Source organism: Heptranchias perlo, chromosome 13 (assembly GCF_035084215.1).
Source record: "Heptranchias perlo isolate sHepPer1 chromosome 13, sHepPer1.hap1, whole genome shotgun sequence".
Classification (NCBI taxonomy): Eukaryota; Metazoa; Chordata; class Chondrichthyes; order Hexanchiformes; family Hexanchidae; genus Heptranchias; species Heptranchias perlo.
This window is the reverse complement of record NC_090337.1, coordinates 12,181,022-12,290,195: the sequence shown is the minus strand read 5'-3', so window position 1 is coordinate 12,290,195 and position 109,174 is coordinate 12,181,022. Positions and strand designations below refer to the sequence as shown.

Here is a 109,174-nt window from a genome sequence, read left to right as displayed (position 1 = left end):
GCTTCTTAGGGATGCTATATAAGTGCATGTTCTTTCTTTCCGTAACTACTACTAAAAACAAAATCACCGGTCGTTCATCTCATTGCTGTTTGTGGGAATGGTTTAACCCTACAGTGGGAAGTGCCTTTATTCACTATTTCATCAGCGGAACCGAGTCGCTCCCTTTTATGCAATATACCTCCCTCGTGGCCTTTCCTTATCCATCCCTAGCCATGAATGGCTTCTGATTCCAGGCTTCTGCCGCTATAACATTCAAACCAGCTGCTTGTAAGTGCCGGAGCCCTGCCTGAACTGGGTGACTCTCCCAGTAACTTACTCACCGTCTCAGTAAGGAAGTGTCTGCCTTCTATTCTACACCTCACTATGGCATTGCAGCTTAGTTTGCTAACTTGGCATGTGGAGGATTGCAAGTAAAAATCCATGTTGCACCATTGCAGGGTTTCTATAGTTTTCTAAAGCAGAAAGTGCAGACTCACAGAACATTCATTGATTAGTACAGTATTTTGGAAAATAATTTAAAAATCTCCAAACTGATGGTATTGGTATCACTGCATTCTTTGAAGAGATTATTAATAAGAAATGAGTTAGGGAAAATTTGATCTCTAGCCAGGGACTTCTGCTGGAGGATGCATGTGTGTGGATATTGGGTGAAGATAGGATTGGACTTGACTGTAAAACCCCTGCTCTCTCCCAGGCCAGTTGCCTGCTGACACTCACTGTAGGCTGACACGTGAAGTGCAGCCACTTAGATGAGGTACTGGAGGTTGGCCTGTGGCTGTGGAAACATACATCAGTCAGCAACATTAGGAGAGAAGCAGGGGGGGGGGGGGGGGTGGGTGGGGGAATATAAAGAGACCCATGGTTATAGTTTCATCTACAGGCTAAAAACTGATGTAATAAAAGATTGAGGCATTCTGAGGTTGAGAATCACAGTTTCAGCAATCCAAATACTACGAGCAGAGTTTCATCACATCACTTCCAGACAAAGGTTCTGTTTAGATGTCTCCTGCCCTGACCCAATTAATGCTCTAGACATTAACAGATCAGCATGCTGCTACAGGCAGTGTAGTTTTACTCAAGATGAAAAGAAAATTAATGACTTTAAATAGGAAATGCTCTTGTACTCTGAACAAACTTAGTGTGCAGCTTTTCTACATATAAGGTGTTAGTAATGACATGACCTTAAGAAACAACATAAAGCTGGAAATTATGCTGAGCTATATTATTGTTTATGTTGAATTCTTCTGCCTGCTATTTTAATGGTGGTGACAATTTATTTATTTTAAACATTTTTATTTGTGATATTGATACTTTTCTAAAATAGGAATCCTATGCTGTGTTCATTCTATCTGTGAAATAAGATTCAAAACTGCTGGGCAGGATTGAAACATTAATGTTCTGTGTTGTTTTATTGCACCATTTTGCCATTTTTTAACTAAACAAAAATGGAAAGCAACGACCAATAAAGTCCGGATTTGGTACAACCAACAGGATGGCTAAATAAAGCTTTGAAAATTGTAAAATCGAACCACCAGAAACTCTAGATGCATATGCGCATATTCAAAACGTCCGAGGAAAAGTGTAGCAGTGTCATTTGTAATTGTGCTACAAGTGGGAAAGGGTTGTTCCCATCCCATACAGCTTGATTGAATCAGGAGAACGAGACTGGTTAGGCCAGTCTTTGATTGTTGTAGATAATTTTCTGGCAGGTTTGTATGTTTGCAGTGGAGTTTTACTCCCAGGATTTTGACTGACTTCCATAAACTGCTCTACTAAAGACAATTGATGAACTCAGTCCACAATGTAATGGACACAAGTGTTCACAGTATCATAGTATGGTACAGCACAAAGGAGGCCATTCGGCCCATTGTTCTTTCTTTATTGGCTCCACCTACCAACACATTAAATTTAAAATCTTTATCCTTATCTCCAAATTGTTTCATGGCCTCACTGCACTATTTCTGCAATCTCTTGTAGCCTAACATCCCCTCCAGTCCTCTGACTCTGGCCTTTTGTGCATCCCTCCTCCTTCCCCTCACCATTGATGGCTGTTCCATAGGTCACCTCAGCTCTACTGCGTGGAACAACCTTCATCTCTCCATTTCTCTCTCTGCCTTTAAAAACCAGAATCCACTGACTTTTCCTATCAGGGATGCTGAAACCTATTGTACACTCGTTACTGTCACCCCAGCTAGCCCAGCACAAACCAAGGATCAAACTTGAGACTTTTTTGGTCCAAATGGCTCAGCTACTCTCTGCCCTTTAAACAGCTGAGCCCTTGAGGGAGTCAAAGTTTTAGTTTTAAATACATACTCCATCATTTTTTTTCATTCCTTTATTTATACTTTAGGTCAAATACATTTTTCCTCTTGTTTGCCCACTGCAGTGTGATTTTTTTAAATAGAGGTAAATAAAATCATGTATAATGTATCACATATACATTATTTGCTACTTATGAAAAATAGTAGATACCAGGATATGACTGTAACCTAATCTGAGAGTTCAAATGATCTCAGAATTCAAATGATCATAATAAATATCTGAAGCTTTTGTGTAGTGCTTAATTATGTCACCTGATCTCTTTGGTCAGATTACTATCTGTAAACATTCTTTTATGATTCCCTCTGGAGTTACATGCATGTCAGACTTGCTAGTGCTAAAAAAACTGCAGAACTTTTAACATAAAATTTAAATGTGGAAAATAAAATCAGAAAGAAATTAAGCACATTCCCATATCTGCAAAAGTTTCTTTTGAGAAAAGAAAGACCTGTATACAGATACAGGCAACACAAAAATAGCTGGTAGTCAAAAGGAAATAGAAACATAGAAACATAGAAAATAGGAGCAGAAGTAGGCCATTCGGCCCTTTGAGCCATTCAATATGATCAGGGCTGATCCTCGATCTCAATACCAGGGATAAAATCGCCCACGTACAGGACAGGGGGGTGAATACCTGCCTGATCAGCCTGGACCAGGAGAAGGCCTTTGACAGAATATTCCACACGTACATGATGGACGTGCTTTCCAAAATGGGGTTTGGGGAGGGAATCCGCAATTGGATCCAACTGCTCTACACAAACATCAGTAGCGCCGTTTCAATCAACGGGTGGGAATCAGAAAGCTTCCCGATCAAATCTGGAGTCAGGCAGGGCTGCCCTCTCTCCTCCGTCTAGTTCATGTGCTGCATCGAACCCTTTGCCGAGTCCATCAGGAGGGATGCAGGCATAAGAGGGGTGACAATCCCAGGCAGCGGAGGCACTCAGGTCAAGGCCTCCCTTGACCTGGACGACATCACCGTCTTTTGCTCGGATCAGCTGTCAGTCCGCAGATTGATGAGCATCTGCAACCAGTTCGAACTGACCTCAGGGGCCAGGGTAATTTGTACCAAGAACGAGGCCATGTTCTTTGGGAACTGGACCGACCGATCCTTTGTCCCCTTCACCGTCAGGTCGGATTACCTGAAGGTGCTGGGGATCTGGTTCGGGGGGGTCGGGGCGTGCACCAAAAACTGGAAGGAGCGTATTTCCAAGGTGAAGCAGAAACTGGGACTGTGGGATCGACAATCCCTCTCGACCATGGGCAAAAACCTGGTCATCAGGTGCGAGGTACTCTCGGTGTTGCTGTTCTTGGCACAGGTCTGGCCCATACCTCGGTCCTACGCCGTGACAGTCACCCAAGCCATCTTCCGCTTTATCTGGAGATCAAAAATGGACCGTGTCCGCAGGGACACGATGTACAAATCTCTGGAGAAAGGGGGAAAAGGTGTGCCCAACGTGGCCCTCATCCGGATGGCCACTTTTGTGTGCGGCTGCATCAAGCTTTGCATGGACCCTTGGTATGAAAACACAAAATGTCACTACGTGCTGAGGTTCTAGCTATCCCCGGTGTTGAGAAGGATGGGCCTGGCCACGCTGCCACGGAACACACCGTCCAGTTGGACCGTTCCGTCCCACCTGTCCTTCGTCAAAAAGTTTATGCAAAAAAGCACTTTCGACCACAAAGCGATCAGCAAGTGGTCTGCACGTAACATCCTCGAGACCCTGCGGGAAAAGGAGTCGATGGATCCTGTCAGTTGGTTCCCCAAGCAGACTGTCAATATCATTTGGCAGAACGCCTTATCGCCAGAACTTTCAAACAAGCACCAAGACCTAGCTTGGCTGGTGGTGAGAAGGGCCCTTCCCGTCAGATCCTTCATGCACTCCCGGACTCTCAGCGCCACCGCACACTGTCCCCGAGGAGGCTGCGGTGCAGACGAAACCGTCACCCATCTCCTTCTGGAATGCGCCTTTGCAAGGAAGGTCTGGAGAGAGATACAGTGGTATCTGTCCAGGTTCGTCCCGAGCAGTTCCGTAACACACGACTCTGTGCTCTACGGGCTTTTCCCGGGGACACACACCGAGACAGACATCAATTGCTGCTAGAAGACCATTAACTCGGTGAAAGACGCCCTTTAGTCTACCTGAAACCTGCTGGTCTTCCAGTGCAAGGAGCTGTCCTCGACCGAGTGTTGCAGACTGGCACATTCCAGGGTCCAAGACTACGTGCTCAGGGACGCACTGAAGCTAGGTGCGGCCGCCGCAAAGGCTCTGTGGGGAAAGGCAACCATTTAGAGCCTTCCTGCCCTGAGGGGCTGCAATCAGGGAAAAAACCCCACGGGCAGAATGTAAAATTCAAATTGCTGTAATGTACCTGTAATGAATCTGTAATCAATAATCTGTATTGAGTATAATGCAATGAGATACCCCAGAGTGTCATGAACTGTAATTATGTACAATATGTTCATTGAACTGTACTTGATGTAACCTGCAAATTGTATAATCTGTATTGTGTACGTTTGGAATGTGATATGACAACTGTATTGTATGTTTTGCTGCAAATTTTATGAATAAAGTATATTTTTTGAAAAAAAAATATTCCCGCTCTCTCCCCATAATGAGAGTCTCTCCTGCTCTCTCACCAAGAGCCCATTAATGGGTTAAAGTGATCTTAAAACTGGGACATTAAAAGATGTATGAAATTTAATAAGCAAATTAAACTCATTAGCCTCAGGATGTAACAAGGGTACAGCAAAAGTACTGATTTTGAATAGATGGCTCCATTGGAAGAAATTACATCGGGGTGACAAGATTTCCTCCTTGTGCTATTTGTAGCAAAATCATAAACGCAAGTATATAAAAACATGCCAAAGGCATGAAATGTTACCAAACTTGCTGTGAAGTCATGGACTGCTTTAGGTTCCCAGAAATTTGAGTTGCCACCAATGCTTCATTTATTGTTTGATATAAAATATACCAGAGATAAGTCCCAATGCTGATGGAAGGCCTGTACGCTAAATCCTTTTGTTCGGATGCTTATTTGGAGTATTGTGTCCAGTTCTGGGCACTGCACTTTAGGAAAGATGTGAAGGCCTTAGAGAGGGTGCAGAAGAGATTTACTAGATTGATTCCAGGGATGAGGAACTTTAGTTACGTGGATAGGCTGGAGAAGCTGGGGTAGTTCTCCTTGGAACAGAGGTGGTTGCGAGGAGATATGATAGAGATATTCAAAATCATGAAGGGTCTAGACAGAGTAGAGAGAAACTGTTCCCATTGGCTGAAGGGACACGAACCAGAGGACATAGATTTAAGGCGATTGGCAAAAGAACCAAATGACATGAGGAAAATCTTGTTTTACGAGTGGTTAGGATCTGGAATGCACTGCCTGAGGGGGTGGTGGAGGCAGATTCAATCATGGCCTTCAAAAGGGAACTGGATAAGTACTTGAAAAGAAAAAAATTGCAGGGCTAAGGGGATAGGGCGGGGGAGTGGGACTAGCTGGATTGCTCTTGCATAGAGCCAGCGTGGACTTAATGGCCTCTTTCTGTGCTGTAACCTTTCAATGATTCTATCATTTGCAATACAGTTAAGTTTTTATTTCTGATTTTCAACATTTGCCATTTGTTTCTTGTTTTTGGGATGAGTATATATGTATACATATATATTGTGTGCATATATGTAGAATGATTTTTTTTCAAAAAATATACTTTATTCATAAAATTTGCAGCAAAACATACAATACAGTTGTCATTTCACATTTCAAATGTACACAATACAGATTATACAATTTGCAGGTTACATCAAGTACAGTTCAATGAACACATTGTACACAATTACAGTTCATGACACTCTGGGGTGTCTCATTGCATTATACTGAATACAGATTAATGATTACATATTCATTACAGGTACGTTACAGCAATTTGAATTTTACATTCTGCCCGTGGGGGCTTTTCCCTGATTGCAGCCCCTCAGTGTACAATGCCGGCTCTATTGAAAGAGCGATCCAATTAGTCCCATTCCGGTCACTTGGCTATTTTGTTTGTTGGAGGGTCCTGTTAAAGGGGGAAAAAAAAGGAAATAAAAAGGTCCCATTCCTCTGCCTTTTCCCCATAGCCCTGCAAATTTTGCACCCTTTAAGTATTAATCCAATTCCCTTTTGAAAAAGTTACACACACACAAATTGAGTGTTCAAAAATGAGGGTGTGCTCCAAGTTGCAGCCTTTGATTGGTATTCCTCTACTGCACTCACGTGGCGATGATCACGTGGCGCTGAGCCTGCACCCTGCGCCGCGCAGGCGCGGCAAGGCACTCGAGGCTCCGTCTCCGCGGTTACGGGGTGGAACTGCGGTAAGAATGGCGCCGGGCTGCGTTGCGATCTCCCTCTTGCTCCTCGCGTCCACCTGCCTGGGGAACATCGGCCAAGGGCTGGCCGACAAGCGGCTGAAGATGCAGTACGTCACCGGGCCGGTGCTGCGCTTCCAGATCTGGTGAGTCAGGGGCGGCGGCGGCGGCGGGGGGTTGGAGGAGGAGGAGGAGGAGGAAGGAGGGTGGGGGATGTGTTGAAGTCCCGTCTCTTCTCCCCCCCCCCCCACTTCACACAGCGGCGACTGGGACTGGGACTGGGCTGACAGACTCGAGAGACGAGGGTTTCAAGTTCAAGAGGCGCTAGGCCCAAGCCCCAGTAGGAAGTGCATGTCGCTGGGCCTTGGAGGTGGAAAAAGATTACATAAGCTGCTGTTTACAGCGTGTGGGGAAAGACATGCATTATGTTAAAATAATGGAATAGAATTGAATTTATATTTTGACGTTCTCCAGTATATCATTTATCAAATGCCTTAATTTAACAATTTTTTTTATACATGGTGTGTTTATAATTAAATTTGAAGGCTAAAATTAGTTATTTAGAAGTAAGGCTTGATTTTTGAATCAAATGTTGAATTGTTTTGTTATACACAGGCTACATGTGAGCATTTATGGTTTGGTGGCAAGCATATGCTATTTTTAAAAAATAAAATTTTGTGTGTGTGTGTGTAATGGAACAAGCTCACTGGGTTGAATTGCCTGCACATGTTCTGTGTGTCACACGTATAGGCTATTATTCCTTGTAAAAGTCAATTAAATAAATATGGATATTGCACGTGCTGTGACTTAATTGTGGAAACCTGTTATGAGACACCCAGGACACCTGCTACAAAATGAAGATAATAAACAAAATATTTTCTTTCCTCTTCTGCTCACTGTAAATGGCACTTATGTTTACATAGGCTTTTTAAAAAAAGTTTGGTAAGTAAGGCTCCTCTTAGTTCATTCATTCAGGAAGGCCTACATTTGCTGTCTCCTTTCCCCTCCCTCTCCATTGCAGCATCCAGTTGTTTTAAATAATTACAGGGTAAATGATCATTTTTTGTGCAAAGAACTACTTCCTGTCAGGCCTAATTTTGTCTTTTATTAGTTTTGAAGCCTGTGTCCTATTGTATTCTTGAAATTTACTTGGTATAGAAAAAGTAATCAATTTCCATTTTATATGCCTCTATAAGATTAGCTCTTAGTCACTTCCTTCAAAGGCTGTAAAGCCTAAGTTTCTCCTGGCTCTTCTCTGGACTGCCTTCAGAACTTGAATATCACTTTTGTGCCTCTGACCAGAACTGGTGACAGTATACAAGATGCGGTCAGACCAAAACAGCATATAGTTTGAACGTGACTTAGAATCATAGAATGTCCTCATTCAGCCTGTTGAGTCTGTGCCAGCACTCTGCAAGAGCAATCCAGCTAGTCCCTATCCCTATAGCCCTGCAAATTTTTTCCCTTCAAGTACTTATCCAATTCCCTTTTGAAAGCCATGATTGAATCTGCCTCCACCACCCCCTCAGGCAGTGTGCATTCCAGATCCTAACCACTTGCAGTGTGTTTTTAAAAAATATATTTTTCTCATGTTGTCTTTGGTTCTTTTGCCAATCACCTTAAAGCTATGTCCTCTGGTTCTTGACCCCTGTACCAATGGGAACAGTTTCTGTCTACTCTGTCCAGACCCTTCATGATTTTGAATACCTCCTCTCAAATTTCCCCTCAACGTTCTCTGCTCTAAGAACAACCCTAGCTTCTCCAGTCTATGCACGTAACTGAAGTCCCTCATCCCTGGAATCATTCTAGTAAATCTCTTCTGCACCCTTTCTAAGGCCTTCACGTCTTTCCTAAAGTGCGGTGCCCAGAACTGTACACAATACTCCAGTTGTGGCCACAGCAGTGTTTTATAAAGGTTCATTATAACCTCCTTGCTTTTGTGCTCTATGCCTCTATTTATAAAGCCCAGGATCCTGTATGCTTTCTTAACCGCTTTCTCAACCTGACCTGCCACCTTCAACAATTTGTGCACATATACTCCCAGATCTCTCTGCTCCTGACCCCCTTTTAGAATTGTACCCTCCTCGTTCTTCCTACCCAAATGTATCACATCACACTTTTCTGTGTTGAATTTCATCTGCCTTGTGTCTGCCCTTTACACCAGCCTGTCTGTGTCCTCTTGAAGTGTATCATTATCCTCCTTACTGTTCACTACCCTTCCAAGTTTCTGTGGTTTGTACATCATATAGTTCAGCATTTTTTTGCTTTATTGTCTGCTGGTCTACAGTGTTTAGATGTGTATACTAAATCCCCACATCTTTCAACTTCAATCTTAGCTATTTTGACAGCATTTGAGTACATATTTTGTCCATTTATTTCCTTTGCGTGCAGTATTATTAAATTTCACCTATTCTGTCCACTTACATATTTTCTCTTTTCCGAATTGTGTTGTATTTCAACTAGTTGGTATCATCTGCAAATTTAACCAACTTTTTATGGAGTTTATGAATCCGTCATTGATAAATCTATGGTTCACAATAAACAGAAGTGCGGTGATGTTACATAGTCAGGACATCAGAAGTGGCCTTTGCCTCTCTTTGGTTCCATGTAATTTTTAATGTTCACCAAATTTTGCAGGGTGTTGGTTGAACATCTCATCTCCAGGGTGCTACCTTCAATATTGCAGCTACTCTGTCACTATTGAACTGGAATGTTAGCCTAAATTATGGGCATGAACTCATAATATTTTCAAGCAGTAGCAAGAGAGCAAACAAGCTGAAACACTCATATTGACATGTGTGTAGCTTGCCCACATTCAGTCCCTGATCTGTGCTCAATTAGCTGAGCCCAATTGAGGCAGCAGTATGGCTGCTGAGTTGGCCAGGGGATTCCTTGGTTAGTGTGGGGAAAAATCATCCCGGGTTTCTATTCCTGATTAATGTTCAGTGAGCTCTATTGGAAACTATTGATTTGTGGACTTTGAGTGAAAACAGAGTTGAGCTCTGCTTTGGTACCCTACATTTTAATAGGCTGTCTAACTTCACTCTGCAGTCTTGTGAAGAATGGCTAGCTGGTATGGTACCAATGGCTTCTAGATCTGTATGCCAGTATGCGTCACCACCTTCAAGAGATGAGGGGTTCCTAACCTCTTGCTACTGCCTTGAAACACGCTTCAGAGTATTACCTTATTGGGTAGAGAATAAAGGGAGCTTTAGAGTCTGAATGAAGCTTGAGCAGTTTATCTGAGCCCTGAGATTCCATTATTGGAATACTAAGGTATCAGTAATATTGTGGCCAGTAGCTTTAAGTTTAGTGATTGGTGTACTTCTGAATTTTAAAATGCCTAGAATTCATAAAAGCTTACTGAGGGTCTTTCTACTGTAACAACCACTTGCATTTATATAGGACCTTTAACATAGGCAAACATTGCAAGGTGCTTCCCAGGAGTGTAAATAGGCACAAATTGACATATAGTCAAAGAAGGAGATATTAGGAGGGGTGACTAAAAGCTTGCTCAATGAGAGGTTTTCAGGAGGGTCTTGCAGGAGGAGAGAGAGGCTTAGAGAGGGAATTCCAGAGCTTAGGGCTTACAGATGAAAGCACCACCGCCAATGGTAAGGTGAAGGGAGTGGAGGATGTGTTAGAGGCTCGAGTTGGAGGAATGTAGAGTTCTTAGAGGGTTGTAGGGCTGGAGGACATTAGAGATTGGGCAGGGTTAGGTCATGGAGGGATTTGACTATGAAGATAACAGTTTTAAATTTGAGGTGTTGGACATGGAGCCAGTGTAGGTCAGCAAGCACAGTGGTGATGGGTGAGCAGGTCTTGGTACTGGTTAGGATATGGCAGCAGAGTTTTGGATGAGCTGAGGTTTACGGAAGGTGGAAGATGGGCAGCTGGCCAAAAGTGCATAGAAAAAGTTGAATCTGGAGGTAACAAAAGTAAGGATGAGAGTTTCAGCTGCAGAAAGGCTGAAGTAGGGGTGGAGAAGGGCTATGTTATGGAAGTGGAAGTAGGCAGTCTTTGTGATGGAGAGTGCATGGGGGCCAGAAGCTCAGTTTAGGGTCAAATAGGACAGGGAGATTGGAAAAAGTCTGTTTTAGCCTGAGACAATGGCCAGGAAGGGGGATGGTATTGGTTGCAAGGAAAAGGAGTTTGTGGCGGGGGCTGAAGACTATGGGTTTTGTCTTCCCAATGTTTAATTGGAGGAATGTAAGGAATCTTACAACACCAGGTTATAGTCCAACTGTTTTCAAATAAAACAGTTGGACTATAACCTGGTGTTGTAAGATTCCTAATATTTGTCAACCCCAGTCCATCACTGGCATCTCTACATAATTGGAGGAAGTTGAGGCTCATTCAGGACTGTGTTGTCAGCCTGCTTGTCTGACAGGCAGTGGAGGAGTCAAGAGAGGTGATGGTGAGATAGGACTAGGTGTTGTCAGCGTACAAATGGAACTTGATGTCATGTCTTTGGATGATGTCGCCGAGGGGCAGTAGATGAGAAATAGGGAGCCAAGGTTAGATCCTTGGGAGACTCCAGAGGTAATTGTGTGGGGCAGGAAGAGCAGCCATTGCAGGAGATTTCCTGGCTGTGAACGGATAGATAAACGTAGAGTCAGGCGAGGACTCAGCTGAACAATGGAGTAGAGGCATTGGAGGAGGCTGGTGTGGTCGATCGTGTCGAAGGCTGCGTAGAGGTTGAGGAGGGATCGTGCACCATGATTACAGTCCAGAGGATGTCATTTGTGACTTTGATTAGAACTGTTTCAGTGCTGTAGCAGGGGCGAAAAGCTGATGAGAGGTTGAAGCACGCAGTTGCAGGAAAGATAGGCACGGATTTGGGATGCAACAACATTTTGAAGGACTTTGTGTGAAAAGGGAGGTTGGAGATGGGGCGGTAGTTTGCAAGGACTGAAGGGGCAAGGGTGGATTTTTTTGAGGGGCTGATGATGCAGATTTAAAAAAGAATGGGACAGTTACAATGCCAGCTAACACTTCCTGAATAAATATAACGTGCTGGTGAAACCTCTTTCTTGCCATGCTTCCTTATTTCAGGAGATGTGCTTCTAAATAATAGTGGCTGGTTCTGTAGCTTTTATAGAAAGCCTCTTCCCCACCACCCCAAAAAAAAACCCTGATAGCTGTAACCAGCAAAACATGACTGTTGATGTGAAATTTAGTTCAAATAACAAAAGCTCAGGCCTTGCATGCAAACCCTGCTGTTCAACACTAGTAGCCAGATTGTTCCAATTAAATTTTATGCCATGTCTGCTTTGATCAGCCCATGAGGTGCCACCATCATGAAGGATTTTTACAATTTTTTTCCGTACTTTGTATAAGCATAACCAAATGTGCTGAATGGTTGGACTCTAGCAACGCTCTTTCCTCTTTGTGTGCTACATTACAGTAAACATGCCCTTTGCAGCTACACTACAATCTGAATAGGAGCCCCAACATTTCAGCCTAATACTTACAGCAGGAGTTGCAGTCAAAGCCATAACTTCAGGACCAATAATTTGTTTTGCTTATGTTTTCTGTCATAATGTCTGTGCCTGGCATATCACCTGAATCCGACTTATTTTTGCAACTTTTCTGAGCTATAAATTTGTTCTAATTAACAATCAATTTCTCAAACAATCAATCTGGCACATTATGCATCAGGGCCATGCTGCATGCAATATTTATCCAATAGGAAGACTGAATCAATTGTATTGGGTCCACCTGTATCATCCAACCATCTTGTATATTGGCTCCCCAAAATATTTTAAACAGAACATGTTTTGGGGGCTTGTGTATGATAGCCGTCCAACAAGTGGATCTGATTAGTTTGGTTGGGTCGTCCATTGGATAAATATTGCATGCAGTAGACTCATGCATCTGGTGTCATATTGATTCTGCTTGAGAGAAACTGATTACATTTCTCAACCCAAAGATATATTATTTGTAGGAGAGCTGTTTTGGCTTTCGATGAACACTTTTGAATTGAAATCTACCTGACCCCTAGCTTTAATCAAGTTTAAAGCCTTCATTTTAGGATCTCTTCCACTGTGATTTTGAGACTGTTTACAGCTCAGTTTATGGAGGCCTTTCAGCTCACACTTTTACTTGATGCAGACTGTACAAGTCCTCCAATAAATCTTAAATTGCATAGATCAAATAAATTCCAGTTACTTTGAAATTTAGGGTGAGGCAAGAAGTGATGGAAATAGTGGGAGGCTACATATACTCACTGTTGAGGTATATGATTCCAGAGAAGCCAATTGTATTTTGTTAATATAACATTTTCATTATACATCAGTTCAAATATTTCATGGAAACTGGTAGAATTTTTTTTAAAAAACCTTGTCACATTATTCAGATTTTTTGATGGCTGAGTTGGTCGTGCTTAGGAACGTAGGCTCTAGATCAGAAGATTGTCGATAGAGTTTCAAACCAGGGCTTGAGCATATTATCTAGTATGCTGAGGGAGTGCTGCATTATTGGACATCTCATCCTGCACATGAGATGTTGAACTCCAAATCAGTAGGGATTCCTTTTTATCCCAATTTTCCTGAAGTTGTTAAGTCTCGCCAGGTTACAGATACACAGGAATTTGTAGACCTCCAGTACCTTGTTCAAGTTGGCAATTCTTCATGTGTGAGCCTAGATAATGAATGTTGGCAAGTTATTTGATTGTGGGGCATCATAGCCGAGCCCAATTCTGTCCTCGCCTAGCAATTCATTCATCTATTTTCCAACAAAGGTTACTGGACAGCCCTCAGGAGTGGGAGAACTCTGGCTTTTTTTTTACCCCTAGTGTTGAGGCCCCCAGTGCTCCTCTGGCTAAATCAGCTAACTCAATGCAGCTTGGGTTTTGAACCTAGGACCTTCTGGCCTGTGTGGTTCAATAGGTTGTATTGCTAGAACCAGTGAGGATAAAATAAACTGCATTATACTTGGGCTGTACAAGGCTTTGCTGTGTCTATGCTTGGAGAATTGTGTCCAGTTTGGTCCTACATATGGAGATGGTGCTGATGTCATGTACCAGATTGCCCCCAAGCCTTGGGACTATTAGTTATCAGAATAGGCTCTGAGAGTTAGGTCTAATTACCTTAAAGAAATGCAATGAGGACACAGTTCAGATTTTTAAAATGATAGGATTACATTCAATCCATATGGATAGGAGTGATAGGACTAGAGGGCATGCATATAAATTCTTGGGCAAAGAGGTGGGTTAAATGCCAGGAAGTGTTTCTTTTTGCAAAAAGTTGTTGCTCTCTGGAACCGATGACCAAAACATTCAGTGGATATGTATTCCCTGTAGTCCTGTGTGAAGAGGACATTTCCAGTTATAAAAGACTAGTTGGAATGATAAGGAGTACTGGCTGTTGTGCTCAAATAGGGCATTTGGGGCCAGAGAGGAATTTTCCAGAGTGGAGGGTCCAGGTCTGATATTCTTTTCCCATCCTTTGAATATGTTTGTCTGATACAAGATGGTGCCTTTAGTTATTAAAGATTCAGGACTCCTATGTTTAAAAGGAACCTCATCCTGAGCGGAAGTCGGGAAGGAAAATGATAAATTGCTGATCTATGACAGTTTGCGTTGGTGTGCTCAGTCGAGTTTCAAAGAAAACTTTGTTGCTGATCCTCTATGCTGTAACATCAGCCTGGAATATGCTGGCAGGGTAAGTCACAGAGTGTATTTAGGTATGCAAGAGAACATAAAAAGCTCAGCAAAAGAAGTGATTGAAAGATTTATCTTTTTTAAATGGTACCAGGCAAAAAGCAGAGAAATGAGCCTTCCAGCTGAATGAAATCAGGAAAAAACATTTATAAATGTGATGTGACTTTCTGTAATGTTCCCATGGGCATACACTTGATCCAAAACATCAACATTTTAATTGATTCTGTGCTTAGTCCATTCTTGCATGGACATGGGAAAACTATAAAATTGCATAAATCAAGGAAAAATCTTGGGATACTTAGGAAAAATCTAGTCTGCAGGAAAATTATTAAAATCACCATGTTCTAATCCCTACTTTCTTGGTGCTGCTGTTTTCTTGGTGCCACTGTTCTCTTGGCTCTGCTACCTACTTACCACATTCTTCTGATTGACCTGTCATGTGTTGTAATTTTTTAAGACTCTTTTTCCACAAATGTTTTGAGGGGGAGGGGTGGGGAAAAAAACCCTTTTTAAATTATAGGTTTTTTTTCTAAGATTATAGGTGGCTAAAATGCTACTAAGCTAGCTTTCTCCATGAGACAGTAAATAAGTAATTTGTTAGCCTGTCTCAGCATTCGATAAATGCCTCGCACCCATTGTGTTAGAAAGCCTATAGTTCCTTTCTGTCTGTGAACAGAGGGGAAATATAAAAATGGAAACGGACATAAGCAGTCAGTCAGGTTTTTAAAGACAACCAGGCCCAGCAAAGGCTGCAAGAAGATTAGAATTCAGGGGAATTGCTAGGAATTATCTTGTTTAAATCAAGTAAGATGAACCACTGATGTGGGGAAGTGGATCATGTACATTATTTTGTATTACATAAAGAGAATATCAAAGGAAGACCCTAAACATGTAACAACCTGTTCTTGCTTTTTTTGGAGACAGTGAACCTGCTATAATTTACCAGCATTTTCATTTTCAAACCTGATTTAATTTCATACCTGAACCCCAGGTTTTCCATCTTGTTCATCTCTACCATTTTCTCATTCCTTGGATTTCCCATTTCCTTCAATATTCAAATGTCCACTGTTTCTTTAATGTCTTTTATTTCTTCATTGGTGCCATTTATTACTTGAGTCTTATCATTCTCACTTCCCTTATTAGGGAAACTACTTGCACATCCAGATGACACATGTATTGCAAGAGTTCACATCTTTAAGTGTCAATCACTTTTAACAGACATGTCAAGGAATTGTAATGACTCCCAGTAATTATGGAGTAACAAATAAAAATGCAGATTTGTTAGATGGTTAGTTTACACCCTTAACTTCAATCTTCACCAACAAAGGAAATAAACAACTCTAATTAAAAGTGGCATTTTTTTGTCCCCTGACATTTTTGTCTAGCAACTCCTGTGTAAATATCTGGTGATGACAGGATCAAGTTTAACTGTGATTACACCCCCTCCTTCCCTCTGGTCAAATAGTTTGCCAGTATCAATGGCCAAGGCTCACTTAGAAAAAGAACTTGCATTTATATAGCATCTTGTATGACCTCGAGACGTTCCAAAGCTAATTAAGTACTTTTGAAGTGTAGTCACTGTGTTGTAATGTGAAGTGTAGTCACTGTTGTAATGTAAGAAACATGGCAGCCAATTTACATACAGCAATGAAATAAATGACCAGATAATCAGTTTTTAACGTTGGTTAAAGGATGGGATCTTTTACATCCACCTGAGGGGGCAGGTTTAACATCTCTGACTATGCATCATTCCCTCAATACTGCACTGTAGTGTCAGCCTTGATTATGGGCTTATCTCTGGAGTGGAACTTGAACCCATGACCTGCTGAGTCAGACGTGAGCATGCTACCACTGAGTCATACTTTTCTTGGTTTTCCTGATTTCACTTCTGGTTAAAACCAAAAATCAAACCAGGAATACCCAGAAAAGGAAATAAGGACGAATCTTTTGTTCATGAGTTTAGTGGTATATCCGCTCCATCAGCAGGGCCGCCTACTTCCACCTCCCGTAACATCGCCTGTCTCTGTCCCTGCCTCAGCCTCAGCTCATCTGCTGAAACCCTTATCCATTCCTTTTGTTACTTCTAGACTTGACTATTCAGTGGTCTCCTGGCCAGCCTCCCATCTTCCATCCTCCATAAACTTGAGCTCATTCAAAACTCTGATGCCCGTATCCTAACTTGTACCAAGTCCTGTTCATACATCACTCCTGTGCTTGCTGACCTACATTGGTTCCTGGTCCGGGAATGCCTCGCTTTTAAAATTCTCATTCTTATCAAATCCCTCTATGGCCTTGCCCCATCCTATCTCTGTAACCTCCTCCAGCCCTACAACCCTTTGAGATCTCTGTGCTCCTCCAATTCTTGCCTCTTGCGCAGCCCCGATTTTAATCGCTCTACCATTGGCGGCTGTGCCTTCAGCTGCGTAAGCCCTAAGCTCTGGAATTCTCTACCTAAACCTCTCCGCCTCCCTACCTCCCTCTCCTCCTTTTAAGATGCTCCTTAAAACCTACCCTTTTGACCAAGCTTTTAGTCACCTGTCCTAATATCTCCTTATGTGGCTCAGTGTCAAATTTTATTTGGTAATTGCTCCTCTGAAGCGCCTTGAGAGGTTTTACTACATTAAAGGTGCTATATAAATGGAAGTTGTTGTAAGCAGAAGTTCTTTTAAATTTCAAATCAGAGTAGTGGACCAATGGAGAGCTCTTGCTATAAAGAAATTGAGATTTGCTTATATCAACACTTCTCTGGGATTTCCAGTGTTATGCAATAAATACCAGCCGAAAAATTTTCTTTCTGTTGGTTTATTAGGCTTTATTGGTTGTAGCCAAAAATTGAAAACATTGGGCACAAATGCTTCATCAAATTGGATCTTATTGTATGGACTGACATTTCTAAAGCACTGCTCACAAAAAATGTTTAAATCCTTTACGGGACAGAAGAAAGAAAAGGTAGATGCCAAGCAAGAAAGAAAAATGGAAACTAAAGCCAGGAAGGAGGGGGCAAAAGCATAGTCAAAGTGAAAGGTTTTAAGGGGATTTCTGAAAGCAGGGAGGGAGGTTGCAATGCAGAGGGATTTAGCAGAAGAGTTGCTGAGTGTGTCTACACTCTGATGAAAAAGAATTACTGGAGCTACATATCATGAATAAAAATCACTCAAACATCACTTTCTCGTTCTCTTCTCTTTCCTCCCCCCTGCCTTTTTTTGGCAGTATTTTATTAAGCAGATCTCATATTTTGGGGTTCAGGACCCCAAACAGATAGGCTTGCATTAATGACACTCTTACACTGAGTGTCTGCTATCATAGCACTTCTGCCATCGCTGGTACTCTTAATATAAAGGATCCAAGCTCCCGATTGCCAGCAGCATTGGAAACCAATGTTCTTGTGGATCCCACAAACTGCTGTTTGATTTAAAGCATCTTGTGCTTGCCTTCTAATCAAAAATTGGGCATAGAAGCAGCTCATTCGTTCCCATGCCTGCCCAGAATTCACTTCCTCTGATTCACCTCATCTGTTCTTATTATCTTCATTGTTGACCTGTGCATTGGTTTTCTCAGTATTTTAATTTTAAAGAAAAACAGGCCTACAGAAAGAACTTTGGAAAAATCAGGGAGAGTGGTAAGTAGAGGCTGCGGGTCTCCATTTGAGTTCCCCCTCCTCCAGGACCTGAACACTAAAGTAAAAGCGCATTCAGTGCATCACTGCACTAATCTGTCTTAAGAAAATAAGTCGATCCAACTGTATAAGGCAATTAACATTCTCTCCACAATAATGGGCTTTCTCAGTAAATGGAAAACATTAACTTGGGTACTTACGTTTCCTCTCATAGATCAAATATACGCGTGCTAGGAACTGGGCAGAGGGTCAGTGTTTTGCACATTAAATAGTTATTTGGAGCGTAGGTTTTGTCTGCTTCCAACATCTGTTGCTGCCATGCTGAGCATTAAATGTCTTTCAAGTGTGATTTGGATGGCCAACTGCCATTTCTGCCACAGTGGCAGTAAGAACGTAAACCAGTTTTATTTTCCAGGTGGAATGTACTCAGCTAATTAGTTCAACTATATTTAATCTTCACTCTAACATAACCGATCAAGTAAAAGTTCAATTTTGTGTGGTTACCTGATTAATGAAATTTAAAAAAATATAAAAACCTTTCCAGTCTTGCTATGTCCATTTTATCATATTGCATATAAATGGTGCCAAATTTATAGGTAAGGCATATAGCCCCCTTTATGTTGTACTGCGTTATGCCAGGAGTCATAGGAAGCTATAAAAAAAATTTAAGTTTCCTTCAGCGTTCCCTTTCCTGCAGATGCTTGACCCTTGCTGGCAGCTTTCTGGTACCTCGCTGAGCCAATCGGCTATGCGGCTTTGGAGGGCAGCGCAGCTGAGCCTGTCCAACTGAGTACACGTTTCCACTTTACAATATGAGCCATTGGATAACCATCAGGAGAGGAAACCCTGGCTGATTTATCCCCCCCCCCCCCCAAAAACCAAAGTTCACTAGTGCGATGATCAGCTACTTCATCATATAAATTGAACCCGATGCCTTCTGCTCTGGCCATGTGTTGCATTGGGTGGTGTCTTTATCCATAAGCCCATCAGGGGAGCTGTAGGTTACCACACGTTCTGACAGCTTTAAAAATCTTCCATTCTGCTTTGGTGTCCAAAGAATAGTCCAGCTGAAAACGAACTATATCACTAAATTACTGACTTTCAGAATTATTGATCAAAAGCCCTTTTTATTATTTTTCTCTGCCTTTTTTTGGCTTCTCTGACCCAAGTGCTTGAGCATTTGTTGCTCTGCCATAAGCTTTGTATCGAATAGTTTTTGGAAAACAGCATATAAGAAGATATCTTGCTGAGACACATGATTTAGTCCCTACAATTAATGTATTTCTCTCTGTCTTTTGCTCTAGTATCTCCTGAGGATACAGGAGGGTGTTTGAGGAGTATACGCGGGTTATTAGCCAGCGGTATCCCGACATCCGTATTGAAGGAGAAAATTACCTTCCACAACCTATCTACAGGTAAGTTTAAAAAAAAATTGTTATTTATTTAAAATGTGGGGTAAATTTTGTTGTGAAAAGTGACTTGTGGTCTTTCGCAAACATCTGACTGTTGCAACCTTCTTCCTGGACGGTGATGGGTGAATATGTTACTTGAGTATATGGCGTCAGCAATGAATGTGGGTTTAGTGTCTTTTGACACTCTGTCTTGAGGACATTAATTTAGAGAAAGGTAGCTGCAGTTTTAAAGTTAGACTTCTGTTAGTTTGGATTTCAATTTTACTAACCTTCACATTCAGCATTTTCCCCAGAAGATTAGCTTTAGCCAATTGGTGATGTCTAATTAGTGGGCTGTATATCAAAACCAAGTATAAACTTGACAGATTTGCTGCTGCCACTAAAATAAGGGTGGAAGAGGATATAGTGAATGATTTGCAGAGTGGATTTCGATTGGCTATGCCACTCAGTAAAGATCTGACTAATTTAACACTAATAAATGTAAAGTTTTGAAAAAGTGGAATCAAATTGGCAACGGGAGATTTTGAAAGCAATCTGGGACTAATAGACTTGTCACTTTCAGTGCTTAAACAATGTGATGAAGCAATTTTTAAAAAGTTAATAGAATGCTGGGATATAGTCAAAACAGTGGAGTTTTGAGGTTATGCTTAGGCTTTACAATTCATTGGTCAGACCTAGAATACTGTGTTCATTTCTGGTCACTATCATGAAAATCATGCAGGGTGCAGGCAAATGCAACCTGAGATCAAGAGTGAAGGGACTGAGCTGCAGTCTAGAAAAAATATTAAATAAGGTAAACCCCAAATATTACTTTAAGCCAGGAGCATAAAACCAGGGGACACATATTTAAATTAATGGAGTACACACTTAAAATTGGTATTAGGGACATCTTTACTTAAAGATGTTTGGAATAATTTGCTGGATGGGGTAGCGGAGCCAGAAACATGAGATGTCCAAAATAATGCTGGATGCTATAATGGAAAAATTGTGGTAAATGAAAAGGTTACATTTATCACCTTTTTCAGGATGTTGCAAAGAATTTCGCAGCCAATGAATTACTTTGGAAGTGTTGGTACTCTTGTCACGTAAGCAACTGCAGTAGCTAATTTGCACTCAGCAGGGTCCTGTAAACAGCACCACACTTTAGGAAAGATGTGGAGGCCTTAGAAAGGGTGCAGAAGAGATTTGCTGGAATAATTCGAGGGATGAGGGACTTTAGTTATGTGGATATACTGGAGAAGCTGGAGTTGTTCTCCTTGGAACAGAGAAGGTTGAGAGGAGATTTGATAGAGATGTTCAAAATCATGAACGGTCTCGACAGAGTAGATAGAGAAACTGTTCCCATTGGCGGAAGGGTCAAGAACCAGAGGACATAGATTTAAGGTGATTGGCAAAAGAACCAAAAGTGACATGAGGAAAAACTTTTTTACACAGCAAGTGGTTAGGATCTGGAATGCATTGCCTGAGGGGTTGGTGGAGGCAGATTCAGCCATGATCTTCAAAAGGGAACTGGATAAGTGCTTGAAAGGAAAAAAATTGCAGGGCTATGGAGGTAAGGTGGGGGAGTGGTACTAGCTGGATTGCTCTTGCATAGAGCCGGCGCAAACTGGATGGGCCAAATGGCCGCCTCCTGTGCTGTAACCTTTCTATGAAATTAAATAATCAATTAATCTGTTTCTTGTTTGGTGCTTTTGGCACGGGAGTAATGTTGGTCAGGACTCCATGTGCTGCTTTGAATAGTGCCATGGGATCTTTTATGTCTACCTAAACAAGCAGATGGGACCTCTATTCAATCTCTGCCCGAAAGATGGCACCTCTGATAATCCAGCACCTTCAGTACTACGCTATAGTGTCGGCTTGAATGATGTGCTCAAGCCCTGGAGTAGGGCTTGGACCTATAACTTTTGATTTCAAGGTGAGAGTACTACCTCTGAGCCATGCTGACATGCTTTTAGAGGGATGATGAGTCAAATGGCCTTTTCTTCTCAACTTTCCTTGGGTTGTCTTACCAATCCAGTAGTTTAATGAATAGACCAATGAGAAGCATTGACTGTGTTCCAAAAGTCATTTACAGCTGATGCTTTCTGTTCTGATCAAGAGGTTAAGTATTGATGTGAAGGAGCACAATGGAGAAAAAGGGCTAATATATATTATGACAAAGCGTTTAACTTTGACCATTGTTTTCTGTTCTCTCGCTTTACAGACACGTAGCATCCTTTCTATCAGTCTTCAAGCTGGTCTTAATAGGACTAATTATAGTTGGTAGAGACCCCTTTCCTAGTTTGGGCATGGAAGCACCTAGCATCTGGCACTGGAGTCAGCAGAACAAGGTAACTTTTTATATTTATTGCAGCAAAACTGTTATAGTACTAGCAAATTTCTCCCTAAATGTAATATTTAAAAATAATTCAGGCAGCAGGATGCAAGTTGTATTTGTACTGAAAAACGTTATACCTGCATAAGTTGAATTAGCTTTTTTTAAACATATTGCTTGAGGGTACTTACTCTCTTTTTTAACTCCCAAGTCATTCTTTTCCCTTGTATTGTCATGCCATGGACCAACAGTGACTGAAGGCACACAATTGTCCCTCATGCGGCAGTGCTTGGAGGTGCATGAGCAGCCCAGAGTAGCGCAGCTTAGATTGGCAACTCAGCAATGTACAAGATTCAATGCATTGTGCAATATGTTGCTGTAATATTTAGAATTCGAGAAGTAACTTTCGGTTACTCTTACTCAGTTTTGAAAATTGCTCTACAACAGCATGTGTCTCCCAATTATTAACCAATCATTAGGATATTATAAATTACTGAAAATGTCAAGAAACTTCCTGCTATAGGTTATTGGCTGCAACTTTGTCAAATTTCTACCCAAGACCACTTAATAGCTAATCAAGATTCAATGATATGTAACTGGTGCGCCTGGTGTTTGTCTTTCACTGGCTGAAATTAGTATTATACAGCCAGATTGTATGTTGTGTTTTTTCTCTTTTTAAAAATGCATGCAACACACTGTTCTGGGCTATTTACACTGACTTATTTGCCAGTGCTGCTGTTTTAACTGGCTGTTAGATACAGAAGAGCTCCCTATAGGGAAGTGCCTAGATCTGCTTGGCAACTCCTTTGCAGTTCAGCCATGATGGGTGGCATAGAACATTGTCTAATGCACTGGTATCAATCAGTCCCATGAAGTGACCCAAAATAGGTGGCTGAAAATGAACTTCCTTGACAGTGATTGTTGCTAATATTGAGGGTTATTACTTGAATGCAGCAGCTGCAATCAAGATTTTTGCAGCCACAATCAGCGGAGAATGAAAGGAAAACCTGCATGGTCACTCTTCCGCAGTACTTGAGCAGGCTGTAAGATTTGTGTTTGGGGGAAACAAAACAATACTAAACTAGTTTACAACTGTTACTTGCCACTAGATGGTTCCTGCTTTCCCTGCCACAGCAGAATGGACCACTTCAGAAGAGAGTGCATTCAATTATTTCTGATATTCAGTTAAGATTATTTTTGAGGAATATTGGAAATTTTAATCTAACCCCACTGACAGAACAATAGAAACCTTACTGTAAAATATAAAATTCTGTAAATTAATCTTGTCCTGGACAGTTTCATTTATGGGAAATTGTGTCAAAATTTGACTCCCGATGGTCTCATCAAAGTATGACCTTATACTTTATTTTTGAGTTTCTTTCCAATTTTTTTCCTTTCTCCTTGCGCTGCACCACTCCTGAAGGTGCCTGCTGATATCCGGACAGAGTTAAAGTGGACAGCAGTAGTCCTTCAATGCCCAAGTGGCCACTCTTCATGTATGAGCCTGAACGGTGATTGTCGGCAGGCTGACCATTGAGGAATGGCATCACGGCTGAGCATGGCCCTGCCTTCACCTGAGGCCTACAAATGCACCCTTTCCTACAGGAGTCACTGGATAATAGTCAGCAGCAGGAACCCTGGCTGGTTTTCTTCTTCAGCCCAGGGATATCGAGGCCGATTGTAGCACCACTATAGCTGCCCTGGCTGAGAGAATTCAACACAGACTCTGATTCAAAGCTGGGACATACTGCATCTAGCCTTTTCTGCATTCTTCTCACCCCCCCCCAATCCCCTCCCTTTGCCTTATTGTTGGTGGCAGGCCTGTTAGGAGCCTCTACTCTTCTCTGTAGAATTCCCTTCATAAACCCCTCCACTTCTCTCTATCTTAAAAGCCATCTTAAATCCCACCTTTTCGAGCAAACTTTTGGTTTCTCCCCTAGCTCTCCCATCATGACTTAGTACTATTTTATTTTCTCTCTCTCCAAAATGGCTTTGGACCCTTTCTAAGTTGAAGGTGCTACATAAATGCAATTTGCTGTTATATGGATCAGCTGTACACTGACTTTACCAACTGAGCCAATGGAAGCACAATTTTCCTTTTTAATTGTGGATACAATAGTAAATCCTAGGCCCTTGATCGCATGCATTCCTTAAGTTGTATTTTTGAATAACATTTACTCAACATAGATTTATCTATAAATATTGCATCTGTCATCAGGTGCACACCAGTTATTTCTTTTGATAGTCAAATGAGTAGTTGGTTCTCTCTGGGGCCCAACGTTTTGTTTCATGTAGGACCAAATAAGGAAAATATGTACTTGAATGTGACCTACAAAATGAGGGCTAAATTAGAGAAGTGTTTGTGCCATTAGTGTGCATACTGATTCAAGACCATGCACATCTTTAATTTATCTCCTGACCATCTGCAATTGTACATTATTGTACCACATTAATTTGACTCGTAATTATCTACAGTCCCAAGAAACCACTGGTTAAGTCTGTGTTCAGATACGTTTCTTGTCATCTCTTCTGACTGTTCAGTTTAGCATTAGCTATCTACAGCATGCAGATGTGAAACCTATGGGTATAGTGAAGTTTTTCAATTAGATGATTGCATTAAAACTGACTATTTACTTTTATTTTTTATTTAGATCTATGCATGTATGATGGTGTTCTTCCTTAGTAACATGATTGAAAATCAGTGTATGTCTACTGGTGCATTTGAGATTACATTAAATGGTAAGTCATAAGATTGACACTACTATACTTTTAAACAACTAGTTTTATGTTCTCATTTAAATGTGACAGTCCAGCAAATTTAAAGAAATGGTTCCTAAAAGTGGACTAAATGGCACATCTCTGAACTGCAGTTGTTGAAACACTAAGTTGGGCTACAAGGTCTTTTTATATTTACAAAATAACGTCAAATTATTTTGATGCCATGTCAGAAATTCCAAATGTGAAAAAGAATAAAAATTTATATTTTTAATCACAATTTCATCCTGTTCTGATGGTATTTTAATATTTTCACTATATTTAATTAGTGCTTCATTTCTTTTTATGGCTTATCAACAGAATAAGGATAATACTCTACTACAGATAGAACCATAAGTTCACAGCACAGAAGATGCAACAGTCTTTGCCTGAACTACTCCCTGTAGCGAAGTATTCCATGCTTTAACAACTCTGTGTAAAGAAATGTCTTTGAACCCCTATTCATTCAGTGGCAATTTAAAATTATATTATGGGTTTATCTATCTGCATGGAATTATGTATTTGAATCGATAGGTGTTTCCATCCATCAACCCTTCAGCTTTTTCTGTTGAGTATATACTGATCTTCCTCACTTCCATTCCTTGTTTTTCCTCACAAAATGCATTATCTTAAACTTGTGTTAAATTGCATCTGCCTCCTGTCTGCCTATTCCATTAACCTGTTTATATCCTGTTGAAGTATTTTACACTCCTGGTGGCTGTTAGTCAAGCTCCCTCCCTTTGTGTGAGCAGCAAATTTCAATATCGTGCTCCCTATGCTGAATTCCATATTACCATAACATTGACCCAGCACTGGCCCCTGGAATATGCCACTTCCAACCCTTCTACAATCTGAGCAGCACTCATTAACTGTAATCCTTTGTTTCTTGCCTGTCAACCAACTTTCTGTCCATGCAGTTACATTTCCTGTTTTACCATATGCCTGAATTTTCCTAGCAAGCCTCTTGAGATGCCATCTCTATTGCCTTCTGAAAATCCGTACATATTACATCTGAATTCCCTTTATCCAATTGGTCAATTCAGGGGGGAATTTTAAAAAATTTGTCAAGCACGACTTGCCTTTAACAAATCCATGGTATCTGTCCTTGATTATCCCATGAATCAGTCTCAATACATTCAAATTTTAGCTTGACTTTTGGATTCTAAAAGTTTCCTCACAATTGACAGACTGACTGATGTATAGTCACCCAGTTTATCCTCCTGTTTTTGAACAGGGATGTTAAATTGGATACCCTCCAGTCCCCTAGAACAATTTGCCTATCTGAGGATGATTGGAAGATTGTGAACAAAGCTTTTCCTATTTCTTCTGACTTCCTTCAGTAGCTTAGAGTGCATCCCATCAAGGCACAATAACTAATGCACCTTGAGAAATTAATCACTGTATTGCTAAAAGGCTAGGCTAATAAGTTGTGCTACCAAGTTATTAAAGCAAAATTCCTTGTGTTGATATTCAAGGCCTCTTAGATGATACATATCTGCAGTAAAAGTAGATCCCGTTAGGTTAAGAATTACTTGTTTTGTACAATTAATTTATCCGTGCTGCACTATTATTCTGCAATGTATCAGTGTCCACTCTTGTTACTTGCTGACCATTATTTATAGTTTGTACAAGTCTGGTATAGATGCAGGTAATGAATGATTGGTAGCACAGTAACTTCTTCATAAGCTCCTGATGTCATGCCTGTGGGCTGCTCTATGATGAATGGGTATTCCACCATGTTTAGATTTGCATAAACATGTTCCACTGCATTAACACATGGGCAAGTCAAGTTTTCTGAACAAGAAGTAACCACATGATCAGATGGGATTGTAGCTCCAAGCAGTAGCTTCCCTCGTGAATTAGTTTTTTTTGTTTAGCAAAATGTTTGATTCATAGAGCTAAGCTAGACTTCTAATTCAACTAAGAACAAAAGCGTTACTAAATCATTCATTATAGTATTGTCTCTCTTTAAAAACCTATTTTGGCTTCTGGAATGGGAGTTCTAAGTTCTTAAACTGTTTTACCTTGCATGGATTAGAAGCAATTGCCCAACCAAATCTGAAGTTCTCCCTCCTTCCGTCCTACCCAAAGTACTGATAATTAATGTAACAAGAGCTTTTTCTATTCTTTAGATGTTCCAGTGTGGTCCAAACTTGAGTCTGGCCATCTTCCATCCATGCAACAACTTGTGCAGATTCTGGACAATGAAATGAAGCTCAATGTACACATGGATTCAATCCCACTTCATCGATCTTAGCTAGATCTTAAGGCATTGGAAAGGCTTTTCTGTGAGTAATCCTTTCAGGTGTAAGATCTTATTAAAAACTTAGTGTGAATTATATTTTGGGAAATATCTTTTTTACAGCCTCTATCAGCCTCATTACCAGTGATATCTTGGGATATTTTACTGACATTACTTTTTAACATCAATTTTCTTCAGTATAAATGAAACAAACCCAACAGCTCGCAAAAGTTACATGCTTATTTTTGGGGTGGGGTGGTGGTGGAGGGGAAGGACTGCTGAATTGGGTTCCTTATTGAAATTAGCAAATTTACTTATACTTATTGTGACTTTTTTAAAAACTTAACTATTTTTGGGAGGGGGTGGGGGGGAAAGAATGGATTCTCCTTCCATGCCCCAGCCCCAGGTAGGAGAAAGAAAACTATATTTTGAGTATTGCTGATGATGAATTAGAATGAAGGTCAGTAGTCCTCCTTGCTCATCCACATGCCATAATCAACTGCAACTAATCTAGGTACATTTAATATGTATACTTAAAATAACTGACAGTGCTCTCCCCAGAATTGCTTTTAAAAGAACACAAACATTGGTTATTGTTGAGTAGTTTGAATTTGAAATTAAAAATGACACTTTATTCAACCGTATTGCATATAAATAGCACTTTGGTAATTTAAGCTCTAGAAAATTGACAATTATAGTGAGTATGATTTCCTTTAGTGTTTAGAGTTTGAATGTTTCCAGAGGTAATGCATGTAAAAATTATTTATTTAATAATTTGTAACCTCACTTTTAATCACCTCATTCTCATATATTGACTTAACTCTTCAGTGTAGCCAGCCTGAGTGCACCAACTCATAGATTTTCCAAGTATTAAAAGAATTAATTTAATGCTTTAAGCAAAAAGTATGTAATTGTTCAGACAATTTTGAAAGCTATAATATCTTGTTTCTCAGAAGATTTCATGTAAAATGAATGAGAGAGAGAGAGAGTTATACAGCATGGATAGAGGCCCTTCGGCCCATCGTGTCCGCGCCGGCCATCAAGCCCTGTCTACTCTAATCCCATATTCCAGCATTTGGTCCGTAGCCTTGTATGCTATGGCATTTCAAGTGCTCATCTAAATGCTTCTTGAATGTTGTGAGGGTTCCTGCCTCCACAACCCTTTCAGGCAGTGAGTTCCAGACTCCAACCACCCTCTGGGTGAAAAAGTTCTTTCTCAAATCCCCTCTAAACCTCCCGCCTTTTACCTTGAATCTATGTCCCCTTGTAATAGAACCCTCAACGAAGGGAAAAAGCTCCTTAGTATCCATCCTATCTGTGCCCCTCATAATTTTGTACACCTCAATCATGGCCCCCCTCAGCCTCCTCTGCTCCAAGGAAAACAAACCCAATCTTCCCAGTCTCTCTTCATAGCTGAAGCGCTCCAGCCCTGGTAACATCCTGGTGAATCTCCTCTGCACCCTCTCCAAAGCGATCACATCCTTCCTGTAGTGTGGCGACCAGAACTGCACACAGTGCTCCAGCTGTGGCCTAACCAGTGTTTTATACAGCTCCATCATAACCTCCTTGCTCTTATATTCTATGCCTCGGCTAATAAAGGCAAGTATCCCATATGCCTTCTTTACCACCTTATCTACCTGTTCCGCCGCCTTCAGGGATCTGTGAACTTGCACACCAAGATCCCTCTGACCCTCTGTCTTGCCTCGGGTCCTCCCATTCATTGTGTATTCCCTTGCCTTGTTAGTCCCTCCAAAGTGCATCACCTCGCACTTTTCCGGGTTAAATTCCATTTGCCACTGTTCCGCCCATCTGACCAACCCATCTATATCGTCCTGCAGACTGAGGCTATCCTCCTCGCTATTTACCACCCTACCAATTTTTGTATCATCAGCGAACTTACTGATCATACCTTTTACATTCATATCCAAGTCATTAATGTAGACCACAAACAGCAAGGGACCCAGCACCGATCCCTGTGGTACCCCACTGGCCACAGGCTTCCAGTCACAAAAACAACCTTCGACCATCACCCTCTGCCTTCTGCCACTAAGCCAGTTTTGTATCCAAAGTGCCAAGGCACCCTGGATTCCATGGGCTTGTACCTTCTTGACCAGTCTCCTGTGCGGGACTTTATCGAAGGCCTTACTGAAATCCATGTATACCACATCCACTGCGTTACCCTCATCCACATGCCTCGTCACCCCTTCAAAAAATTCAATCAAATTAGTCAGACATGATCTTCCCTTGACAAAGCCATGTTGACTATCCCTGATTAATCCTTGCTTCTCCAAGTGGAGACTAATTTTGTCCTTCAGAATTTATTCAATGGTTATTTTACTCAGAGCAAGATGCTACAAACAGCAATCTAACAACTTGTGTTTCTATAGTGTTCCTCAGATACAGGAACCTGCTTCTGTTTGTAAGGAGGAGGGGGATACTGGATTTTGAGCAGGAGGGACAATTGAGAGGATTAGAGCAGGCATTTTGAAGGCACGGTCACAAAGGAGATTTTTTTGAATGCGGAGAGTGTGGTGGCATGGCAGAGGGATCTATGGAGAGTAGACCAGGGGACCAGAGTGTAGCAACTGAATGGTCCTAAATGGTATAGTGGTGGGGCCGATGAGTAAATAATTGTCGCAGGAACTGAGGCTGCGTGTGGACATTGAGGTTGGTACAGGAGTGGCCATGGATGGGTAGGGAAGCAAGGACAAGAATCGTGAAATCAATTTGCTGGGACTGTGGGAGCCAAGTGAGTTTGAAGAGGACAGGGTGATGGGACAGTGGGCCTTCGTGCAAGTGAGAGCACGGACTTGAGCATTTGAATGAATTATAATTTGTGCCCAGTTGAGGATTCCAGCTAGGAGTGGCGAGTATTACACAGGAATTGAATGACCAGTTAATCTATTTTTGCTGGTCTTATTTGGGAAGAATGTTGGCTGGGACACAGGGACAACTTCCTGATCTTCGAATAGTGCCGTGAATCTTTGACTGTTGTTCTGACCAGGCAAACAGGGTCTTGGTTTAAAGTTTTATCCAAAGGACAGCACTTCTGACCATGCAGTATGCCTAGACTGCTGCACTAGGTCATGAACCTAGAAGTGGGGAGTTGAACCCACCACTTCTAACCCAGAAGTGAGAGTGCTACCAAGTGAGCTAAGCTGACTCTTGATTTGTAACCCATGGGCAATTGCATGTAACATGATCTGTATTAATGAGAAGGGATATTATATAATTGAATTCTTTAACTGGCTATTGACACCTCGTCACTATCAATAGTAAAATTGCATCAAACATTTTTGTACTGCATTTTAAGGTAGCTGGTATGTAACTCGTTGTGCAACCTTAATTATTGAAAGCAGAAGTTTTCTTGTGCTAATTTACCTTTTTTTATCTTGCAGATATTTTAGTGGGTGTTTTCTGAGAAAGGTAAGACTGATGACTATGAAGGACTGCACTTAAAGCAGCGTCGACTGTTTGTGCAGACTGGATGTTCTCCACATCAGTCGTACCAAACCTTTGAAAACCTCCTCTTAAAAATGGAAAGGACATCCGTGCTTGGATACACTGATCATGTTCACCTTGTAGTGTACTGCACATATATCAAATTGTAATATGAACATAGTTTCTTTTTTATATGTAATTTAATATGACTTTGTGGCAACATTTAATGAAATAATACAAATGACAAATAACAGTTCTGTTATTTTGTGTTTTAAATGAGTGGTATACTATAAATTTTATGTTTGATATTGTAATTTAGAAAGTAATTTATCTGCAGGTGCATTTTTAACCTGTAGCCCTGGTGAAAATCTATTGAAGTACACTCTATGTAGTAGGCTAAGGGTACCTTGTAGTAATGTTATTAATTTGAAACCATACACTGAAATATTTGCCAACAAGGGAAAGCTTGTATGTTTTTGGCCCTATCCTAGTGCTTCCAAGTAGCCTGAATACTGTTTTTCATACGATGGAGCAAATAACCATTTATACAAAAAATTTGAAAACTAAACTTGGGAGAGTAGTGTTCCTGATTCAGGAGATGTAACCAGCCAGGTAGGAAAAATAACACTAGTGGAGTGCTGCCTAAAAGTTAGTTTAAAGATGTCTTGGATTGTACATGGAATAATATAACCAGAGGAGTAAACTCGGAGCCTAGAGAATTGGAATACTAGCAGATACAAGAATCAGATGTCAAGTTTTAACAATAGTTTTGGGGTTGAAATTGGAATTTAAAAGGGATAACAAAAAAAATCCCTCGAACCTAATTGGAATGCACAATTAGTCCTTGACAACTTTGGTTCAACTGTAAAATGGCCATTGAACTCATTTGTAAGGGTGACAGGAGAAGTTTCACACATGGTGCAACATTTCTGAAATTTAATTTTAAATAAAATTAGATACACTTTTTTGTTGGTCAAAATTCAATTTGGTTTATGCCATTGTGGTGCTTTGGGAATTTTATTTTTCTGTTTGCTTCTGATTATTTGTGTACAGTAAGGCAGTATTTGAGATGAATCTTTGCTAACGCCTCTTTTTTGCTTTGTGAATCTCCTGATTCACGTCCTATGTTTTGGTGGAAATCGAGACATTTGCAACATTTCCCCAAACACTTTGAAGGGTGCACTGTGCTAAAATTTGAGAATGCGTAGAGTCCCAATTAAATCTTTTAAATACCTCTAATACCCGTGACCAACTTCAGACAATAGAAGTCTTATTAATTTGCAATATCAAATGGAACATAAAATTAATTCAGTGAATTATTGGTTACCACTCACTACACTTTGAGGAATAGATGGGAAGAAAGATGAGCAGCCCCAGGATACAATGCCTTGTGATGTCATTAATTCTCAACAGTTCTCTTCCCACCATGCAATTTTTTTTGAAGGGGGTGGGGGAAGTGATGGGAAGGAACAAGGATAAACACAAAATACATCACAGATCATAACTGTATTCCTCTTGTAGTAAAAGCAGTTGCATCTTAATGTAACAGATTTTCAAACAAATTATTTTATACTTAGTCACAGTGATGAAAGACTTAAGAGGAGATTGCCAGTGTGTGACATTTGACTTTTGCAGCTTAAGTTTTCTTACTCTACAATATTTTCTTCATCAATATAGATGATTTCAAAATGTATGTACCTTTGCATTCTGTAATATCTTAGATCCATTAGAAAATGCACTTTATTTTTAAAGAGTATTTGATACCTTTCCTTTTTGGTCATAGTTCCACATATAAATTAGAAAATATCATTATTCCTAGTACTGCTGAAAGATTTGAATTACTTTAAATCTTTGAATTCACATGATGTATGAATATCTTGTTAATTGAGTGTAATTTGCACAGTCATGTGTTGTGTTGCTCTCCTTGCAATTTAACTACAATATTTTTCCTCTTTGCTTTATCTGAAATAATTTGTGTCTAGCCCAGACCCTCTTAATTGTCTCATTGTTCTGAGTTCCCATCTTTTGCAGAACAAGTTACAAAATGTCATTCTGGAGTAAATTTCTTCACAAACCTTTCAATAAAGCCTGCTTTTGGGACATGAGGGCATTGCTTTCGCCAAGATGCTTGATAATGGTGTTTTTTGTGAAACAAAATGTAAATGAAAAATTGAGGGGAAAGGAGACTACATTTATCTTTTGTTGTCTCTGTCTTGTACCTCCTCGTCTTTCCCCCCCCCCCCCCCCAATCAAAAAAGTCACTTCTTTATACCCTTTTTCCTAGCTGATCTGGTCTGAGCCAACCTTCAATCCTAGGGCTCGATGGACTTGATGTCATGCAGCATCAACCAGATTTGGAGTACGTTGTTTTATATTTAGCCAAGAAGGTGGAGTGTTCATTGTTTCCCCAATGGAATAGTATTTAAGAATTGTATGCAAAGTCTGAGCTGCATTTCAAACATTCTTTTGTTCAGACCAGGCAGTCAGAGTTCTGATGGATGTTCGAGCTGTAACAAGCTAGACAATGCCAATTTGGATTAGGTGAACCCAAACTGCCTTGATTTTGATGGCACGGAAGTTTGACCTGTTTGTCGCCCATCTGTATGCGATCTAAAAACTAAGCCCATTTTTCTCTTCAGAATTGTATTGCATCTTTCCATTGCTGACCTTTTCATTCTTTCTGCAGTGTCCTGGAGTAAGGATTTCAAGTTTTATTGCACCATAAAGGCAGCTTTTTCAACACTAACTACTCAGCCTAAATTTATTCCATACTCTTGTGTGTAATATGCATAAGAGGAGACTGCTTTGCATTATCCACATCAGCATATCTTAAAAGCTTTTTTCCTAGAAGGATCATTTGCAGGCTGTCTTTCTGTTGCAGCATGTATGCATGCCCCCGCCCAATGGTTCCAGGGCCCGTATGAATTTGCAGAATGGGACTGTGTATGTCTTTCTGCTGTATCCCTATACTTTTGATATGACCCTAAAATAGAGCTGCCTGTTCTTATCAGTGCCTTTTTTGCTTATCAATTGACAAATAAATTTAATTTACCAAAACCAAAATATGACACAAAGTTAAGAACATAAGAAATAGGAGCAGGAGTAGGCCAATCGGCCCCTCGAGCCTGCTCCGCCATTCAATAAGATCATATCTGATCGAATGTTGAATTATCTTTTCACAGTCTTTATGGGTGGGCTGAGTAGTTAGTGTTGAAAATGCTGCCTTTATGGTGCAAAGACGTTTCTCCTTCAGCCTTTAAAAACTATTCTCTTGAACAACCTCTGGATAATATGAAACATCTCAATTAATTATAGATAGAATTGGTTTGAATCAGAAATTAGCAAATATAATTGCAGGCAACAATGTTACTCGAGTGAACTACCTGACTACTAACCAAGAACAACTCTCTCTCAACCACAGCTAACAAGTCAATTTTAAAATGCCCAGCTCTATCTTAAGCCATATACAAATCATATTATAGAGACTTCTTTGAGTTTTAATAGACCACAGCTTAATGACACATTCTCTCCCAAACAGTGCAATCAACATTTACTTTTTTTAAAAAAAAAGCCAAAGCCTATTGCCCTCATGTGGCTTCTATTAATTATTGAAATATGTGCAAAACACATCTTGTAGTTAGAGAATCATCTACTTATAGTGCATGACTAGAATTCCTGGAGCAAAAGAGGTCCTGTTTCATGAAATATGTAGATCTGTTATCTGCTGTCTTAAAAATAACTGCAAAATATATATGGGAATATCAAAAATGTAAGTAAGCATCAAGGAAAAACTAGCAAGTGCATTGTAGGTGACTTGTGTGGAAAGAAAATAGGGGACATTAGAGGCAAAGGTCGATGTATCTGCTAATGACTAGAACTGTGTATGGTAATAGAGATGGATAAAGATACGTGAAATTATTTTTGCACCAGTTAACACAGCCTAGACCAATGATTAAACTTGGAATGTTCACTGGTCACTGGCTCAGTTACTGGATAAACCTGCTGAGCCATCAGAGGAGCCTATTAAAAAGTCTTATCTCCGTGCGCGTTCCCATTCTTATTCAATGACCCAATGGAAACAGAGCCAAAAGGGTGAGACTGCCCTTTAATCGTATAGTGGAGTCTTTTCCATGTTAATGCTCTTTTAAGGTTGAAAAATAGGCACTCATGTTTTTAGTTGAAAGAGGAATTTCACTGCTATTGGGCAAAAAGCAATTGTGTCCCACATTCACCAGTCCCGATTCTGTTTTCTCTACATTCCCAGTTTATATTGAGTTGTTGAAGTCGACCATAATTTCAATATTAATGTCTGTACATATCCCTTTTTTCTCATGATATATGTTGTTATCTTTATCTCTCCCATGGATCTATAGCTGACTTCTATCATTAACCTTGCCCTCTACCTGCTTGTCAACTGAAGCCAAGCTTCTAATTTTTAGAATTTATTTACAGGGTCACAAGATAGTAATCGATGATCATTTGGCTCATTAGTTCATCCATCCAGAAGCAGCCTACAGTCCCCACATTATAGCATCTAACTGTTCCTCAAATGCCTCCAAACCATTTATTATCATGTAGAGCTCAAAGAGATCACCTCTCAGATGCTTCCTTTCTATGCTGAAAAGCCAGACTCTCGCTAGTCTATCCTTCTATCTGAAGCCCCTGTCACTTGGGATTAGCCTCGTGACTCTTCTCTGCACTACCTCCAGCTTTTCAAGGTCTCCCTGTAACTTGGTGACCAAACCTAGATACAGTACTCAACACTCTTCTGGGGCAGAAACTCTAGCTGGATTTTTCCCTCCTTCATCCAGAGGTGCAGAGAGCACTTTTAGCGACTGCCAACCTAGCAGAGGTCCGCTAACTTAACACGGAACAGGAATCAAATTTAGGACCTTCCTCGTCTATATGCTAAGCCATTGGGAGAGGGTAAGAATTTGTTGATTTAATGTAAGACAATAAAGGCACACGCTCTGGATTGATCTTGATCAGACAGAATAAAGCTAATTTGGATACTCCTGTGATTGACTCACTAAGGATCAGGCAGGCACCATCACACTCAACTGTTTTAAAGGCTCTGAGTGATTAGTGAGCTGCTAGTTTTGGTGCAGACAGGACTACTGGAGATTGAGAATTGATCTGTGCTTACAGGCCATGTCAATAAAAGAATATTTCAAGTCAGCAGCTACTTGCTTCTGCAAATCTGCCTGCTCATATTTCAGAACTTCAAGTCCTTTTTAATCCTAAAAAGGCAAAGTTAATGAGGGAAAGGAATTAACCAACATTTGCGTTGGAAAGTCTGGAAGATTTGCGCATTGTAGTGGTAGGATGTGCAAGAGACACTTATGATTTGGGCTTTCTCACAACATTTTTAACTTGCGTTACAGCAAAAAGGCAGTTTAAATAAACCGATCAAGCTGTCTATGAATCAAAATCTGCAGCCTTAAGTGTGAAGGGAATGGAATAGCATGCCTTTAACTGCACTGTTCCAGTCACCATAGTTGCAAAAAAGGTTTATATCTTTATCCTTGGCTAATTGTGTTGACTTGTTGCTGGGATATGGTTACATATATGCTGGATGCCCCACGGTGCCTTGCACAAATGCCTACTGTTCATAAGTTAGCAGTGATCATCAGCAGACTATTTGATTCAAAGACCTTATTCTCATATCTACTCTGAAAGGCAGTAAATAACACATTGCCTGATTGTAATGCTCAGGTTAAAAGGAATAGATTTATTTACAAGTAAGATAATTATACAGAACCAGAAATACACAGTAAGTTAGTGATGGTACAAATAATTAATAAGAATAAAGATTGCATCACTCCACAAGGGGTTAAAATAATTTCTTCAGAACTGATATAGTCTGCAAGACTTTTGGAGGAAATAGACCTTCATGGACTTATCAATGTGGTGTTTGTATATGATGTGGAGATGCCGGTGATGGACTGGGGTTGACAATTGTAAACAATTTTACAACACCAAGTTATAGTCCAGCAATTTTATTTTAAATTCACAAGCTTTCGGAGGCTTCCTCCTTCCTCAGGTAAATGTTCAGGAGCTCCTCGAAGCCTACGCATTTATACATGTAGAACAATACATGGTGTTTACAGAATGCCCCTGCAACTGCCCGTTGCCAAGGCAATCACCGTGTTCAGACAGAGAGGTGTCACCTGCAGAACCCCCGAATACACATTCAACAAAAAAACAAACAGGAAAAAAAACAGAGAGAGGCAGAAACATCTGGAAGGCAGAGAAAGCCAGCAAATGACCCATTATATTACCCAGTATATAGGTGACATAGTATTCCTCAGTGGTTGCTGGCTCATAGTGTTTGTTATACTCTGTCCTGAGAGGTGCTTGCCTGTACCATCATTGATAACTATCATATGTCTGTGAAGATTTCCTCTGTTGGATATTTCTAGTGAAATCATATCAATGTGTTTAAAAGGACCTAAACACTTTCTAAAAAGAACAATTAATAATCTGGCTAAAAATAAAACAAAGAGGAAATCCCAAGAAATGCATTTACAGTGTCGATACACACAGCAAGTCAAGAATTCTTATCTGTGTGGAGCCTGGCTACGCAAATAAAAATAACTAAAAGGAAAATTCTGTGCAAATATATTTTAAAATATTCAGTTCAGCTAAAGCTGGTTTGTAATGAACACCCCCAGGATTGTAAAAGCATATGACTGCTGGAAGGAATAAACTCCCAAAGTTGTCCTTTGCCTCATTTATTTTAAACGCCTACGTCTGTAAGGATCAGATCTGTGAAAATAATCGACTCCAACCCTAATTCCAGCGCATTAACTATAGAGCAGCACACACTCCTCGTAATGTTGTCTGATTGGCAGATTGTACTGGGCTCCTTATGGATCATTTGACCTACTCATAAACTCTATTACTTTTAATGGTACTTACATTATGAGCTGAACATAAGAACATAAAAAATAGGAGCAGGAGTAGGCCGCACGGCCCCTCGAGCCTGCTTCGCCATTCAATAAGATCATGGCTGATCTCTCAACTCCACTTTCCTGCCCTATCCCCATATCCCGTGATAAAATTAAAGGAGACTTGTTTTAAAAAGGGAATAAAGCAATGTTTGGAATCTATTGCTAATTTCCCATCATTTATCTTATAACATTTGGATGAAATACAATGTCATGAATCAAGATTGAGTCAGTGCGTAACACACAATAACAGGTAAGGTTTGCAGTGGTGCTGAGGATATAGAATCATAGAAAGGTTGCAGCACGAAAGGAGGCCATTCGGCCCATCGAGTCCACACCAGCTCTATGCAAGAGTAATCCAGCTAGAACCTCTCCCTGTTGCCTTGCAAATTTTTTCCTTCAAGTACTTATCCAGTTCCCTTGGATAATATTGGAGGAAGCTGTTTTGAAATTGACAAATCACTGGACCAGATGATCTGCAATAACCTGATCACAGGTCACTCTTATAATAAACAGAACCCCAACTTGAACCTAGCTGAGCTCTCCAACAGCATTAAACTAAATGCCAAACTTTCAAGGATTGTCCTTTATTTACTATTTACAGAGAAGATGATCACTGTGGTTTACGCAATCCTTCATTCGCTTTTGAGTTTATTGATCCCTGTCACTAATATATTGGTGATCCAGGTCCTACACCTGATAATGAAGAAAGGGTCAGTCATCCTGAACTATTGGTCGGGGTGATGTGCATTGTGGAGACTCTGGATGATGTCCTGGCTGATGACTTTGATAAAAATCTGTCTGCTGAGGATTTCCCTGGCCATCACTCCTTGCACCTGCTCAATGCTCACCCTCATTCTCATTTCCTTCGATAGGTACTTGGCCGTTAGCCTGACCTTATACCACCGCAAGCTGATGTCCATCACTCAGGTGATCCTGATGCTGATGCTTCTTCATGGGACGTCTCCCATTGGTGGTCCCTGCCTTGCGCCTCGACAACTACACCGGTTTCTGCCGGCTGCCCTTCGCGACCAAAGGGGAAAATCTGTTATTTGCTGCATCATTTTTCTGCCCTCTTCTGTGGCCCTGATTTACCTCCACTTGGTCCTGGGGAGAGTTGCTTTGTTCAGTTGAATATCAGGCGGAGCGCATTCTGCTATCGGGATAAGGGAGTTAGATTTAGCAATACAAGTGCAGTGAAGCAGTACATGGGTGCCATCCTATGATCTGAGTTAAACGCGCACTAATATGCAGTCGGCCATTTAGGACTGAGGTGAGGAGGAATTTCTTCACTCAGAGGGTTGTGAATCTTTGGAATTCTCTATCCCAGAGGCCTGTGGATGCTCAGTCATTGAGTATATTCAAGACTGAGATCGATAGATTTTTGGACTCTAGAGGAATCAAGGGATATGGGGATCGGGCGGGAAAGTGGAGTTGAGGTCAAAGATCAGCCGTAATCTTATTGAATGACGGAGCAGGCTCGAGGGGCCGTATGGCCTACTCCTGCTCCTATTTCTTATGTTCTTATGTTCTATTATAAAAGAAGGAAGAAATTGCATTTATACAGCACCTTATTATGTCCTCAGGATGTCAAAAAGCACTTCGCAACCAATGAGTTCTTTTTGAAAAGTAGTCACTTCATCGTGTATGCAAATACATCGTGTATGCAAATACAGTTGTGCCCAGCAAGGTTCCACAAACAGCAAATGAGATGAGTGATCAGCCAACTTCTTTCTTTTGGTGGTGTTGGTTGTGGGGGGAATGTTGGCCGGGGACTGAGAGAACATCCTGCTTTTTGAATAGTGCCATGAGATCTTTTACATCTACCTGAACACATACAAGGGATCTCCATTCAGGGACACAATATTTCACCAAAAAAAAAAAAAATGCATTTTTGTGTCCTATATACAAACCTAACAATTTTTGCTTTTGCTTTAAAGCTGTGCTGACTGCTCCCATTGTGATTGCCTGTTTGACCTTGTCCTATGTCACAGGGATAATTAAAGGGATCTGCAAGAGTTCCGCAACCTTCTGAAGAAACCGCTGTTTTTCCTTGGAGCAACCAACACCCACCTCAAACCTCTGATCTATGAATTTTACACGAGGAATATCAGAGTAAACTTTCAGAACATTTTCAAGTGTCCTGGAAGAAACGTGGAGCTTTGTCCAACTATGCCAGTGTCAAGTTGCACGTGAAAACAAAAGTGAATTCCATTGAAGGGGTCGGAAACATAATTCCTCCGTGAGGAAATGCTGACCCATCCTAATCTAGTAACCTTGAAACAGCTAAAACTGAACTTCATTCATAAAAATACACATATGATACAGGAGCCATTACAACTTATATGTAGCTGTTGCTGTGAAAGTGTCCAACGAGCAAAATTAACTCTTGCTCTGCTGAATGAACACTAATTTTGTATGAGGCTCCTATAATGTCTTAATTGGTAAATGCACTGTCCAACATGCTAAGTTAATTGGTTGCAACCAGGATGTTGTTTGGGCACGTCGGTAGGTCAGCTGTGATGGCCGCCTCGGTTAAATAGCTAGTGACAGCCACTGTCCAGACTAAACCTATGAAGTTTGGTCATTTAGGTGAGATAAGAGAGAGCGCCAAGTGCACAATAACTGTACCCTGGTTTGAGTATTTTAGCTTTTAGGAGGAAGGAAGAACATTTTCGGAGGTGGAAGGTGGAGGGAGGGAACCAGTACTTAATAGTAAGTGTAAGGCCAAGGCAGATGCTGACGAGGGGATCTGATGACATTTACAGTGTAAATGTACAAACAATTAAACACCTGACTGACTGGAATTGAAATAATTGATGGTTAGTATGAGCATGGCACTTTTATACACCTTTAATTCAACCCTCAGATACCTTTCTCATCATTTTTAGAAATATTTTATTTACTCCCCAACTTCATCTCTCCTATCATGCAATTCATTCTCTGCTGATGGTAGTATTAATCCAGCCATTAGTAAATGACCAGTGTGTGATACTGCTGGCAATTTTTCTCCTGCATTTTGGGAAACCCTTCCCTTCCCTCAGTGCCTTCTGTTTGATGATACTCTGAGGCAGAAGGTGGAATACTACAAACAGAACATTTTTATAATAAACTTTAGAAAGATTCTGAATTTTATTATATTTTGTTTTAAACTGACAAACATTAGCATTAGATTAACACATTGATCTAAAAATAGTTTGAATAATAAATTTGGGCACATAAAGACTTTCACCTAGTAGACAATAGAATAACAGCAAACAAGATGGGACACTGATCTAAGACCACGCTCTTTCACCTTATAGTGGGAAGAGATGGACACTTGGATTTACCACTCCCATCCTCCTGCTACACTTTTCATTCAGTGGCCGCTGGTACAGGTCCACTCCGGTAAAATCAAAAACTGTTGTGGACCTGACTTGGAAAGAGAGGCTAGCGTAAGGCTTCGAACCAAAGCTGAAGTCTTCTTACTTGAGCCAGTGTTACGCGCATAGGTCCAACACTGGGAGAGTTTCTTGAGTATATTTTCATTGTGAAATTCCTTTAGTTCAAATCAAAATTCAATAGCTTATTTCCTGTATGTATAAACCACCAATTCCACCCCCCGCCCATCCCCATACACATACACACACACACAGATATATAGAAATTGCACTCAGCTAAATGCAATTTCTTTTCAGTCCTTCAGGCGACTTTTTCCACCTCAACGCTTTCTTCCATTTTAACATTCGCATAGAGTTGGGAGAGCCTTTGTTGTTGGGACACAAGATAAAGTGGAAGTGCCATTTTCTCTGGGTCGTTGCTTGGAAAGTTCAGGGCAATGCACAATTTGTTGATTATTGTTTGGACTTTTATCCGGCTGGCCTGAAGGAGGAGGTCGTCCTCTGTTATCCAAGAGTTTGTCAGGAATTGCTTTGATGCTTGATGTAACTGTTGGGGGGGGGGGGGGGGGGGAAAAGGTAAAATTCAATCAATGGAACAAGCAGACTAAGATGATTGTAAAAGTTGAGGATCTTAACTCTGTTTCACTTTTGCTTAAAATGGCAGGGGGTAGATTTTCAGCTTGTGGATGGGTTGGCTGCCCGTTATAGAAACCACCCATATTTCTTTCCATTGAAATCAATAGGACGGTTTCTATTACGGGTGGCTGATCCGCAACGCCTGTTTCACGCCCGGGCAGCAAGTTGGAAATCTACCCCATTTTCTTTGGTTTATGTATTTTCTTCCTGTTGCGATTTTCCCCCCCCACTTCTTCATGTGCCGATGTGGCTGAGGCCTGCTGCTCCTGGGGATCGACCTACAACCTCTTTTTAGGAAAAGAATATTCAAATTTTTTTCCCCCTTTCGTCTCCTGACGGATCTGCCTCTTGCTGGGATAAGGTGCCGGCAGATCTCTTTGCCCAAGTGCCCATTTTTATGTGTGAAGCTTGATAATGTTGATGGATTATTCAACTGCAAGTTGGGGGTAGGCATCGATCGCAACCAAGGCTGATCCTGTTGTCCCTCAACCACCATTACAGTTCACATGCCAGCCAGGGTTGCTGGATAGTGATAAGGAGTGGGAACCCCCTCATCCAGAGGAGCTGAGGCCACTTGTAGCTTCTCTAACTGGTGCCATAGCTGAAATCAGCCAATTCAGTACAGACTGAGAATTCATAGAATCATACAGCGCAGGAGGAGGATGTTCGGCCCATCGTGCCTGTGCCAGCTCTTTGGAAGAGCAAGCCAATTAGTCCCACCACCCCGCTCTTTCCCTATAGCCATGCAAATTTTTCCTTTTCAAGTATTTATCCAATTCCCTCTTGAAAGTTACTATTGAGTCTGCTTCCACCGCCCTTTCAGGCAACACATTCCAGATCATAACAACTCGCTGCGTAAAAAAAAAATTCTCCTCATCTCCCCTCTGATTCTTTTGCCAATTATCTTAAATTGAACCTGAGCAACCTTCTCTATTCAGACACCCTGTGGTGTGGCACCCCTGTGACTTTCCATCCGCCAAAATCAACGAGTGGCAGATCGTGTGGTGGACAACTGGGATTTCCTGAGATGTGCTCCCTGCAGGTGACGCTCCCTGTCGGAAGCACTGGATTGCGGAATCACCCCTTATGAGTTAATTGAATAATTTGTAAATTTCTTTACAACCATTACTACCAAGTCACTGGACTGTTGCTGCAATTATCAAATTATGAATGAGGGTTTGGAATAAGGGACTGGGAGAAATAAACATGGGGACCAAAATTATACAAGACGATTAAATGTGTTGAATATTTTACCTTCAGTTTTGTTCCCACTTTGAATTTTGCTTGCTTCCCCATAGCCAGAAAAGTAACAAAAATCCGTTCTTGCTCTATAATCCTGACACCAATGTTTTCATTTAATGATATGAAAATTGGCTTAAAAGGTATGAAGATAAGAGGGGACAACCGGTCTCTCCAGCACCATCGCTTCACTCGGGTGCCATGCTTATCCGAATAGTGGCCGCCCAAAGCATTAATATTTACCCTGTGTATAAAACAAGATGGTACAGGGGGTTGTTACATTCAACAGGCGTGTGGACATGTCATAACGCCACAGATATTCATTATACTAGCGGACCATCTGTGCCACTGCTCATGGTAGACCAGAATATAAGGGCCCTGAAAATCCACAGGCCACCATCCTGGCCGTTCCGCTGGCATCACACCCACCGGTTGCCCTCCAGCGATGAGCTTGTCGGAGTTTGCGGAGTTGGTGGGAGGGCACCTAACTAGCATGGGGCCTGTGAGTGCCTGTGGCACTACGGACACATCTCTGGTCCCTGCCTACCCCATGCAGCTGGAGAATCTGGTGCCTGTCCGCCGTCGGGGGTGGGAGATGGGGGGGATCTGCCCCGAGCACCCCCACCACCACCACCACCACCACAGGCTGCCATTGTGCACCCCCTTGGCTCCTTATATAAGGGAGCCAATCTAAATTTGATTCGTTTAAAAAAACTCCACAGGAGTCCATGCTGCTTCTCTGACCTGGACCCTACCAATGGGACCCACTTTCACTCATCTGGAAGATGGTGCACATCATCTCTCTCAGTGTATCAGCTGCCAGTCTTACTCTGGGTCCCCAACCAAGCCAGGGAAGCTTGAGCCCCTAATACTGGGAGCCCCTAATCCCCAGGGCTGCACCTGGCGCATTGGTCTTATGAGGGGTAGGCTGAGCTAATTGAACAATTTGTAAATTTCTTTACAACCTTTACTTACAAGTTACTGGACTGTTGTTGTAATTGATAAATTACTGGAGTGAATGAGGGATAGGAACAAGGGGCTGGGTGGGAGAAATTAACATGGGGATGGAAATTACACTAGAAGATTAGTATTATAGTACTAATCTATAATATACTACTTAGTACTATATATTTTACCTTCCGTTTTGTTCACATGCTGAATTTTACTTGCTTCCCCATAGCCAGAAAATAAATTTGGGCCATAGTGTTTAAATGGAATATTTGTTACCATAGCAGGCTGGGATAATTTTGGAATTTATTGTGTGAAGTTTAATGTGTTGGGGAGTTGGATTCAATGATTTTCTTCATACAAAGGGTGGTGGAAATCTGGAACTCTCTCCCCTCAAAAAGCAATGGAGGCTGGCGGGCCAATTGAAAATTTCAAAACTGAGATTGATAGATTTTTGTTAGGCAAAAGTATTAAGGGTTATGGAACCAAGGCGGGTAGATGGAGTTAAGATACAGATCAGCCAACTGAATAGTGGAACGGGCTCGAGGGGGGCTGAATGGCCTACTCCTGTCCCTATGTTCCTAGTGACGGGGAAGTATAAATCATCAAGGGAGAGAGGAGCAGGAAAGAAACCGCACGGGTAAAGAGAGGTTGGCGGCAGTGAGCGGGAAAGAGGTTAGCGGTGGTGAGTGGGTGGTAAAGTGAGAGTCTGATGGGGAAAGGTGAAAGGTTAGTGGACAAAAGACAAGGAAAGTAGGTGGTTGCAGGGAGTTTGTTGGTGAGCATGAAAGAGATGGGTGGAATGATGGAAAGAAGAGTTATAGATCATATATTTACCACGGCGAAAAGCACACAGGTCCACATGATCATCAATTGCTTTGGAAACATAATATAGATTTTTATTTAGAAAAAAGATAAATCTGAATTATAAACCATCAATAGTTTGAAATCTCATTTACAACAATCGGTTGAACCAACTGTTCTATCAGAGTGGTGTTTTAAACTATGTGCAGCGACATGTCACCTCATCTAGAACTGATAACTAATCGAAGATTGTGTCCATCTTTGGAAAGGATCAGATTTTGAGTGCTGTCTAATCATAAAGATAAAGTGGCCTACCAGACCACGCCATTTGGATAATAGCAGGTGCACCTCCCATAAGAGCCAAATACTGCTTGGATTGCTGGGTCAGTAGCTCTGTCCTCCTGCACTATGCAGGTGATTTTCTTCTGCTGGTCAGTGAAAATCAGGATTGCCAAATTTCCAGAGGGGTAACTTATGTTGTCAAGGAAACAAAGCAAATTTGTATGTGCCATATTGGGACAACCTAAGCGTGCAGTATAATTTTGTCATCTAATCACTCCTGCTCTCCACCCTGTCACAAATCTTGCCTTTTGTTTGTTCCTCCCATCGCTATCCCCCACCCCCCCCGACCTTTCCCTGCCTCTATACTTGCTTAAAAACTGTTAAATCTTTACTTCTTCCAAAACTGACGATAGGTCATCGACCTGAAATGTTAACTCTGTTTCTCTCTCCACAGATGCTGCCTGACCTGCTGAGTGTTTCCAGCATTTTCTGTTTTTATTTCAGATTTCCAGCATCCGCAGTATTTTGCTTTTGATATATTAAGTATAATTTTTGGATTCAAACTTTAAGGCAACAAACACCATTTTCATTCTGAAACAAAGAAATGGCACTCTCTGAAAGGGTTAGTGGGTGAATACACTGCCTTGTATGGTATAGAGCCATACAGACCAGGAAGGTCCCCAGTTTGATCCTCAATCTGGGGTCTGCCAGCTGCTGTCAGCCAGGACAGCAGTAGTGGAGCTACGATCAGGGTCCGTGGCTGAGGAGGGGGCAAAACAGCCAGGGTTCCCACTTCTGACTGCCGACTAGTGGGTCTTGCTGGAAAGTGTGCGTCTGTAGATGGTGGTTGAGAACAGGTTTGGGCTTATGCTGTGCTCCTTGAATACCCAAGTAGCCTGCTGTCTGTGTCCAGAGGCTCCGGTGAGCAGAAGCAATTGGACATTGGAGGGTGGCAGCTACTCGTGGAATCGTTCCTCCTGGCATGAGTCAGTGGGGGTGAAATTGGTCTTCGCCAATAGAGAAGCGGCTGCCTGTTTTACACCATGCACAATTTCATTTTCGATTGAAGTCAGTGGAAAGAAAATCGGGCGCAGCATATAACAGGCAGGGTGTAAAACAGATGCGGTGTTAATCGGGCTCGGTGTTAATCGGGCAGGGTGTAAAACGGGCGCGGTGTAAAACGGGCGCGGTGTTAATCGGGCGCGGTGTAAATCCGGCGCGGTGTTTATCCGGCGCGGTGTTTATCCGGCGCGGTGTTTATCCGGCGCGGTGTTTATCCGGCGCGGTGTTTATCCGGCGCGGTGTTTATCCGGCGCGGTGTTTATCCGGCGCGGTGTTTATCCGGCGCGGTGTTTATCCGGCGCGGTGTTTATCCGGCGCGGTGTTTATCCGGCGCGGTGTTTATCCGGCGCGGTGTTTATCCGGCGCGGTGTTTATCCGGCGCGGTGTTTATCCGGCGCGGTGTTTATCCGGCGCGGTGTTTATCCGGCGCGGTGTTTATCCGGCGCGGTGTTTATCCGGCGCGGTGTTTATCCGGCGCGGTGTTTATCCGGCGCGGTGTTTATCCGGCGCGGTGTTTATCCGGCGCGGTGTTTATCCGGCGCGGTGTTAAACAGAGGCGGTGTTAAACAGAGGCGGTGTTAATCGGGCGCGGTGTAAAACAGGCGCGGTGTAAAACAGGCTGTCGATTTGCTCTGAGCCTGTTTCTCGCTACTGGTATGGACCATTTTCACCCCCAGTGTCCTCAGGGAGGAGGGGAGAAATATCTGTTTAAAATAAACAAGTTAACAACTGCATCAATATAGTGCACAAAGAATTTTTTTCTAAGTTTTTATCTTACCAGGGCACTGCCTGAGGAAATTAAATATGAATGTGTCAGATCAGGTGGAGGGGACTATTGTACATCTATGTTCCTAATGAAGTGCAGCCCGCATCCAATAACATTCAAGTTCAGCACTTTGCACAAAGGATACAATATCTGAGCTGTTCTGTCTGGAAATGTCGTAAGAAACTTGTTCCCGTTCCTGTAGTACTTCACCAGGAAAGAGGACTGAAGATCCTTTACAAAAGGGTTAACATGAAACAATGGTGAAAGTTTTCATTCTATACAGTCGCCCTGAAATTACACAGAGGGATAGTGACGTATGAGCGCTCCACGGGCTCGTCTGAAATGCATCTCCTGCTATTCCGGTGAAGGTGTTAACCCATTTATTTTGAAGAGTTTAACGCTCCACTAAATTTGGCAGGGGGAGGAATTTCAGACAAGCACGATAAGCGTTTGCAGGTTAGCATTTCACAGCATAATTTCAGGCCCCATGTCACATAGTAATGAACTTCAGGCAGAAGACCATCCTGCCAGTCTTATTGTCCCCTATCTTTCCTGTGAGACATTTCTAAATCATTTACAACATTTAATAACCATCAAACCCTTCAGTTGCAGGAAGTTGTCATTTTCAATTTTTGAAACCTTGAACCCGTCCCTGGCAATTTGTTCCACGTTACCCTCAATCCTTTCACTAAAGAAATTCTATATGACTTGCCTATTTACTTGAGTTTTCCTGGTCTTTACTCTACGCTGGCTTTGGAAATGCATGTGTGATGGAATTATAGAACTGCTTCATTGTCTTGAAAACTTCTATCAAGTCTCTCCTTAGTCTCAATAAACATATTAACATATTAAAGTTGAAAAAAACGTATCTACACATACCTTGTGCCAACTGAATGTATCACCCCCTAGTTCTGTAAAAATATTATCCCATTCATCATCTTTCAATTCTGGATCTTTTAAAGTTACAAAATCCAACGAAGTTGATAACTGAAAAGTAATTGTAGTGAGTTTTCTTGCTGCTTGATTTAAGATGGTGGAGGGGAGGGGAGAAACAGAAAGAGATAAGAAATTTGACATTTAGAGACCATTCAGAGTTGCCAACGTTTGAAGTACACAACATGCAATTAACTCATTTCTACTCCCAACAGTCAAAGATCATTATTCTACAGGAGTGATCCCATAATCTGGCACTCCCAGTGAGAAGCAGCCCTCACGGGAAGTGCAACTTGGGTGTACAGCTCATGATTTCCATGGGTGGAAAATTGTGGGCTGCACGCTCATGACCCCCTGAGATTCCCTCCCTGCGAGTCACTGTTCCCATTGGAAGCACCAAATTGTGGAAGCGCCATCTTATAAGGCAAATTCAGCGAGGTTGCGCTCCTGGAGTGTTATATTCCTAACTTCAGCTCCCATTCCCAAGTAACGAGGTTCGGTTCCAGGAGCGCATGTGGCTCTAGGAATGTGCCCATATATTGCCGGTTCTACTGAAAATGGTCCTCAATATCCTGGGACTCCCAGGAGTCCCATTTACACTGCAGTGTGGATTCAGCAGCAACCGATAAACGACTGGGCTGTTTAGCTCATCGGAGGCACAAAGTAAAAAAAAATACAAACAAAATGAAACATTTGAACCGCACGAGGAATAGTAAAATGAAAATCGGAACCACACAAAGCAAACTTACCGCCAGTAAATCTGCTTTGACCTTCTTTTGTTGATTTGAGATATTTTTCCAGTGCTCTGTCACGTAACCTAGCAAAGGAAAACAAAAGCTTATGTGCCTTGAAGAGCGAACTGGTGCTTTCAAAGCTGTGCTGAGCAAGGGAAACATTGGCTTTGAAACTTGTCCTCACTGTGTAGATGAACTAAACATAGAAGCAGTGTTTTTTTGCAAAGTAGCATTATTTTTAGAAGCTTGAATTACTCTAAGTTACGTAACAAAAAGATACAAAGCCACATTAGCTAATTTGGGTATCAATGAAATTGATAAAAGTTTTTTGGAGGCAAAACATTTGCTACTTGAGCAGATATTAGTAACATCTTAATATTACAAATCTTGTGTCTGCACGTACTTCCTGTTTAAACCTCACTTCCAGTTATCGCGTTTTTGCATCAACGTTTCCACATTCCACATTTATAACGGAAACGGCCAATGTAAACTTGTCACGCTGTAATTATACCTCCCACGGGTGGTGGCGCTGTAGCGCCACAGTTTTGCATCTCCCAGGTCCTCAGCCTCTACTCCAGAGAAACTTCTATGCTCCAAACAACTTTACATCTCTGCTTCCCAAATTGCTGTAAGCTTTATTATTTAACGATAAGTAATAATATAAAATCAAAGTATTGTACAAAACTAAGGACAGAATGTATGACATTAAAATGGGGACTGAAGGTCAGAAGTGGGGATGTTCGCTAATGATTGCACAGTCTTCAGTTCCATTCATAACCTCTCAGATAATGAAGCAGTCCGTGCCCGCATGCAGCAAGACCTGGACAACATCCAGGCTTGAGCTGATAAATGGCAAGTAACATTCGCGCCAGACAAGTGCCAGGCAATGATCATCTCCAACAAGAGAGGGTCTAACCACCTTCCCATGACATTCAACGGCATTACCATCGCCGAATCTCCCACCATCAACATCCTGGGGGTCATCATTGATCAGAAACTAAACTGGATCAGCCACATAAATACTATGGCTACAAGAGTAGATCAAAGGCTGCGGGGACTGACTCACCTCCTGACTCCCCAAAGCCTTTCCACCATCTACAAGGCACAAGTCAGGAGTGTGATGGAATACGCTCCACTTGCCTGGATGAATGCAGCTCCAACAACACTCAAGAAGCTTGACACCATCCAGGACAAAGCAGCCCGCTTGATTGGCACCCCATCCACCACCCTAAACATTCACTCCCTTCACCACTGGCGCACTGTGGCTGCAGTGTGTACCATCCACAGGATGCACTGCAGCAACTCACCAAGGCTTCTTTGACAGCACCTCCCAAACCCGCGACCTCTCCAACTTAGAAGGACAAGAGCAGCAGGCACATGAGAGCATCACCACCTGCACATTCCCCTCCAAGTCACAAACCATCCTGACTCGGAAATATATCGCCGTTCCTTCGTTGTCGCTGGGTCAAGATCCTGGAACTCCCTTCCTAACAGCACTGTGGGAGAACCTTCAACACATGGACTGCAGCGGTTCAAGAAGGCGGCTCACCACCACCACCTCAAGGGCAATTAGGGATGGGCAATAAATGCTGGCCTCGCCAGCGATGCCCACATCCCATGAACGAATAAAAAAAAAATTACGTCTGCACACTCTGATCCAATTATTCCCCTGCCCTCTAACCCCTGCCTCACCTGTAGACTACATTAGTTCCTGAATCACTGTGTGCAAAACCACGGGAGATCGACTAGTCTTCATATATAAAAGTAAAAAAAAGACGGGTACGTGACCCTTTTGAGCAAATTCATTGGCCAATTGTAGCCATTCTAGTCGTGTCACTTTCTAGCAATCTAATTGGCTGCAGCCAATCATGTGATCAGCTGGATTATTCTGTGTTTTAATGACAGGGTGTTATACCAATGCTAATAAAGGACACAGCTCCAAGCTGAGCTGCAAGTAGTTTGTACCCAAAGCTAAATTGAAACAAAACAGAAACAGCAAATTACTTCATTGCTGCTCTCTCCTTGGCTTGTTCCCTTTCGAGTAAACTGCTATACGGAAGATGAGGTGCGATGTCGATTATTTCCAAACCAGATTTCAATCTTATGAGCTCTTCTTCTCTCATGAGGAACTCAAACAAGTCCTGATACTGCTTACAGCAAAAGAGCTGCAAAAAAAAAAATCACACCCCATTAAAAGCTTCACCACGTATTAGATATAGTGTTGTATTTACAAAAAAAACTCACAAATCCAAGCTGTCACATTATTCTGTAACACATTGTCAGGCTGGAGTGGCAGGACCGTGATTTCATTCGCATGGGTTCCGCATGGTAATTTCTAGCTCGGAGCCATATCATGAAAGGGCAAGCACTCGGTGATAGGCAGGATTTCCCCAACAGGGCAAACAGGAAATTGGACATGAATTTAGATTTGAGGTTAGGATCAGATCAGCCATGATCTTGTTGAATGGCGGAGCAGGCTCAAAGGGCCGATTGGCCAACTCCTGCTCCTATTTCTTATGTTCTTATTAAACCTCAGAGAGTGAGTCACCCATGAAAACTTCCATGTTTCTCCTGTGGGTCAGCTCAAGACTGGTACTGGCAGATACCTTGATAAGGCTACCTGCTTGTTCTGAAACTCAGTTGAATGGGTTAAGCGCTTCACAGAGGCAAGAAGAAAATTGGATGCTGAGCTGAAGAAGGATGGAGAGATTGGGGGGGATGTGGGGAATTGACCAAAAGCTTGGTCAAGGAGGTGGATTTTACGGAGGGCTTTAAAGGAGGAGAGAGTGGTGGAGCGGTGGGGGGGTTTAGGGAGGGAATTCCGGCGAATGGAAACTAAGGGTGGGGCAAAAGCAGGGAAGGAGATGCATAAGAGCTGGAGCCAGAGGAATGGAGGGTTTGGGAGAGCTGTAGGGCAAGGGATGGTTACAGAGCTAGGGAAAGGCAAGATTCAAATACAAAGCTGAGAATGACCAGGAGCCAATGTAGGCCAGTGAGGATGGTGGTGTTGGGTGAGCGGACCTGGCGAGGGATAGGATATGGGCATCTGAATTTCAGATGAGTTGAAATTTATAGAGGTGGAAAATGGGAGGCCAGCAAGCTGAAGTTTATGGAGGTGGAGAACAGTAGGCGGCCAGGAGAGCATTGAAGGAGTCAATTTTGGAGGTGACAACGGCAAGTACAAGGGTCAGTTCACCTGCCGGCACTCGCTGTATAGGCTCACGTACGGAGAATGGCTATTTGGGTTCAATGTTGGAGGGCTGCCAGGGTCCATGATATATTACACCTGAATGATTGCAGTCAGCAGAGTAAAAATCGGCGGTCTGGGGGAAATAAATAAAAAAGGGGGGGGAGAGGGAAGACCATAAGACCAATTGTACTCACCGTTTCAGGTGTTTCTATACTCAGTTGTTTGGGTGTAGGTAAGGGCTTTAAGTTTTTACCACAAAATTGACACAAATCAAATCCGATTGATACCTACAGAATAAATCACAGTAGTAAATCATGATTCTTAGACAGAGTATTGAATTCCGTAACAAGCTGAAACACATGCAGCACAGTAAGGATAATGCAGTGCATTGGAACTCTGCCGGTCTGTACTGCAGAGTGCTAGGAACCTGGATCGTAGAATCATGGATCACAGGAGGCCATTTGGCCCATCGTGCCTTTGCCGGCTCTTTGAAAGAGCTATCCAATTAGTTCCACTCCCATGCTTTTTCCCCAAAGCCCTGCAATTTTTTTCTTTTCAAGTATTTATCCAATTCCCTTTTGAAAGTTACTATTGAATCTGCTTCCACCTCCCTTTCAGGCAGAGCATTCCAGATCATAACAATTCGCTGCATAAAAAAACATTCTCTTCAACTTTTTCCTGGTTCGTTTGCCAATTATCTTAGATCTGTGTCCTCTGGTTACCAACCCTCCTTCCATTGAAAACAGTTTCTCCTTTTTCACTCTAAATAAATAAGGCTGTAGCATTCATGGGAGGAACTCCTGTTTTATTTGGAGGGAGATACTGATCATAGACCAGGCCGCCGACAGGGAGAGAGGGGGAAAAGTTGGAGATTGAGTCACTCTGGACCGTCCTCTGAAAACTGCTGGTTACAGACCAGTATTGAGTAGGTCAGCTACGCATTGTTCCTTCAGTCAAGGAATATGCAGCATGGAAGAACCTACAAAGGGAGAAGGAAAGTCAAACAAAGTTATAAATGGTTATTCAGCATCCTCATTGAAGATAGGACCATTAAAGGTAGAAGTAGAGATCACAAGATAGACAAGCCTAAGGACGGCCAATCAACACATCCCAGCTCATCCATGCAGGGAGACCTTACCACCCACCCATTGCAGCATCCAACTGTTTCTTATGGTGCATTTAGACTGGGACCAGTAGATGAAGCATCAGTTCCAGCTTGAAATGCCATTTTACCTGGGCAGGTGGGAGCTTTGTGCGTGCAGGCTTGCAGGCATGTGCGGAGTTCACTTCCCAATCATTAAAATGTTAACTGGTTAGAGAGTGGGGTTGGAGAGAAGTTATAAGTAGCACTCAGGAAGTCTAGGACATGTCTTAAGCACTTTTTGCACAGGTGCGACAGCTAACTGGAGTTACACTCCATTGGCTCAATGGGTAGCAGTCTTGCCTCTGAGTTAGAAGGTTGTGGGTGTGAGTCCCACTCCAGAGACTTGATCACACATTCTAGGCTGACACTCCAGTGCAGTATTGAGGGAGTGCTGCACTGTTGGAGAAGAGCAGGGGAGTTCTACCTGGTGTCCTGGCTGATATTTATCCCTCAACCAAAACCTAAAAACTAATGATCTGGTCATTATCACATTGCTGTTTGTGGGGCCTTGCTGTGTGCAAATTGGCTGCCCCGTTTCCTACATTACAACAGTGACTACACTTTAAAAGTACTTCACTGGGTGTAAAGCGCTTGGGGACGTCCTGAGGTAGTGAAAGGCGCTATATAAATGCAAGTTTTTCTTTAAGCATTGAGTTCAATGGAAAAGAAATCGGGCGGGGTGTAAAATGGGCCGCCGATTCGCTATCGCCTGTTTTGTGCTCCCGCTCGAGACCGATTTCACCTCCCCCCCACCCCGAGAGTCTACCTCCACCGGGGGCCCCTCCTCTGCTTCAAAATGATGCTAAAGTTGCAGGCCAAATGCAACCTAAAATGATTCCCATGAATGATACTTTACCTGGAAGTCCAATCTATTTGTTGATCACTCAAAAATAATTTCCTGACGTCAGTCCTAAACTTGCCTTTTGCTGGCTTGAACCTGTGCAACTTGTCCCATTGTCACGGTTACCTTTTCTACACCCGTGTCCAATCTGATGAGTAAACGCTCAATGGTCTCTGAGCTGCTGGAACATTGAAAATATGATGCCACGGGAAGCAGTTGATCAAAAATGAATTACGCAGGTTGTAAGTTTAGATAGTTGCCCCTTGGGGTTTAACTTTATTACTTTTGAAACAACTTTTGTGCCGAACTTTCCCTTAAGAAATCAGATAAGTTGCAAAATAAATTGAAGATATCTTTAACGTCTATCCCTCTAAAAGTTTGGTTTGGTACTCTCTTATAACTTAGAAAATTTTGAATAGACCTTTAAGGGACCTGTGGCAGAAGCAGGGCACAAACTATAAAGTTATATCTTTTCATATGAAATTTCTAACGAGGCCAAGTATTGTGAATTTCAAATGAAATTCTATCAGCTGTCTCTTAAAAGGATTTTTTTTTTGTGCTTTGTTTCAAGGACTTGTCTGTGAGCAACACACAGCGCTGTCTGAAGTTAGCTATGAGTTTCAGAGGAGAGCTACCTGCCTCCGTTTAGAGTATTGCCTGCAGGTAGCACCTCACTAGGTCAAGATTGTTTGGTGAATACCTCAGATAATGTCACTGCAAGAGGAGAGAGAGTTGCTATCTGGAATGGCCGACCCATTAAGGGATACTCTACCTTGATGGGAAGGTAGCTGATGGAGGTGTCAGCTGTGGCTTAGTGGTAGGACTCTTGCCTCTGAGTTAAAAGGCTGTGGGTTCAACTCCCACTCCAGAGACTTGAGCACAAAATCTTGGCTGACATTCCAGACCAGTACTGAGAGAGTGCTGCACTGTCGGAGGTGCCGTCTTTTGGATGAGACGTTAAACCAAAGGCCCGTCTGCCCTCTCAGGTGGATGGGAAAGATTCCACAGCACTATTTCGAAGAAAGGAGCAGGAGAGTTCTCCCCAGTATCCTGGCCAATATTTATCCCTCTACCAACATCACTAAAAAAAACAGATTATCTGGTCATTAACACATTGCTGTTTGTGGAACCTTGCTGCGTGCAAATTGGCTGCCGGGTTTCATACATTACAAGTGACTACATTTCAAAAAAGTACTTCATTGGCTGTAAAGTGCTTTGGGATGAAAGCATCTTGAAAGATGCTATATAAATGCAAGTTCTTCTTCATCAAGATTAACACGTGTGACATGAAATGTTTGCCTTTGGTCTGAGATTTTGAAAGCTTGCACACACAGTTATATTTGAAGTCAGCTCTCCCTGTTTTTAAATCATTTAGTTTACACAAAGTATTTTGATAACCGGTCCTGCTACTACTGGATGTGGGAAATTGCACTGTGCCTCGACCTAGGGAACCTGTACTTACCACAGTTTCTCTAAACTGCGTCCACTTGTGCTCGCCGTTACGTTTCGTAAGATTTTGTGGCTTATCCTAGGGAAGGAAGGTGGTCTTGTTAGTGATGATGGAAGTGTACCTTAAACAAAACTCTTCCCCACTGAGTTTTCCATTGTTATTTTCTTCGCTGAGGAGAAATCAGGAAGCACTTTTTTCACCCAAGGGCAATGGAAATCTGAAAAATCCCCCCCCCCACAAAAGACTGTGGATGCTGGGGGTCAATTGAAATTTTCAAGACTGAGATTGATAGATTTTTGTTAGTTAAGGCTGTCAAGGGATATGGAGCAAAGGCGGGTCATTGGAGTTGAGGTAAAGATCAGCCATGAACTAATTGAATGGCGGGACAGGCTTGAGGGGTTGAATGGCCCACTCCTGTTCCAAACTAAAATTGAAGAAGAGGACATTTGGGACCTATAGGTCTGATAAAAATAAAAAAGAGAAACAGAGAAAATATGGAAGGAGGTAAGAGATAATGGAAGCAAAGAGGAAGGATGAGGAAAGAATCTCCAAAAATATTAAAAAGAACAGTAAAGTATTCTACAAATGTATCAGTAAAAAGAGAACTATTAAATATGAGAGGGGAGAATAGTAATTTAGTAGAGGATAAACAGGAATCAGCAGGGATACTTAATAAGCACTTCACTTCAGTAATTACAAAAAAGAAGGATATTTGGAGAGGACGTAAGCCAAAATTGGATAAAGTGAGATGAAAGATATTATAAGAAATAAAAGGAAAGTATGAGAGAATTTAATTAAGCCTAAGGAGAACAAAGTGCTGGGACCAAGCATTCTGAGGGAAATTAGGCAAGAATTAGTGGAGGTCCTAGGAATTATATTTCAGGGTTCTATGTGGGAGGACTGGAGAGTGGCCAATGTAACGCCCATTCCCAAAAAGAGATACTGTTCACCACCCTTTCTATATTCCTCGTAATTTTCTTTAGTATTATTGGACCTGGTTTAATCACTTTAGTTTCAGTTTAGTTTTAATCTCCCTATTTGATACAATTGGGGTTTTAATAAGAAGCGCTGGCAATAGCTGACTGTGAGGCAGTTTCACGTTGTGCTCTGTGGCTTCTTCATCAGGCCCTGTACTCACCGCTGACTCTCCTTTCTGGCTGAACTGTTTCGCAGTGCCGGCAAGTTCTTTTTGTGCCTGATTGTAAGACAAGAAGAAGCTTTTGTTAGTACAATAGAAATGAACTTTTTGCATTTGTTTGCAAAAACAAATGCCCTCTGGCCTTGTTCCCTTCCTCCACCTTTGACTGACACAGAATGAGCAGGTTGACAACAGCAACTTGGATGCAGCCACTAGGAGGCGAGTTAGAGAAGCTTGGGGCTAACTTAGTTTCCCTCATACTCTGTGGAGAAGCATGTTGCCTGTGACCACACTTCACTTTGACAGTCGGGCTGAGACTGGGAACTGACCTTGTGGGGAAATAATGCACTTGAACCGAATTCAAACACTCTGGCGTGTGACAAAAATTTTTGGAACAACGCAATGTGATATCCAGTCACTATTATAATCATTTTTATTTTCTCCACTTTCTTGGGGGTGGCAGGTGAGTTACATTGAGTCTACAGCACAGAAACAGGCCGAATCCAACAGCTCCAAGCCGGTGTTTATGCTCCACGCGAGCCTCCTCCCTCCCTACTTCATCTACCCCCATCAGCATATCCTTCTATTCCTTTCTCCTTCGTGTGCTTATCTAGCTTCCCCTTAAATGCATCTATGCTATTTGCCTCAACTACTCTGTTCCGCGTTTTTGTCATTTTTTGGGTAAAGAAGTTTCTCCTGAATTCCCTATCGCATTTATTAGTGACTATTTGAGAGTTAGACGGTGTGAAACGGGCTCAATGTTGCGAGGGATGTTAGTGCTGGAAAGTGGAACACTCTTCCACATTCTCCATCCTGCACCTGGAACAAAACCTCTAACACCGCTCTCAGCATTAGAGTCCCCGTCAGTGCATCAGCCTAACATTTTGACTTCCCACACCAGCCGGCCCTGTGTGAGACTGAAAACTGATGTGAAAGGCTGAGTGAAAGGGATGTCTCGTAAGCTGCGTGTAGCTCTTCTCTGGTTGAAGTGTGGCTCTCGGAATTTTTTTGTTCGGCTGTCCTGACCACGCACTCAGTCCCAGTATGAAAGGTGCAGGATAACAATGGACTCGATAAGCCAAAGCAGGCAGCCTTCCTTTCATTCTGACCTGATTAACCTGACTTGACTTTTGTTTTTTTTAAAAAAAAATTTCCTTTATCCATTTTCCCTAATATCACCCTTTCCCCCATTTTCCCCTATATTCCCCCCACCACCAACAAGATTAGCAGCTTGATAGAGTCGGTGAGTGGTCTGATGCCAGGCCTCTGCCAAATCTGTAAGCAGTCACCAGGGGGCGCAAGTGAGCAGCTTGAAGGAAAACACCTTGGGGGGCAATTTTTAACCTAACCCGCCCGTCAGGAAGCCACGGGATCGGTTGGAGCACTGGCTTCACACCCCGCCCAATATCGCTCTCTGTTGACTTCAATAGAGAGTAAAGTCAGACGGGGTGCAAAACTGGCGCTCCACCCGATCCTGTCAGTTTCCCAACGGGCAGATTAGGTTAAAATTACCCACAAGCTTGTTTCTGCTTATACCTCCCTTTGACTGAGATGAGGATCTCACCCTGTAAGGAAATGGTAAGCATGAACCCAGTTCAAACACTCTGCACAGTTGCATAATATACAGAACAATGCACACGTCACTCAGTGGCATTTTAATCACTTAATTCTGGGGGTGGGGGAGAGCAGGGGGCTTGGTATCATTGCGATAGGATTGTCACTACTGGAGAATGGAACACTTTTCCATCCATTCTTAACAATAAACCTCCTCTACCCAAACAACAGAAGAAGATCCCTTATTAGGCAATGTGATATTTCCATTTCCCACTCCAGCCTTCTTGTCTCCTTTCTCTGAACTGGACTAAACATCCTGTCATGAAATGTGAGGGCTGCTGTCACTCTCAAATACCTTGGCAAACACACAGATTTAAAACTTCAAAGTGGGAAGCCTTAAGAATTCCATCCCTAGTTAGTGGGATAAATGTTTTTAATATCCATTCCTGACTGGGAGTGATGTTAGCTGCTAGTGAGATATGTTGGTGCTGAGAAATACTGGTACTTAGATATGCTGGTATTGAGATATACTGGTATTGAGATATACTGGTACTGAGATATACTGGTATTGAGATATACTGGTACTGAGATATACTGGTACTGAAATGAATTGGTACTGAGATGAGCTGATAGTGAGATGAGCAAATAGTGAGATGAACCGGTAGTGAGATGAACCGGTAGTGAGATGAACCGGTAATGAGATGAACCGGTCGTGAGATGAACTGGTAGTGAGATGAACTGGTAGTGAGATGAGCTGGTAGTGAGATGAGCTGGTACTGAGATGAACTGGTAGTGAGATGAGTTGGTAGTGAGATGAGCTGGTAGTGAGATGAGTTGGTAATGAGATGAACCGGTAATGAGATGAACCGGTCGTGAGATGAGTTGGTAGTGAGATGAACCGGTAGTGAGATGAGTTGGTAATGAGATGAACCGGTCGTGAGATGAGTTGGTAGTGAGATGAACTGGTAGTGAGATGAGTTGGTAATGAGATGAACCGGTCGTGAGATGAGTTGGTAGTGAGATGAACTGGTAGTGAGATGAACCGGTAATGAGATGAACCGGTAGTGAGATGAACCGGTAATGAGATGAACCGGTCGTGAGATGAGTTGGTAGTGAGATGAACTGGTAGTGAGATGAACCGGTAATGAGATGAACCGGTAGTGAGATGAACCGGTAGTGAGATGAACCGGTCGTGAGATGAGTTGGTAGTGAGATGAGCTGGTAGTGAGATGAACCGGTAATGAGATGAACCGGTAATGAGATGAACCGGTCGTGAGATGAGTTGGGAGTGAGATGAGTTGGGAGTGAGATGAACCGGTAGTGAGATGAACCGGTAGTGAGATGAGTTGGTAGTGAGATGAACCGGTAGTGAGATGAGTTGGTAATGAGATGAACTGGTAGTGAGATGAGTTGGTAATGAGATGAACTGGTAGTGAGATGAACCGGTAGTGAGATGAGTTGGGAGTGAGATGAACTGGTAATGAGATGAACCGGTCGTGAGATGAGTTGGTAGTGAGATGAACTGGTAGTGATATGAACCGGTAATGAGATGAACCGGTAGTGAGATGAACCGGTCGTGAGATGAGTTGGTAGTGAGATGAGCTGGTAGTGAGATGAACCGGTAATGAGATGAACCGGTAATGAGATGAACCGGTAATGAGATGAGTTGGGAGTGAGATGAACCGGTAGTGAGATGAGTTGGTAATGAGATGAACTAGTAGTGAGATGAGTTGGTAATGAGATGAACTGGTAGTGAGATGAACCGGTAGTGAGATGAACCGGTCGTGAGATGAGTTGGTAGTGAGATGAACTGGTAGTGAGATGAACCGGTAATGAGATGAACCGGTAGTGAGATGAACCGGTCGTGAGATGAGTTGGTAGTGAGATGAGCTGGTAGTGAGATGAACCGGTAATGAGATGAACCGGTAGTGAGATGAACCGGTCGTGAGATGAGTTGGTAGTGAGATGAGCTGGTAGTGAGATGAACCGGTAATGAGATGAACCGGTAGTGAGATGAACCGGTAATGAGATGAACCAGTAATGAGATGAACCGGTCGTGAGATGAGTTGGTAGTGAGATGAGTTGGGAGTGAGATGAACCGGTAGTGAGATGAACCGGTAGTGAGATGAACTGGTAGTGAGATGAGTTGGGAGTGAGATGAACCGGTAGTGAGATGAGTTGGTAATGAGATGAACTGGTAGTGAGATGAGTTGGTAATGAGATGAACTGGTAGTGAGATGAACCGGTAGTGAGATGAGTTGGGAGTGAGATGAACCGGTAGTGAGATGAGTTGGTAATGAGATGAACTGGTAGTGAGATGAACTGGTCGTGAGATGAGTTGGGAGTGAGATGAACCGGTAGTGAAATGAACCGGTAGTGAGATGAGTTGGGAGTGAGATATGTTGGTAATGAGATGAACCGGTAGTGAGATGAACCGGTAGTGAGATGAGTTGGGAGTGAGATATGTTGGTAGTGAGATGAACCGGTAGTGAGATGAACCGGTAGTGAGACGAACCGGTAGTGAGATGAGTTGGTAGTGAAATAGGTAGGTACTCAGATGAATTAGTAATAAGAGAAGCTGGTGCTGAGATGAGCAGGTACTGAGATGACCTGGTAGTGAAACAGTTACATTCAGTTTTAGCATCAGGGGCCACCGTACTTACTGCTCTGTTCCTGGTCCATTGCCAGTATTCCTTAACGTCATGAAGATCCTTAATATTTTGTAACCAGACATCCTTTACCTAATTTTAAGATATGGACATGATGTTATTAACAATTTAAATAAACACTTTTTTTAAATTTGCCAGTTCCCCCCTCCAACATGTTATTTTCTCCCCTTCTTTACTTTAGTGCAGTATTCCTGTACTCAGTGATTTACTCCTAGTTCTCTATCCAGTTGATAGGAGGTGCACAATCCAAAAATGAGCTCAGTATCTTACTTGTCGACTTTCCCTTGGGCAAGTGCCGAACCTTGACTGGTGCCTCATTTGACAGCCATGGGAGAAAAGTGGGTCGATGAGCCAGTGTTCAATAACTGCACTGGGTGATTCAGCGACCCTAGTGAGGAGCCATCCTTGCAGAGAGTGCAGTTTGGAGAACTGGGACCACAGCGTTGCTCCAGGTATGGGAGCGCGGGGTCATCGAATCACCCGTCACGCGTGGTACGAAGCAATTTGAAAAGCTGTGCTGTGCCATCCACATGGTAAAAAACATTTTCACCAGGAATTTCCTCGGGAGAGGGCATTGTCTCGATTGGCCGCCGTAACTCCAGTGGAAGATCGGCGGAATCACTGGATAGATGCAGGAACGGGGTTTGTGCCGATCTTCTGTCAAAGGCACGGTGGCCAATCGGGAGAACCCCCTACCCCAGGGAATTCCCAGCGTTTGTGTTCTGAATGTTGCTGCATGGATCGCTACATCCAGGCTAACCCTGCGAAACAAACTTCAGATGAGCTTACAGACCTTGCAACAAGCACCTGCATTTCACTGCCTTCACCAAAAATAAAACACAGCTCATTCCTATACCCAAAATAAGCCAACAAATTCTAGGTATGTTTATTGATAGGCACTGTTTCGGAATTAATACTTAACAAGCTCATACCGTAATACAGCCATTAACCTGAAGACGGAAATTTAGTGTGAGTGAATCTTGCACTAAAACAGTGCTGATTGGAAAATACACCATATGTGTTACATTTCACTTGGATGTACAATACAGCCTTAGAGAGGTACAGCTCTGAGTTAAATGGCCACTTCATTGTGACACGCATCATTTTTTGTCACGGGAGACATGCTTTCCACCCCTCGTTTTTCCTCGTTTCGGTGTTTTATGAACTGACACTGGAAAAGTTGCAGCTAAATCAGTTCAGTCCCCAAATGTCAGATACCTCTGGTTCTATTGTAGTGGACTGTGCATCATATTCTACATACAGGTGCTGTATTCAGAACACTTTTTCCTCTGATTTTTTTCAATGTGCCAATTTACTCTACCATTTCTGATCATATTCTCTGAAATGGTGGGAGTAATAATACATATTGTAAATGGCTTTGAAACTCCTTTGGTAGTTTTAAGACAGCTGCTGTGTATCGAGGGAAGCAAGCCACCCCCTAGGAGTCACATACATTTTATTGACTGTGTGTGACATGCAATATGCACGCAATAAGCAGAAACTGGCAGTTTCACCTGCACGAGGAGGTGAGATGTTTTTGGAGCTTCATACTCACATCAATCATGCCCCATCAATGCCCGTGAATAGGACTTGTGAATATTTTGTTAACTGATACATCCTCTGCAAGAGGGTAGCAGTGCTTGATCTTTCCTGTCAACAACTACGGAGTCAGATGGCCAAGGTGGTGTAACAAAACAAGATCACTTGTTTATTAAATTTGCCCAGGGTTTTAGGGAGGGAGTGCCCAAATGGTATTGGAAGAAGCAGTTCTGCTTTTTGCCTGTTATATAATTACATTATAACAGGTGTCAGTCATGGTGCAGTGGTAGTACTCTCACCACTGGGTCAGGCGGTTGTAGGTTCATGTCTCACTCCAGAGACTTGAGCACATAATCTGGGCTGACACTTCAGTGCAGTACTGAGGGAGTGCTGCACTGTCGGAGGTACCATCTTTCAAATGAGACGTTAAACCAAGGCTCCTTCTGTCCTCTCAAGTGGATGTAATAGATCCCACAGCACTATTTTGATGAAGAGCAGTGGATTTCTGGCCGATATTTATCCTTCAACCAACACCACTAAAAAAGATTATCAGGTTAACTATCACATTGCTGTTTGTGGGACCTTGCTGTGTGCATGTTGGCTGCCATGTTTCTTACATTTCAACAGACACAACACTTCAAAAGAAAAGTACTTCATTGGATGTAAAGTGCTTTGGGACATCCTGAGATCATTAAAGGCACTATATAAATGCAAGTCTTTCTTTCTTTTACATATGAGATATTAATTTCTCATATTCCGTTCATTTGATATAGCCTTGAGTGCTAGGGAACATCCCAATCCCAACGTATAATTCAATGCAAAATGTATTGCTGGGATGATCATGAAAAAGAAAGTACCTTTGGAATCACAGCATTGTAGTTGGTTGGTTTCTCCCTGGACTCTTGTTTATATGCCAGAATAGTAGGTGGTCCAACACTGGGCAACGTGTAAAGGGTAGATCCAAACAGCGTCCCAGGTTTTATATCATCGATAAACTTAAATAGAAAGACAACAGTTACTATCAGGAAAAGCAAACAAAGAGACTACGAAGCAAATTAACGCCTGGTGTCTTTCCAATACGTAATAATAAGTAGTCATGACTTTTTGTCACTGTAAAACTTGAGTGACATCCTGTACTTGTTACTGTGGCTCTCTTGCCACCCTTCTTCTGCAACACACACTGTTATATTTTTGGGTATTATGCTAGATAGTCTACTTGGGTTGACCATCAGTGACGGCTCCAATCAATGTACCTCACATCCTCTACAATCAGGAGTATATCTCTACCTGGCAAATAACTAGTTAATGATAGCATGACCCATTGATCAAACAAGGAACCATTACTAATGTACATCACCGTACGGGACTATATCACATGTCACCATGTGATTCACCTCATCGTCAAAAGGTGGATTGAATATACACCTTACCAGACTAAAACTCAGGCTATTAACCAATAGACAATTTATTCAGTGTTGAACAGGTAAATGTACATGACTTCGATGTGAAACAGTATATGTTCCAGTAATTTATATACTTTGCTAACCTCCTCAATATATCAAAATAATAGACTCTTACCCTGAGCTACCTTTCAACATACATTGGCCCTTGAAAATGGATGTTCACTTCTTACATGGTGAACCACCACCACACAGTTTCTCTTCTGGCCACAGACTGTAGACAGACTTGTCTAAGTGCAGGTAGTCCAATATAATTGAAACCCCTGAGTTGTCCATCAACAAGGACTACAGCCAATCATTGCCCCTGCTCTGTTTTTTATAGGTCTCAGGTACAGCTGTCCAGGCTGGCCGGGTTCGTTGATTTGAACCCGATACCCTTGACCATGGTGGTGGTTTTGATTGACAGCTGTATCTGAGGCCTATAAAAACGGAGCAGGTTCAATGATTGGCTGTTTCAAGATCCTGCAAAGATACTTCAGACCAAAGACTTTAATGCACTCAACCACTTATAACCCTTCAAACAATGCTATTAAAAGATTTGCACAGGATACTAGCTCTTGGACTGGATTGCTAGTGTAATAATCCATTTGTCAACAGATCGATACCAATGACTTTACAATCAATCAATATTAGCATATTATCCTCCCTTTGTCTGAGAGAAACTAAGGGAGTAATTTTAACCAAACTTGCTGGGTGGGAATCCCGCGGGATCGGGCGGAATGCCGGTTTTACACCCGTCCAATATTGCTCTCCGTTGACTTCAGTGGAGAGCAAAATCGAGCGGGGTGTAAAACCGGCGTTGCACCCGATCCCGTCAATTTCCCGACGGGCGGGTTAGGTTAAAATTGTCCTCTAAGAGTCAGCCACACATTAATTGACTGTTGCCAACCAGAGCAAAACACATATTTTCCGTACCTTGCAGAAACAGCCCACAGAAACCATAATTAACCCTGTGTGTACTGTTACTAGTGATAAGGAATTCAACTCAGCAACATAATACAGACAAAAATACATTTTTGTCACTCACACACACCGTCCATACAAATCTACCAGTCACCTTCTGGTACCTTGCCCAAGTGTGAGGTTTGACAGTGGATATTGGCAGACTATTTGATCACAGGGACATCGTAGCCATGTCCAACCTTGTCCTCACCCAATGCCCAGAGATGCGCTCGCTGGAATTGTCGGATAATGATTAGGAATGTAAACCCTTCAAAGACTTTCTCCTCCTTATTCAGAGGCCGCTGAGGCTAACTGGAGCACCTCTTCCACTGCCCCAGCTGAGAACAGCTAATTCAACAGAGACCAGGGACCAAACCAAGGACCTTCCTGGTCGGTATGGCTGAGCCACTGAGGCTGTTTAAATTTAAGCAATTCATCATGGCTGTAGCTCTGGATAGAAAATCAGATCGCAGAGACTAATTAACGAGGTGGTGGCTTTATCAAAAAGCGTTTGACCGATGATGCAAAGTGAAAATCTCATTACAATGAAAGTGACCAGCAGTTGTTCCACTGTTTTTCCTTCTCCTTCACGTGGTTCTAAAGCATCTTTAAATACAAAATGATGAAGGGCCTTTCCTGTGTCATGGAACTGGGGATTCATGGGCAGATCTGAAGGGGTGTACAGCGTAGCATGTACTATGTTGCTATTTGAGGATAGATGGGTCATCCTGAAGAAAGGTCATAGAATGTGCAGCTGTAGTGTATCAGGGGACTGAGCTCATCTGAAGCGGTTCACAGAACATAAAATCTACGTTGTATTGAAAGATTGGTCAATTTGAGGGAGTTCATGACTTTTGCAGCCTGTATTTTGACAGGGAATTGAAGATTGAGGTAATGATCTGAAGGAGTGCACCATATGTGTTCCCTGCACTCTGCTGATGATTGATGTGTCAATTTGAAGGGGACAGTACATACAGCCTGCACTATATTTGAGGTTAGATATGCCGATCTGAAGGAGCGCAAAGCATGTGAAACCTGCATTTATACTGAGGATCGATGCATCCATCTGAAGGAGGGCATGTGCAATGTAGACTATATTGAAGTTAGATATGTCGATAAGCACAGTATGTGAAACCTGCATTATACCAAGAATAGATGCATTAGTCTGAAAGAGTGCATAGTATGTGCCATCTGCACTATATTAAGGATAAAAGGATCCACAATCCACAAGTCAGTCCCATTCCATACCTCAGTATGAACAATGAGGTCCTCAAGGCTCCCTTTTGAGGTAATGTCACTGACGTCATCTTCCAGTATTGAATCAATCTCTGCGAATGACTCGCTCCCTTTATCTGAAATCAATACAGAACAATAAGTGGTCCAACCTCTGTCTTCCAGGGAACGTTTTGCTCTCCAACCTGGGATGTGTTTTACTAGCATTTAACATCTTGAGTAACATATTTCAATAAGGCTGACCGGCGACACTTGAATCTTCAGTTAATCTGTGTATAAACCTAAAAATGGAAGTGTTTTTAAAATCTTTATGCGACAGCAGTAATCACCATTCGAACAAATCTGAGCAACGTTCCCTCCTGTTTATGCACCCAGTGAAGATTAATGAAGTGAAAGTGCCACATATAATGTGCACATCTGAACCACCGGTACAAATCTATTTAACACTATTTTGTTATTTGGAAAATGTGTCTGTGCTTTCGTTAGATGCTCACCAACAAAAACGTACCTGTTACAGTGCCAGTGGCACTAACCATTTGGGAAAATTGGGTGCAACTACCAGATGGGCTCTGGAAATTCAGGACCAAAAGCTCGTATTCCTGATTTTTTAAAATATAATTGTCATTTCAAAATGCCTCTCACGTTTCGGGATTTTTGATCATTCTTTTCTTCATGGAAAGGATTTTGGGATTGAGATGTGTTTAAGATGTCAGCCTCGGCTCAGTGGGTAGCACTCTCACCTCTAAGTCACAAGGTTGTAGGATCAAGCCCCACTCCAGAGACTTGAGCACAAAACCTAGGCTGACACCCCAGTACAATACTGAGTGAGTGCTGCACTGCCAGAGGTGCTGACTTAAGACATGGATAACACAATAAAATGAGCACTGCCTGCCTTCTCTGGTGGATATAAAAGATCTCATAACACTATTTGAAGATCGGCGATGAAGTTCTCCCCAGTGTCCTGGCCAATATTTATCCCTCAACCAACATCACAAAAATAGATTATCTGGCCATTTCTCACTGCTCTTTGTGGGACCTTGCTGTGCGCAAAATGGCTGCTACATTTCCCTACGTTACAACGATGACTACATTTCAAAATATAGACAGGCGTTTCTGCGGCCGCAACCGAGACTCCAGGATGGTGTGTTGCCTCCCTGGTGCAAGGATCAAGGATGTCTCGGAGCGGCTACAGAACATTTTGGAGGGGGAGGGCGAACAGCCAGCTGTCGTGGTGCACAGAGGCACCAACGATATAGGTAAAAAAGGGGATGAGGTCCTAAAAGCAGAATATAGGGAGTTAGGAGGTAAATTAAAAAATAGGACCTCAAAGGTAGTAATCTCAGGATTGCTGCCAGTGCCACGTGCTAGTCAGAGTAGAAATAGGAGGATATTTCAAATTAATACGTGGCTAGAGGAATGGTGCAAGGGGGAGGGATTCAAATTCCTGGGACACTGGAAACGGTTCTGGGGGAGGTGGGACCAGTACAAACCGGATGGTCTGCACCTGGGCAGGGCCGGGACCGCTGTCCTAGGAGGAGTGTTTGCTAGTGCTGTTGGGGAGGGTTTAAACTAAAGTGGCAGGGGGTTGGGAACCTGAGCAGGGAGAGAGAGGAAAGCGTAACAGGAAGGGACAGAAGGTATGGAGTAATAGGTAAAGTGTTAAAAAAGGAAAAAGCAGGATCTAAGCGTCACAAAACAGATTTGAAAGTTCTTTATCTGAATGCACGTAGCATTCGTAATAAAATGGACGAGTTAACGGCACAAATAACTACGTATGGGTATGATCTTGTGGCCATTACAGAAACATGGCTGCAGGGTGACAACGACTGGGAATTAAATATGCCAGGGTATTTAACAATCAGGAAGGACAGGCAGGAAGGAAGGGGAGGTGGGGTGGCTATGTTAATAAAGGAAGGAATCACTGTAATACAGAGAAATGATATTGGGACAAAGCATCAAGATAATGAAACAGTTTGGGTGGAGATAAGGAATAATAAGGGAAAAAAAACACTAGTGGGCGTAGTATATAGGCCTCCTAATAGTTGCAACTCTGCTGGAAGAAGTATTAATCAGGAGATAGTCGGGGCATGTAATAAGGGAACAGCCATAATTATGGGGGATTTTAATTATCATATTAACTGGACAAATCAAATTGGGCAGAGCAGCCTTGAGGACGAGTTCATTGAGTGCATCAGGGATGGATTTCTTGAGCAGTATGTAACTGATCCTACAAGGGGGCAGGCAACCTTGGACCTGGTCCTGTGTAATGAGTCAGGATTAATTAATAATGTCCTAGTTAAGGATCCCCTTGGAACGAGCGACCACAACATGGTTGAATTCCATATCCAATTAGAGGGTGAGAAGGTTGATTCTCAAACAAGCGTACTGAGCTTGAATAAAGGAGACTATGATGGTATGAGAGCGGAATTGATTAAAGTGGACTGGGAAAATAGATTAAAGGGTAAGACGGTACATGAGCAGTGGTGTTCATTTAGGGAGTTATTTTACAACTTTCAAAATAAATATATTCCACTGAGGAAAAAAGGGTGTAAAAGAAATGACAGCCATCCGTGGCTAAGTAAAGAAATCAAGGATAGTATCCGACTAAAAACAAGGACATATAAGGTAGCCAAACTTAGTGGGAGGATAGAAGATTGGGAATTCTTCAAAAGACAGCAAAAAGTAACTAAAGGATTGATTAAGAAAGGGAAGTTAGATTATGAAAAGAAATTAGCAAAAAATATAAAAACAGATAGCAAGAGTTTCTATAGTTATATAAAAAGAAAAAGGGTGGCTAAGGCAAACATAGGTCCCTTAGAGGATGAGACCGGGAAATTAATGGTGGGAAACATGGAGATGGCAAAAATGCTGAACAAATATTTTGTTTCAGTCTTTACAGTAGAGGACACTAAGAATATCCCAACACTGGACAAACAGGGGGCTATAGGGGGGGAGGAGCTAAATACGATTAAAATCACTCAGGAGATGGTACTCAGTAAAATAATGGGACTCAAGGCGGATAAATCCCCTGGACCTGATGGCTTCCATCCTAGGGTCTTGAGGGAAGTGGCAGTAGGGATTGTGGATGCTTTGGTGATAGTTTTCCAAAATTCCCTGGACTCAGGAGAGGTCCCGGCAGATTGGAAAACTGCTAATGTAACACCGTTATTTAAAAAGGGTAGTAGGCAGAAGGCTGGAAATTATAGGCCAGTTAGCTTAACATCTGTGGTGGGTAAAATTTTGGAGTCTATTATTAAGGAGACAGTAACGGAACATTTAGATAAGCATAATTTAATAGGACAAAGTCAGCATGGCTTTATGAAGGGGAAGTCATGTCTGACAAATTTGCTTGAGTTCTTCGAGGATATAACGTATAGGGTGGATAAAGGGGAACCAGTGGACATAGTGTATTTAGACTTCCAGAAGGCATTCGACAAGGTGCCACATAAAAGATTATTACTTAAGATAAAAAATCACGGGATTGGGGGTAATATTCTGGCATGGGTGGAGGATTGGTTATCGAACAGGAAGCAGAGAGTTGGGATAAATGGTTCATTTTCGGACTGGCAACCAGTAACCAGTGGTGTTCCACAGGGGTCGGTGCTGGGTCCCCAACTCTTTACAATCTATATTAACGATTTGGAGGAGGGGACCGAGTGCAACATATCAAAATTTGCAGATGATACAAAGATGGGAGGGAAAGTAGAGAGTGAGGAGGACATAAAAAACCTGCAAGGGGATATAGACAGGCTGGGTGAGTGGGCGGAGATTTGGCAGATGCAATATAATATTGGAAAATGTGAGGTTATGCACTTTGGCAGGAAAAATCAGAGAGCAAGTTATTTTCTTAATGGCGAGAGACTGGAAAGTACTGCAGTACAAAGGGATCTGGGGGTCCTAGTGCAAGAAAATCAAAAAGTTGGTATGCAGGTGCAGCAGGTGATCAAGAAAGCCAACGGAATGTTGGCTTTTATTGCTAGGGGGATAGAATATAAAAACAAGGAGGTATTGCTGCAGTTATATAAGGTATTGGTGAGACCGCACCTGGAATACTGCATACAGTTTTGGTGTCCATACTTAAGAAAATACATACTTGCTCTCGAGGCAGTACAAAGAAGGTTCACTCGGTTAATCCCGGGGATGAGGGGGCGGACATATGAGGAGAGGTTGAGTAGATTGGGTCTCTACTCATTGGAGTTCAGAAGAATGAGAGGCGATCTTATTGAAACATATAAGATTGTGAAGGGTCTTGATCGGGTGGATGCAGTAAGGATGTTCCCAAAGATGGGTGAAACTAGAACTATGGGGCATAATCTTAGAATAAGGGGCTGCTCTTTCAAAACTGAGATGAGGAGAAACTTCTTCACTCAGAGGGTGGTAGGTCTGTGGAATTTGCTGCCCCAGGAAGCTGTGGAAGCTACATCATTAGATAAATTTAAAACAGAAATAGACAGTTTCCTAGAAGTAAAGGGAATTAGGGGTTATGGGGAGCGGGCAGGAAATTGGACATGAAGCTGAGTTCGGATCGGTCAATGCCCTGTGGGTGGCGGAGAGGGCCCAGGGGCTATGTGGCCGGGTCCTGCTCCGACTTCTTGTGTTCTTTAGATTTGTGGTTGGGATCAGATCAGCCATGATCTTATTGAATGGCGGAGCAGGCTCGAGGGGCCGATTGGCCTACTCCTGCTCCAATTTCTTATGTTCTTATGTTCTTAAAAGTACTTCATTGGCTGTGAAGTGCTCTCGGATGGCCTGATGTCATGAATTGTGTTATATAAAGAAAGAAAGCCTTGCATTTATATAGAGCCTTTCACAACCTCAGGAGGTCCCAAAGCGCTTTACTTTTGAAAAATAGTCACTGTTGTAACGTAGGAAACGCAGCAGCCAATTTTCACACAGCGAGGTCCCACAAACAGCAATGTGATAATGGCCGGGTAATCTGTTTTAGTGATGTTAGCCGAGGGATAAATATTGTCCCGGACACTGAGGTGCACTCCCCTGCTCTTTTTCGAATAGTGCCATGGGATCTTTTACACCCACCTGGGAGGGCAGGTGGGGCCTCGGATTAGCAACTCATCCAAAGGACCACACTGCCGAAAGTGCAACGCTCCCTCAGTACTGCACTGGAGTAGCAAATGCAAGTTCTTTCTTTGTGAATGTGCACAAGTTTAAAAGAAAAAGTCACAGGCTGCAAGCTATTTTATTAGCCGAGGCATAGAATATAAGAGCAGAGAGATTATGCTAGAACTGTATAAAACATTGGTTAGGCCACGGCTTGAGTACTGCGTACAGTTCTGGTCACCACATTACAGGAAAGATGTGATTGCCCTCGAAAGGGTACAGAGGAGATTTATGAGGATGTTGCCAGGGCTGGAGAATTTTAGCTATGAGAAAAGATTGGATAGGCTGGGGTTATTTTCTTTGGAATAAAGGAGGCTGAGGGGAGATTTAATTGAGGTATATAAAATTATGACAGGACTAGATTGAGTGGATAGGGAGGACCTATTTCCCTTAGCAGAGAGGTCAATAACTGGGGGAATAGATTTAAAGTAATTGGTAGAAGGATTAGAGGGGAGCTGAGGAGAATTTTTTTCACCCAGAGGGTGGTGGGGGTCTGGAACTCATTGCGGGAAAGGGAGATAGAGGCAGAAACCCTCAACTCTTTTAAGAAGTACTTGGATGAGCACTTGAAGTGCCATAACCTACAGGGCTACGGACCAAATGCTGGAAATGGGATTAAGCTGGATAGCTTCTTTTCGGCCGGCACGAACACGATGGACCGAATGGCCTCCTTCTGTGCTGTAACTTTCTATGATTAAAGATGTGCATTAAGGATAGATGGGACAGTAATTGTAATGTCGCAGCTTACTGTCTGTTCCAAACTGATACAATGTGGGTCCAGTGCCTCATCACAGGCCCATTATCCAGGAAGGCCCCCATTCATTTTGAGAATAGCAGGAGATGTTGGGCTATAAATTGGGCCATGTAGTGCCCATTTTTTAGGCGCTACACGGCCTCCAAAGGTCCCAAAAAGACGTCTGGAATGCTTCTAGCATGGTGTGCGCCGGAAGCCATCTTGGTAAAGGCGTTATCAAGTACTTGAGAAACTAATGGGACTAAAAGCTGATAAATCCCCTGGACCTGATTGACTGCAACTGAGGGTTCTAAAAGAGGTGGCTGCAGAGATAGTGGATGCATTGGTTATGATCTTCCAAAATTCCCTAGATTCTAGAATGGTCCCAGCAGATTGCAAGGTAGCAAATGGAACCCTGCTATTCAAGAAAGGAGGGAGAGAGAAAACAGGGAACTACAGGCCAGTTAGCCTGACATCAATCGTTGGGAAAATCCTGGAATCCATTATTAAGGAAGTGGTAACAGGGCACTTACAAAATCATAATATGATTAGGCAGAGTCAACATGGTCTTATGAAAGGGAAATCGTGTTTGACAAATTTATTAGAGTTTTTTGAGGATAAAGGGGAACCAGTGGGTGTAGTATATTTGGATTTTCAAAAGGCATTCGATAAGGTGCCACATAAAAGGTTGTTACGCAAGATAAGGGCTCATGGGGTTGGGGGTAACATATTAACATGAATAGAGGATTAGCTAATGGACAGAAAACAGAGAGTAGGGGTAAATGGGTCATTTTCAGGTTGGCAGGCTATAACTAGTGGGGTACTGCAAGGATCAGTGCTTGGGCCTCAGCTATTTACAATCTATATTAATGACCTGGATAAAGGAACTGAGTGTAATGTATCCAAGTTTGCTGACGATACGAAGCTGGGTGGGAAAATAAGCTGTGAGGAGGACACAAAGAGTCTGCAAAGGGATATAGACAGGTTAAATGAGTGGGCAAGAAGGTGGCAGATGGAGTATAATGTGGGGAAATGTGAGGTTATTCACTTTGGTAGGAAAAATAGAAAAACACAATATTTTTTAAATGGTGAGAAACTATAAAATGTTGGTATCCAGAGCGACTTGGATGTCCTGGTACAAGAAACACAAAAGTTTAGCATGCAGGTACAGCAAGCAATTAGGAAAGCGAATGGCATGTTGGCTTTTATTGAAAGGGGGTTGGAGTACAAGAGTAAGGAAGTCTCACTACAATTGTACAGGGCTTTGGTGAGACCTCACCTGGAGTACTGTGTACAGTTTTGGTCTCCTTATTTAAGGAAGGATATATTTGCCTCGGAGGCGGTGCAACGAAGGTTCACTAGATTGATTCCTGGGATGAGAGGGTTATCCCATGAGGAGAGATTGAGTAGATTGGGCCTATACTCTCTAGAGTTTAGAAGAATGGATGAGTGCAGCTCCAGCAACACTCAAGAAGCTCGACACCATCCAGGACAAAGCAGCCCGCTTGATTGGCACCCCATCCACTACCCTAAACATTCACTCCCTTCACCACCGGCGCACAGTGGCTGCAGTGTGTACCATCCACAGGATGCACTGCAGCAACTCGCCAAGGCTTCTTCGACAGCACCTCCCAAACTGCGACCTCTTCCACCTAGAAGGACAAAAGCAGCAGGTACATGGGAACAACACCACCTGCACGTTCCCCTCCAAGTCACACACCATCCCGACTTGGAAATATATCGCCGTTCCTTCATCGTCGCTGGGGCAAAATCCTGGAACTCCCTTCCAAACAGCACTGTGGGAGAACCTTCACCACGTGGACTGCAGCGGTTCAAGAAGGTGGCTCACCACCACCTTCTCAAGGGCAATTCGGGATGGGCAATAAATGCCGGCCTCATCAGCGACGCCCACATCCCATGAACGAATAAAAAAAAAAGAGAGGTGATCACATTGAAACATATAAGATTCCGAGGGGGCTTGACAGGATAGATGCTGAGAGGTTGTTTCCCCTGGCTGGAGAGTTTAGAACTAGAGGGTATCATTGGGGAGGAATTTCTTCACTCAGAGGGTTGTGAATCTTTGGAATTCTCTACCCCAGAGGGCTGTGGATGCTCAGTCATTTAGTATATTCAAGGCTGATATAGATAGATTTTTGGACTCTAGGGGAATCAAGGGATATGGGGATCGGGCAGGATAGTGGAGTTAAGGTTGAAGGTCAGCCATGATCTGATTGATTGGCGGAGGAGGCTTGAAGTGGCCTACTCCTGCTCCTATTTCTTATGTTCTTATTTGCGCATGCGCAGATAATGAACGCCGGTACCATGCAGAGCAAGGAGAATATGCATTAGATCAGTGTGCAACGCTGAATTAAAGGGATAGATACCATTTTGGCACTCAACACTCCAGTCTTAATCTCGCGCAGCTGAACATGTCATAGATGACCTGGAGGATTCCCCCACCAATGTTATTTAAAGGGACCATGCAGGATTTACAGGTTAGTTGCTGGATTATTGCTTCTATCTAATGATGCATTTCTACCTGTTTTTGGAGGTCTCCTATACTTGAATACTAGGACTAGGGGACATAGCCTAAAATTTAGAGCCAGGACTTGCAGGAGTGAAGTTATGAAATGCTTCTACACGCTAAGGGTGGTAGAAGTTTGGAACGCTCTTCTGCAAACAGCAGTTGATGCTAGCTCAATTGTGAATTTTAAATCTGAAATTAATAGATTTTTGTTAACCAAGGGTATTAAGGGAAATGGGACTAAGGCGGGTATATGGAGTTAGGTCACAGATCAACCATGATCTCATTGAATGGCGGAACAGGCTTGAGGGGCTAAATGCTACTGCCACTTGCTGCCTCCTGTTATGCGCCACCTTCTTCTGCAAGAAAGCGGGAAATGTGTCAATGAGTGTCCTGAAGGATGTTTGGGTGATGTGCCTGTCATGGTTGATTAGCTGCCAGTGTATGTGACCTGTGACTTGTGAGTGTGTGGCTTGCAATAGTAATGTGTGAGGGTGAGAGGAAGCATCTGATTGGACGAGCTAAGTACTGATTGAAAGAGTTTGTTGGTAGGTGGGTGATGGGGAGTGTAGTGGGTGGAGCAGTGGATGCGGCTAGTGGTGCAGTTGATAGGAGATGCCACTTGACAGCTGACCTCACTCGCCTTGACCACTCATGTCAAAGCATTGAACTTCTTCCTGCACTGCATCCATGCTCATGATCCTGTGCGCCTGGCATTGACTTGGTCTCCTACTGCCTCCCACTGCCTCGGGAGCATACATCTGGAGGGCCTCTTGCTCCCCTGCGGATATAGGATGCCCCTCCTTCTGTCCACCTCTTACACCAAGGCCTCTAGCGCATCATCAGAGAACCTTGGTGCACGCTCTCTCACAGGCCTGGTACAAACTCAGATCGGCAGATTGGTGAGGTCTGGCGTGCAGATTGTTGGAGGATGTGGGATTTAGTAGTGCGCAACCTTTATTTACTGTTTTAACATTACCCATCAGTTTGTAAACTTAGGGACGGGACCTGCATCTGGTGTTTTACATGTGCGATGTCTGATCTCCGTTCAGACTCTGTGCGGACCCATATCTTATTTTTTGCAAATAAGAGGTGCAGGCTGTCTTTAAGGGATGCGAGTCACTCGTGCGACATCTGGGCCCCCTGCTGGTGAGAAGTCGATGAACAACGCAGCTGGGCCTGGCTGCTCGTGCTGGAATTAGGTAAGTGAGCAGACAGCACGAATCTCACGTGCTGCCTGCATCGGAACGACCGGGCGCGGAGGACACGGTGCGAATTTAACCCCCGTTTTCTTTAATCCCACACACCTAGTGGCAAGGAGAGGTAACTAGTTTTATTGACAGACCACAAACCCCTTACGGAGCCTGTCCTATTTTCCATCCATTCATTATATTTAGGATGCATATGGTGACACCACAAGTCCCAGCCAGAATAGAGGTGCTTGAGTAATTCTCCCGTCAATCACGCCTGGAGACCGCACTGCTGTAAGTGACTGAGATTGATTTGATGCACATAATTTGTATTATGCAATTATCCTCCACTCACTGCATTTTGCTGGTGAAATAATCCTGCTATACTCGAGAGACTCTGTTTGCTATAGTTTTGGTTAAGACTTCGGATACTCTGTTTGCTCCGTCCTGCTTCCAACTCATTGGCTGACACATTCAACATTCACTCCGTTATATTTAAAGGCACAGAAAATTGGGCCAGGCTCCCTTACAAACAGGTGTTGCTCCTCATCTGATTTTCCTGTACGTGCTGCACCCAGGGATCCAATAACCCTGGGCGCAGGAACAGGACCAGCTGCCCCTGCGATTCCTGTTTGATTCAAAGCATCGCTTCAGCACTCATTTTATAACATTCAGGATTAGGAACCGATACTCGTGTTTGGAGATGTCACATTGCAGAAAACAAAGCTGCACTTTTGCAGAGTACAGCAGGATTATTTCCCCAGCAAAATGCGATGAGTGGAGGATAGTTACATAATACAAATTATGTGCGTAAAATCAATCCCAGTCATTTACAGCATCTGAGAAGCAGTTACAGTATTAAATATCTTCAATATGACAACAGGGCCGCTGTCATGTCACCGTGTAATGGATTGTTCAAGTCAACTGGAGTGCATTCAATCAATGATGGTACCTATTTGTAAATTTTCAATGTATGTGTACATGCTCTCAGGACATGGTTTCATAGAGAATACGTGCTGCACATTTCATCATAGTTGCAGGTGGATGTAGTGGGGAGTTATACAGTTCTATACATTACAGCGAGGAGTGTTTGATGGCAGGACTGGGGTCATCCCTGACCAGGGGGCTTGCAGGAGGGGCGGGGTGAAGTGTTACAGCAGCAATAGGTCCTTGTCAGCATTGTATATTGCTGGACCTGGCTCCTTAGTGGGTCGCCCTGGGGTTGGTCTGATTGTGGGTGCCTCGGCTGCGTTGGGGAGCGGGGGGGTTCATCCACAGACAGGACGTTTCTCCAGCTCCAGATACACCTTGTACTCACTCTGACAGGCAGGTGCCTCACAAATGCTGAGACCACCTCTGTTGTGGAGGATGTTGGATTGTACCACATCGCGAGGGGATGTGGGGGGGCAGTGTGGGTTTGAATCACAGCCCCTATAAACTGGTCAACCCCAGCCAAAATATAAATTTATTTCAATAGAAGTACCTGAGGTCCCGGAGCTAAAGGATGCTTCTTGTGCATGTTCGAGGTTCTCTTGAGACGTATCTGTGGCGTGATCATAAAACATGGATGAGATTCAAGTGAACAATACGTCAAACTACATTAAGAGGCCCGAAAACAGATTCTGTAGAAAGTAATTACTGCATTATATTCAGGTCAAATTCCCTGTGTAGCTCAAGTTTTGTTTCCATTGAACTGCTGTGTCCCTTTCTAAACAGAATACAATTTTAAGGATTAAATACCAGAGCACAACCAGCTTTTAGTTAAAGGATCTGGGACCTACTATAATTTAAAAATATGCAGATTTTAGATTTTAAGCGGAACACTATAGGGCGATCAATCTTTGCATGTGAAATTACCGCTCCTTTAAAGAAATGTGCTCGAAATTTGCTCTATATCCTTGAGTATTTACTAATATGGGGCTAACAATTTGTGGGCTATCGATCCCGGCATATCTACCAGGATCAGTCCATCAGCGAGCGCTGGTACTGACTCTGCCAAAGTAAGTGGGGTCAGGGGGGAAATCACCTGATTTAAATGTGCCTGGCAGACACCCAGAGCCCCTTGAGGCCCATCCCTGGCACACGCCAGAGGGGAGAGGCCGCAAACTGCGGCATAGGGCGTCCGGTACCAGAAAGACGCTATGTTGACCCTTTTTTAAGGGGAACAAAAAAAAAAAATAATGCCTAGGTTTTTCCCAGATCTTTGAGGATTTAGGTCCTCCAAGGCAGGGCCGAAACCCTCAGGTGGCCCCATATCCGCGGATTAGCAAGCCTACACCTGCTCTCACACAGTGTACGGGTTAGCTACTCTGCTGCCATGTCAGGGACGGGGAACCTCCTCCAAAATCCCCTACTCCCCACCCCCCCCTCACCCCAACCCCCCCCCCCCCGCCCCCCCCCAAGCCCTGCTACATTTCTCTTATGCTGCTGGTGTCCATGTTTGGAGTGGGAGGATAGTAGTAGCAGAGAGTAGTTTGCACCCAGCAGCAGCGAAGTGCCTCCAGCTGCCTAGGCCCTAAGCTCTGGAATTCTCTCCCACAACCTCTCCGCCTCTCTCTCCTCATTTACGTCACTTCTTAAAACCTATCTCTTTGACCAAGCTTTTGGTCACCTGTCCTAATATCTCCTCCTGTGGCTCGGTGTCAAATTCTGCTCTATATCACTCGTGCGAAGCGACTTGGGGCGTTTTGCTATGTTAAAAGCACTATATAAATGTAAGTTGTTGTTGTTAAAGTAACAAGCTTGATTGGGAGTGTCTTACGGGGACATTCTGTCAGGTTTGTAAACAGATGCGCAAAGAAGCAATTGGGATATAATGAGACCAATTTCTCCCAGATCAGATCCATCCCATATCTTTTTCAAAGATCCGCATGAAAAGTGCATCATAACAGTGCAGCCTACAGTACGAATTACAAGTACATGCAAGGAATGTTCTGGAAAATAACAGAGAAAAGCAATAAATTGTGTTCACCTGAATTGCCACATTGTTCTAAATGTTACAAGGGAGGGAAATTTGTTCATTTAACAAGGTTTCTCAATTGTCATTCGTCTCTGTACTTTGGGGGATTCTCTCCTCCGTAACATTTGGGACAATGTGGCAATACAGGTGAACACAGTTTTTGCTTTCAGAAACAGTGTAGTATCTTACCAGTTTTCTTGAGACTACGACTAAGAAGCCAGCTGGAATCCGTCTGTGTTAATACCGACATTAGTAGGGGCTCATAAATACCAAGGCTTTCAGCAGAAGGAGGGTCCAAAAGGCATGGAGTGGCCTCACCGGTGCTGACAGATGAAGATATAAGTTAGCAGATATGTATCACAAAGTGACTCAGAATTTAAAGAGCAAATCTAGTCCTCCAAATATTGATAAGCTCCCAGGGACCTATAGCAAATATTAGCGTACTCTTGCGAACCCCCTGCAAATATTGATAATTTTCAGTAACTCAAAAACTGCAAATATTGACACACTTCTAGGGACCCACAACAAAAACTGACACACTCTTTGGGACCCGTTAAAAATATTGACACAATCCTAGGAATGCCTTGCAAATAATGGCACACACTTGGGGACCCCTGCAAACACTGACACATTCCCAGGGATCGCCATCCTAACTTCCAAAAGTCAATGGGTGGGGGGATTTTAACTGGGAGCAGGTCCGAGGGTCCGAGCGCCAAACCTGTCCGATGGCATCAGTTTGAGGCCAGGCCTATTTTAACTCCTGGGTCTCATGTACATCCCGCTGGCCGGTTGCCTGCCCGAAACGGATAGGAAAGAGGCAGCTGGCTGGCTGGCTTCGGGCAGGTCAAAATCGCAGGGACCAGTGGCCGCCCGCTGGTGCCAAGGTTAACTCGTAAGGGGTGAGGAAATCAAGTTGTTTCACAGGTGGGGGAGAGCCTGGGGCAGCAGAGGCCCAGACTTCCCTTGTGGAGCAGTTAGTGGGCCACCTCTTCTTACCCGCCAGGTTTTACTGAGCGACATGCCCATCGCAGGTGCACTGCTCACTAGGCCATTAAAATGCTGTCGGGGTTTTATGAATGTCATCGGTCCCCAATTAGCATATGTTAATGAGGCTCCCGCCTATGAATGGTCACTCGGGCAAGTGCCAGCACCCATGGGATTGTATCCCAGCAAGACTCAGCAATTTCAGTCGAACAGGGGAGACAAACATAGAAACATAGAAAATAGGAGCAAGAGTAGGCCATTCGGCCCTTCGGGCCTGCTCCGCCATTCAAAATGATCATGGCTGATCGTCTAACTCAGTACCCTGTTCCCGCTTTTTCCCCATATCCCTTGATTCCTTTAACATTAAGAAATATATCTATCTCCTTCTTGAATACATCTAATGACTTGACCTCCACTGCCTTCTGTGGTAGAGAATTCCACAGGTTCACCACCCTCTGGGTGAAGAAATTTCTCCTCATCTCGGTTCTAAATGGCATATACCCCGTATCCTGAGACTGTGACCCCTGGTTCTGGACTCCCCAGCCATCGGGAACATCCTCTCTGCATCTAGTTTGTCTAGTCCTGTTAGAATTTTATATGTCTCGACGAGATCACTTCTCATTCTTCTAAACTCTAGTGAATATAGGCCCAGTCGACCCAATCTCTCCTCATACGTCAGTCCTGCCATCCCAGGAATCAGTCTGGTAAACCTTCGTTGCACTCCCTCCATGGCAAGGGCATCCTTCCTCTGATAAGGAGACCAAAACTGCACACAATACTCCAGATGTGGTCTCACCAAGGCCCTGTATAACTGCAATTGTAAACAATTTTACAACACCAAGTTATAGTCCAACAAATTTATTTTAAATTCCACAAGCTTTCGGAGGCTTCCTCCTTCGTCAGGTGAACGGTGTGGAATTCAGATTATTACCATTCAGGTAATAATCTGCCTTTCTGTTTTTACAACCAAAGTGGATAACCTCACATTTATCCACGTTATATTGCATCTGACATGTTCTTGCCCACTCACCCAACTTGTCTAAATCACATTGGAGCCTCTTTGCATCCTCCTCACAGCTCACATTCCACCCCAGCTTTGTGTCGTCTCCAAACTTGGAAATATTACATTTGGTTCCCTCATCCAAATCATTGATATATATTGTTAATAGCTGGGGCCCAAGCACTGATCCCTGCGGTACCCCACTAGTCACTGCCTGCCACCCGGAAAAAGGCTCGTTTATTCCTACTGAAGGAAAAACTGATTAATATGGTTCCAGAGTGATGACTTAACAGAACAAGTTTAAGGGGCTGAATGGTCCCATTTCTATTCGACTCTCCTAGTTCAGCGCTGCCTTACTCTAATTCACGGAATTACTGTGATGGAAATTATATGTTAAAGGGACAAAGAGAGGAGTACAAACTAATTGTGCAGAAAATTCAAAGTGGTGACTAAAAAAATTGCAAATGCTCAAAATCTTAAATAAAAACAGAAAATGCTCGAAATACACAGCAGGTCAGTCAGCATCTATAAAAAGAAAACACTGGATGTTTTGGGAGGCTGTGCCTTCAGCCGTCTTGGCGGCCCTAAGCTCTGGAATTCTCTCCCTAAATCTCTCCGCCTCTCCACTTCCCTCACCTCCATTAAGTCCCTCCTTAAAACCCACCTCTTTGATGAAGCTTATAGTCACCACGCCTAAAATCTCCTTATTTGGCTTGGTGCCGATTTTTGTCTGATTACGCTTCTGTGAAGCGCCTTGGGACATTTTTCCACATTAAAGACACTATATAAATGCAAGTTGTTGTTGTTGTTGACCATTCATCAAAACTGTTCTGCGGAGGGTACACACTCAAAACATCATAATCTGCCTTTTCTCTTCGCAGGTGCTGACTGACCTGCTGTGTATTTCAAGCATTTTCTGTTTATATTTGTTTGTTTGCCTAGTTGGTACTAATTGCCAATCCAATCCCACGTTAGTTAGTTAATGCTTCAGGGAGACAGATTAACAATTAACCTGCCTTCTCCCTTTCAGATCCTGACTGGCCTGCTGTGAATGGCCAGAATTTTCTGCCTAGGATTTAATTTGAATATCGAAGTAATACCAACTGCTCTTGTATTCTTACCCAACATCAAGCTGACAGACAGTAGTAGATCCCTCCTGTGTGACGCCTCTTAATGTACTTGGAAAACCCGAAGAACCTGAAGGGGAAAAGAAAGCTGTGGTCGATAAAGTGGTCAGAAATGGCCATTAAAATCCAAGGAGCTGATGGACAATTTCAGTGAGAAACTAGACAAATGGTCACTGGAACACCAAGTTCCGCCTATGGTCAGTGTAATCACCAATACCCGCCTTAGGTTAATGACAGAAAGAACATTGGCAACGACAGGCTAAAAGCTTAGACTGAAAAGTAAGGCATTAATCTTCATGGAACCTTCAATCTTATGATTAATGTGAAAAATAAATTGGGGGGGGGGGGTCAATGGAAATCGGGAGAGGTGTATGACAGGCAGCTGACCCAATATGGCCTGTTTTACACTATCGCCCAAAGATAAAATTACCCCCATTGTTTTCTACCCTTCAGCCAGACAAGTTTAGCATCAGCGGTGAAGTCTAAACCACTTGAGGCGTTGAGGCCCCAAATGAATCCAGGGGCAAGGGCAGAAAGACTCCATTCTTCAGGTGAATCTCACTCTGCTTCACTCCAGCATGGGGTTCCCAACTCTGGTTGGATGTATTCCTGGAGGTTTTATCACGTGACCTCCCGCCCCGGTCAAACAGCCTTTTCTCCCCCATTTCCGATATTTTTTATAAGGAAATTGAAAATAAAAGCGCAATTTATTTTAAAGCCCCTATGATTTTTTTTCTGCCAAATTACTCGCAGCAGTGTCCTGGAGATTAATCTTTAATTCCTGGAGACTCCAGGACAATCCTGAAGGGTTGGCAACCCTACTCCAGCATCAGGTTGACCCCTGACTCCAGACTCAGGCTGAATTTACACTATAACTACTGCATCGGTGCAAACTTTGCACTTCTAGTGTGAGTGCGGCCAAGGATCACATGCTCAAGTGCTGGTGTGGGACTTGAACCAACAACCTTCAGGGGTGAGAGTGCTACCAACTGAACCAACCTGATTCCCTTCCCCCTTGATTATTCACGTTAGGGTTAGATGAAGAGGGGTGGGAGGAGGCTGGTGTGGAGCATAAACACGGGCACTGACCAGTTGGGCTGAATGGCCTGTTTCTGTTCTGTAAGTTCTATGTAATTCTATCTGATTCCCTTTTATTTGGCGGGGTTGGGAGCTCCTGTTACCACTTTGGGAAGATGTAAGGAATCTTACAACACCAGGTTATAGTCCAACTGTTGGACTATAACCTGGTGTTGTAAGATTCCTTACATTTGTCCACCCCAGTCCATCACCGGCATCTCCACATCATCACTTTGGGAAGAGCATTCCATTAAAATTAAGCTGCAGTCTTATTACCTTAGCCCCGTCCCAAGTTACCTGAGCTGTCCAGGTCCACCTGGGCATAACTCTCCTGGTCATCCCTGCCCTCGGAGATACTACTATCCGTCGCGCCCACATCTTCCGCGCTCCCCTCGCTCATTGTGCGCCGGACGGTACAGGGCGGCCCGAAACCAGTCTTTATTCCGGCAGACCCGCCTTCACAGTTCGCGGCATATGTGAACTTTTAAGAAACGGATTACGGTTAAATCTCCTGCACCGATGGACAAGTCCAACTTGCGTGTGTGTTTTTTTTTTCGTTGCGGAACCTGCGCTCCAGCAGCGCCGCCTCGCTCCCCTTCATTGTGTTGCTGCTCGTTGCCATGGCGACGGGGAGTTCTCCCAACTTGTTACTCAGTGGTTACAGTCTCCGACTGTTGCCGATGGTGGTGGCGGGAGGGGGGGGCGGGGCGGGGGGGGGGAAGACCCACACCACGAAGAGACAAGATGTGGAGATGCCGGTGATGGACTGGGGTTGACAATTGTAAACAATTTTACAACACCAAGTTATAGTGCAGCAATTTTATTTTAACTTCACAAGCTTTCGGAGGCAAGTACAGGGCCTGCTTCACTCACTTCCAGTCACCGCTCAATGTGTTCATCTTTGCAGATTTTACTGACACCATTTCTTTCTCCCTGGCATTTATTATTTTTTTTTACACACACACCTCCCTCCTCGGGTCAGCCGTGGCTCATTGGTCGCACTCTTCCCCTCCCTCAGTCAGAAGGTTGTCAGGTTCCAAGTCCCACTTCCAGAGGCTGAAGCACAAGATCTAGGCTGACACTCCCAGCGCAGTACTGAGGGAGTGCTGCACTGTCAGAGGCGCTGTCTTTCGGATGAGACGTTAAACCGAGGCCCCGTCTGCCCTCTTATTTTCCTCTCTCTCTCTCTCTCTTGCCCAGTTACAATCATCCTTCTTGATCTGTCTGTCACCTTTGACACAGTTGACATCACCATCCTTTTCTCCAACACCTCTCCTCCATTGTCCAGCTGAATGGGACTGCCCTCGTCTGGTTCCGTTCTTATCTATTCAGTCATAGCCAGAGAATCTCCTGCAATGGCTTCTCTTCCCGGGCCCGCACTGTCACCTCTGGAATCCCCCAAGGATCTATTCTTGGCCTCTCCTATTTCTCATCGACATGCTGTCTCTTGGCGACATCATCTGAAATAACGATGTCAGATTCCACACGTATGCTGACAAGACCCAGCTCTACCTCACCACCACCTCTCTCAACCCCTCCACTACCTCTGTTGTCAGACTGCTTGTCCGACATCCAGTATTGGATAAGCAGAAATTTCCTCCAATTAAGTATTGTGAAGGCTGTGGCTATTGTCTTCAGCCACCACCACTGATTCCATCCCTCTCCCCGGCCATTGTCCGAGGCTGAACCAGACTGTTCGCAACCTCACCGTCCTATTTGACCCTGAGCTGAGCTTTTGACCCCATATCTTCTTCGTCACCAAGACCACCTACTTCCAGTATTGTCCATTTCCAACGCTGCCTCAGCCCATCAGCTGCTGAAACCCTCATCCATGCTTTTGTTACCTCCAGCCTCGACTGTACCAATGCTCTCCTGGCCGGCCTCCCATCTTCCACTCTCTGTAAACTTCAGCTCATCCAAAATTCTATTGTCCATATCCTAACTCGCACCAAGACCCGTTCAACCATCACCCCATGTGCTCGCTGACCTACACTGGCTCCCAGTCCAGCAATGCCTCAAATTTAAAATTCTCATCCTTGTGTTCAAATCTCTCCATGGCCTCGCCCTTCCTTATCTCTGTAACGTTCCTCCAATTCTGTCCTCTTCCGCATCCCCAATTTCCTTCGCCCCACCATTGGCGGCCGAGCCTTCAGCTGCCTAGGCCCTAAGCTCTGGAATTCCCTCCCTAAACCTCTCTCTCCCCTCCTTTAAAATACTCCTTAAAACCTATGGTCACCTGTCCTAATATTTCCTTACATGGCTCGGTGTCAAATTTTGTCTGATTACACTCCCGTGAAGCACCCTTGAGACGTTTTCCTAAGTTAAAGGTGCTATATAAATGCAAGTTGTTGTTGATTGTAGTACCATAGTGATGCTCCAACAGGTCAACATACTCAGCACAGACCAGAGATTGACCACTGCACCCTGCATTTACCAACTGAGCCACAAGGGGTGCCCTCCATGTTCATCTCAGGCAATAAGGTCTTTTTGTTAAGACTGTTAATTTAACTCTTAGCTACGACACCTAAAAGAATTTAAATTAAAAGAATGAACATTAATTTTGCTTGGAGTCTTTTTTTTTTCTCCTGCTTTTATTATTTAACCTTTTTTTCTATCTCATTTCTAACTTTAGAAATGTCAAGCTAAATAATTGCCAGCATTTTAGGCCAGATTCATACCGGCTATTCCCCACACATTGAAATCCTGGTGGATAGGCCGTCCGAGGGACGGACACATTAATTCACAAAGATATTCACCATGGTAAGTTTTGAAAAATGTTCAGATTCAAGAATGTACTGTTGGGATAAATACATTGCAGTAAACTAGCACAGAGCTGTCCAAGCATTCTGTCATTGCAGGCCACATAGACACATATCTGGAAGCCTTGGGAAGGGAAATGAAGAGTGAGACGGAGAGTGAGGGGTAGAGGAGTGAAAAAGAAGAGGATGGTAGGGGAGAGAGAGTTGGAGGGGGTAGAAAGGGGACAGAGAGAGCAGGTGGAGAGATGGTGACATTACACCAGGAAAACAGATGACATGGCAAGCAAAGATACAATACTTTATTTAAAATTGTTTAGATGTTTCATTTAGCAACTTAGGGTTAATTAGAGGAATAAAGTTACTCCTGATGTTTAATTGCATTATAGTTTGAGCTGAAAAGAAGCAAAATGTTGCTTAGCTGGGTGGATGAGTTTTCCTGAACCTGCTGGCAGTGTAAGGGTTTAAGCTTTTTCAGATCACCATTCTTGTAGTCATTGAGGGCTTTTAAAAAAAAAGTACGGTTCAGATTAAGGCACATGTATGGCCAAGTGTAAAAGCTGCACTGTCACACTCAGTTTAGGCCTCAATTACAGAGGAGCAACACAAAGTGGTCAAACTCTACAAGATTGTCAACCAACCAGAAGCTAAGGAAGCAAATGAGATATGGTGTTTATGGCTACCTCCAATTCCCTCCTCCTCGCAGGTGGTGTACAGTCCCACGGCTTTCTGGCCTACGTTCCTGCACAACCCGGACATCAAATGGCAAAGGTTACCGGACCATATAGGGCGTCCACAAATGAGCATGACCCTGACCTCACTTAATGTCCACACAAACACATTCTCTGGCAGAAGTGACTAGGCAGTGGGGAGTAGGAGCCGCAGCAGAATTTACCTTTTCCATTAGCCCAAATGTCTCACTCCAACTGAGATCAGCTCACTCAGCACAAGTTTAGAATCAAACCTGGCACTTCTGCTTGGTTCCCCAAGGAGTGAGTGCCTTTACCCATTCACTCCTTGGAGGAGCATTTATGGTTATATGGTAATGCTCTGCCACAATGCTGGGCTGAAGGTAGAGATTAAGTTGTGCTCCATTAAAGCTATACAGGTGCACCTACAAGACACTTCCCAATGAGGAACTGAGCTGTACAAGATCCCAGGTTTGATTGCCAGTATATGCAGAGTTGGCTGGCCTCAGACAGTGTGGCACTGGGGTGCCATAATTGGCCTAGGCATTTCTAGGCTAAAGAGGGTTAAAGTCAGCCAGGCTTCCCATTCCTGACTGCTATCTATAGTGATCCCTCCCAGAAAGTACACTGTTTGCACAGACTGGTCTCCACTGGCAAATTACCAACGAACAACTCCCCATCTAGCCTCAAACATGAATAACTATTTGGACCAGGTGTCAGAGAGTGCCCGTAGAACTGACACCATAGAAAGCAAAAGCCCTGAGCGATTACAAGAACGGCAATCCGAGAAACTTTAACCCCCAAAATGCGGTGGACGCTGGGAACTATGGGAGCTTCCAAGACTGAGATTAAGATCGGGCAATGCCTTGATTTTAAAATTCTCATTCTTCTGTTCAAGTGCCTCACCCCTCCACGTCTCTAACTTCCTCCAACCCTCCAAGATCTCTGCGCTCCTCCAATTCTGGCCTCTTGCGCATCCCCGATTATCATCGCTCCACCATTGGCGGCCGTGCCTTCAGCTGCCGAGGCCCCAAGCTCTGGAATTCCCTCCCCAAATGTCTCCGCCTCTCTCTCCTCTTTTAAGATGCTCCTTAAAACCTACCTCTTTGACCAAGCTTTTGGTCACCTGTCCGAATATCTCCTTATGTGGCTCGGTGTCAAATTTTATTTGATAACGTTCCTGTGAAGCGCCTTGGGGACGTTTTACTACATTAAAGGCGCTATATAAATGCAAGTAGTTGTTGTTGTAAATGGAGTTGAGGTACAGATCAGCCATAATCCAACTGAATGGCAGAGCAGGCTCGAGGGGCTGAAGAGCCTACTCCTGTTCCTGTGTTCCTTACACTGCCAGCAGCAGATTCATGGCAAGAAGGTAGAAAATGAAAGAGGCAAAAATGAAAAAATGAGTGCAATAGGATGAAGTTAAAGGCAGATTATGGACAGTGTGTTACGATGGGTTTACGATAAGCGAGCACTAAAAATGTGCAGGGAAAAGTAAATCTAAAAATTGCAACTGTTCTGAAATATATATTTATTTAAAAAAAGCTATTATGGCAACATAATTTAAATAAATTGGCACAGTCAGTCAGTAAAGCTTCACAATGATCTTGTGTCTAATCTACAGAGAAGACGGACAAAAAGAATCGCAACAAGTCATCACAACATTGGTACCCTAGCATACCACCACATAAATATCACGAGCAGCAAGTCGATATGGTCACGTTAATTCCCAGGTTGCCATTATCGGCAAAGAGGTGCGCAATAGCCGCGTCGAAGACCAGGCAGTCACTGTTCATGATGGCCGTGGCCACCCCGTCGTGAATGGACCGCGGGGTCGCCTCCCACGTCAGGCGGCGCCGGTTGCCGTTGAGCTCGAGCCGGTACGCAAAGTTCTCGGCCTGCTTGCGGGCGCCGATCAGCAGCACGATGGCAAAGAACTGCTGGTGGCCCTCGTACTTCTCCTGCTTCTCCAGCACCAGCATGAAGTGGCGCCCGAAGCAGGACTGCATCATGACCCAGTCCACCGCCCCGGGCAGGTTAATGTCCGTGGCCAGGAAGACGATGTCCTCTCCTTGCAGGGTGGTGATGCTCTTGTGGACGTGCACCAGGTGGGACATGACCTGCTCCAGGGAGCCCTGCCATTTGCACGAGGCGCCGGGGCAGGGGCAAGAGTACGGGCGGTACTCGCAGGCGTCTTCATGGTCCGGCTTCTCGGTGTGATGGAGGGTCAGCAAACATCCGGTCGACGCGTACTGAGGAAGGACAGGAAAAAAAAAGGTTTAAATGATGGCACCACAGCTCTGCTCCAAGTATAGTAACTCGCGATAGTTTGCATCAGTATTACTGGATATTTGTTGAATGGGGCGTTAAAATGCCACTCTGCAGCAGTTCGCCTCGCTCCACATTTGATAGGAGTGATAAACTAAGGCATTGCTTTGCTTTGTGATAAAATTCAGCTGACTTCTCCCTACTTTCTACATAGAAAGAGGAAAACCTCCTCTCCCAGGGCTCAAAGAGTAAAAAAAAACTTTCATTTATATAGCGCCTTTCATGACCTCAGGACATGCCAAAGGACTTTACAGCCAATGCAGTATTTTTGAAGTAATGTAAGAAATGTGGCAGTCAATTTTGCACACAGCAAGGTCCCAAAAACAGCAATGTGATAACAACCAGATAATCTGTTTTTTTTATATAAAGTGATGTTGGTTGGGGGATAAATATTAGCCAGGAAACCGGGGAGAACTCCCCTGCTCTTCTTCAAAATAGTGCCATGGGATCTTTTGCGTCCAGCTGAGAGGGCAGAAGGAGCCTGGGTTTAATGTCTCATCCGAATGACGGCACCTCCGACAGTGCAGCCCTCCCTCAATACTGCACTGGAGTGTCAGCCTAGATTTTGTGCTGAAGTCTCTGGAGTGGGACTTGAACCCACGGCCTTCTGACTCAGAGGCGAGAGTGCTGCCCACTGAGCCACGGCTGACCAGGTAAACAACCCCAGTCGTAAAAACAGTAAAACGCTGGAGAAGTTCAGCAAGTCAGGCAGCATCTGTGGAGAAAGAAACAGAGTTAACGTTCCAGGTCGAAGACCTTTCATCAGAACAGTTCTATTGCCAATAGCGTGGCACCGAGACATAAGAGAGTCTCAAGTTTGATCCTCAGCCCATGGAGCTAGCTGGATTTAGTTGATGAAGCAACAGTTGGGCAGTAAAACTGGCCTCAGGTCAACACACCTGAGCGTTGGGGAGAAGGAGGAAGAGAAAAAAAATTAGCAGGGATGAAAAAAATTCATGAAGTTTGCACTCCACACATTAAGTAATTGTCGATTTCTTAGCAATTCAATCTATGAATGAGCCCACAGTGCCGCTCTTATACTGATCCTCGTTTAGCTTGGATTCTGGGTGTCGGGCATTTTGTGAACTGGTTTACGTTGCTCAAAGTCCAGCTACCTTATTCTTTGTGTTAGGATCACAGATCCAGATTGCAATTGGAAATATTTTGAACACATACTTCACTACTGCTTCTGTGCACACTCACTAAATAAATAAATGGCAATTTTCTGACAAACAATTGCAATTGTCCCTCTACTGTAAAAATCCATTCATATTGATATATGCAACCAAAGAAAAAAAAACTCCAAGGAGTACAACTCACTTTCTCCCCTAGTGTGTTCGTACTGACACACACTTCTAATAATTTTTGCACAAGTCATTTGAAGCAACTATGCAGCTTCAAGTAAATGCACAAGGAAAGTATTGCATTACACGGCGAGCCAGATTCTGTACAGTCTACTCTTAATTCAAAGTCCATTAAGACAAATTACCGGATAATTAATTCAAATTACAGGATGTTAATTTTTTTCGCACTTTTAATGTTGCTATTTTGATGGCGTTCATTAATTTGTGTTACCACATCAAATTAACTCTGAATTAGACTGTCAACCATCAGTGTTGCAACAAATGCTATAAACAGTTGCATGCCATAGCACATTCCACATGGCTGCGCCCAACATCTAATTCCTATGTTGTATTTATATCTTGAGCTACAGCTTTGACTTTGGGGAGGGTGGGCGGGGGGAGGGGAAAAAGACGAGGGGAATGTTTTAATACGAACGCACGAGCAAAGCAGCAGCGAGAAGCTCCCGACTTTGATACCACAAAATCCAATCTCAGCCAAGCTTACTGTCATCACTGGCTACCCAGTGAAGCCAGCTGGAAAGCGTGCGTGTGCGTGAAGGCAGGGAAGGACGGGACTGGATGAGCGCCAGGGTCGAAGAGCCCAACGACACTTACTATCTAGTCTCACGCATCAAGAATGATCACTAGGGTGAGGTACGGTAGGGCTGCCAGTGCTTGTGATACTGTGCCCCCAATCACGAGACAGCACCTTTAGGGAGAGGTGGAAGGACCAGGGGAGTAAAATTAGAATTAAAGCAGATGAGATGCAATGGGGCATTATTTTCCTTGTGCCTCCAGTACGCTGCCATATTTTCTGGCTCTTTTTACAATGCTGGCCTGTGAGGATCAATTATGTACATCAGGAAATTTACGGGTCCTTTGGCGATAATGAACTTGAAACCAGGGATTTTCATCAGCTCACTCTGCTGCAAAATGACAATGTAACCCCCAGCCCCTCACTATTATTCATTACTGACCAATTATAAAAAAAAGACTGAGGGGTGACCTGATAAAGGTCTTTTAAAATTATGAAAGGGGGTTCGATAGGGTAGATGTAGAGAAGATGTTTCCACTTGTGGGAGACCCCAAAACTAGGGGTCATAAGTATAAGACAGTCACTAATAAATCCAATAGAAAATTCAGGAGAAACTTCTTGACCGAGAGAGTGGTAAGAATGTGGAACTCGCTACCGCAAGTAATGGTTGAGGCGAATAACATAGATGCATTTAAGGGGAAGCAAGATAAGCACATGAGGGAGAAAGGAATCGAAGGATATGCTGATAGAGTTAGATGAAGAGGGGTGGGAGGAGGCTCATGTGGAGCATAAACACCAGCAGAGACCTGTTAGGCCAAATGGCCTATTTCTGTGCTGTAAATTCTATATAATTCTATAACCATGCTAAACCTCTTCAAAACACTGGTTAGGCCTCAGCTGGAGCACTGCGGCCAATTCTGGGAACCACACTTTAGGGAGGATTTCAAAGCCTTAGAGAGGGTGCAGAGGAGATTTACTAGAATGGTACCAGGGATGAAAGACTTCAGTTACATGGAGAGACTGGAGAAACTGGGGTTGTTCTCCTTAGGGCAGAGACGGTTACGGGGAGATTTGATAGGTGTTCAGAATCATGATAGACTAAATGAACACACCCCTCCAAACTGGTGACGTAATGTGCTTCAACAGGCACTCTGTTGGCAACTGACGGCAATAATCTAAATGAACTTTAATTAGTACACACTATAATTAAAGGCACTGGACAAGACAGGCTGCTGCTATTCTCATTCATCTTTGACCCTCAGGAAGAGAAAACATCCAAATACCCTTACTACATTTTTTTAAAATTCGTTCACGGGATGTGGGCGTCGCTGGCAAGGCCGGCATTTATTCTAAACCTTCTAATCAGAAGTGGTCTACTCCTGCTCCTAAGTAAATTTTACGTGGGATGAGGACTCAAAAGTGCTGTAAACAGGGGGGAGTATTATCAAAATTGCTGGGATTCAGGGACACTTTTAGGCCTCCGGGGTCATTGAAGGATTTGGGACGCCCACTCATTCTGCTCGATGCAAAACGTACTGGTAAACTGATGTAATGGAGATAAGTGGGCCTGCATTAACAATAAACACACGGTCAGTCGCCTGCTCAGAAATGAGGGTGTCGCCTTTGGGAGAGTGTGGGAGCCGGAAGATCTGCTCTTTAGAATGAGTCACATGCCGAAACTGAAGTGACAGCAGCAGATACCGTAAATGCCGTGACACAATCTGGCATGTCTAAAACTGCCTGCGTGGCAGTGCACAGCTGTGCAAAGCTGCAGCTGTGTGGGTGTTAGCCACAGCACTAAGCTTGGCTGAACTTGATAAACCAGTGAAACTGGGTGGGACGTATGCAAATGGTGCGTAGTGTCACAACTTTTTCCAGCAGGTCCGATAAACCACCGCACTTCAGAAATGGATTCAAAATTTTCCAATTTTCTTCAAGCAGGTTATTAACTAGCGATCGCCTACCCACGTGTTACTGGTGACTCGCTCCCCACGTGTTACTGGCGATCCCCTGCCCACGCATCACCGGCGGCCCCTATCCACAATTTACACTCTTTTGCCCTTATCATAGAGTCATAGAGTTATACAGCACGAATAGAGGCCCTTCGGCCCATCGTGTCCGTGCCGGCCATCAAGCCCTGTCTACTCTAATCCCATATTCCAGCATCTGGTCCGTAGCCTTGTATGCTATGGCATTTCCTAGGTATGTTGGCATCTGTATGCTACATTATTCATAGACTGGTCTCAGCTCCCCATGATCTCGAGATACCTTCCCCAACCCAGATTATGTAGTTATGTTTCTGACCTCAAGCCTAGGATACCAAACAGTAAAAGCCTTTTGGTAAATTGCTTTAACAATCAGGTGCGTACTGCACCTTCACAGGAACTCTCTTTTGGCTTCTAAACATAGCATCATCAGGCCTCATTTTAGACTTCAACTAACAAGTCAGTTCATTGATTAAAAGATGTACAAGCAAACACTTAGCAGTAATACGATGCAATTATGATGGGGTTTGATAGGGTAGACATAGAAAGGATGTTTCCACTTGTGGGGGAGTTCAAAACTATGGGGTCATAAATATGATAGTCACTAATAAATCCAATAATGAATAATGAATTCTTTACCCAGAGAGTGGTGAGAATGTGGAACTCGCTACTACAAGGAGTAGTTGAGGCGAATAGCATAGATGCATTTAAGGGGAACCTAGATAAACACATGACAGAGAAATGAACAGAAGGGTATCCTGATGGGGTTAGATGAAGTTGGGTGGGAGGCGGCTGGTGTGGAGCACAAACACCAGCACAGGCCAGTTGGGCCGAATGGCCTGTTTCTGTGCTGTAAATTCTATGTAACGCTTACTTGTGTTTCTAGCCATAATATATTAAATTTGCTAGGCAGCTAACACCCCCCTTATTTGACATCACATTCTGTGACACGCCTTCAGCTGCACACTTCCACCAGTAGATGGAGCCTCAAAGCTCCAGAAACTGCCTTTTCCCCATACCTCTACTCCCAGCACATGCACTGAGGGAAATTTATCTTGTCCTGATTTTCTGTGGACAAAATCATGGAACATATAATAGTCTACACCAATCTTGCGCATGGTGTACACCTCTTGTCCACACACTAAGCTTACTTCCCAGATCACGACTTTTGAGTCATGCTTTTTAAGTCAGCCTTTGTAAAGCAACGCCCTTTATCTATTAACACGGCAACATAAGTGCAAAAATCCTACGCCCAGATTTTATAATGAAAATCATAGGTCCACATGTAGTTGCAGGCCTTACCCCCATTAGCTGGTGCCATTTTTGGGGGGTTTCCAACCCAATTTTCAGGGCACTTGGAATCCCGCTATCCGTATCCGGGTGCCTGATTCCGGGCTTCAAAACAGTGGCTTACCCACTCCCCACCCACCCTGTGTAGTCCATCTTTGCGCCTAGCACTCAGGCCTGTCTACACCGCCTACTTGCGGCTGCCAGATTGGTGTTGGAACCTTCTGCTGCCTCCCTGTTTCATATCTTGGTTATGTCCCCTACATAGTGACCTCTGACCCAGTGACCCCCTCCACCCCAACTCAACTTTAGAAACATTATAGGACATCACGTTCTGGGGGAGGGAGGGAGGGGTGGGGGGGGGGGAATAATGATCTACAACTTAACGTTGTAGGACTTCTTGCACTTCCCCGATTTTCATCGCTCATCGATCTTCACCGTTCGTCGGCCATGCCTTCAGCTGCCTAGGCCCCAAGCAATGGAATTCCCCTCCCTAAACCTCTCCTCCTTTAAGATGCTCCTTAAAGCCTATCTCTTTGACCAAGCTTTTGGTCACCAGTCCGAATATTCCTTATGTGGGTCAGTGTCAAATTATGTCTGATAACACTCCTGTGAAGCACCTTGGGATGTTTTGCTACTTTAAAGGCGTTGCATAAATGTAAGTTGTTGTTGTTATAGGTCAAGGAGGACAAGGGACGATAACGCACCATGGTCGCAGTAACAAGGGATGTCACTGATGACCTTTGACCAGGGCGCTGTGGGCAGGACGTAAAATGGAGCGAAGGGATTGAACAAGGGGTGATAGGAGAGATGGGTACAAAATTTGGCGGTGCTGACATGTTCGAGGACCATAGAGAGGAAAAAGAAGTGGAAGGTCAGGCTGGGGGAAGGTGGAGGGGTTGAGGGCTTCAAGGGTGTTGATGGCAAATTTTGAAGGCGAGGATGCCGACTGGCTAGGACAACCAGTCTCGAGACCTGAAATTGTGCAGCAACAGGACCAGGGGTTAATGGTCATCAGGCCACAATGGACATGATTTATCTGTCAAAATAATTAAAAATAGACTTGCTGTTCCTGGTACACTATGCGGGAGTATGGTACAGAGTGCATTTGTTGGCACTGGAATGGATCTGCTGATCTACCAGATCAGTCACTCTCCCACGGTCACGGGGAGTGTTAAAATATGTTAGTGTGGACCGAATGGACCAACACTGATTGAAGCATGCTGCAAATAATCACTTGGGAAGGCGATCAGTTATTAACCAAGTAAAGTACCACTAATGAGTTCATCAGGTGCAAAAGTTTCACGGAAATACACTATGCACAATGAACAATGGTGCATACAAATGAGGTTTGGCGTCAGAGCAGTTTAAGTGATCTCAAATGCAAAATTCCAAAGCAAGCTAAAGGTTCTATCAATCGGTTCCACTTGCCAAAGCTGTAGCTCAAACAACTGGAAAAAAAACTTGCATATATATAGCACCTTTCATGACCTTAGGACGTCCCAAAACACTTTACAGCTAATGAAGTACTTCTGAAGTGTAGTCACTGTTGTAATGTAGGAAATTTACGCACAGCAAGGTCCCACAAACAGCAATGTGGTAACAATCAAATAATCTGTTTTAGTGATGTCGATTGAGGGATAAACATTGGCCAGGACACCGAGGAGAACGCCTCTGCTCTTTTACATCCACCCGAGAGGGCAGGCATCCATCGATTTAACGTTTCATCCGAAAGACGGCACCTCCGACAGTGCAGCACTCCCTCAGTACTGCACTGGAAGAGTCAGCCTAGATTTTGTGCTCAAGTCTTTTGAAGTGGGGCTTGAAACCACAACTTTCTGACTCAGAGGTGAGAGTGCTACCCACTGAGCCATGGCTGACACCTAAATATATTAGGTTTCACAGTGGAACCAAAACATTTTTTGATAAAGCACTTGTTCGCCAAGAGGCTCCCTCCCCCAATTCTCCTTCACTCAACTTGTGTCACTTCTAATTATACCAGGCACTATCTAGACTATTCTGCTGAACGGGTTGTATTGATAGTTTACCTCAGTATCGTGCACTTAATAATTAAGGACCTTAAAACTCAGTTTCATTCTCAGCGTTTTATTTTTAGTGTTAAATAAAGGGAGAAAAAAAATCAGTCAGAAAAAACTCAGCCCCAAAACACTCTGGTAAATTTGGTGAGAAATCAATTTAAAATAAATCGTTTTTTATTTTCAACATTGCTAAAACTCAAGAAAACAAACAAGGGACTTAAAAAAAAAAGGTACAGTCAAGCTAAATAATAACCCAATTATTTACTCAGTTCACTGACACATTTTGGGGCCTCACCATCAGACTCTCAGTTAGTTAACCCCCAGATAGTTCTCTTTAAATTATTGTTTTGGCTCCTGTCACCATGAAGGTTAGACAAAAAAAATTATTGGAGATGGTGCACACGGAGACCAGATTACGACCTTGCTTTTGGTAAATGACGCCAAGTTGGCTATTGGCCGATGACCTAGGTTCACCAGGGGACGATCGTTGTGGTAACATATGTTGACACACTGCTCCCCTTGTTCCAGAGCTAATTAGGAACCAAAGATTGACGTTTGCTGTCATATAATATCATCGCTCCACCACTGGCGGCCATGCCTTCAGCTGCCTAGGCCCTAAGCACTGGAATTCCCTCCCTAAACCTCTCCGCCTCTCTACCCTCGTTTAAGACGCTCCTTAAAACCTACCTCTTTGACCAAGCTTTTGTTCACCTGTCCTAATAGCTCATGTGGCTCGGTGTCAAATTTTGTTCGATAAATCGCTCCTGTGAAGCGCCTTGGGATGTTTTATTACGTTAAAGACGCTTTATAAATACAAGTTGTTATAAAGAATATCTTTATAAAGACAAACCTATATAAAAAGACAGGAATGACTCCATATCCTTCGAGACTCTGATTTGTTTTTAAAATGACATAATGGAGTCTCCAGGGCAAGTTCATTGCACATACGTATTGGCATTTACTTGATTGGAACTAAAGGTCAAATATGAGGACGCTGTTCCTCTAAAGACATTCTCCTCCTTCAATTCTTGTGCATCGATACATAAGCAGGAAGATAGAAAACCCCAAAAGAGAGACCGTCATTAAAAATCAACGGTTGTTGCACAATGCTCTTTTCTTGTGAATTTTGTACTCGAGACGAGAGATATTAAGTGCCGGAAAATGGGACACCTTCCCACTTCAGGTACCCAGTGTCAGAATAAAACATTTCCCAGGTCAGGGCTCCCTCCACTCTTTTCCCCCTCCCCTCCCCCAAACAGGTGCCAGCCTCAAAAGACCTCCCGCCCCAAGGTACCATCGTGATTTTTAATTCTCTATCCCATGCCAGCCATTTTATTGCCTCAAGTGAGACTGCCAATTTAATGCTAAATCATGGGGCCGTTTAATGCCGTCTGCCCACGCCTGCTTTAGGAACTGGGTTAAGGACGCCCAAATCCATTTCACATACAACCTCTACAGGTAGGGGATAGTTTCATTCCATCAGCTTGGGCTGGATTTAAGCTTAGGTCTCAATGCAACACTTAGCCCAGCACCGTGTGACTTATCCCCCACAAACCAGTTAACAGCCGGGAGGTGAATCCTTCTCACAAAATTCCCAAAATAAACGGAGCGTGCTCTTGACAGGAGCAACCTCCAACAGATACAAAAACTGAGCCAGTTACAGGAGCTGCACACTCTCTTACTTGGATGTGTTGTGAGACTACGCCACTTCTAAAAAGCTGCATTAAAAAAAAAATCAAAGGCTTCAATTTTGCTGCCATTTGGCTCACAACATCGCACGTCAATATTTTCACCCAGTCATCAGTGAAATGGCGCATCAATCCACAGCAATGATCTTGCTAGGCTCAAACTATTTTTACTCTCTTCTTGGAGGCAACGGCATCAGCTGGGGTAAGGTTGCATTGGCATCAGCAGACCACCGGTAACCTGTGCAAGTTGTCTATTCCGCAGGTGTGAATCTAGCGTCAGCTGCTTAGTCAACCATCAGCAGCCGAGCCTGATCCAGTCCACAACAATCCTCAGATTAATTTTTCCACTCTGTGTCCATGGGGTGCTGAGGCAGGTTGTAGCACCCCACAGCTACATTCAGCTAACTGCACAGACCAGGAACAAATCTGGAACTTCCTTAGGTGTCTGCCATGGCTCAATCGGTAGCACCCTTGCCTCTTGAGTCAGAAGGTCGTGGGTTCAAGTCTCACTCCAGGGACTTGAGCACAAAATCTAGGCTGACGCTCCCAGCGCAGTACTGAGGGAGCGCTGCACCTTCAGAGGTGCCGTCTTTCAGATGAGACATTAAACCGAGGCCCCGTCTGCCCTCTCAGGTGAAAGAGCCCATGGCACTATTTCGAAGAGGAGCCGGGGAGTTCTCCTGGCTAATAATTATCCCTCAACTAACATCACTAAAACAGATTATCTGGTCATTGTCACATTGCTGTTTGTGGGACCTTGCTGTGCGCAAATTGGCTGCCACATTTCCTAAATTACAACAGTGACTATGCTTCAAAAGTACTTCATTGGCTGTAAAGTGCTTTGGGACGTCCTGAGGACGTGAAAGGGGCTATATAAATGCAAGTCTGTCTTTCCTAGTTTGTATGGTTCAGTACCACAATGAGCAGTACATCATCCACTGAGCCACTAGATTGGGCTAGTTTGCCAGAAAAATAGCAGGATACTGGCCTGCAACATGTTACCACTTTAAACAAAACGCACTGACCTCATTAGAAGCCTGTGATTATCCTTGCTTGCCAAAACAGGCTTAAAAAGTAACACAGTGTGCATTTTTTGTGTGAAAGCATTCTTCATATGGCGTAGAAACACTTGATACTTTGAATGCCTCATTGAGCGCTTCCATTAAATTTGGATTTTTGCAAAAGAATCCCATCCGACTGACTGCATGATGAACTTTAGCTTCCGAGTGAACAACGCAAAAATGAATCTTTTGGTCACAGGGTCTCTGCATTTACACCAGAACTGATGAAAGCAGTGTTTAAGAGCCAGGTGAGAGACACTGGAGAACATGTCCAAGGTATTGATGAGATAAGAGAGCCCAGCGCACTGGAACCAATGTCAAATGTGTTACTACACCTGGTCCTCAAGTCTGCTGGGATCAAATGCGGTACAGATGTAGGAGCAGCAAGTCAAAAAGGTTGACAGCTGATCAACAGAAACATATTTGTATTCTCTCGGTCTGGCTCCCTCACTCTTCCTAGAATCATACAGCATAGGAGGTGGCCATTCGGCCCATCGTGCCTGAGCCGGCTCTTTGAAAGAGCTATCTGATTAGTCCCACTTCCCTGCTCTTTCCCCATTGCCCTGCAAATTTTTCCTTTTCAAGTATACATCCAATTCCCTGTTTTCAAATTCACCATTATAATGGAGAGCCAAGTGCACTTTGCAAAGTAATTGGAGAGAGAGAGAGAGAGAGAGAGAGAAAGAGAAAAAGAGTGAGAGAGATCAAATTTTTCCAATCCGCCTGGCCATCTTCTAGTGCTATTTCATACTTCAAAGGGGTATCGGTGTGTTCGTCATTACCTCCCAACAGCTGCACTTACAAAAAGATGAATTCAGAATGGGGAGTTGAAATGTCATTCTGCATCCTACCCCAGCCAAGAGGGTGGAGAGGCAGTGCACTACCAGGCCTCTCACCAGTGCTACTGTGAACAGCCACCGGGAGAGCAAGTCACAGCAACAATGCCACCTCCTTACCTTTACCATGCTGCCACCACATTTCCGCTGTCATTAGCACCAGTGGTTCTGCAATATGTCAGCAATTTCTTCTCCTGGGAATGGGGTTGGCTAGGCTGCTGCCTTCTCAGTCATCCCTTTTTACATGAATGAGCCACTTTCACTTCTTACAGAATCACAGAGCTTTACAGCACAGAAAGAGGCCATTCAACCCTGTGCTGGCTCTCCAAACTATCCTCTTACTCCGATTCCCAGCACCCTTTTAAATATTTATTTTTCAAATATTTATCCACTTCCCTTTTAAAAGCTATTGTGCATATTGCTTCCACCACTGTGTCTGGTAGAACCTTCCATGTCTTGACAACCCTCTGTGTAAAAGGGCAAGAGCAGCATTGTCATGGGAGCACCATCACCTCCAAGTTCCCCCATCATCCTGACTTGGACATATATCGTCGTTCCTTCATCATTGGGTCAGTATCCTGGAATTCCCTGCCTAATATTATTGTGGGAGCACCATAAGCACATGGACTGAAGGTTCAAGAAGGAGGCCCACCACCACCTTCACAGGGCAAGTATGGATGGGCAATAAAAGCAGCCTTGCCAGCATCACCCACATCCCGATAATAAAAGAAAACATTTCCTCCAATTTATCCCTTGTTATTTTGGTGATGAGCTTGAATTCATTCCCAGTACCAAATCTGCCCCATCCCTACCTTGCAGGTGATTCATCAATGGGTAACTGCGCAAGGGTAGGATTCACATATCTGAACAGGACCTTGCTGACATCGGGGGAAGGTACGTACCAGCCAACAATACTGGTCCGCACAGGTCGGCAGAGAGGTCAGCCTGTCCCCGGCCAGACCCATAAGGGGACTCTATGCTGAATGCGAGCCGATTATATTTGCTGTTGGTGTAACTTTCGGTTGGAGTTATTCAATTAGATAAAAGGGACAGAGGCACAATAGCCCTGGGACCCTTAACCTTCTAATTGGAAATCCAGCGTTCTGTAGGCCAAGCAGCCAAATCACTAAGTAAATCTGAGAAGAACAACAACTTACATTTATATAGCACTGTTAACATAGTAAAATGTCCCAAGGCACTTCACAGGAGTGTTATCAAACAAAATTTGACACTGAGCCACGTAAGGAGATGTTAGGACAGGTGACCAAAAGTTTGATCAAAGAGGTAGGTTTTAAGGAGCATCTTGAAGGAGGAGAGAGAGGTAGAGAGGCAGAGAGGTTTAGAAGAGAACTTCTACAGAAAAGGACAGCACATCTTGTTTCAACTGTGAATGTACTACAACTCTTCAAATATATATCTGCACAGAAATGCAAGTCCTGGCATTCATTTGGAATGACCCTGACTCAGGGCCAGAATGAATAAAAAAAATTAGAAACATGCTTTACACATAAAAAAGTGATAGGTTCATTAATAAGTAATTCATAACTAGCAGTTACTACTAAACTTTTAATTTTAAACAGTGTCACGTGCTGAACCCAGCATTAGACGGGCAGCACTTGAGGACCTGCTGAAATACGCTCACCCCACAGCGAAGGGATTAACAATGTTTGATGCACAAATCAGAGCTTACAAGAAACCATTTTTTTTTTTAAAAAGGACAATTCTAACCAAGATCAAAACAAATGAATTTCTAAATTATAAAACTAATAGATAAGGAAAGCCATTCAGCCTATCCTATCTCATGCATCAAACCTACAGCCCCATCCATCACAGCAATCAATGGCTTCTTAAATCAACAATTTTCACCTGCTACCCTAACCAGACTTCCTACTGTGTGTTCCTCACTCTGTATATTATTTCCAGAAAATCAGTCCTACATTTGCCTTCTGCTAGTTTCAACTTGTGCCCTATCACGGTTTAGTTTGAAGTATTTTTTTTTCCAGATTTGTCTTTTCGACTCCATTCACGATTTTATACACTCCATGAGGTTTCCTCTCAGTCACCTTCTTCCAAGACTGAACGGTCAAGTTCCTCCAGTCTTTCCTTGTGACTCACTCCTTCCTCTGATACTAAGCATCAGTCTCTTCTCAGCTTCACCTCCTGGGCTCGAAAGACTCTCTTCGCCAGTTTCATACCACTCTTGACGCCATCAGCTGCCAACTCAACTTTCACATGGCCGGCGGCAACACCAAAGTAGACTTGCCAGATTTACCAAGCGCCAGCCTTAAAAAAATGTCCTCCCACCCGCTTGCCATAGCAAATCTGGCAACTTTAAATGTTGATGCTTCTGTTGGCCATGCAAGACCCACGGGTCAGGAGGAGTATAAACGGGGCACATGTGCCTCCGTGACCAGGACCATTCTGCCATAAACAACCATCACGGCAAGGGCAGATGGGCCATTGGAGGGTAGGTTTACTGTTCCATGGTACCAGAATCCAAGGGAATGCAGAACCAATCATCTGAGGAAGCTATGCAAAGGAGTTGACCCTGGAAGCACACAAAGGATTTCCCTTGAAGCATATCTCCTGCCGACCAGCCATGGAGCGACACTGAAGAGGAAACAGCTTTTGAGGATGAAGAGGAGACAGCTTCAGGCAGCTATCCAAGAGGCACTTCACCAATCAAAACTTCTAATCTTAAATACCTGGAATTATTGAAAGCTGACAAGATAATGAGGGTTGGCTTTGGAATTTGAAGCCTATACAGACATCAGTGATGCAAAGGTCTATCCAAGAGAGGAAGACAGAATGAAAAACGTCACTGCAGACCCCAAACTACATCAGATACGGAAGGACCTTACCTTACAAGGGAAGAGCACGGCCGAAGCTACTTTCTCCATGGCCAGGTTTCTAATACTGGGGGTGAGGGAGCCCCTGCAGGTCGGGCAACAGGTCAACTTCTGCCTGCAGGTGTTGCACACCAAATGCCCGGCCTGACATTGCAGGATGGGCGGCAACACGTAGTCGAAGCAGACGGGGCACTCGAAGAGCGAGGTCAGCTCCTGAGCCGCGGCGGCAGCAGCGGCGGCGGCGGCTGCTGCTGCTGCTGCCACCGCCGCCTGGTGCTGTTGTTGCTGCTGCTGGTGGTGGTGGTGATGGTGAAGCGGCGGAGGGGGAGAAGCGACACCAGCACCGATGATCGCAGCCGCCGCCGCCGTCGTCGTCGTCGTTCCGCACCCGCCTACGGCCCCAGCAGCGGCGACGACGGCGGCGGCGGCGGAAGAAGAAGCTGCAGCCGCCGCCGCCGCCACTGACAGGCCGCTCGGGGCCGGCGATGGCGCCGTGTGTTTGCCGGTTTTGCCGCCGCCGCCGCCGCCGCTGCTGCTGCTCGCTCCGGCCGATGACGGGCGGCTCATGGCTGCCAGGCGGGAGGAAAGCCGGGCATGGGCACGGATTTGCCCGCCGCCCAGCCCAGCCCAGCCCCCGGCGGCTCTGTCTCTGGCTCCGGGTTCCAGCCGCTGCCGAATGTTTGGAAACAACAAAAAAAAATCGCAACACCACGTTCTAGAACCTTGCAACACGGCGCCGTGACGTCACCCAGGGAAAGCCCCTGCGTCACGTGAGTCCCAACTTCTCCCTCCCTCCCTCCATATAATTGTAAACAATTTTACAACACCAAGTTATAGTCCAGCAATTTTATTTTAAATTCACAAGCTTTCGGAGGCTTCCTCCTTCCTCAGGTGAACGATGTGGAAAAAACATCATGCCCTCCATATAACGCATGTAAGGAGTCGCGCAAGACCAGGTTATAGTCCAACAACTTTATTTGAAATCACAAGCTTTCGGAGCTTTGCTCCTTCACTCACCTGAGGAAGGAGCAAAGCTCTGAAAGCCTGTGATTTCAAATAAAGCTGTTGGACTATAACCTGGTGTTGTGCGACTCCTTACATTTGTCCACCCCAGTCCATCACCGGCATCTCCACATCGTCCATATAACATGGCACAGAGGCAACAACTTGTACTTAGTATCTTTGACATGCCCAGGCTTTTCACAGAGACCAGTGGAAAACCCTGCAGGTGCTAGGGACCCGTGACCGATGGGGTGGGTTTGGAGGAGGCTCTTACATAGGAATTGCTAGACGGACAAAAAAAAGACCAAGGTCCATCTAGTTTGCCTTCTACCTTAGGAACATAGAAACAGGAGTAGGCCATTCAGCTCCTCGTGCCTGCTCCGCCATTTGATAAGATCATGGCTGATCTGTGATCTAACTCCATATACCTGCCTTTGGCCCATATCCCTTAATACCTTTGGTTGCCAAAAAGCTATCTATCTCAGATTTAAATTTAGCAATTGAGCTAGTATCAATTTCCATTTGCGGAAGAGAGTTCCAAACTTCTACAACCCTTTGTGTGTAGAAATGTTTTCTAATCTCGCTCCTGAAGGGTCTGGCTTTAATTTTTAGACTGTGCCCCCTACTCCTAGAATCCCCAACCAGCGGAAATAGTTTCTCTCTATCCACCCTATCTGTTCCCCTTAATATCTTATAAGCTTCGATCAGATCACCCTTAACCTTCAAAACTCTAGAGAATACAACCTCAATTTGTGTAATCTCTCCTCGTAACTTAACCCTTGAAGTCCGGGTATCATTCTAGTAAACCTACGCTGCACTCCCTCCAAGGCCAATATGTCCTTCCGAAGGTGCGGTGCCCGGAACTGCTCACAGTACTCCAGGTGCGATCTAACCAGGGTTTTGTATAGCTGCAGCATAACTTCTGCCCCCTTGTACTCCAGTCCTCTAGATATAAAGGCCAGCATTCCATTAGCCTTCTAGATTATTTTCTGCACCTGCTCATGACACTTCAATGATCTATGTACCTGTACCCCTAAGTCCCTTTGGACATCCACTGTTTTTATCTTTTTACCATTTAGAAAGTACCCTGTTCTATCCTTTTTTGATCCAAAGTGGATGACCTCACATTTATTTACATTGAATTCCATTTGCCACAGCTTTGTCCATTCACCTAATCTATCAATATCCCTTTGTAATTTTATGTTTTCATCTACACTGCTTACAATGCCATCAATCTTTGTGTCATCGGCAAACTTAGATATGAGACTTTCTATGCCTTCATCTAAGTCGTTAATAAATATTGTGAATATTTGAGGCCCCAAGACAGATCCCTGCGGGACTCCACTAGTCACATCCTGCCAATGTGAGTACCTTCCCATTATCCGTACTCTCTGTCGCCTTTCGCTCAGCCAACTTCCTAACCAAGTCCGTACTTTTCCCTCAATTCCATGGGCTTCTATCTTAGCTAACAGTCTCTTATGTGGGACCTTATCAAATGCCTTCTGGAAGTCCATATAAATAACATCCATTGACATTCCCCTGTCCACTACTTTAGTCACCTCTTCAAAAAATTCAATCAGGTTTGTCAGGCACGACCTACCTTTCACAAATCCATGCTGGCTCTCTCTGATTAACTGAAAATTCTCGAGGTGTTCAGTCACCCTATCCTTAATTATAGACTCCAGCATTTTCCCCACAACAGATGTTAGGCTAACTGATCTATCATTCCCTGGTTTCCCTCTCTCTCCTTTCTTAAAAAGCGGAGTGACATGTGTAATTTTCCAATCTAGAGAGACAGTTCCTGAATCTAGAGAACTTTGAAAGATTATAGTTAGGGCATCTGCAATGTGCTCACCTACCTACTTTTAAACCCTGGGATGGAAACCATCTGGTCCTGGGGATTTGTCACTCTTTAGTGCTATTATTTTCTTCATTACTGTTGCTTTACTTATATTAATCTTATCGAGTCCCCGTCCCCGATTCAATATTAGTTTTCTTGGGATTTCCGGCATGCTATCCTCTTTTTCTACTGTAAATACTGACGCAAAGAAATTGTTCAACATGTCCGCCATTTCCCCATTGTCAGTGACAATATCCCCACTTTCAGTTTTTAAGGGGCCAACACTGCTCCTGACCACCCTCTTTTTCCTAATGTAACCATCCTGGTAGTCGCACGACACAATTATAATGGAGTTGCTGACTAATCATAGCATTCAATTAGTCTACAACAGACCCAGAAATGAGGCGAGGGAAAACCCCAGTGGTGGAGAGCTTTGAGAACCAGAGGTCCAAAGTCAACTTTTTCCTACCAAGCATGTTGTACATACCACATGTCATGTCTCAAATTACTCAGATATTGTATCCCAAAGTGTTATTTTCTGAAATTTGCATTTGATTGAATCAATACTAACTGCTTCCACCATCTCCCTCGGAAGTCTGATCCATAGATTAACCACTCGCTCACTAAAATATTGTTTCCACAGATTAGTTTTGAATTTACCCCCCTTCACCCGTTTCCTCTGGTTCAGGACAAGGTAAAATAGCATGTCATGGTCTAAATTATCTAGTTCCCATTAGAATCCGACAAACAGCAATAATGTCACCTCTCAACTTTCTCTTTTCCAATGAGAACATGACCATGTAGGAGGGGAGATTTGGGGGGGCGTTGTAAGGGAAAAGAGTTACAGGGGTGTGATGGGTGCCACCAATGGTAGAGAGGAGGATGCACAGATGGAACAGTTGCCCAGTAAGCCAGAGCTGGTGCTATTTGAATCATAGTGCTGGAGGAGGTTGTAGTGGTGGGGTGAGGTGACGTAACAGGGGGATTTATAAATGAGGATGCTGATTTTGAAATCAATATGCTGGAGGATAGGGAGTCAGTGGAGGTTGATAATATCAGAGGTGATAGGTTGAGGTGGATTTTGTATAGAATGGAACTTGGGTGGCTGATGAGGAGAGTGCCTGGAGGTAACAAAGGTGTGGATGAGGTTTTCAATAAGGGTGAGATAGGGATAGAGGCAGATGATGTTAGGGAGATGAAAGAAAGCTGTCTTAGTAATGCACTAGATGCGGGGTTTGAAACTCTGGCCAAACAGGACACTGAGGTTACACACGATCGAGTTCAGCTGCATGAGCAGCTGGGAAGGATGATAATCAGAATTAAGGTGCCAAATTCCTGCAGGTCTTGAACAGAATGGCTTTAGCCTTCCCAGTGTTGAGCTGGGGAAAGATCTGGCTAGCCACAACTTAATGCCCGATAAGCAGTTGGACAGCACAGCGACAGTGGTGGAATTGCTGTTTGTGGGATCTTGCTGTGTGCAAATTGGATGCAGTGTTTCCTACATCACAACAGTGACTACACTTCAAAAAGTACTTCATTGGCTGTAAAGCACTCTGGGGCGGCCTGAAGCCATGAAAGGCACTATATAAATGCAAGTTTTTCCTTTCTTTTTATTTGTGGCTGGCCAGTTTGAAGGATGTTGGGAGCCTGAGTACACAATGTGCATAGACTTATTGTGGCCCCATAAGAAATATTAGTTAGGCGAGCTCTCCATAATATAGCTGAAGCACCTGAGCAGCACTATAGCCGCCTCCTGAATGCAAATGAATAATTGCCTCTGAAGTTAAATCTGTCAATTGTCCATGATTAAAGACACAGTGGTGCAACCTATTACATAGAAGGCTGATGGGCATCTTCTGGTTTCTGAGGGCCTGTTAATGTACAATTTAGTTAGCAACTAAACAAAGCCCCCAAATCCTGACTAACTTTCCAGATCAATCAACCTGGCCTGGTTCCATTGACAATCCATCTCCTTTCATTTTAATTCCAGCTCTTTCAGAATCATATAAGGTAAAATACAGAAATCTTCTTATCAAATCACTGCCCCCCCCCCCCCCCCCAGGAGGACGGTTACTCACTGTTGTTACTTGAAAGAATCTTCCTCTTCTCTTGCTCAGGTGGTCTGTCCTGAAAATGTCGAGAGGCCTTTCCTGCTAAAGTGCTCGTGGGCTACATGTGTTAGCCTTGGCTCAGTTGGTAGCACTCTCGTTCCTGAGTCAGAAGGTTGTGGGTTCACGTCCCACTTCAGAGACTTGAGCACAAAATCTAGGCTGATACTTCCAGTGCAGTACTGAGGGAGTGCTGCACTGTCAGAGGTGCCATCTTTCAGAAGGGATGTTAAACCTGTTCTCTCAGGTGGATGCAAAATATCCCATGGCACTATTTCAAAGAAGAGTAGAGGAGTTGTCCTGGTTGATATTTATCCCTCAACCAACATCACTAAAACAGATTACCTGGCCATTATCACATTGCTGTTTGTGGGAGCTTGCTGTGTGCAAATTTCCAATATTACAACAGTGACTACACTTCAAAAAGTACTTAATTGACTATATAGTGCTTTGGGACATCCTGAGGTTGTGAAAGGTGCTATATAAATGCAAGTTCTTTCTTAAATGATGTGTTTCCTCTGAAACTACTGTTTCACTTCCAGCACTTAATTTTGGTTGCTGTCCTGGCATGGGATGTGGGTGTTTGGCCAGTGTTTCCCTTTCGATAAACTGTCTCGCATAATCAGGTCTATTTCTGCTTAGTTATAGGAACTGTGCCTGCTGAGGAACTTTCTTTGCTGTCAGCTAACATACCAATTATAACTCCCGGACCTCATCTGTCAGACTCCCGCCTGAACCCGGCAGGAAGCAGGAGGTCACACGGACTGCAGCGGTTACAAGAAGGCGGCTCAGCAGCATCTTCTCAAGGAGCAACTAGGGATGGGCAATAAATGCCGGCCTTGCCAGCGACGCCCACATCCCCGAGAATGAATTTTTAAAAATGTATCTTTAAATTGTTCCTTAAACCCACCTTTTAAGTATATACTCAAGGGGTTGTCGCCCATTCTGGAGAGACTGGTCATTAGAGGACTCAAAGGATCTCTGACTGATAAAATTCCCAAATTATACAAAGGTAGAAGACTGGTTGTGGACCAGTGTAGTCAGCAGTTTAACTGTAGAACCAACCCACTCACTTAATGGTAATGAGCTTACAAGCGTACTAGAATGCAAAGATGTTATGCTGCTGTGCATTTTGTATAGGCTAGTCTAAGCACGAAGGCATCAGCCTTGGCTCAGTGGTAGCAGTCTCGTCTCTGAGTCAGAAGGTTGTGAGGTCAAGTCCCACTCCAAAGATCTGAGCACGTGACCTAGGCTGACATTTCAGTACTGAGGGAGTGCTGCACTGTTAGAGATGTCATCTTTCAGATGAAACATTAAACCAAGGCCCCGTCTGCCCTCTTTGCTGGACATAAAGGATCCCACGACACTCTTCGAAAAAGAGCAGGGGACATCTCCCTGGTGTCCTGGCCATCATTTATCCCTCAACCAACATCATTAAAAAAAAGACATTATCTCATTGCTGTTTGTGGGACCTTGTTGTGCCGTGTTTCCTACATTACAATGATGACTACACTTCAAAAGTACTTCATTGGCTGTAAAACGCTTTAGGATGTCCCGAGGTTGTGAAACACACTATATAAATGCAAGTTCTTTCTTTTTTCTTACCACACCAAGTGATTTATTTACCAGCACAGTCAATAGGAGAACCCCATTTTTGCAAAAGTATTAATCTTTTTTCTGCAATTTAAGCTTAGGCAATTCCTGCTTGCTCCTGGTCAAAAATCCAGTGACCACATTGGAAAGCATGCCTCAGCTGAGGACAAGATTGGGCTCAGCTGGGATGCCACCCATGGTAAAATAGCCCCACTGCTTAAGACTGCAAGAGATGAACAGTAGGAGGAATCAACGAAGACAAGGCAGCTAAATAAGAGCATACAAAATTTGGGGGCAGGAAAAGACCAGCTGGTCCATCGAGCCTGTCCCATACCATGATGGCCAGAGCGTCGTGGCTTAACACTTCCTCCCTCACTCTCTCCCCTCCCCCACGCCCCCCCCCCCACCGCAGCCCTGGGAGAGTAGGAGAAAGCAAGTCAGCGGGATGAAAGAAAGTAAATAGGACGGGTGAAAGATGGTGGACTAAGTGGGTGAAAGTATTGAAACTAACTGTCCCAAGATCTATTTTATTTATTGATCCCTAAAGTGCACAAGGCATCGGAGTTGTGTGGGACTGGCTGGATGGACCAGAGGGTCTGTTCCCATCCGTCATTGTTCATAAAAATAATAGTAAACAATTTTACAACACCAAGTTATGTTGTAAAATTGTTTACAATTGTCAACCCCAGTCCATCACCGGCATCTCCACATCATAAAAATAATAAGTTAATTTGACCAAAGTTTGCATGATTTTAACCAGAATAATATATTTTTTTCCCTTCCAGTGCAGCAGAATTTGGTAATCACTGAATCGTAGAAAATTACGGCACAGAAGGATTCCATTCGGCCCTGAAATTGCCACAGGAGAGTTTAGTGTCAGTATTATTTAACGAGCCTTTACACAATGGCCATTTACTGCCATCTATGGGAGAAGCATACCTTTCTGAAATTCGAAAGGGAGATAAAGATTGTACAAGCTGTTTGAAGGCTCAAAATCGGCCTGTAATCTCTGCTAATCAGGGATTGGCCAAAGCTCTCATTTTAAGACTCACCAGGATTCATCGCTTTAGCTGGTAAAGCTTGACCAATCTGGACTGATAGTGGATTGAGTCGATATTGTGCTGATAATCTAAATGGCTTTTGGATCTCTTTGATACAGCTAAACATATAAGAACACAAGAAATAGGAGCAGGAGTAGGCCATACTGCCCCTCGAGCCTGCTCCGCCCTTCAATCAGATCATGGCTGATCTTCGACCTCAACTCCACTTTCCTGCCCGATCCCCACATCCCTTAATTCCCCTGGAGTCCGAAAATCTAATAAGATTACGTCAGCTTTTGCTGCACCTTTGTAAAAATTAAAAACATCTGACAAGGTTGCATGCCAATTTTTATTTCCCGCGTTAAGTAATCAGGTTTTAAGTGGAAACAGGCGATTTATTAGGGTTCTATAGGGCATTCAGTTGGCAGAGCACATGGTTTGGGGCAAATTTTGCCATGGCCCACTCAGCATTCTATTCCTTTGAGGGC

The 109,174-nt window shown here is 43.5% G+C and overlaps 3 protein-coding genes across 7 annotated transcripts; 1 reads left to right on the top strand and 2 right to left on the bottom strand.

The window, feature by feature from the left end:
- The first annotated feature begins 6,593 nt into the window (after window positions 1-6,593).
- Window positions 6,594-32,224, top strand: LOC137331282 (thioredoxin reductase-like selenoprotein T). Its single transcript, XM_067994986.1, has 6 exons — window positions 6,594-6,805; window positions 19,243-19,353; window positions 21,554-21,680; window positions 24,316-24,403; window positions 26,551-26,706; window positions 30,059-32,224. Exons 1-5 carry the CDS (start codon window positions 6,672-6,674, stop codon window positions 26,673-26,675), a joined length of 585 nt encoding a protein of 194 aa, XP_067851087.1. The 5' UTR covers window positions 6,594-6,671; the 3' UTR covers window positions 26,676-26,706; window positions 30,059-32,224.
- A 6,373-nt stretch (window positions 32,225-38,597) lies between these two features.
- Window positions 38,598-82,308, bottom strand: LOC137331281 (glutamate-rich protein 6-like). 5 transcript variants are annotated; one of them, XM_067994983.1, is made up of 17 exons: window positions 82,005-82,300; window positions 80,625-80,700; window positions 77,709-77,842; window positions 76,044-76,103; window positions 65,011-65,114; window positions 62,218-62,355; window positions 59,816-59,893; window positions 55,599-55,655; window positions 54,473-54,538; window positions 51,220-51,312; window positions 49,840-50,000; window positions 47,851-47,918; window positions 47,048-47,184; window positions 46,314-46,399; window positions 44,374-44,529; window positions 42,322-42,550; window positions 38,598-40,978 (listed from the first exon to the last, which is right to left on the bottom strand). In XM_067994983.1, exons 1-17 carry the CDS (start codon window positions 82,105-82,107, stop codon window positions 40,733-40,735), a joined length of 1,992 nt encoding a protein of 663 aa, XP_067851084.1. In that variant the 5' UTR covers window positions 82,108-82,300; the 3' UTR covers window positions 38,598-40,732. The 5 variants fall into 5 exon arrangements, 3 of the variants coding, with proteins under 3 accessions (XP_067851084.1, XP_067851086.1, XP_067851085.1); XR_010965416.1 differs by lacking the exon at window positions 38,598-40,978 and having other exon boundaries at window positions 42,483-42,550; window positions 44,092-44,529; window positions 82,005-82,308; XR_010965417.1 differs by lacking the exons at window positions 38,598-40,978; window positions 44,374-44,529 and having other exon boundaries at window positions 42,461-42,550; window positions 46,181-46,399; window positions 82,005-82,308.
- Window positions 82,309-86,668: 4,360 nt separating this feature from the next.
- On the bottom strand, window positions 86,669-101,839 carry LOC137331280 (E3 ubiquitin-protein ligase SIAH2-like). The gene is made up of 2 exons (XM_067994982.1): window positions 101,116-101,839; window positions 86,669-87,404 (listed from the first exon to the last, which is right to left on the bottom strand). The coding sequence occupies exons 1-2, from the start codon at window positions 101,668-101,670 to the stop codon at window positions 86,847-86,849; spliced, it is 1,113 nt and encodes a 370-aa protein (XP_067851083.1). The 5' UTR covers window positions 101,671-101,839; the 3' UTR covers window positions 86,669-86,846.
- Window positions 101,840-109,174: the final 7,335 nt, after the last annotated feature.

What these genes read in the sequence shown, in the direction of transcription:
- LOC137331281 (XM_067994983.1), bottom strand. Translation starts at nt 82,107, where the DNA reads ATGAGCGAGGGGAGCGCGGAAGATGTGGGCGCGACGGATAGTAGTATC. An exon ending in GGTGGACCTGGACAGCTCAG is followed by an intron (nt 80,701 to 82,004) that starts GTAACTTGGGAC and finishes TTTCCCCTTCAG; the next exon opens with GTTCTTCGGGTTTTCCAAGT. An exon ending in ACAATGCTGTGATTCCAAAG is followed by an intron (nt 59,894 to 62,217) that starts GTACTTTCTTTT and finishes TCTTAAAATTAG; the next exon opens with GTAAAGGATGTCTGGTTACA.
- LOC137331280 (XM_067994982.1), bottom strand. Translation starts at nt 101,670, where the DNA reads ATGAGCCGCCCGTCATCGGCCGGAGCGAGCAGCAGCAGCGGCGGCGGC. An exon ending in CCGTGCTCTTCCCTTGTAAG is followed by an intron (nt 87,405 to 101,115) that starts GTAAGGTCCTTC and finishes GTCCTTCCTCAG; the next exon opens with TACGCGTCGACCGGATGTTT.